This window comes from Pteropus medius, unplaced genomic scaffold (assembly GCF_902729225.1).
Source record: "Pteropus medius unplaced genomic scaffold, Ma_sr-lr_union100, whole genome shotgun sequence".
Classification (NCBI taxonomy): Eukaryota; Metazoa; Chordata; class Mammalia; order Chiroptera; family Pteropodidae; genus Pteropus; species Pteropus medius.
The window spans coordinates 7,208,899-7,348,345 of record NW_024340700.1 but is presented as its reverse complement, the minus strand read 5'-3'; the positions used below and the strand labels follow the sequence as shown (position 1 = coordinate 7,348,345).

Genomic DNA, 139,447 nt, shown 5'->3' with positions numbered 1-139,447 from the left:
GCAACCGTGTTAAAAAATAGAAGCTAACAACAAATTTCCTTAAAAGGAAATAGATTGGTCCCATCTGTAAAAGCATCAAAAACAATACAAGTAAGTTTAACTAGGGAGGTGAGAGATCAAGACGTGATAAAATTGAAGATAAACGGGAAGGTGCGAGTTCACACACTGGAAGACTGACTGTGAAACATCGCTGCCAAAAGCCGTCCGCAGACTCAGTGCCATCCTACCAGGATTCCAATGGCATTTTTCACAGAATTTACACTTCACAAGGAAAATTTCACTCCTAGAATTTAAATGAAACCACCAAAGACCCCAAGTAGCCCAAGAAATCCTGAGAAAGAACAAAGCAGGAAGCATCACACTGCCTCACTCCAAGGTGTACTACAAAGTTAGTGTCATAACTGTGGCCCTGGCATAAACACAGACCAATGGGACAGAATTGAGAGCCCAGAAATAAACCTACACCTAGCCTCAACTAGTATGTGACAGGGGAGCCAGGAATACTCAATGGAGAGAAGTCAGTCTTTTCAATAAGAGAGAAAATTAGATATCCCATGTAAAAAAAAAAAAAAATGCAACTGGACCCATACCTTATATCATAACTTGAAATGGATGAAAAATGTAAATGTAACACCAGAAAAATGTAACTTCGGGCTGGAATGCTTTTTATGTTCTCAGCTGTCTACGTTTCTACTCATCAGTCAAGCTCAACTTTTCCATCTGCATCGGGACCCTTATTGGCAAGTGACACACTCATTTAACAGGAAGGAATTTACAGACAGCCATGGAACTGGCTTAAGACTCAGCAGGATGGAGGGATGAGGAGGGATCCGGAACACGTGCTCCCTCCCGCTCTGCACCCCTCAGCAGTGCCACCCCCTCCGCCTTACTCTCACTGCAGGAAGGCTTTCTCCACAGCAGAAGACACTGGAGACCCAGCTGTCAACCCAGCTGAACACATGAGGGGCGAGGTCTCCTTGGCTTCCAAAGAACCCCACTGGGGACGGTCTTCCTCTTCTCTCAGGGGGATCACGTACCGTTTTTGACCTTTCTGGCCTGGGAGAAGGGATATTCTCTGCAGTCTACCTTCCACTGGCGAGATTCTAAAACAGCTGGTTCTGTCCCTCATCTTCAGGACTACTTTCCCTCATCTGCAGCAGAAATCAAATGTTTTGTCCTTGAGCAAGGCGAGGTGAGAGGCACCGCCAGGCGCCCCTGCCTTTCTTATGCCGACATACCCCTCCCTCCAACCATCTGGGGGTGAGTCTCTTAAGCGTCTCAAACTGAGGTGGTGCTTCTTTTTAAAAAAAAATAGCAACTAGAGTGAAAATAAAAAATAAAAGTAAGTCATAAAAATTTTAAATAAGAAATACACCACCCAACTCATTTGCCTCTAGCAATGCAGACACATTTAAAAACACCGTAAATTGACACGTCACCCAGCAACTGCTGCTGCAGAGGACAGGACGTCAGACACTGTGGCCCATCCATCCACTCCACCATCCCCCAAGACCTCAGCTGGGCCGACACTGCCCGACGAGGCAGCTCCCCTGCTGCAGATGGCACTCCGGTCACCTGTCCTTTCTCAGAGGCTGCGTTCTGGTTTCATCATCCAATTCAGAAAGTACAGCGAAACAAATGTTGGTTTAAATGCTTTCACTCATTTCGGTGGTAGTATTCTGTCATTCTAAGACTGCTGTGTGTATAATGTGAGGTAAATAGCTAATTATGGAATGTTTTAACTCATCTTTTTTTTTTTAATTAAGAATTCTCTGTAAAAGTTATAACATAGAATTGGTCAAATGAAACCCCTGTAGTCCTGAATCTGGATTAGATATATCAGTATGAACTCATGAGTTATTTTATCTTGAAAAACTTTAAATGGATGGAAGCAAGCATTTATCTTGCTATATGAAGTGCATCACTTTATGAAAGTATTCCAATGAATATGTGAAAAAAAATGAAATGATTAGAATTTCATCAGCTGCAATCCACTAACGTTAATGGATCAATGAGAATAGAGAAAACCAAAGATCCGTAATAAAAGAATGCCACTTGGATGCAGTGGCTCATCTGAACTAAGAGCAGAGGGCACACCGAGCCACACCGTGAGTCTGCCGACAGCAAACACGGTAAAGAAACTACCAGCCAAACGGCCTGAGATCTTAGGGATGGAGGAAAAACTTAAGGAATAAAACAGATATAAAAACATTTTTTAAAAAAATGGAATACTGATCTCGATTAGGACAGTGGTTATAGGATAGTGGATAGTGGCTGGGCATCTGGGATGGATGGCAGAGTTCTGGGCGGTGGCTGCAGGGTTAGGGTGAGAATCACAGGCAGTTCAGCTGGGAAACGGTGCTCAATGTATGGGATGCAATAAATACGTTTCGTGAGCCCTTCGATTTTCAGGCAGTTCATCCATTTTCACTGCCACGTACAATAAAATGTTGACTGAAACAAACAACAAGGAAACACACCGCAATGGTTTCAGGCATCGTATCTAAAATAGAACTTTTTTAACAGTATGATCACACGAATCTTACAAGGCATCGTTTATAGCATCAATCTAACACTTTTATAAACAGCATTTATTGTACAGAGTACTGAGGAGAAAATATTTACAGCCATTTGTTCTCATTACTACACCTGTCCTGTCCTGCAATACTGAAAAGGCGGAATGTGGCACAAAAATAACCCTTCGGAATTGCAAATTAGAAAAACAACACTTTAAAAAAAGGTTTTTACTTTTCTGGTAGAAATATAAAAACTGGTTTATGGGAAAGAAATCAAACCAAAAATCCAGTCAATTAGAGAGGTGGCTTTAACACTAAAGTTTTGTCCCTTAAACCAACTTGTCAACAGCAGTAAGTGTTTAAAACCTAACTATAAATAAGTGGGCAGCGCTGCCCAAATAGCAGCAGCACAGTGCAGCGACTCAGGTAACACTGCTGTCCCCTGTGCGGAAGCGACAGCCCTCCCGGCGCTCCCACGGGGCACGTGCAGGCCGTCACCACGGTTGGCGGGGCTGCCCCGCCCCCCACCGTTTCAATGTACCAAACTGATTTCTTAAAAGCCGGTGGGTGGGGAGGGCAGGAGCCCACGACGGCTATTACGTCGTCTTCCTGAAGCCCTTCAGGATGGGGTAGATGTTCTCAAACGCCTCGTAAATCTCTGCTCTGACTTTAGCACCTGTGGAGATGAGTTGGAGTAGAGATGAGACTGCCGTGGCATTTAATACACAAAGAGGAAAATTATGCTTTTAAAACAAAACTGCTAGCACGATTCTTTCCATTCCCGGTGAGACTAACAGACGCGGGCATCCATACGTTCATTTGGAACCCCTTGCCACAATCTTACTTTTGTTTTTAAAGCAGTATTTTCTTCACATGGCTCTTTAAATTACAACTGTGCTGTTGGCCTGGTGTCACCATGCTGGTCCCCACACCAGGTCACAAACGGAGGTCGGCAGTGGGAACAGCTGCATCTTTCCCTCCCCATTGCTGTCTCCGACCAGCCTCCTTTGAGTCGCCCAGTGTGGTCTCCACACGATAGTGCTGATGAGAGCCAAAGCTTCAGAGGGCAGGCTCCAACCCAGAGCACCACCTCTAAGCCAGGGTGATGCGCCCTCCTCCCCTCCCCCCAGGTCACACTTGGCTGAAGGTCCAGCACAGATGCGTGAGCTTCCCTCCCCTCACTTCCTCTGGTCCTTCTCCTCAGAGTGCTGGCGGGGAGGAAAAGAAAAAAGAGCCAAAGCCATCTTTACAAGTGACTCTCCGAGTATCCCAATGCCGTGAAATTACTTTTCAGCGTTGAGAAAATGCCATTCCTGAAACTTTCAAACCTTTAGACACTACTTCCTGTTAAAACTTACCTGTTAATACAACTTTTCCAGAAACAAAAATAAGGAGAACAATCCTGGGTTTGATCATCCTGTAGATTAAACCAGGAAATAACTCTGGCTCATAACTAGAACGAAAATGGCAAAAACAATTTATGAATTAAAAGTTACGAATGCGTTTCGATAAAATGAGGGCGTGTACCAAGGAAAACACTGAATAAACAGCCAACTAACAGAGAGGCAAAGCCCAGTTCTTTAAGTGGCATCAAGGAGAGAGGGCCACTGGGGTTGACTCGTTATCGGCACTTGGAGACCATGTAACTATTTCTAGCAAATCTGGGTTTTCTGACGTAATGAGAGCTTTACACTGATGTTTTATAGTGCCTCTGACTCCCATCAAGTGTCATTCTGGACAAGTTTAGGTATATCACTTATTTCTAAGATCTGACAGGAGCATTTTGCCTTTTAATCATTCCCATCTTGTCTCCTTAAACTGAAATATGCTGCAGCTGTTGCTGCTGGTCAGGCAGTCTACCCAGTGGAGAGTGAGTGTCCCTCCCGACCGTGCCCCCTGACTGAATGCACGGCCAGTATGTCCTATTCTGAGCCCAGTCACCTCAGTTTGTTAGTTCGGAGACTGAAACATTAGAGTATGTGTGTTTACCCCGGGGGAAACTCAGGGCAGGTTTCTCTGAGGAAGAGGTGTTTGGGTGGGTACATGAAATGTGAGTGGGGGTTTCCTAGGTGAAAGTGAATGCGTGTGTGCCAGGTACAGAAATGGGATGTGCAAAGGCCCTGCTGCCAGGAAGGGTGCGGCAAGCTTCAGGGAGCTGTGCGCAGGGGGCTGGAGTGGGGGGCAGGGACCATCGGCCTGCAGGTCCTCCCCAAGAAGTAGCAGGGAAACACACACACAGGCTGTCCCTCCGACTGCTGGGAGGTCTGAGAGCACTGACCAGAAGAAATTGAAAAAACTGGAGAGAAAGCTGATACAAGAGGTTGTGGATTTAATTCGTGCATTTAAAACGTAATCACTTGGACGTGGTTCCATAGTATAGCGGTCAGCATGTCTGCTTTGCACACAGAAGGTCCCGGGTTCGCGCCCCAGTGGAGCCACGGTCCATGGTCTACGGCCATGCCACCCTGAACAAGCCCGATGTCTGATCTCAGAAGCTAAGCAGGGTCGGGCCTGGTTAGTACTTGGATGGAAGACCACCTAGGAAGACCAGGTGCTATAGGCATTAATAATAATAATAAATAATAAAAATATAAATTAAAAAAATAATAAAACGTAATCACCGAACAGTCAAGTGAAATGCACCTAGAAGGGAAACCAGCGCCACCACGGTAAGGGGTGCTGACGGTCCGCGTGTGCAGTGGGAAGTGGGGGGCCAGTGAGGACAGCAGGTGTGGCCGTGGCCCCAGGAAGAAGCCTCTGCAGCAAACTCGTCTGCAGCCACAGCATTTCTCATGTGCTGGTGACGATGCACTTCGACTTACCTGCTGAACTGCTGGTGGGTCAGCACCAGGCCTTCCAACCTTATCGGGAACTTCACGTCGCAGCTCCCCACCATGTTCTGAATCTTGAAGTCCAAGAACTTGGCTGGGAAACCCAACTTCTGCACAACCCTGGCATACTTTCTGGCTGCTAGTCGGGACTGCTCTTCGCTGGGGAAAGGAAAAAGTGAGATACTTCATACTCAAAGCCAGCTAAATTAGTCATTCAGATGAATAAGTCATTAACAGTCCAAGTTTGGAAAGTTACTTAAAAAAAGGATAAATATCACGCCCCTTCCCAATAAGAGAAAAGATCAGCAGACATGAACTATTTCATTGAAAAGTCTTCCTGTGTCCTTGGCAGAAAACTGAAAGCCTACTCAAATGATCACCTTTTCAATTCAAATTACTGACGCCCTAGATTTTACAGATGTGGAGTATACTAGCATCACCGTCATCATTACTATTATTCTGTTTTAGCCCATAAATTCCTACTGAGATGAAAACTAACAGGCTTCATTTTGATAGGAATATACTGATGAGATTTGAACTTAAAGAACACACAGACTAATTCTATCCTCTTTCACGCCAAGTCTCTCTCTGTCCATTCCAGCGACTATTTGTTGGTTACAACTGTGACTGAGCAAAGAAGGACTGATGCAAAAAAGCGGAAAAGATATAAAACCATCAAACAAGAGACTCTGAAGTGCAAGGGTTAAGAATGCAGTACTTTCTTTTAAAAGGAAAATAAATTTATTTATGGTTTCTTATCTTGAACAAATCACGACCTAAACAGATAGGCATCATTCAGTCTGCAGGAACTGCTGTGGACGAAGAAGGCTGGGGGCTACAAGAAAAGCCTGTCTGGGGAAGAAATGGACATCTCGCATTGTCCATTTCTGGCGAACAGAGCCCTAAATGCAGCCATGTGGAAGCACGGACAGACCCACATCTTGCCTTCTGAAAACCCTGAGACCAGAGCCAGGGTGTCCACCCCAACACCCTTCCCTTCATTGAAAGACACGTTCAAAGGTCAAAATAAGCAGCCCCTCTATGTGTTAACATCGCCAAGTGCATTTCGATCATCTTGTATTTTTAAAAGTTCTATTCACTTCATTTGTAAAAGCTTCGTGGAGTTATGTTACCAACCTTCCCCTCACGTGTTAGACAGGGTTACACTAGCCAGGGCCCCGAACGCTAACCTCGGACAGGCTCACTCCAAGCAGACGCGGGTCCAGGCAGGGCGCCTGCTGAGAAGGTGCATTCCTCCAGACCTGCATACTTCATGCACTGCTCGATGACGGGCGGCAGGCATCTGTGACCGCACATGGGGCTGCCACACTGCTAGAACCCACGAGGCCCCACACTCCCAAAGCATCAGCTCTAAAGTTCTGTGACTCACAACCACTTTTTTTCCAATGAGGGGTGAATCTGTGCTATGCATAAAGTTTCTGGCATAAAGGGACCCTTCTTAACAGTTTCGATGTCACATACTATCAAGTCCACATAAAATGCACCTGAATGGCATGGATTAAGCAATGGCGCGTCCAAAATTCATGCCTGATTTTAGCAAAATGAAACCACTGATGTCTAAAGTGATCAGAACCGACCATTTCAATAAGATTTAATTTAAGTTTCACCCTAACAACCGCAACACGAGTCGCACACCAGGAGGACGGACTGTTCACACCCACCTCTTGGCGCCCGTGCACACCATCTTCCCAGAACTGAAGATTAGGGCTGTGGTCCGGGGCTCTCTAATTCTCATGATCACAGCAGCAAACCGCTGAAACGGTCAGAGACAATCGTTAGTGAGGTCGCGCCAGACTGCCGATGTCTTAGAACTAGCCAACAACAAAGAACGTCCCAGTAGTAAGAAGGACCTGGTATATACAGAGCTATCAACATGTCTGCCCTGTGCCCCGCTTCTCACGGAGCATGCAAGCCTTCACACGGGGAGCGGAGCAAGCATGTGGCAACTGAGTGAGCTGGGCCAAGATCTGTGTGTCCTTTCACACATTCCAACAAGATAAGCAGTGCCTGCAAAATTTTTTTTCTTTAATCACATCCTTAATAAACACCAGCACCTCTGTTTCTACCTTATATTTGCTGCTTCCCATGACAAGCTTCTATAACTATACATTTTGTTGGTTAACCTTTGCCACCTCCAGAGGGACTTAATATACCAGATTACAAATTTCCACTCTACTTTTAGAAACAATATTAATGTATAACATGACACAAACTTTTTGACTTAGGAACCTTTAAAAGTAACTTATTGTACTATTACAATTTGAAATACATTAAAATTGCTCAGACCTTGGGATTATATTCAGCATTTCGGGCACGAAGTGCAATGGTCTTTAGGTCAAGTTTACAACCAAGATTCACTGTGGATACGATATTTCTGCAAGAAATTTGAAAAGAAAACATTATTTAACTTTTACAGATGCAGTGTTAGATATTTATCTAGAAATCTGGTTCTTTCAGATTTCAGTTCAATTTTAACTTGGTTTTTTTAATTAGACATTTAATAAATTGTTGACATTTATTAAGCATTTAACAAGTACCACATGCCATGGTGGGCATTTTACATAAATCATGACTGAAGACTTAAAATGCACTGTGAGGCAGTAACTATTTTCAGATTGGGCGACTTGCTTAGGACACACAGGCTCCTAAGCGCTGCAGTCCATCCCCCTCCAGGGCTTCAGCCCTTTGCTTAGTCCAGAGCCCCGAATTTCCACCCATCACTCCCACTCCTAAAGCCGCTGTTGATAAAGGAAAGAGGCAGGCATGACTCTCTCGGTCCTCTCGAAATGAGTACCTTTTGGAAGAACAAGAATTCAATACCTTTGACAAAGGAAAAATCCTGCTTTTTTCTTCTGATTAACCCTCAGAAAATCAAGAAAACCAGACATGACCATTTATTATCCAGGCCCAACAGACCCCCCCCCTTTTTTTTTCAGTATTCTTACATCATTTCATGAATAACTTAAAAAAAGAAAGTATAGTGGAAAACAAATTTTTTAGAACCTTTAATAAAAATTTAAACAAAGCAAACCGCCGAAGTTTCCATTCTGTATTGTCCTGCTCGTGAAAGTGGACAATGCCCACAGGCCATCAGGTCTGGACATGGACCGTCGCTGCCCTGCGAGTACTGACCCCGGACGGCAAATGCGTCTCAAGCTGGCCGCAGCTCACTGCTGCTTCTGGTTCTTTCTTGCACGGTCAACATGCAACACTTCTGGAAACTTGGTGGCTCACGATCTGGTTGTCAAGAGGATGGCTGCCTTCTTTAATACACAGCCACAAGGCCACTTAGGACGACTGACTCAGTGCTTTCATCTCTACACCCTCTGTCCTTCTAATCGACTTCACATGCTCGCCTGTCTGTAACACCTGCTTGCTTATGAACTGAATCAAGTAAATTTTGGTCCACCAAATCTGGTGTCACAAATTTAGTCGTATAATCGTTAAATGCGTTCTTCTCTTTCTAAACAATTGTGTGAAAATGCACATAACATAAAATGTACCATTTTAACCAACTTCAAGTGCACATTTCAGCGCTATTCAACACACGCGCACTGTTGCGCGACCGGCACTGCCATCCACGCCCGAAACTACTTCACCTTGTAAAAGTGAAACTCTAGTCCCGACTGCCCCTCCCCAGCCCCTGGCCCCAGCACTCTGCTTTGTCTCTGATCCCACCACTCTACGTGCCTCATGTGAGTGGACTCACACAGCACTTGTGTCTCTGTAACTGGCTACTTCACTTTGCGTAATGTCCTCAAGTCCACTCATGTCGTAGCATACTGCAGAACTTCCTTTTTACAGCTAAATAATATTCCACCGTAGGGCTATATCATCACCCACCACCACCCTATCCTGTTACATATAAGACCCGCTTCATCTAGGGAGAAAAATCCGTTTAGAGCAAGAACAACCATCCTCAACTGTGTGAAGGACACAGCCCCTCAAGGATTTCTGTGCAGCCTCATAATAACCAATGAAGGGGAACCAGGCCACTATGGACTGTACTAACTCTGTGCCTGAGTAAGACATCTTCCCGAAGCCCCAAACATCACCGGGGGGAAGACCACGCAGGGTGTGACCTACAAACCAGCTACAGGGAAATGTCTATGACAACAGCAACGAATACAAACTGGACTTCATTGGTTCAAGCACATAAACACAAGCTACCGAACTTCTAAAGGGTAGGAGAGCTTTTTACTGAGGGTCCTGACTCACTGAGATAGCTGTGACAGATGGAGCAAGCTTTGACGCACGCACCCTAGAAAAATCGGCCCTCAGCTCCCAGGGCACAGCACCAAGGGCCCCTGGGCGAGGCAGAGGACAGACCCAAGTACTCACTGCAGCTGTGGCACGATCCCAGAGCTCTCCGAGGCTGGTGTGGCAGGCGTGATGGGAGTCATGGGGGTCACGGGGGAGGGGTACAGGGGTGTGGTACCCGGCAAAGGGGCAGTGGTGAGCGTCTGTGAGTGGAAGAGCTGCGGTGTCTGGCCCGAAGCCCCCGGTGTCGCCTGCTGGGCTGTTGACTGCTGGACAGCTGCCGTCACTGATGTCACGGCTGCCTGCTGCTGCTGCTGCTGCTGTTGTTGCTGCTGCTGCTGCTGCTGCTGCTGTTGCTGCTGCTGCTGCTGTTGCTGCTGCTGCCTTTGCTGCTCCTCCAAAATAGACAGACTATTGGTGTTCTGAATGGGCTGCGGCGTCAGGCCCGTGCCATAAGGCATCATCGGACTGAAGATGGGGATCCCGGGAGTCATGGCGCCCTGCAGAAGGTCAGGGGAACACAGGTTAGGCTGGCTCATGCCGAGTGTTCACAGGACTCGCCTGGTAAAAGAACAAGTGAGAAGTGCAAAGAGAGACACCTTCCGAGCATAAACGGGATTCCTAAGCATTAGTAGGGAGGAACTTGCTGTTCTCATGCACATCCCTTTCTTCTTTCCCGTAAGTAGTAAGTAAGAGCTTAGGGTCTGAAACTGGGCCTGGATATGAGATCCAACTCTGCTACTTATGACATCTGAGAGCCTGAGAAAGTTGCTTGACCATTCAGGCACATCTGGGGGGTAATAATGTTCTAAGATTGTTATAAGGAATAAGTAAGACATGCAGAGTGACCATATGCCGTTTTTAAAACTATTATCCTAGCATACCATCTGGGTAGTGCCCTGTTTCACTCTCAAAGTATCTGTCTCAGCTTGGATGAAAAATTATGTTTACCCTAAAGATACCCGCTTTAAAGCATCCAACACGATGACAGACACACAGAAAACACTGTGGTGTTGGCAATGATAATGACAACTAATCAACGAGGCTGATCGTTTGCTCTCCCAAAAGTTGAACTCAACAAAATCCAATGCATTTATCAGAATAATATCGATTTACTTTTCTACAATGCTTCTAAACTCTTCCAGACATGGTCACGTTTGTTGATTTCTCTGAGCCTTACAGCGGCCCTTCGGGAGAGGGAAAGCAGATGCTCCCTTCCCCACATTAAGGACGAGAACGCTGACACCAAGAATAAAAGACTTCCTGTTAGCAGATCAGCCAAGACCACAAGCATGTGCCCCCCTCCCCCCGCCGACCCCCAGCCCAAGCCTCCAACCCCCCCACCCACGGGGTCCGTGCAGCTCGCAGAGTTCATCTGTGCGAACCTCTTACAATCACACCCAACACTGCTGCATGGAGGGTCCGGTTTTCCAACGGGACAAGACCTAAAAAAGAGCCACAACCTTTCCTACTTCCACCACTTTATTTGGCAGAAAGTATAAACCAGAAACATCTCAGATATTTGTGTTAAACTGTTTCACCAACATAGTGGCAGAAAGAACATGACAAGAGGAGCAAATCCATACCAGAGCCCTAAGTGCGGGCATTATTCTAGGGCATCTACCACTTACTCCACTGAATACACTGGCTGGAAAAAAACGCAGGCCGCACTAGTTTAAAAAGACTAAGGTTTTGAAAGGTGTGCCTTCTTTTACACCATATATGAAAATGAACTCAAAATTGATCACAGACACACATGTAAAAGCCCAACGTCTGAGGAGAAATATCTAAGGCTTTAGGTAGGCAAAGATTTCTTAGACGGGACACAAAAGCACTAACCATGAAGTAAAACTGATAAACAGACTTCAGAAAAAAATTAAGGACCCAGAGCACAGTTACCCACTTGTCTGCAGTTTTGCATTCTACGGCTTCAGTTACCCATGGCCAACCACTGGCCGAAAATAGTAAATGGAAAATTCCAGAAATAAACAATTCTGCAGTTACATTGTGCGCAGCTCTGGGTGGCGTGATGCACTCTCACGCCCCGCTCCAGCCCACACGGGACGCGAATCATCCCTTTGTCCAGGGATTCACACTGTCAGGCAGCACAATAAGATATTTCGAGAGATCGTACTCACCTAATTTTTATTACAGTGTATTGTTATAATTGTTCTATTTTATTATTAGTTGTTGTTAATCTTTTACTGTGCCTAATTTAAAAATTAAACTTTATCATAGGTGTGCGCATATAGGAAATAGCACAGTACCTTTGGGGTTCGGTACTATCTGTGGTTACAGGCACCCCTGGGGGTCCTGGATGTGTTTCCCTGTGGAGACGGGGACTGCTGTACATAACGACCAGTAAAAACTCAATAAAATATGAATAAGCCAATAAAAAATGGGCAGATGCGAAGAACATTTTACAAATGAGAATACATCGATGGCCAATAAGCACTTGACAAGATGCTTAAGATCATAAGTCGTCGGGAAAATGCAAGTTAAAACTACACGCACTGCTAAGTAACCATCAGAGTAGCTAAAAGTGAAAACTCCCAGAGTGAGTAAGGGTGTGGAGCAGCTGGAGCTCTCACGCGCTGCCAGGGAGCCCGAGAATACACCCGCGCAAAGTCAAACAGACACTCACCGTAAGACCTAGCAACCCCACTCCTACGTATTCCCCCGAGAGAAATGCAGACACGGCGCACGCAAAGCCTGCACACGAACGTTTACAGCACCTCCAGTCACAGCAACCCCAATGTGGAATCACCCTAATGTCGACAACTGGAGGGTGGGCTGAAAAGTGTGGTGCATCCACACAATGGAGCACAACGTGGCTATGAGAAGGAACTGCAGATGTCCGAAGGTTATGTTGGGCAAAAAAGACAGACACGAAAAAGCACCTACTGATTATTACTCCATCTGTATGAAATCCCAGACCAGGCAAAACTATCCTTAGCCCTGGAAAGCGGGATCGGCAGGGGCCTGGCGCTGGGGGAGCAACTGCAAAGGGGCAGGAAGGGTTTTTTGGGTAACTGAAATGTTCGCTTATATAGGAGTATATAATTATCAAAACGTACTCTTAAATGGGTGTTTTCATTGTTTGTGAATTATACTTCAACAGAGGTTATTTAAAACTTTAGAAAGCAGATATGATATTTGGAACCTTCAACATAAAAACATAAAACTAGAAAATAATTTTGTGAGAGTCACTTTCAAAATCAAAGACCCTATAATTACTTGAAACACTTTTATGAGTGTTTATCAAAATAATAAGTTTTTACAAACACATATTTTTACCTTCCAAGTAATCTCCCCAAATTAAACACTATCATGCCTATTCAAAGCCTTATAGGCCTTCTCAACAAAATAAGGGAGGCTTAAAAAATACGAATCCATTTCAACAGTGGATTGCGTTCCCTCCCTTCTCCTTCACACTGTCTCTAACAGCGCAGACTGTTTACCTGAGGCGACGCCAGGCCCTGAGCGTAAGGTGGCAGGCTGCTGTTCTGATCCATGATGTTCACGCTCTTCTAGGCGAACCAGAACCCTCTGGACTGGAATTCACCTCAGCGTTCAGTCTCCTCCTACAACATCCCCAGCACACACTCCTTAGCGACGTCCTCAACTCTCTCCGTTATCTTCAGGCACGCCAAGAAACAGGGATGCTGCTTTGGAAATGGTTTAAAGTTTAATGTAAGGATACAAGTAAACTGTGCAATCATTTAAACCAGTTTCATGGTTACACAAACCTCCCCCCAAAATAAACAATGAAGCTATTTCAGAATATACTTTTTGCCTATAATAGTGAAATCTTATTCCTTCTGTTTCCTGTGACTGCATGCAAAATTGCCAACAGAAAAATTGTTTTGTTACGTGTTTAAATACTCATAGTCACAGTGTTCAAAATAAAGGTGTCATAATCAGCACCGAAAACTTTTGGGGAAAAATATCTGGAGAAAACAAATTCCTAAGCAAATTGTCATACCTGAGTAGAAATCTTTGTTAAGCACTGTATACACTGCACTATTAGATCAAGTTTAGGTTTTGAAATATTCCAATCAGTTTTCTATCCTCAATGTCTTGGGTGTTAAGTTCAAGAAATATTTAACTGGGTCCAATACACTTTAGTATTTATTGAGCTGCTACTTTAATAAAATATCATTTATTGAGCTGCTACTTTAATAAAACACTGTGATAGCTGTACAGGCACAAAAACAAATAGAACACCACATTTTTATATATGTAATAACTTTACCTCTTTAAAACGCATAAATATAAAGTGTGCCTGTATCTGGTTTTCCCTAAATTACTATCACTGGCTAAACATGTGAAGTTACTTTTAGACAAAAGAACCAAGCAACTGCTGAAAGACCTTTTGTTCAGTTTAGTTTGAACGGATCCCTAACTTGCTCAAGGCTGCTGTGAGAACTAATTGAAAGAAATAGGATTAACTAACACATCACAAACTGCATCTAGCTATCATATAGAAGCAAGGATAAACGTGTGCTATTATTAAATTTCGATTTAATATCTAATAAGGTATTCACATAGACTAACATAGCTCTTACAGGTCTTAGCTACGTTAAAAGTCAAAAACCCTCATGCACTTCAAGCATGTGCTGATTCAGAGCAAACACTCAGATGTTTCCTGAAGGAATCTGACAGTCACTTTGATAAGACAAAGGACCCCAAACACTATATAGCCTACATACTCATTACTGAAAAACAGACCAAAAGTAAAAATTTTCAGAAAATGTCAGAGATACACAAAAAAATTATACTTTTTTGACACTCTTATCCTTTAACAATAGAACTACTGCAAATATAAAAACGAAGAGGATGTAGTCCTTTGCCTTCCAACGTCGCGGGGGAACGGACAGCAGGACAGGTGCGTGTGGGCCTGTCCTGCCCCGGGCCCCGCCCGGCGCCCCGCACCCCACGCCCGCACGACGGGAAGGAGACCGCTGGAGAGCGGCCGGTACCGGCCGGGGCGGCGGCGGCTCGGGCGGGAGGACGGTTCCGCGCGCGGCCTGCGCGCCCACTCTGCGCCTCCCCCCGCCATCGGCCCGGGGCCTGCAGCGGGGGTCGCCCCTGCACCGCCCTCGGAGGAGAGCAGACGCGAAAAGGGCTGTTACCTTGAGCCGCTGCAGAGAACGTTATCCGTCCGCGAAAACGAAGTTAAGCCGCCGGCGAGCCAGGCGCCCGCCACGGCGACCCTTCCCGACCCTACTGAACTACCGGCGCGCGTTTATAATGTCACTTCCGCCAGTTCGGCCCTGGGCTTCAGCGAGCCGTCCGCGCCGGAGCGGCGGCCATGGGCGGTGTGGGCGCTCCGGCACTTCCTGCGTTTCCTTGGAGAATCGGTTGGAGGGTGGGAGGGGCGGGGCGGGACCCGTAGAGACTTCCGGGGCGTGGCCTCTTGGCCGGAGCATTTTCTAATTACTCGTTGCTGGAGGTAGGCGAGGCATTGGTTTTTAAATGTTGACTTTCTAGGCGGGCTGTCTGTGGGACCTCCTGCTAACTACCAGGCTCTTGGCCTCAGTTTCTCATCTTGTAGAATGGACTGGTAACAGACCTAGCCCTCTAAGGGTATTGCGAGATGGTTTAAGGAAATGCGTTAACAGTGCCTGGCACCTGGTAAGCACTATGCGTGCTAACTACTCTCGAACACATAGAGAGAAGAAAAACACAGCCTGGTTTACAGATTCAATTGTATTTTAATTCTGTTAACACCATCTTATGGTCTCTTTTCACATTTGTCCCGGAGACTTTTCGTAGTTGTTTCCTTGCTTCCTGATGCTTGTTTGGGCTCCAGGGTACCTTCGTGTCTCCTATTGTTCATTTAGACAAAATCATATATCATACTTGTAGGGGAGGAGAATTATTCCTCTACCCTTTAGATTCTTTTGGCTGGTCTATCATTAAATTGACGTAAGACAGATTAACAGGAGATAAATTTTGCTGTGTGCTACATATGGGAGTCCCACAAAATCAATAAGAGGCTCCCTGAGATGAGGATAGGGGTCTGGGGCTTCAAAGAGAAGGAAGATAGGAAGAGCAAATGTTTGGTAAACAAATGTTTGCCATGTCACGGAGAGACACAGAGAGGACTTTGAACAAACAGGCCCTGCCAGGCTCCCCCAGCCCAGCACAGCTGGCTCATACTCTGCAGCTCTCTCTGGTGATAGCTCTCTTCCTGGACCAGGCCCTCTATCTAAATTCTTTTAGGTAGTTAAGGGAGGAGTAAAACGTTTTTCCTGAGTCTTTTGGGCCCCTCAAAATAATCCTCATGCCAAAGTGGCACATGCTGGGGAGACTTGTTCGGAACCCCTTCGTACTGCTTGTTATTTTGCTTCCTTTGTATTTTAATATAATCAGGTTTTGAGCCCCTTAAAGACAGGGAATGTTATATACATTTCTTATATCCAGGACAGTACCTGAATAAGTACAGTACTTCTCTGTCAATAACCATCAAAGAAAATCCTTTGTTTTATCCTTTTTGTTTGTTTGCAGCAAAACATGGGAAAGGTTTTAAACAAGTACTTTCAAAAATCTTTCCTAGTTTCAGAATCGTATGTATATATCAGGTAGTCCATAATATATTATCCAATTGCTTGCATACTTCTTAAATATAACATTTTAAAAATTGTAAAATTTTATGAATTGAAAATTAATATCCAGAAGTGAACACGTACAAATTAACAGATAGTTATAAATCAAGAATCCGAGTATTGCCAGCAGCAGAACCCCAGTCCTCAGCCAAGCAAGTTCTTGCTATTCACTGTGTACTCCGAAGGTAATATTCTTTTGCTCAACGTTATAAGACTCATCCTTATGGCTGACATCGGTTAATTTTCTTTGCTATGATATATCCTTCAATTAGTTTATCCATTCTGCCCTTTATGGTCTCATTTGGCTCAATTCGGTTTGCGGCTATTAGGAACGATGCTATTAGGAACATTTGTGCACATGTCTTCTGGCTAGAGTGCATACCAAGGAGTTGAAATGCTGGGACCTAAGGTGTGTACAGCTTGAACTTTGCTAGGTGATGCCAGCTCCTTTTCCAAATATGCCTCTACCAAGTGACAGTCCAATAGAAGATTTGACTTTCCGTTGGGCCATAGTTTTGCCAGTTTTTTTGTATGGTCAGGCTTTAAAATTTTTGCCCATCAGCAGTGAATTCGAATGTTTTCTTAGGAAAGAAAGCCTTAACATCTCTGTAAGCTTCTCGTAACAGGGAGGGCCCGGCTACTCGAGGCCAGGCTGCGGCGCGGACCCCCAGGAGCCGGGTATTTGTGCCAGCCGGAGCGGCCCGAGGGAGCGCCGCAGAGCAGCCGGAAGTGTCGCGACTTCCGGTCGGGGCCGCCATCTCGCCGTGAGACAGCAGGAGCGGGTGCCGCGGGATGTTGTCCTCAGCCGCGTACGCCGGCCCGGGCAGAGACCCGGCGATGGAGCCTCACAGCGCCGCGGGTCCTATGCAGCTGCGCTTTTCGCCCTACGCCTTCAACGGCGGGGGAGACCCAGATTGCGCCGCGCCCCCCCCCCCACGCGTCCCTGCTCAAGCTCTCGGGGTCGCCCCGCAGCCCCCCGTCTCCGTGGGTGGTTCACGTTATTCTTTCCCCTCCGGCCTGTCTCCGGGGTCTTGCTGTGGACGGTCAGGTGTGCGTAGCCCGCTCGCTCTCTGCTACAGTGAAACAGCAGATAGAAACTGAAACCGGGCTGCTGCTCGGGAAGAGCTTTGCGCTCAGACCTAGTCTTTGCTTACGGTCGACATGTTTCTCAGGCCAACAGGCGAGGGGGCAAGTTTAGCATCTGAAGTTAAAAAGTTAGGATTGATCGGTCATGTTCTTAGGTGCATAGTTGTGTTTGTAGCTAAAAGATCTGATCGAACAACTTAATCGTTTCTTGTGGTTTTAAATAGAAAGAATTAGTAGGCCACGCTTATTTTCATAGATTAGTACTTTAGCTTAAGTTCAAGGAAAAAATACTCAGAAGAGGGCCTTTTGAAATGTTCTTGCATATTACATTTAAGTTGTCTTCTTTTTTAGTTACCAGCTTTATCTTCAGTAATACTTTGAGAATGCACTAAAAGAAGTGGGATTATAGGAATATGCTTTATTTAGGACTCTTAACAAAGAGATGTAAATTGAAGCGATAGTTATAGTTTACCAACCAAACTTTGCACATTAAAGCATACACACCCAATTCGAACAAACAGATGGTTAAGATAACCAGGTTACTTAATCAAGCCTTATGGAGTTGACATTTTAATGCAGGTTTTTGGATTGTGTTGGAAAAAGGATGGAAAGTTCGATTTTAGCCTTGTCTCTGCCTCTAAAGCGCGATACAGCCCTTGGGTATTCTCGACTTCTTAAATAGAGATTTTATCTTTTTTATTTATAGTTTGGAGGATAATCAAGCATTTTGTAAATTGCAAGACGTTATCTTTTTTAATCGTCATGATAACTGAATGTTAGGTGGTATTAACCCTATTTTTACAAATGAACCTGGGGCTCTTTTGTGGCAAGATCAGGTCTCAGGTAACTCCAGAGCCTAGGTTCTCAGTGATCGCAGCGAACTGCCTCATACGTATGCCACAGCGATCATAGCTAACACTTACTGGAGGACCAGTATGTTTCAGGCACTAGTGTAAGGGCTTTACAGTTATTCACTCATTTAATCTCGTAACAGCCTCATAAGGCAGCTACTACTATTATCTCCAATCTACGTATGAGGACAGTGAGACCTTAAGAAATTAAGCAGCTCACTCGCAGTCTCATACCTGCTAAGTGGGAGAGTCAAAATCGGACTGGGACAGGCTGCCTTTGGAATTCATGCCCTAGGCCTCCACAGCTAACTTCCATCAAGAGTCACGCAGCCACAAGGCAAAAAGGCTGTTTTTCGTTTATTCATTTTACGACAGGTATATGGGTGTCTGCTGAGTGCTAGATGTCATCTAAGTGCTTGGATATAGAAATGAAAACCACTAAGCTCCTCTTATGAGCTTGAATACCTTCTGTGTTGTGGTACCACTGTTCACACTTGATATCCATGGGCAGGGCAGGGCCTTTGGAATATTGGTACCTCGTACAAAGTAGGAATTTAATCTTTTAATAATGATGATAATTCAGTAGCTCTTGTGCATACTGCCTGCTAAGGAGCCTTTGCTCTGGTGTAGGTTTGTGTTTTTTGGTGCCCTTATATTTTTCCAGATAACTTTTAGCCAAGGGATCTTTTCCCCTGACCCTTCCTTTTCTGTCTGAACCCTGCTCTTGCTCACGTCCAGTGGGCGTTATGCCAACATGGGCAGACCTCATTTTATTGTACATCATTGTGCTTCACAGATTGAAGGTTTGTGGCAGCCCTGCATCGGAGCAGGTCTGTGGCTGCCATTTTTCCAACAGACTCAGATGATGGTTAGCATTTATTAGCAATAAAACATTTTTACATTAAGTTATGTAAATGTTTTGGACATGATGCTATTGCATACTTACCACAGGGCGGTGTAAACGTAACTGCGATATGCATTGGGAAACCAAAACCTGTGCGACTTGCTTTATGTATTGCAATACTTGCTTTATGGTGGTGGCCTGGGACCAAACCCACATACCTCTGGGGTTGCCTGTGTATGCTGTGGAGCAGTCTTCTGCTGGGAGAGACTTTGTTACCACCAAGAAGAATTCACTAATTTTTTGTCTTTCTTTTTTCCTCAGTACTGTCTTGGCAATTGCTGGAGAAGATTTTTCAATTGTTGCTTCTGATACTCGATTGAGTGAAGGGTTTTCAATTCACACCCGGGACAGCCCCAAATGTTATAAATTGTAAGTAAGTGTTTCTAAGGACACATTTCCCAGTGCCTTGTGATAATTTATTAAAGCTGCACAAGATTTAACTATGAACAATGTGTTTCATGAGTTTTTAGATTGCCTGTTTGGAGCTTAGCTTGCATTTTTGTTAGGAAATAGTGCACCTATGCTACCTAAAATGTAACTTTTACCATTTGAAAGTAGTTATTGTTGTAAATAAAATCTTAAAACATAACTTTATTGATACCATCTTGTGTAGAGTCCGGCTCATCCTTGTAATGTTTTACTTTAGCGTGTACATTGCTGAAGTGAATACCTATTCTTTTTTTTCTTTTTATGACATGCCTTAAGTATAGAGGCAAATACAGCATTAACAACTTCCTGTGTCCCTATCACCTATCTTTAGCTCTAGATTGCACATACAGTTGAAGCTGCTTATATTCCCCTAATTCCATGCCCTTTGGGGCCAACCTGGAGCCAAGCCTGCCTCTTTCCCACCTGCTTGGGACTCTACATTTACTTTTTGACAAGATCGGCTTAGTTTTCTTTATAGAATGATACATAGATTTAGGAACAAATTTTTGAGACATCATTTATCTTGTATAGAGGTACCAAAATTTAATCTGGTGGACATTTAGGGTTTTTGTTTATTTTGTTTTGGAGAGCCATTAAAATAACATGTATACTTATATAAGTATCCTTATGCCTAGAGCATATCTTTGCAAACTTATGTGACTGTATTCACAGGATGGATTTTAGCCATTGAATTATTGAGTGAAAGTGATGTGCATTAACATTTTTACTAAATACCACCAAATGGTCCTTCTAAAAAGTTAGATCAAAGTATACTCTCTCCCAGGGTCTGAGAGTACCTACCTTCTACAAGCTCACCAGCATTAGGCATCGTTAGCCTGCATAATTGGCTGAAATCGTCTCTTGTTTAGATTTGGATTTCTGAGTGACATAGAGGCTCTTTTCATATGTTTGTGGTAACTTGTGTCTCTTTTTATATGATGTTCTTATGTTTTACTTATCCTTCCATTGTCAGGTTTTTTTTTTATTGAGGTATAATTAACATATAACATTAGTTTCAGGTACACAATATGATTCCATATTTGTATATATTGCAAAATAATCACCACAATATATCTAGTTAATACCTGTCACCATTGCATAGTTACAAAAAAATTTTTTTCTTGAGAATTTTTAAGATCTGCTCTCCTAGCAACTTTTGAATATGCAATCCAGTGTCATTAACTACAGTCACCATGCCCCGTTATACCCGTGATCTATTGCGCTGTTAATGTTTCTCATATTCCCAGGAGCCCTTTGTAGACAAAGAAAATTCAAATTAGGCTTTTGGTCATATGTACTACAAATATATTTTCTTAGTTTTTTTTTTTTTTTTTTAAAGCATCATCTGTATTTTTATCTACAGAAATTTAATTTTTATGTAGTCAAATTTATGAAACTTTTCTGAGTGGACATTGGCTTGTATCAGCTACCCTCGACCCAAGGTTATAAAAAATTCATGCATGTTTTCTTTAGTCATATTTTTATAGTTTCATTTTTCAAAGTTGCCCAAGACACACTTTGCCTTATTATCTAACTAACTTTTTATAGGACAGACAAAACAGTCATTGGATGCAGTGGTTTTCATGGAGATTGTCTTACCCTGACAAAGATTATTGAAGCAAGACTAAAGGTAGGTGCCTTTTACGTGTTTACACTATTGAACATTAATAACAATTCATTAGATTCTTTTAAGCATACAGCGTGACTCCTCTCAGAATAGCTATGGAACTAACCTAGCCGAGAAATGAAACGGTACTGTGAGTGCAGCGTCATTAGAGTAGCCTAGTGTAAAACTGCAGCCCCTCCCACGTGTCATCTCTCTGCACTGGAAAAGGTTCTCTGTGCTTTTCCAGGTGGCCGGGGAGGGGTTCTTTTGAAGAAACTCTTCCCTAAAAGCAGAACTAATCACTTCCTGTGGAGAATGCCAGCTTTTGGGATAGGAGCATAGTTTGGAATGCCATCAGCTGGCATGCTTTCCACCGGACGCACTGCACTCTTGGTGGACAGGACGCGTACACGGGAACAGGAGCGGAAGTCAGGAGTTAGCCAGGCACACCCTAAAGCGTGTTGGCCAAACAGCATCACAGGCCTTAGTTGGTAGCCAGCTGAGGAAGAAGACAATGGGATTGATGTGAGGAGGAGAGAGGAAAGGGGAACTTTTAGGAAGAAGTGAGAGAATAAGACAGACTAACCTGTTTTACACTTCTTAAGGGTCTGACACTGTTCAAGATGGGGAGGCATGAAGAACAAAGGGATACTGAGTCTGGATAAAAGCAGAGTCTGGGTTTTGTTAAGCGTATCTGCTTCCAGTAGTTTCAAGGAGGATAGGGTAGGAGTGATTTGGACTGGATTAGAAAGGATTTTATCTGTTGACAATAACCAGTAAATACACACTCATCCTAGTTTGCAGTCGGCCTTTGTCAGTACTCAGAAATGTAGATTTGTTTCTCAAAAAAATGTAGCCTAGTGCAATTTTCATATCTGTCGATGATATTTACAGTATCAAAAATACTGTATATCCTTCATTTTCTAACTTAATTTTGTAGGCTATCTGTCATCACTTTTAAGTAGTAAAGCCATGTGGCACATGGAATGTTAGCAGGAGTGAGCAGCTCTGTTTGGCCTACCTGAGATTGTCACTCAGTGATGACGGGCGATGTCTCAGTGGCTGGAGTGCGGCATGCATTTATTCAGCTGACACGTGCTTTCTGCATGTGTAGAAATAATTTCATTCAATATTTATCAGTTGTTGATACTTGTTTAAAACTTTTACTTACCTTGAAAGATACAGGAACTTACATTTGTTGACATGTATATGACTTCTCATGCATATTTTATAAATGGAACTTGGAGGACAAAAATAAACATGATATGGAGAACTGTTTTGTTAAAATGAAACACAGAACAATGATTTCAGCTTAAAGCACAACTCTTCTGGAAATTTCTCTTTGATAAATGAATGGTGAGGTGAATAAAATGGTGCTTAGTTTTGAAATGAAATCTATTTTTTTTATTACTCTCGCCTTAAAAAAAATTCTGGACACCAATTTATCCATACTCGTAGCTCATTTTTCTTCTTCGGTAATTTTAATATCACTATGATTTTGCAGTATTTAGGTTTCTCTTTAGAGATATTTGCCATATGGCTGACAAATTGATGAACTCAAATTCATTCTGTTTGCAATTTTTGTAGAATTAGTTAGGGTTCCCGGTGGTGGCATAAATCAAGGATTGGAAATCACTGTAAATTCCTGGGTTGCTGCTATGTTTTCCACTGCAGATGCTCTAGAGAGCAAAGCCACTGCCCTGCCCTAGGGTCGCCCAGAGTAAGATTGCTGCCCTGTGTCTCTGTTCACTTTGCTCTTCGTTGTTCTAGTCCGTAACATGTTCTGCCTCTCCATGCCTGTCATTTCTGTTACGACTGCAGATGTACAAGCACTCCAATAACAAGGCCATGACAACCGGCGCCATTGCCGCGATGCTGTCCACCATCCTCTACTCTCGGCGCTTCTTCCCGTACTACGTGTACAACATCATCGGGGGGCTTGACGAGGAAGGTAGGTCCCTCCTTTCTGGGAAGCAAAGGTGGTGGCACTTCTTAGATGCGCGTGTTTCCACTTAGAGTCGAAAAGAGCCATAAAGTCCATCTCGCCCAACAGTTGCATTTTCTGATAGTTAAAGCAATGAAGAGACTGAAGCTAAAAAGGAGATCGGCGATGATCCAAAGACACACAGCACGTGGCGTGTGAAAGGCCTACCAGTGAACGGCGGGCCGTCGGTTATTACGGTGTTCTCAGGGTCGTGAGTTCAGTAGTAGGTAATTAGCATTTTAAAATTACAAAAATCTGGCCTGGAGAAGCTTTACCTAAGTAAGGACAGTTTTTTAACAAATATGACGTCAAAAAGTTTTTAAAAAGTGATGTCTTAGAAGATATGCATGCATTTCTACTGGTGTTTTCTGAGCATTTTTGAAACCTCTTTGATTTCCTGTCAGAGTTAGACCACTAAGGAAATCTGTCTTATTACTTGACATCTCTGTCCTGTTTTTGTGTTACTGGGGCACCGATGCTCTTCACCACATCTGATTCGTGTTGACTTCTGGTTGCTTCCTAAAACCGGTCTCCCAGGAAAGCTCTGTGCCACCATGTAGAGATAGTCCTTTGTGAAAAGAAGTTTCGGAAGGGTCTGGGTGAGGGCGCTGTCACTGAAGTAAGCCCGTCTACTGAGAGGGAACCTTCTGGGTGGGAAGAGTCAGGCTCCTCTCAGCTCTTTCTCTGGTTTTTGCACCCTTCTCTGTCCCATGGGCTTTTTCTTTGCTGTCCTTCTCTCTCAGCTGCTACCCCCATGTATGGCTTCTGGGAGCGTTCCGATATTTCACCTCCCATGGTGTAGATGTAGACAAATTAGGTTGACACCATTTCTTTCAAGGCTTTTAACCTTACTTGAAAACTAAGAAAATGTAAGGCACAGAAATGGTTAATAGGTATTACTGGGTAATTAGATTCTAGCCACAGATTAGCTTTCCTACCCCAGCACGGCGCTTCTGGTGCTTCCTGACTTAAATCACGGCTGACTTGAATGTCAGATAAGTCAAGTCAGTTTTAGCAACATTAGTAACAGCTGCCATTGCGTTGCAGCAGGCCGGACCAGGCCCTTTGAGTTTGAGAGTCAGGGAGGCTGATTTGGGAAAGTGCGCGTCTGCTGGACGGCGGGGCTGGGCTTTGATTTTCGAGATTTGAGTTTTGACTTCAAGCTCTGTTCTTCGATTTCCTGTGACAGTTTCTTCGTGTTGGTGGCGGTCTTGGGCATTTCTGACCATCTTTTTCCAACCTTTCGTGGTTTGCTTCGATTGCTCTTTAAATTAATTTCTATTCTTTAGCGTGGTTCATGTGTGGGAAAGGTCCTCTGCGTCTTCCTGCCCCGCGCCGTCGTCAGCTCCCTCAGTGGTCTCCGTGTTCTTGGTCCTTTCCCTCGCGCTGGCGACGTGCATCTCCCTGCAGATTTCTGGAGAAAGAGGTCAGGTCAGCCTTTTTGAGACCTTGCTTTCAGGATCTCTTTTGAACCCTGCTGTTCCGAAGTTCCTTGTCTTGGGGTCCTTTCTCATTTATCACGTCCTCTTCCTCCACCTTCTCCACAGCCAGCCTTCGTCTATTCGGTGTCGTCCTATCCTCGTTAGATCTTTTGTCCTTCCTTCGACGTTTTCTTGCGCTCCGTGCTTCGTCAGATTGTTTTTTCCATTTTGGCTGATTTCGGCCTGTCTTCCACGTTGGAGGGTTCCTTCAAATTTCTGTTGATTTTTTGGCTGTCCATTCATATTGAGAGCGAGACTCCCAGGTCTGAATGAAAAAGGTCTGCATGGGCATGGCACGTCAACTTTCCATTTAATGCTTCCATTTTCGTTCCTGCCCTTTACCGTGTCCACCCCAAGTCCAGGGCCTCTGCTGATGTCTTGAAGAGACTTCTGTTCCCTGTTTTCCTGGGTGGAGGCGGGTACTTGGAGAGCAGTTCACCCTAGGGATACCGTCAGGACACTGGGTGGTCAGCAGCTGCTTCTGGTCTGACCCCTGTGCCTTTAACTCTCCAGTACTATCATGTTGTCTTAAAAAATTTTCCCCCAAATTAATTATGGCTTCAGTTTTCCTGTAGTGAAAACAGTAATGCTTGCCGAAGTTTCAAATAGTTCTAGAAGATACAAAGATGAAAGTGGTCATCATCTCAAACTCTATTCCTCGAGAAAATTGCTGTTAGGCTGACCGCTCGCAAACCCGCTTCTTTGCGATACCTCGGTGTTTATGCCAGCTTGTGCACGGCATGGATAGGACGTAGTGTGTCATTTTCCTGTCACTATATGTTGGCTATATTGTCACAGAAATAGTTCTATGCTACTGAATAAAAAATGCCTCATGCTTCCATGCCTGACACATCTAGGGTGCAGTTGCACCCCAGTCCTTTAAAGGCATTTAGGTTGTTTCGAGGTTCCTTACTATAAACAATATGGTAAATGCCTTTATACGTACAATTTTGTTTATTTCTTGAATCATGCTGATCGCCCTGGAAAAAACTCCTAGCATTTGAGTTGCTGGGTCAGAGACTCCATACCTTGTGTTTCGATGCTGTTGCTGGCCTGCCCTTGGGAAGGCTGTACTGGCACCTCTCACCCCAGCAGCAGGGCCACGAGTCCCTGGGGCACAGCTCTACCAGCGTCCGCACTTATGTGTTTCAGAGGTCTTCGCCCCAGAAGTATTTTATCTTTTTTATGTATGTGTTGTGTTTGTTGGAGTTGGGCATCTTTTCGTGCTTGTTGACCTTTTCTTCTTTGGAGACTGACCTATGTGTTACCTTTGCTCATTGCTTTATTTGCAGCTTAGCCTTTTTCTTACTGATTTGGAGGAACACCATCCAGCTGTGCCAACCTCTGCACTGTGTGTGGTCGATGCCTGCCGGGAATGTTCTTCGTCTTGTACATTGTGGGGTGTCTAGCTACACAGAAGTTTGAATTTCATAGTCAAATCTGTCAGTCTCTTATGGCCTTGAGTGTCCTGCTCTGTGAGAAAGGCCTCCCCTGTTTAAAGCTCACCTGTGTTTGTCTCCAGGACTTAACCTGATTTTATTTCATTTTTTACGTTGAAATTGTTATGGTTTGGGTGGGGGGGCATTATTTGAACCGGGAAAAGCAATTTATATCCACAGTCGAGATTCGCGCCGTTCTGTGCTGACGGTGCAGCCCCCTTTGCTCTCCAAGGGGACCTTTGGAGCTCTGGTCTTGGGGATGGTCCACTGCTTCTTTCCTCAAATCACTTGTGTGTGTTTTTCTGAGATTTACGCTGCAGTAAAGCTTTCGGGCCTCATTTTGGTTGTGGCCTGTCAGCATCACGAGGGACACACTGTTCTTGGGGCTTAATACTGCTATCCTTTCTTTGTGTGCTGAAATTAGGGTGCTGCCCACCGTGATCTCATCTCTTGTCCCAAGCTTGCCTCCGGCAACAACGGTTCCCCAGGTTCGCTGGGTGACCACAGCGGCGGCCTTCTCAGCAGAGAATTCTGTCTGCATAATTCCGCAATGGGAAAAAATAAAAAACATGACTAATGGTGGCATTTGTCTTTGGGTGGCAAGAAGATTGTCCCTATCTCGCGTCTCTGGGATGATCTCTGGCGAGCTCCAATTCGGGTACAGCATGCTGTGAAAATGAGTTACGTCACTTTAAGTCATATGTCGGAGATGGTCCATGACTTCTCATACGCAGGACACAGTCGCTTTTAAAAGCCCTTTTAAAAAATCACAGTGAGGTGTATTTTGTGACACACTTAACATGCAAAGTGATTCTTTTCCTGCCCCCCGTCCCACAAAAATAACTAGTTTGCTGTTTATCTGTCCATACTTTTTTGGTGCTTACACAGATGTGTATACTATTTTTTTATGCTTTTAAACAATAACAGGAGTGTATCATTCAGATCACAGAGCTCTTCATATCACAGTCCCCAGTCCTGGCTCCCTCCTAGGCTGTACATCACTGTGTAGACATACCATTTTCAGCGTGTGGATTTGAGGTTCCCTAAAGGTGTTTGCTCTTTTAAGAGATACAGATGTGATCTTGTCCACGCTGCTTTGCGTGTTTATAGGGGCGGACCTCAGAGAAACTGCGGTTTTGCTCCCATACCACCTCAGCACAGCGAGTATCGCAGAAAAACAAGTCATAGTCTTTGCTGGCGGAGGGTCTTGCCTTCCAGTTGTGAAAAAACGCAGCAGCTGCGAAGCGCAGTGAAGCGAGGTCCACCCTGTGCTACGAGTGACATTCTTGCTGGGACCTCGGGTGTGCACTTGTACGTTGGCGGGTGCTGCCACCAGGTTGCTCTTCAGAAAAGGCATGAGGGCGGTGCCTCAGCAGAGACCAGGAGCCCCGACCGTCCGCTCCCAGTTCCCTAACCCTCGTGCTAGGATGGGGGGTGGGGCTCAGACCCTCATTTGCTTATAAAAAAAAGTCACGCTGCTTAACCCGGGTGGTACAAAGCAGGTGGTTATGTTTTAGGCAAAACTAACCTTGTGCATCGTGTTTGTGTTTTTCTGGAATTTCTCCTTTATTAAATCGGTTTTCTATGGCGCCGATGCTCTAGAGTGCACTTACTACCAGTTTAAAGGTGCGCGGTACGTTTCCCCCGTGACGGCTCATGTGTAGCACCTGGGGGACTCGGGTCTGCACCAGCAGAGCACGCGTTCATTTACCAGGATTGTTTCAGTTGGAGGTCGGTACAGAACTTAGGGCGGGACCATTAACCAGTGTGCCCGTGAAACCACATTCCCGGGTGGTGATTGGTGACATTAGCATGGAGAGAGTGAAATCTGGTGGCAGACACTGTGGTGGAGACGAGAGTGGGCGGGCAGGCCTCTGAGGGGAGCAGAGGGGCACACTGCCTGCTGAGTGTCGCCACCCGTCGGTGGATGTGCTGCTTCCCAAAGTTTAGCTGAAATCTTAGCTGCGTGGGCAGTCCACTCTGTATCTCGCTTTGACCAGGGTCATGTTTGCCGCGGTTCTGGGGGTGGTCGGGATGCACCCTCACGGAGACTGTTTCCTCTTTAAGGGAAGGGAGCCGTGTACAGCTTCGACCCAGTGGGGTCCTACCAGAGAGACTCCTTCAAGGCCGGGGGCTCTGCAAGCGCCATGCTGCAGCCCCTGCTCGACAACCAGGTAAGGACACTGCGGGCTGTGGTGACACCCCTCCCCTGCCTGAGCTCTCCTCGCTGGCTCATGAGAACAGGGATGGAGGGCTCTCTGGTAAATCGTGACGGGTCTGTATGGGGCCCCCGCCGGCCTGTCTCCTGCTGTGACTTTGGCTCCCTCCTGCACCTCCGACTTCGAAGTCCCCAGTGCTGGCAGCGGTCAGTCCTCTTGCCATCTCCACCTGAGGATCATGAAAACACCTTCCGCCCATACGCACCGTTTCTCTGTCACCTAATTTCGTATTCTAACTTCCAAGTGCGTTTTCATTTGTCGTCTTTTCCATTTCTGCTGGCCGAATTCAGACCTGCGTGGCAGCTGGCCTGGATGACGGACTTTCTGTCCTGACATCTCTTCTGCCTCCCAGTTTGCTCCCCTCATTGCTCCTCTTTGCTTCTTTGAAGCATGTTACACACAGTTGCTCGTGCACCTCATCCCCCGTCACTCCTCACTCCAACCAACACGAAGTGCTGCGTCTGGAATGTCACCACCCTGTCCCTCCGGGCTGTCCTCCAGCGCACCCCCAGGCTGCTGCCCTTCCTGCTGAAGCCTCCTCCCTCCCGTGGGTTTGGCCATGGCTGCCTGGGCCTCTGCCGGCCCTTCCTTCCTAGTCCAGCACGTTCTCCTCACGGCTCCCCCTTACGTCGCTTCACCTGTCCAGGTCCTGCGCTGTCTCGTGAATGGTTGTTGAGGGGTGTTTTAAAGTTGTGTGATGTATTCGTTCTGAATTCCCAGACGTGTCAGGGCACAGGGGACCTGGACCTCCGCGTGCTGTCCGGGCTCCTCACCCGCGTCTCCTGTCCCACCAGGTCGGCTTTAAGAACATGCAGAACGTAGAGCACATCCCGCTGTCTTTGGACAGAGCCATGCGGCTTGTGAAGGACGTCTTCATCTCTGCTGCCGAGCGGGATGTGTACACCGGGGATGCGCTCAAGGTCTGCATTGTGACCAAGGAGGGCATCAGGGAAGAGACCATTCCCCTCAGGAAGGACTGACCTGTGTGCTGTCGAACAGATGCGTCTTATTAAAAATAAATCCTGAAATACTTGTTTTCTTAGAACTTGTGTCCTCTCAGCAGGACAGATCTGGGAAGTGGAATTTCTTTTTCTTTTCATTTTTTTCATTCTTCCCATACTTTTCTGTTTTCCAGAACTATTTTTATATTTTAAGGATGAAAAAAATAAACAGGTCATGTCAGTTTTTCCTTTGATTTATGAGCAAGAAATTTAGCTGGACAAGTTGACTTTTTGATCAGTGCCATCATCTTATGATGGTCAGCTTGTCCTCTAAAGGGGATGCTTTGGGGTTTATTCAGCCCACTCAGCTTGCTGGAAGGGTGGGTACCTTTACACTGCCTGGTTTTACCTTTAAATCATCTTGGTTTTATTAAGACATTAATGGATGTAAGTAGAATATCTTAAGGTTTCTCATTCTTGGGATCCTGAAAGCAGTGTGGACTGGCCGTTTTGGAAACATCTTCAAATCAACCAGAATTGAAGAAAAATATGAAAGCAAATAGCCCTTTAAGTGGGCTTTAGCCAGAAATCAGGATGATTTTTCCAAACACTTTAGGAATGTTAACATCGAGACCTGAGTTTTGGTAGAGCTAAAGCAGTGTTTGTTTCAGAACTGTGAAATACATTTCAGTCCATCGTATGTGATGTTGGAACAGTTTTCTTGACGTCGAATATGTTTGTGCAGCACAGCCCGGGCTACGATTTGCCTTGTGGCCTAACGACAGTGAGGCTTTACTTTTTGACCCTTGTGAAGAATTTAATCACGGTTCTTAAACCCCTCGTAGATACGTACTGTCACGGGCACCAGGGACACAACGGCAAGATCGTACCTGTATTTTTCTTATTGTCACAAGTGAAAACTATACTGTCCCATTCAAAACACACGTTTCTCGTCTTTATTAATTCTCGGGTTCTCTAGAGAAACAGAGCCAGTACAGTTTGTAGAGACAGATTTATTACGAGGGATTGGCTCATGTGACTACGCTGAGTCGCACTGTGATCTGCCCTCTGCAGGCCTAAGGCTGCGGAGGCGCCGGTGTAGTCCACTTCAAGTGTGAGGGCCCGACAATCAGGATGACAGGTGGGAGGGCCGCTGGCCCAGCTCAGATTCCCCTCCACTTGGGTCCCAGCTGGCCCCCGCGTACCAGGTTTGGCCCCACTCTTGTTGGGTAGGGCAGCCAAGTCACGTGAGTTTCACCTAGAAACCCTCACAGACACCCGGAAATAACATTCAGCCAACTGACTGGGCCCTGTGTGATCTAGTCAATTTGGCTTACAATTAACTGTCATAATTACATAAGCCAGGTATAATTATTTGTTTCAAAAGATGTTTTGTTGATAAGGGGGTTCTATTTTTTATTACATAAATTTGTGTGTAGAATTTTCTATAAAGGTCTTACTTTTAAGGCTTCTAGGGAATTTCTGTAAATTCTCTCCACTTCAGGTATGCATTGTTTTAACCTAGGCTTGTGTTTGAAGACTAGTTGTCACCATCTCATCTAGAATGTCCTGGCATGTGGACCTTCTAGTGCTAAGTATGACTCCAGTTATTTGGGCGGCTTTTCTAGATCATGCAACCACAATCCCTCACCTGAGAAAGGCAGCCTTTCAGCACTTTGATGGATGAGAGGTAGAGTTTGCCTTTACAGGTAGCTAGGCTTTAAGGTTCGCTTAGAAAGCTGCCATCATGCGTCACACCAGCTAGTGTCTTACGAATGCCACTGTATGTCCCAGCTCTCACAGATGGTTCTGCCTGGGCACAAAGGGCAGCAGGGTCAGTGTGGCTTGTACGTCTTCTGGGTGGCTCAGGTGTCTCGGTTCCCTGTTAGAAACTTTGAGTTGAGCCATTCATAGGGTTGATGCCTCCTGCCCACGGGGCCCAGGTGCCTAAGAGCCTTCCAAGGAGAGGCCCCGGGAAAAGCTGCCTGAGTCAGACCGGGCTGCACAAGTGCAGCTTCTCCTGGACGCTGGTGCCAGGGAATGGCGTGTAGGGCAGAGCAGTGTCCTCTGGGAGTCTGGCCTCAAGATAGCCTGGCCGACCTGAGCTTCACCTCAGAGCCACCACGAGGCTGTCATCCTCACTCTGCGGAAGGCCTTTGTTAACCTGTCTCTATTTTGTGTCTGCGCCACCGCTGGGAGCATGAATTCTATTATTCTCGAGGCATATTGTTCTTTCTCGCTGTCCTAAAACTGAACTATCTTTAAGTTTCAAAGTGTTCCCTTCCTCTGACCTGGGATTGTTTGGAATGTGACAAGTCACATCAACTTGTGAATGTGCCATGGGAAGGTCCATCCACATCAGCATGTCGCTTTATTGTTACTGTCACCTTCAGCCGGTACATTGTAGGGGACTTCAATGTCGTCCAAGTTGTAACAGTTTCTGGGAAGAAACTATGTTGCTTTCCGAGGAGAGTCCATCTCAGAGAACTGTCCGGGAGAGGAAGAGCTATTTTCCCCGCTTTCCTCCATGACTGTGTTCCTACGTAAACTTTTGCAGGAGAAGGGCCCACGCCGGTGTGGCAAATGGCCTGGCTGGGTCACGGCCACGCAGCCGTGACAAGGGACGGCCAGGAGGTGGAACTAAGCAAGACCAGGCCAAGGCCAGGGGGCGAGGCTGGCGGGAGGAGCTCCTGCACGTGGACAGGGTATCGGGCTGGAGTGGGGCCCGGGCAGTGTTTGGGGAAATCTAGGGAGAATTAGGCGTTAACATAAACAAGACCCAGGAACCCAGGAGACTTTCCCATGTCTGCAGGATGGCCGCGCTGGTCGCCTGGGCCGTGGCCCTCAGGCTTGCTGGTCACCCCTCACGCCGTAGCCAGGGTGTGCAAGTGAGCTGTGTGGATGTGCCATGCTCCACCTGGGCCCCGCGGTCCTGGGCACCTGCCTCCTCTTCGCGCACTGCTGGCGGCACCAAGCTGTGCTCATTGCTCAAGGGAACTCGCAGAGTTGGGGTCGTGGGCTCTGGGGGCCAACCTGTCACTTACCAACCCTGTGGCCTCATGCGAAACCACAGCACCCTCACCTGTGACACGAGGTGACATGAGCACACACCCTCACCGTGAGTGAACGAGCCAACGTGAGTAAGCACATGGCCCAGGCCCGATGCAGTGTGTCCGCAGTGCCTCAGGTGCTGTCCCCACTCTTGGAGGGGCCTCACCGGCCCCCACCCCACCCCACCCCCGACCCCCCGCCTGGAAACTCCGATGCATCCTGCATTCTGGCTCAGGCGCCTTGGGAAAGCATCTCAAAGCCCCACTTCCTCCTCCACCGTCCACCGCCCGGCCCACTGGCCTCCCATCTCCTGCGCACATGCTCTGCAGACAGTGACCCTCACATCAGCTCTGACTGTTCTAGAGGGCAGGGACCCCTGGCTCTAGACCCCATCTACCATTGCTGCTTAATAAATATGTAATTAAAGTAATTCAGTGGTTGCTTGAATAAAACTTTGGCTGGCAGCTATGATGTCTTTGATTCTTGAAGAATTCATCATTAATGCGGTTTTATAGGAAAAACCTTCCCAACACAGGGTGGTCAATGGCGGTGAGGTGGAAAAGAGAAAGACAATTCTTGGTGCTGGGGAGTTTGAGGAACCACTGAGTCGGCATCTGCTCCCGCTCCGGTGGGCTTCGCTCTGTAAACCAAGCCGAGGGGGCCAGCTGCCCCGAAGGTTGTGATGCGGGGCTTCGGCTGACCAGCCCCTCCTGCTGGGTCCCCCTCACCCGCGTGCCGCCCTGCTGGCCTCTAAAAGCTGACCTCCAGCCCCTGGCCACTCCCTAAGGTCCTTTGTAGTCACTTCGCTACAGACGGCCTTGAGATTTGGGACTGATAGGCTCCTCTTACCTTCTGCCTCCATTTTGCAGTGGAAATTCGATATGTGCAAAATTTTGTAAATGACTCAACATGGTGTGATTATATATTCAGACGCTGAAACTGAGCTCATTGATTTCTGATTTGGGAACTGATTTATATGAGACGTCTTATAAAGTTACAAATATTCCATCATTTTTTCATGTATTCTTTTTTTGATGTGGAGTATATTTAGAATCATTTCAGAATATGCAAAACAGGTGAAGTCAGGTATGTAGTTTTTCAGGCTTTACTAACTCAAACTCACAGATCTGTGCTAAAAATGGAACTGCTTTTCCGATTGGTGCCTCGTAATCTGTTAAATTTTAAAATTTAGTTAAAAACTTTGGTCTGATCAATTTTTGTAACTAAAATTATGTATAGGCAAACAGCACAGAAAATAGACTGGAAAAAATACATCAAAATATTGAAAGTGGCTAATATTGATGGGATGTTTTTTAACTTTGTTTTAGCTCATCTGTACTCATTTTAAAGTAAAAAAAATAAACATAGATGTTTTCAGCCTATGAAAGTGAAGAGCTGAAGGAAAGTGGCTGGGGCATATTTGGGTGTGACCGGACCTGTGGCCAAGACCCCTCTCTCCACACTTTGTCCCCCCTCCTTGCTTCTTGGGGTGTTCTCTGTCCCAAATCCACCGCACAGGCTGGTCCTGCACAGGTGCTGGCACCCCACGTCTACACGGACAGCCCCGCGGTCTCCGTCTGGTCGTGCTGAGATGCCTCTGACGGCCCCCGAAGGTCAAAGGTAGTCTCAGACCACCGGGTGTAGGAAAGATTATGCGCCTGGGGACACAGGTGATTCCTGCTTGTCAAAAGTTCACCTCACTCCTCTTAGCTTTTAGGAAAGACCGGCGTTAACACCTGTTTGCACTAACAAGTCAGAACAAGATTTTTGCTTTAACCAAAAAAGGTGAGAATACTGGTCAGTCCGCGTTTGTTCCGCAGTAGCCGTTAAGCGGCCACAGGCCGGTGGGCGGGGCCGCGTGCGGCAGGGGGCGGGGCCGCGCTGGTGGGCGGGGCGACGCTGCGCGCACGCGCCTGCGCCTGCTCCTGCCTCCATTCGGCCGTGCCGGGGTCCCGCGCTACCCGGTAGGCTGTCTGGGGTCTGGGGACGCTGACTCTTTTCCACGCACATCAGTGGCGAGTGCCTCTTCACCCTACGCCGTTTCGTGAGAGCCGAGTGGCCATCTGGGCTTCAAAGTGTTGGCGGAGCGCTGGCTTCTGGCGGCGGTTGGGGGGGCTCTGCGCTTGCGTTTGGAAGGGGAGGCGGCCGCTGCGGGGGAACCTCTGCCTTTGAGGAAGGCGCTCGGGCCATCGCGGTGGCGCCCCAGCCTGGCTGTGGGACAGCAGAGGGGGTCCCCCACTCTTAGGCCCCATTTCCCAAGCAGAAGGGACGTTCCAAGCTGAATTCTGCAAAGAAGGGGGCGTGGGAGGTGCCCTGCGCTCACTGGGCGGCTCAGCCCCTCCCATCATCCGTTTCTTTCCGTCATTTGTCGCCCATTTCCAGTTTATTTGTAATCGAAGATTTTAATGAAAAAGTTATTTTTAACTGGTGTTTAATATCCTTGTATTGGAATTAAAATTATAAAATTCCAATTCTGGGTCACCATCTTTCGGCATCTCAGAAAATCAGCCTCCACCAGTGTGTGGCTTTGTCTGACCCAGCATGCTTGTGTGAGTTGCCGTTTTGCATGCTTGTTGGCTGGACGAGAGGGGACACACACCCCCTGAAAAAATAAAATTAATTTCCTGAGAAAGAACCACGTCCCTCTTTCCAGGACAGCCCTAGAGCAGTCAGTCCTAGGACTTAGGGAGCCATGCCCCCTTCCCGACCCCAGCTCTACCTAACTCCTACTTCAGATCCGCTTGTCCTGAGTGGGGTGAGCCCAGCACCCTCCCAGCCGTCCCCGGGCCTTTGCCCCGCTCCACCCTCCCCACACAGCCAGGGGTCTTCCTGAAATGTGATCTGGCCATGCCCCTTCTCTGCTTGATTGTCGTTGCTTTTTATTTTGATTCACTTTGAAAATATCTACATTTAATAAAACCAACTCTTTTAGGCACAATTCTGTGTGCACTGACAAAAGCACACGTGGCACCTACCGCCACATGGTCACGGAGGCTTCGCTTCACATCACACAGCCCCGCCTGCCCTCCCCGCCCTCCAGCCCCCGGCAATCACTGGTCTGTTTTCTGTTCTTTTAATTTTGCCTTTTCCAGAATATCATGAAACAGAATCGTACAGTATGTAGCCTTCTTAAACATTACACTTTTTCCTTTGTGGTGATTATAGATTCACACACAGTCGAAAGTAGCAGCGCAGAGATGCTGTGCCCTTCGGACCATTCCCCCAGCGGCTGCGTCTTGCAACCGGGGTGTCGGCGCTGGCACGGTCAAGTTCCGTCCCACGAGGGCCTGCTCTGCGCCCTGTCACACTGTGAGCACCTGTCCCTCCCGTCCCCTCTTCCTGCACTGCAAACCACCGTCTGTTCTCCATTTCTATGATGCTGTCATTGCGGAAGTGCGTTCTGCAGCCTTTGCCAGGGTCCAGTGCGTCCTTCTTGCCTGGGATTGCGCAGGACGAGTTCCCTCATTTCCTGGGGCTCCTGAAACGCCACCTCCCACCTCCGTCCTTGTCCTGCTTTGTCCACACCGGCCCGTTACACACATCTGTTGGTTATAATCTTGTTCCTTGTCACCTGTAGCCAGGAGGCAGGGCTCCATCTGTCTTGCTCACTTGGACAGGTGCCTGGCCGACAGTTGTTGGCGAGGGAGTGGTCCAACCCCTGTGCGCACGACACGGCTTGTGACACGGGACAGACTGACTGACATCTCTGAGCCTCAGCTCCCTAGACAGCATGGGATTTGAGGGGATTTTGTGATTCTATGTCATGGTCACAAAGTCACGCTGGGGACTGACAGGAAGCTCAGTTGTCTCACCCAGTAGAGTCGCCTGGACCACAAGGGGACAGGCAGGAGGCCGCAGGGACCACCAGGAACACTCGGCGGGGCAGAAGCAGGAGGGTGGTGACCAGGAGACGAAGCCACCAAGGTCACAGGAGACTCCTGCTCCAGGGTGGTCTGCAGACTCCCTCGCTGTCAGGAACCCCGGGCAGTGCCCCCGGCCAGGAGCTCAGTGCCGACTGAGAAGGTGCATCTTCCACCCTGTGAGCAAGAGCAGCTGAGTCAGACAGCCACACTGGACAGAGAGGGAGGGGTCAGGAGGCAGGTGGGGCTCGAGGGCCCTGGCATTAGGCTTCCTGGAGGGCTGAGGGTCCTGCAGGGAAAGGCCACCTTCCCAAGTAGCTAATGACCAGGTGTGGATGCCTTGCAGCTGGATCTCCGCCCGCCTGCCCGCCCTGCTGCCCGCTCCTCCTCCAGCCTGAGGCACCACAGGCAGGTTTCCGGCTGGAGGCCCAGCGCCCCAGCCAGTCCCTGAGAGGTGCCTGGAGCTCTGCTGTGAATTTAGAATTCTCTGCCCTGGGGACAATCATGCAGCTGCAGCCACGCCCCTCAAGCTGAACCCCTCAGACCAAGGAGCCTGGAGGCCGTACACAGGCCAGGGGGAGGCCATGCCTCCTCACGCCCACGCCCATGCCCACAGCGGCCCAGGGCGCCTCGCATCCGCCCCCCACCTGCAGCCCCCGCATGACTGCGAGGGAACCCCAGACAAGAGCCAGGCCCAGGACATTCAAGCATCACAGGCCAGAGGAGGCCGAGAGGCAGGGCAGCTACGCACAGTTTAGGGCCCTGGGGTGAGGGTCCTGGGACGGAAGGAGGAAGTGGGCGGGAAGAGGTGAAATCTGAATAGTTAGGCTTTTACGTCAGTCTGCCAATGTCAAGTCCTAGTTTAGAGAAATGACCCATGATTCTGTAAATTGTGACATTTCAGTGAGCTGGGCGGGGGGATGTCAGAACTCTGTAAATCTGAAATCATTTGAAACCAAAAAGTTCAAAGAAAACATCCGTGCAGGGGGAACCCAGCCTTGGAACCCCGCCCACTGCTTCACCCCAAGCCCCCTCCGCGGGTTCCTGGGGTGCCTCCCCCAGCCTTGGGCCTGTGCCCTGGGCTTCCAGGGGTCCCAGAAGGGCTATAGACCAAGGAGGGGACACTGCGATGTTTGGGAATCTTCGCCAGGTCAGCTCCCAGGCCACCCAGCAACGGACGACCAGCCCGCAAACTTCCAGCGGGAGCCCTGTGCCTTCAGTGACCGCGGAGTGCCAGCTCAGCGGAGGGCTGTGCCCCACGTGGAAGCAGGGCCAAGGGCCTCTCTCTGTCCCTCCCGGCCCCTCCCAGGTCTGCGGGCTTGCTCGGCTCTGAGGGTGGGCAAAGGGCACGCAGGCCCCCAGCCCAGGCCAGCGGGGGCGGGCCGAGGGGGAGACAGGAGAGGGCGCCCGAGGCCCGGTTCTATTTCTCAGCGTGTCCTCCATCAATCCCGAGAGCAGCCCGGCTTGGACAGGGAACCTGGGACTGAGAAACGGTCCAGTCTTTGCAGAAGACACGGAGGCCAGAAAGGGAAGGGCGGCGTCCACCTGGAGGACAAAAGGTCGCCGGTCTCTCAGCTTCTTATAGTTCCCCGAAAACTGCAGACAGCAGCACAGGTCAGTAGCAGAGACTCTGAAGTAAGGGAGCCCCAGCGGTGCCACCCCGGGGGGTCGCCGGTGAGAGGGGCTCCGTAACAAATCTGACCGACAGCTACCCCACAGGACGCCCTTCCAGGGCAGTCAGCCCCCGCCTGCTGCTCTTTTAGTAAAAGCTCATCTTCGCCTCCAGCGGGGCCCGCCCACGTCTCCGTGGTCCAGAGTCGCCCACCTTTGAAAAGCCCCCTTTCGGACCCGCCAGGGCGCGCGGTCCCAACCACCCTGCGATCCAGCCCGGCCTGCTGGTCTCCACCTCCGCGGTCTCCCTCACTTCCCTCCTAACTCCAAAGCAGAAGAGAATGCTGAGCCGTCACTCCCTGGAGCACTGGCGACCTCGCTCCCCACCATGCCGTGTTTGGCTCAAATAAACTCTTAGACAAATTCTCCACAGGTTTGGACGTTGTTACATGACGTCAGCCGATCTGTGCCTCAGTTTCGACATCCGTGAAATAGTGGGGATGGTGATAGTGTCTGTCCCACAGGATTGAGTGACTCAATCAACACACAAACCTGAAGCAGCAGCTGACACGGGATAAGTGAGCGACAAGCACTAGCTGCTGTTGCTGTCGTTAGGGTATCGCAGTGAGGATAACAGCTGCCTTTCCAGGTTTATCTCCTCCTGCTCGTTTATCTTCCAGAACAAGTGATGGGCTCCTGGACCTTCCCACCTCCACGCCTGTCCTCACTGCATCTATTGTGACTTTTTAGGTCACAGGTAAGTGAAAAACCCGACTATAAATATGTAAACGATGGAGAGACTTATGGCAAGGCCTGACGGACGCAGCCACTCAGACAGTTGTCCTTTGTCTCTGTTTTGTCCTTTGTGACTTACAGGGCGACCCCGAACAACCTCCGTGACCACTGGCTTCAGTAGGCCCTGCCTGGGAGCCGGAGGTGACGGTGTCTTACATGAGCAACGATGGAAGCAGAGGGGGTTCATACTCCTTCTGCTGGCCACCCCGTGTTGTCTCAGCCTGTCACCCCTCGCTGCCAAGCTGCCCCGCTAGGCCCCAGCCCAGCCACAGCTCTGTCCCATCCAGGGCCAGCCCAGGTGCCACCCGCCGGGCCCACAGCACGTGCTCCGGGAGGTCGGGCTGCCCCTCTGAGCTCGCAGGCGGGCAGCTTGGACGACAGACCCGTCCTGGGGCTGCGCGCGGAGGTGCGGTGTGCGGGGCGGGCTCTGGCGAGGGCGCTCCCGGGCTGCAGACGTGGCCTTCTCGTTACCGCGCAGCCCGTCCTCCGTGCATGCCCAGGAGAGGGCGTGCAGGCTGGCTCCCGGTCCCATTGTGGGGCCACCATCCCGACGCCTCCCCAGGGCACCGTCACCCCGAGGTAGGGCTTCGACACGGGGCTTTGGGGAGGGACGTGGTGTGAAAGGTGTAAGGTCTGTGTCCAGATTCGTTCCGGCACAATTTTCCTTGTCCTGTTTCCTTCCCCGTGTCCCATCGGCCCCGTCCATTGCCGGGAGCCCTGGGACCGTGGAGCAGGGCGCTAAGCGCGGCCCGTCCGTTTTCCCGTTTTGTTCTGAAAACGCTCTTGGAGGTGTTAACCAGCTGTCGCTATGACATGCCATGTAGCAAATCACCCCAGTGCTCGGCGACATAGCAACGAGCGCCCTCTCACGCAGGGCGCGTGGGTGGCCGGGTCGGCTCTGGGGGACACCACGTGTCTCTCCGGGGACCAGGCGAGGTCTGGCCTGGCTGGGAGGCAGCAGGCTCTCCCTGGTCCGAGCAAGTCGACCCCCGGGGGCGTGGACGGTGCCCTCTGGCAAAGGGGAGACCCGGGGGATCCCCACCGAGCCGACAGGCAGGGAGCCCTCGCGCCGCTCCGCCTGGCACTTGCGTCGCAGAGGGGGGCCCGGGGCCCGGGGCCCGTCAGCGCATTCTCAGCCCTCGCGGAGCGTCGCCTCCAGCGTGAGTGCAAGGGTGGGTTCAGCTGGGGCAAAAGCAGGATTTTGGGGGGGTGTCAGAGTTCAGTTGCAGGTACCCCATCTATTTGAGCCCGTTCAGGCAGAAAAGGGTTTAATACCAGGGATGGCTGCTTCCAGAATCAGGGACACCACCAGGGCGGCTCTAGACGAAGCCCCAGAAACAACCAGCACCCCTCAGACTGGCCGGCGCTCCCGCTCAGACGGCTGCCTCCAGACCACGTGGTCTCCGCCACGAGCCGTGCCCGCGAAGCAGGTGCCTGCCCCCGCCCCTAAAGCCACAGGTGGGACACTAGGTGCCTTAAAGTGGAAGAGAAATGGGTGAAATAAGTGGACATTTGCTACGTCTTTTGGTGTTTAATGACTAAATACAAATCTTTCAGAAAAAAAGTTGGCTTCTATTCTTTTATCAAAACTAAAGGGCGTCCGAATGGATGTCGACCGACAGAGACACGACACACATCCAATGGCGCACGGCGTGCGCGTCCGACACAGGGCCCTGGAGGCTGCGACAGTCGATGCCGCTGCTGTGATGGGCTCTCCACACGACCAGTGCTTCTGCGAAGGTCACACCTGCGAAGGTGGCCCCAGGCAGAGGACTGAGGCTGAGCCCTCCACCAACGTGTTCGTCGCCTGAGGACAAACTGGGAAAACCCACCCCAGCTCTTCTGTGAGGCGTCTTTATGTGAATTCACCACTCATGTTATTTGTGTATCAAAACTTTTGGCACGTTTGTGTCGTTTCGATCGCTCGCGGACCCCTGACGGATGTGATGACAACCTCACCCGCACTCAGTGCAGCGGCTTTAGTTAGAAGCGTTCGTGAGCTCGCGCGGAACAACTGCATCTCTTTCTCGCTCACCTCTAAGTGACATTTAGGGTCCTCCCATCACATGTGCCAACGGCAAACGACAGCGATGTTAGTGTGTGTGACTCTGTCACCAGAGGGATCAGACCAGGCTTCACAGACAACCTCCGTCGTCACAGGCGACCTGAGACGTCCTTTCTGCTCGTCCCTGGGCTCAGCGCGCTCACAGCTAGATCCCGTCAGCACGGTGACAGGGAAGCACACGCATTCCTACATCACAGTTAAAACCACTTTGAAAACTGTGAGTCAATATACTTGGTTCCCTTTTTAATCCTATGTACTTTATTTTCTGCATTTAGAAGCATTATTCTGAAAAGAGGTCTGTAGGTTTTACCAGACCACCAAAAGTGTCTGTGTCAAAGAAAGATCGAAATCTCTATATTAGTGACTTATGGTGACAATTGATTTTTAAAAATAATTCGTTTTTAATTAAAGAGAATTTAACATAACATTAGCCATTCTGAGGCATTTAGCACCACCTCTGTTTCCAAAACATTTTCGTCTCTCCCCAGAAGCTCCTGAGAATAGATTCTCGAGCATCAAGTTTCATTTTGCACGTTTTTCAGCACAGAGCTGAGGCCACAGCTACAGGCTGGAGAGGCCATCTGGTCGCCCCGAGGGGGGAAGGCGGGTGCTGGCTGCTCCGGGTGCCCGTGGACCTGCCTACCCACGAGACCGGCATCCAGCCCAGGCGTCCGCACTCTCCCTCGTTACCCTTCAAGTTCAGGCTCCTTCTGGCAAAGCAAGGCCACTCGGCCCCCTCAGCCCCAAGACCGGCCGGCACTCCCTGGCGGCAGGCCTCTGCACCCCTCACAGCTTGCGGAGAGCAGGCTCAGGGGCCTCAAGCCAAGACCTGGTGGAAAGAACCCACCCGAATGCAATTCCACAAACCTCTGTAGTGCAGCAAGATTGTCATCCCTCGGGGTGGCTACACGGCCGCCTTGCAGGTGTGGCCCCCCCAACTCAATCATCCACACCTGGGCTCCTACCCCAGCCAGTGTGGGAATTCCTGGGTAGCTGTGGGCCCGGCTGGAGGCGCCTTTGATCTCAGAGACTGAAGTGAGAAGCCCCAGTTCTCAGCCCAGTGCTGATGGCTGACCTCCGACCCGTGTGTCCACAGAGCTCAACAGCAGGGCTCAGTGTGAGCAATGCTGGGCGGGCGAGCCAAAGCTCCCACTTGACACCAGGACAGATGGCCCCCGGACACTCACTGGCATGGGGGGAGCTGCTGGGCCAGCTGCGGTCAGACGGGGGCCTCTGCACCCCTCACCGGAGAGGCAGGCCCTCTCCGTCCACCCTGGGCGACAGTGACTTCGGGCCTGTAGGCAGAACTATCCAAGAAGGTCGGCTTGCCTCTCGTAGGCTTCATAAGTTACCCACCATTGTCCCTACAAGTTCCCCTGAGCCTTGCCGAGGGTCCTCAGAACACCCGCCTGACCCCCGTCCTGCGACCCCATTTCCTGCAACATACTCCACCCCCAGCCCCAGCTCGGCCCCTGCTGATTCTTAACTTGATGCCACTTCATAAAGGCCGGGGTGCAGGAGAAAACTGATGGGCGCCTGCCCTGGCCCCTCTTCCCTGCAGCTGGGCTCTGGGGGCGCGCCGATGTGCGCCCACCTCCCGCCATGCTGCTCGGCAAGGCCCTCGGTCACTGGGGCTTACTTTCCCCTTCAACCAGAGAAAACCAGAGTGCGGTTTTCTCTGGTTCATGTCCATCAGGAGGCAGGGAAAGCCGGGGACACTAAGGGACCCTCCGCACAGTGAATCTCCCTCCTCCCCGTCCTGCGGCGTCCCCATCAGAGCCCACCGGCCATGCCCAGGCCGCCTCCTCCTGGGCCAGGCTCCAGCCTCCTTGGGGAACCCGTCCACCCCCATGTGCCTGTGGCGGGTGCTCGGGAAATGCCGGCAGATGTTGCCCAGCCGGCCAGCTCTGTCCCCACTACTCGCCTGACACGTAGCGCGTGGGAAGATCAGTGGGTCTGACAGGCAGGCCGGGCGGCGGTGAGTGCGGTGACGAGGGCCACGGGAGGCGCCGTGGGGCCGGGACATGGGGCCATGGAAGCAGCCGCGGGCGCTGGGACCGGAGACTGCCCTGTTCCGCCTTCCTGGTGCCCACGCTGACCACCAACCCGCTGGGCTCCCCAGGTCGGCCCTCCCGGAAGGGCTGTGCAGGCGTGAGCACATGTGTGCACAGGATGAGTGTGAGCACGCACATGCATTGCGTGTGTTTGCACGTGTGCATCTCACGCCCTGGGGTGGGGGGTTTCGGGAACACCCCTGGTGTGTTTGTGACTGAGCTGCCGTCTGTGTCCAGCGTGGGCTTGGTCTGTCTTCCTGTGGCTCTGCTTCTAGGTGCAGTTTATGTCCCCTACGGCGTTTTCACACCAGAAGGCTGCTTTCTGGGTGTCGTACAGGCCATCATCGCAGTTCTCTGGGATGTTTAACGGGCCTTCATTTAGGTCCCTTTTTGAGACCCTCCTCTGCACGTACCCGGCTTCCTTACTGGAAGCGTGTCTGGAAGTCCCAGGGGACAACGCCTGGCCTTCCTGGGGGGCAGGCGGTGGGCGGCATGGTCTTGGAGCTGGGGCCGTAGGTCTGCGGTGGCCGTGGCAGTGGGTCTCCTTCCCCTGCTACCGTCAAGACAACCGGCGTTTTGTGACACGCGCGTCTCGGTTCTTATTGCTGTCGAAGAAATGAATTTCCACTCAGCAACAGTTATGAGAGCTAAGGTTTATCGGAGGCACGTTTCGAGGTAGAAACAGGTCACGCCTAAAGGGGCTAACCACGTGGAGACGAGGTAAGCACCCCCGGGGAGTGGGTAACGGCAAGGAAAGAGAGCCGTGCCCCCCGGGGGGAGGTCCGTATTATATTAGGGCTGCGTGGTGGTTACCAAGGGGTTCCTGGGTGATTGGCACGTGGTCAATTTTTTTTTTTTTGATCAACATTTGGCTGTTATATAACTCCCTGCCTGCAGCGCATGTGCTAACCCAGAATTCAGTCTGTCGTAATTAGACCCATGCATTTCCGGGCAGAGGCGCGCTATCGTAATGATGGTACAATGAGGCCGAGGTCGTGGGCAGGTTGGGGTGGTACCTTCTGCGCAGGCGTCTGTAGCTTGATTAAGTACCGGCTGCAGGTTAGGGCCCTCGCAGCCTTTGTCTCCGGGGTGCAGGGGGGATTCCGTAGCCACATCTGGGTGGTCTCTGGCTGGGCCTCTGCTTCTTTGTTTCCCTGTCGCTCACGTCAGACCAGCTGCCTAACACTCCAGATGCAGGGGACAGGGGGAGTTGAGAGGTGGGAATGTGACCCCCAGATGGACACGCCCTTCCGTGTGCCTGCCTTCTCGGGAAGTGCACAGGGCCACAGGAATATTCCAGAGCAAGCTCCCCTGGCAGGTGCCCACGGTGGCCCTGCCTCCTTCAGAGTGTTCATCATGTGAGAACTGTCCCTGGCGTGTCCCCACAAGGGCAGCTGCAGGAGTGCCACCCGCCCTCTGGCAAGTTCCGCCTGATTCTGGCGCGGCCCGTGCTGTCTGATGGGCTCGTGCAGACTTCACAGGTGTCGCTGTGCCGCGATGCTGCCAGCTTCTCATCACAGCGTGCCATTTGGGATGAGGGATTTGTACGTATTTAACAGTTTTATGTACTTAATAGCTATTTGTCTAAGAAGCTTAGCATAGTAAACACTGCCGGCCACACGGCCGTGTGCCCAGGGTAAGTGGAAGGTCAGTCTCCTTGGGTTTGCAGCCTCCAGACGCCACCTGTGGTCACATCCCCCACCACGTCCCCGTGGGGAGGGGTTAGGAGCTGGGTGCCGTTTGGGATTCCTCAGCTCCTTCATTTTTGCAAAATCAGGAAAAAAAGGAAGTGAACATCAACAACAGGACAAAGTGAACGGTTCTCTGTGGCCTTAAAACCACACATGGCAGGGACACAGATGTGGCTGTCCCAGGCCCCAGCGCGTGCTGGCTCGGGACGCCGGAGACAGCAGGAGGCGTGTCCAAGAGCCCCTCTGTCAGTCCGTGCGTGCGTCTGTCTGTCTCTTTCTTGTTTTCTTGCATCCTGTGTCGAAGGAGCACCCCCCGCCCCCGCCAGCCGTGCCCGAGGCCACTGCTGCTCAGAACCCAGCTCCAGCCCTCACCCCGGCGCACTCTGCTCTCAGCCCCGACCTCTCGCCGTTCCTCCTGCCTCCTCCGGCACAGACTCCAAGTGGCCTGGAAAGTTCCGGCACCCTGGGACGCCACTGCGGCGGGACGGCAGCTCCTCCAGCCAGGGCCAGCCTCAGCGTAAGGCCAGAGGGAGCCTGAGGCACGGGAGCGAGGACGGGCCTGTCGCCACCGCAGCGCTTCCCAGAGGGGCCGGGAAGCGACGGGTGTGAAGCCTCCGTGCAGAGAGGGGTGCAGCCCGCCCTCCGGGGAGCCCTCCGAACCACGGCCGCCCACACTGCGATCCCGAGGCCCAGCCCCGTGTGCCCGGCGTGGCTGTGCGTGTCTGCTGCGGTCCTCGCCTCTGCCGGCCTTGGTCAGCCAGTGGAGAGGCGGGGGGCGCGGGGGGCTCACTAGAGCCTCTGGGACGGCAGACGGCTGGCCCGGCCTGTCACTGAGGCAGGGCCTGCGGCCCGTCAGGGACCGGGACTGGCCTCTCGAAGCACGCTGCCTCCCACCCGTTTCTCAGGGCTCAGCGATGCCCGGTGACTCAGATCCACACTCCGTCCCCCTCACTCTACGCGCCCTGCAGTGGGTCTTCGGTCACCTCTGCACTCTCAGCTCTGCTGCCCGTGGAGCTGGCCCAATGTGTCCCGTCCGCGCTGCCCCTTCCCCGACCCTGCAGCTCTGCTGGCCGTACAGACGGACATGGGGTTCCCTGTGGTTGGAAAAGCTGCAACTGCCCTGCCAGGGGTCTTCTTTGCTAACTCTGAGTGGCTGGACGTTCGCACACTCTCCCGTCCTCCTGGAGAGCACGTGACTGTCGGGGCTGCTGCAGCCACGTTGTGACCATGAGGAGAGGCCACAGGCGTCCCAGAGATGCTCACCCCTGTCCTGGTGTCGGTGAGCGCCGAACCCTCCCTGCACTCCCAACTCAAGGTTTCTCTTTTTGTGAAAAAATGAAAAACCTCGAGTTGGGAGTGCAGGGAGGGTGCCGCGGGTTGGCTGAGCGGAGTCTGTTACTACAGCCGAGTGCGTTCCTTTGGGCACGGCAGGGTCTGGATACGCCAAGGAGCAGGGGGTGTTCCCGACACAGGCCAGGACCAAAAGCAGACAGCAGTCTACGTGTGGGGGCTGCAAAGGCCAGGAGGCATGTGCTGGCCGCGTGGCACAGGCGAGGTGGCTGTGATCGTTCACACTGACCGCGCCTTCACTACGTGCCAGGCAGCGCGTGGGTGCTGGGGGTCCTGTGAGCACACGCTGGGGACACTTCTCTTCTGAGGCTGCTGGCGTAAGGGGCGTCCTAGGCTTTCTCCTGGGAGACCTCAGGTGAGAGGTGGCCGGGCAACCCCTTCGTTTCAGAGCCTTTGGGGACACAGTCCCCCCGCCACCTCATGTCTGAAAACAGCCTCAATGACAAGTGTCCTTGGACCTGGATGCAAAGCCACTGCACCTGAGGATGGGCATGTTGCTGGCTGGCTCCTGATGACATACAGGGTTGGTTCTTTCTAGAACACCCTGAGCCAGCCCTGGGCATACTCAGAGTCACCAGGGGCAGGACCGGCTCAGCCAGAGAGTGACCCTCAGGTGGGCATCCGGGACTGGGGGCCGGGGCCCTGAGGCTCTGGCGAGTGTGGCCTTGGCCTTGGCAGCACCAGAGGTGTCGCAACGTGTGGCCCAGGGGCCGGCCACGGCCAGCACCAGGACTCCAGCCTCCCCATGGCGTGGCTGAAGGTCCAGGCGCCTTCTCCCTGGCTGGTCTTCACCGTGATGCTGCCCAGGTCGTGCTGGCCCTGCCCCTCCCCACAGCTCTGGGCTCTGACCTGCTCCCCCGGGAAGGCGACGAGGGTCTGAGGCGCTGCATGGCCGGGGAGGCGGGCGGCTCTGTGCCTGTCGCCTCGGCGGGAGCTGAGTATTTTCTCACGTGGCTCTCGCAGGGGCGCGGGCGCAGACTGGGGCCTGCTGGACTGTCCAGTGGAGCCACCTCCCTCCCTCTCGCCAGCGCCCCGCTTCCCCCGGGAGGGTCCCATGTCGCCCTGCGCTGTGTCCAGCGGTGTCCCGAACCTCGCTGTGCGAGGCGCCGCCATCCAACCTGAACCCCGGTGGAGAGAGGAGCCGTCCCCGAAATCTGACTGACCCTCACCCAGGCCTGAATGCGGCCCCGGTCTGCCCCGCGGGACCCCCGGAGGTCACCACTTCTGCTTCTCTGTCCACCCGCAGCCCCGTCCCCCTGTCGGTGTGTGCAGGGGCGAGGCCTGTGCCCCCAGTGGCCCCGTTAGCTCCGACGGCAGGTGTGCTGTCCTGAGTCCCTCCCGGTCACCTCTCACAGGTGGGGGCTGTGGCGCCGGGTGGGGTCCGGGCTCCCGGCTTGCTTCCCGCTCAACTTTCTGACCTGCAAAGTAGCATCGGAGGCTCACTAGGGGCCCAGCCTGGGGCATCACTCAGCGCCCTAGGCTCTGGACGCTGGGGGGCAGCTGGCTCTGCACGCAGGCCCCCGGGCTGTGGCTCCAGGGCCCTCACCGTGCAGACGCGGTCTGTGTGGGGGCATCTCAGAATCTTCCGGAAGGCGACACTCTGTTTCTCAGGGCCAAATGGGCCTGCGGTGACATCTCCCCAAAGGTATTTTTACTCCATACGCCACCTCGTCTGGCAGCCCAGACCACAGCCCATCACTGGGGCTGCGCGGGGACCAGTCCATGCTGGGCAGCCACGGGCTGGGGAGCAGGGTGGCGGGGTGTCCGGCTTCCGGCGGGTTCTGGCTGCACCCCGGCCTTAGCCCCACCCAGGTCTCAGGGGTGCCGCGGGTTGGCTGAGCGGCTTGTGTGTTCAGGGAACATGGTGAACGGCCCAGCTGGGTCTGGCCTCTGGGTACTGGGGTGCAGGCCCTCACTGGGGTTGGCGACTCCAGAACTTGGCCCCAGCAACTTCCCCGTGACCAGAAGTGGCTTTGCACAGCTCCCTGTGGGAACAGCCCAAACCCACCCCCGATGGCGCCTGGGACCCCGAGCCTTCGTGTCTAGAGACACAGAGCCTCTGAGCATGGGGCGTCGAGGACCCCACTCCCGGGGGCCACAGCTGACCTTTCTCAGCCGGAACCCGTGACACCAGCCCTGGGCGGCACACGCACCCTCCCTCTGGGGCCCGGCTCATCCGTGATTCTTCCCTTGGTCCTGGGAGCGTCACAGAAAGGTGGGACCCCGCCAGCTCCCACCCTCTGACTGGGGTCCTGGGACAGAGCTGCAGGGCGGCCACTTCAGAGCCCGTCCGGATGGTCCGGCCCCACACTGCCTCGGGTCCAGCCACTAATCGCTCTGCTGCCCAGCCCCAGGAAGTGACCGAAGCCAGGAATACGCGTCCTGGGAGCAGCAGGTGGGCGCGGGCCACCGCCCTGGTGGAGGTGGCGTGGCGTCCCCTGCTCCCGTGGCCGAGGCCTTGGGCCGTGACCAGTCCACAAGTGGGAAGTGATTTGTGACACTGACGTGGTGCCAGCCGGGGCTCCAGGACCAGTCAGGGCCGCCACACGGGGGCCGGGGTGTGGCCATTGCCTGCTGGACAGTGGGAGGTCACTCGGGACGTGGCCCCGGGAACAGTGGGGCTCACGCTTCCTGCGCCCACACGGGGGGTGGGCTGGGTGGAGCGACGTCCCAGAGGGGCCTGGGGGGCAGGGGCCTGGGCCCGGGACGCCCAGGTGGGGCGCAGAGAGGCCCACTCTGCCCTGTGACTGGGCCTGTGAGTGTGGGCTGCTGGGGAGGTCACTGTTTGGCACCCGAGGCGGGTCTGGGGTCTGAGCCCATGCGGCCATGCGCCACGGGGCCGCGACGTGCCGAGGCGGGAGCTGTGTCCCCTGGGTCCTACGAGTGCCCGGCCCCGTCTGCTCCTCATCGGCAGGTGGCAGCAGTGAACAGGGGCTGCGGGCGGCCCGTCTGCCAACCCTGTGTTCACAAAGACGCCTCCTGAGAAGCAGGTCTCAGCTCAGACATTTTCTTAAAATTATAATTGTAATTTTGCAGCCCAAATAGAACATCTAGACGGAACCCAGACTGGGTCGGGCAGTAGACACCGACTGGTGGCTTGCGGCCGTGGGGGGACATCCCTGCCCGGAGGCCAGGTGGGCCAGGCACTGAGGCCACGCGGCGGCCTCCAGGGCCAGGGCCGGCTGTCAGCCACGAGCCCGTGTACCCCCAGCGGGGCAGCGCGCCCGAACAGCCAACGGAGTTCGCTGGGGCGCAGGGCGTCCTGTGTGTCGCAGACACTGCGAAAAGCAAGCGAACCTGGCGCCTCCCTCCGCCGGCTGCTCTGCAGACCCAGGGGTGGAGCATCTGAGGTTTTGCTTCCCGGCAACTATCGTCGGTTTTGGCTCAAATAAACCCTTATAAAAAATGCCAGTTTCTTTTCCGATCTTGAGAAGACACACGAGGAGCTGTGCCGGGCTCTGCAGGACAGACGGTGTCAGGCCCATGAGCAGGGGTGCAGAGCGCCACGGCTCCAGGACACTGAGCCTCCGCCAACCAGCGACGGCGTCAGCTCTGAGTCCGGGGGAAAAGCTGCCGCCGTGGGCCCCGGACGTCACCCCCACTCCGCGCTTCCCCTCTGTGCCGTGTGGGGCCCGCCCGGTTTGTGAGATGATACCAGGGACAGGCTGTGAGCCTTTCACGGGAACGTGCGTCAAGCGGGGTCTCAGGAGTGGGGACCCCGATTTCCAGCCTGCGTCCGCGCAGGGCCACCCGGCTCTACCAGGTAGCGCAGTGCAGGTCTTTGCCAGGTCCGTGTCCCCACTCCCACGGGTTCTGCCGCAGTGACCCCGCTCAGGCCGCCCTCCAGTACGCGGTGGGGAGGTGCGAGGAGCTTCTGTGCGCTCGGCCTCAGCTGAGTGACGCGGGCGGCTGGAAGCCTGTGTTTGTGGGCTGCACGGCTCCTCAGGACTCGACGCACGGGGAGAGCACCCCCCTGTGCCGAGATGCCAGGAGGGGACGGAACCCCGCTCCCGCCTGTGCCAGGATGGGGCGACTCATCTACCACCAACAGAAAGTGTCCGCGCTGCATGACCCCGGACAGCAAGCTCCTCGATTCGTCCCACTGCCTCGGAGCGGTGATCGAGGGCCGAGGGACCGCATTTCTGGGGGAGTCTGGCCAGGGGCAGGGCCTTGCTTGGCCTTTGTAGTGAGGTCGTGTCGTGGGCCCGGGGTCTTATCCCACAAGCAACTTTGTCACAAAGCGACCCGGCGGTGCCACGCCCTCCCCACCCCCACGGCTCTGCCCTGGCAGTGCTCACGTGCAGCCCGCATGGGGTGCTGCCCCACATTTGTGGGAGGCTCACATGGGCGTCCAGCTCAGCCCAGAGTGGATCATGCATCCAGGACCACCCATCTCGTCATGGCAGATGTCCCACGGGATGCATGGGCCTGTCCCTGTCACCGTGCCCTCCAGTGTCCCCACGTGGCATTGCTGGGGTCACAGGATGGACGCGGAGCTTGGCTGGACAGATGCCACCTGGGTTCTGGGGTCGGCGGAGGGAGGGGTGAGGCCTCTGGGCGGTGCGGGAGGAAGGAGACGGCCAGGGGCAAACTGTGGGGCCCCCACGCTGACGTCTCAGGGGTCAGGGGTCAGAGAAGGAAGAAACGCAGGGCAGGAGACGGTGGCTTTGTGGCTGCCCAGACACCGGGAGCAGGGGCCCGCCCTCTGTCCCGGGGGCAGATGGTGCGTTCTGTGACGTGCCACACCTGACTGGGGCCATCGGCACTGCTGCCGTGGGCTCTGCTGGCCTCGGCCAGCACCACAGGACCCGCGTGGGCCACCAAGTCACTTGCCGAATGCCCTCCTCCTCTCCTGCCATCGGTCCTGGGGGGGACCCCACGAGAGAAAATTGGGACCAGCCTCCCATCCCATCAGCTCCTGTCAGGAGAGCGCCCGGCTCCCTCGCCGTGGCACTTTCTCGACCCCTCCTAACCACGCTCTTCACGGATTGACCGTTTTTGACCCATGATAAAGTGGTTTGTTCTGCCATCGTATTTCCTAGTGGCTCTTGGTTCTAGAGAGGAAGGTTGCTGCTTTCCATACTTACTTTTATATTTCTGTAGGTTTCCAGTTCCTTATTAAATCACACATGCATCTGGTTTTCCAGATGCAAAGTAAAATGGTCCGTAATTATCACTTTGCATTATGTTTTCCCACCTGGTGCTTCAAATTTCCTCTGGAATGACTACACAGCCAGTGCCATCGGGGAAGGCGAGGCTGGCAGGGCTGTGAGCCTGTCTGTCCCCACCGGGGACCCCTGCCATGGCTCCCGTGGCTCCCGTGGCCTCCAGGTCCAGAGAGGTCTTTGTAATAAAGTATCCATCGGTGTCTGTTCTCTTAGGAGCATTTAAAAAAAACAATGGATGCTGACTTTCGCTCAGTGTTTGTCAGCATATGGGGATGAGCATATGGTTTTTCTCTTTTGCTCTATTAAATGGTGATTTATATCAACAGGCCTAATATTAAGCAATTCTTACTTCACTGGAAAATAAAACCAAGTTAGTCACGTTATATAATCCTTTTAACACACTACTGGATTCTGTCTGCTAATAAATTACTTAGGGTTTTCACACTGCTGTTTACACGTTGCTTGACGGTTTCACTGATCTCGTCAGCGTCGAGGGCAAACACCCGGGGCCTCCGCGTCTGCAGCAGCTCAGACACTGTCAACACTGTCGGAAGCCACGGGAACTGGGGCCACAGGCATCAACGTCTCCCACTCTTTACCCAAGCATCCTGGAGGTGAGTCTTTTATGTGCTGCTGTTGGAGATTAGAAGGAGATGAGATTATGAAGTCATTTCTACTTTAACCTCATAAAGGCCAATAGTTCTGTTTTGACTCGCTCTTAAATGCGTTTGGTGCCCAGCACATGCTTGTTGGTTTATTTGGAAGCTGTTTGAAGCCAGATTTTAATTTTATTTAAACAATACTATTTTATGTTCATAAGCTACATTAATGAATGACACCAGAAAATGTGATTTAATAAGCAACAAGTGCCTGCTTTAGGGAACTCAGTGCAAAGTGAGGACGATTTGCCTGCCAGATCAGGCCGCGTGGGCCGGGAGGTGCCCGGGCCAGGTCTGGGAGACCTGGGCGGGGCCAGAGTTTTACGGGGGGCATGAGGGTTGAGGACCCGCCAACACTGGTGAATGTGTGGCTGGGAAGGGCCAAGGGCCACTGCTGAGCTTGGGGAGGCTTTGCTGACAACAGACCTAGCAGTGACACTCCAGCCCTGTGACCGGGAAGGTCACTTTCTAATGCCACAAATGAACCTTTAAAGCAGACTTAGAAAGATGCTGCGGGCAGCTGCCATCTGCTGGCCTGGCTTTCCTTCGTCTGGGGAGAGACTGTGGATGGGCATGATGGGCTGGCCCACACGGAACCCTGCAGGCACACTGGCTTCCCGGCGACTCTGGACGTGCACGCAATGCCCAGGTGTCCCGTGTCACAGCACTCCGCCCACACCCGGGACTGGCCTCACCATCGCTGGCCCCAGAGCGGACTCCGCGCTTTGCCCTCCTGCCTGGTCCCACTGTGCCCCTGCCTGGGTGCCACCACCTTGGAGGACACGCGGCAGGACACCCTTTTTCATAAGAGGGGAGCCCACATGCTCAGGGGGTGGCCCCTGGGGACGCAGCTCCCTGTCTGCGTGGCCTCCTCCCACCACGAGTGCAGGCAGCCCCCGCGGAAATCCAGGCGTCCCGCTCCGGAAGACGCAGTCCTGACACTGGTCACCGGGCTGGGAGTCAGTGGGTGGGAGTCGGGATGGACGATGACACAATCCAGCCTTTGTGTCAATTTATGGCTCATAAAACCCCAATTAACAAAAGTTCAGTTTCTTCCCAGACCCTCATCCCCAAGGCAGTGTCTGCCCCTGCCACCTGTGGCTGATCTTTCAGCATAGAGTCTCCTTTGGGGACTGCTGGGGACACCCCGACACTCTGTGGCTTTCTCAATACAAGCCCCAAACACGGGACCCTCTGAGGACGGCGCAGCCAGAGGCCTCCTGGTTCCCAGGGAGCAGCGCGGACCCCGAACCGGCATGACGAGAGCCCCCCTCCCCGCTCCTTGGCTTTCCATCGGTGCGGCTCCCCCAGCTACGAGCTACGTGGGGAGTGGCGCAGCGTCCTGGACAGGTGGGGCCTGGTGTGGGGTGAGGGTGGGGAGCGGCACACGCGCAGCCCTCGGACACTGGGCTGCCATTCTGGAAGTTTCCCTTGGAGTCACCGGGAACCAAGCCGACAGAAACAAGGCCCCCCCCATGCCCCCAGCTCTCTGATTAGTCAGCGGAACTGCCATCTGTACCTGCTCCGAACTGAGGGGGGCGGGGGGGGGTGAGAGAGAAAGGAAGAGGCCCGGGAACCTGACCCCCATACCTGTACCCCCAGCCCCTCCCAGGCCCCCTCCCTGCCCACATGAGGCCAGCTCACACCCTTCCCCCCCTCCCTCTCTCCCTGTGCCAGCCTCCCCCCCATCCAGCCTCCGCCCCTCGCCCCCCAGCCCCCATCCAGCCCCCCCGGCCCCCCACCCCCCACCTCTATGGCTGGTCAGATCAAAGTGAAACCTGAGCAGGGAATGTTTGCGGTGCCACCGCCAATCAAGGGCTCTGTCACCACGGTAACGGGGACACTTCATCAGCTTGGGAGCAGATGGTCAGTGAGCAACAGGCGGCATCTGCTCCGTGAGCCCCGACATGGGCACAGATGGAGGGTGGGCAGGGCGCGGGGCCTGGCCGGACTGCCCAGTGCCGAGGGACACGGCGCAGTTCGGGCCTCGCTGAGCCACGGCGCGCGCCCGGCGACCTCTGGAGCCAGGCTGGGGCGGCCCCTGACTGACGGGGTAGCTGCCGGGGGGCCCAGCTTCCTCTACGGGAAGGGGGGGAAGGGGGAGGAGGAACCGGCTCCCGGGGCTTTGGGGCGGGGGTGGGGCAGACAGTCCTAGCGGGTGGAAGGACTTCAGCCCAGGGCGGGAGGCGCGGGTCTGTGCGGGCTGGTCGCTGGCGCCTGCGACCCAGAGATTCAGTCCGTCTGAGGCCACAGTCTCATTGGTGAATACTCTGAATTTCGCCTGACCCCTCAAATGAGGTTTAACGAGCCGCCGACAGGGGCACGGCCGCCCCTGAGCTCAGGGAGAAGGGCCTGGGTGCAGACATCGGTAATTGCCAGGTGTGGCACAGCAGCTGCCTCTTGTGGAGCATTTGCTGTGCCCCAGATCCTGCAGCGCCTCTGACTTTCCGAGGCAGGTGTTGTCACCAACCAGCCAGAGCCTCCAGTTCCAGCCTGGCAGGGCTCTGGGAGGCCTGGGCCTCCAGGTCACTGGGCCAAGGCCAGGTCTGTCTGTATCCCGCAGGCCTGGGACGACGGCCAGCCCTAGGGCTACGCTGTGGCCAGGGACAGCCCCTCGCTCTCTCCTGTGGACAGTCCAGTGAACTGATGTGAGCCCAGCTCTGCTCTGCAGGTCTAGGCCCCTGGAGGCCTCTCCGGGAGGGAGCTGGGCAGGTAGAGGGTGCTGGCCCCAGTCTCTGTCCTTGGCCTGTTCGACCTAAGTCCCGCCCGTCCCCGCCTCAGGAATTCACTGCCCGCTGTCCTCCGTATCGGCCCAACCGCCCCCCAGACACGGTCCTCCCAGGAATGTCCCCAGCACTTTCTGCTGGGGCTGGTGTGTGGGTCCAAACTCGACTTCCCGCTCAAACGTGGCAGACGTCCTGCTGCCACTGAGCGACAGGCAGAGGCTCGACAGTTGTCCTTCCCATAACAAGTCAGGTCAAAGCACAAAGAGCAGCCTCTGGTGACCAGGAGACAGAGGCAATTTGTTTAAAAACAAATGCCTGGCCTGCTTTGGGGGGGGCCCTGGGACCCCTGCAGGAGCCAAGTGGGCTGGACAACGGCAAACAACTGAGGAGTCAGGGGACAGTCTCTGAGTCATTTTTTCTCAGGTTACTTGTGTTCAGGTGCCCATCTCATCCCTCCCGGGCCAAGCCAGAGCCAGGACCTGGGTCCCAGCTCCCCAGAACCACAGCCGCACTCAAAGGGACAAAGCCACATCTCCCCATTGATCTCCAAGGGTCTTCCAGGAAATGACGTGAGAACCTGAGTAGGTTTTACAGATGGAGACTGAGGGCAGTGGGATTCCAGAGGCCACAGCCCAACATCCTGCATCTCCCCGGGGCTTCCCCAGGTCACAGATGTCACAGACGTGTCAGTGGGCAGCAGGCGCGAAGGGCCCTGTGGGGGCCGCGACCAGCTCGGGCCCTGAAGGGTAGTGCCCTGACATCTGCAAAGACCCTGGGAGGCGCAGGCCTTGGGGGACGGGCAGCCGAGGGAGCCCACCTCTGCCAGCCCGAGGCCTGAGGAGTGGTTCTTGCCCTGCCCACCTCACGTCAGTCATTAGCTGGGCATTGCATGGCTGTGGGGACACGGGATGGGGGGACACGCAGAATGTAGCTTTTCTCTGAGTGCACTTTGAAAACCAAACCCACAGAACTGGATTGTCACCCGCAAGTGTTTGTTTAATCTGGAGTCAAATGTACGCGGGCCTGATGCTTTTCTAAGATTTTACAGAGAGCGCTAGTGCTTTCATGGTGTGTGTGGATGATGATTTATCTTCTCATTTTCTCTATCAGCCTCTGTCTTCCTGGCCTGGCAAAGTGGGGCTTGCTAAGGCAAGGGACGTGGCCGTGGCCTTCTGGCTCGTCTTCCATGCCTTCGCTGTGGGGCCTTCGGAGAGCCGCTCAGTCGTTTCACTGCTGAGTGTCCCAAACACCAAGTAACCTTCACCCTCTAAGCAGTGGGACCCCTCCAGGGAGGCAGCACATGAGACCTGGGACTGGGTCATCCCAGAGGCTGCGTGGGGACCGGATGACTCTGAATGCCCCCGTGCTCGACCCCCACCCCGCCTGGGGGTGCCTCCTCATACTGACTCCACCCAGGTCGTCTGGATGACAATGTGGGTGGATAGCGGGCCACCATGATTGGGGCCCAGAGCCTCCAGCAGGCCTGCCCAGGCCCCAGGGTCAGCTTCTCCACATGGGGGGAGAGGAGAGAAGTTTCGGGGTTTTATAATGGCTTGTTATGGGATTACCTGGTGAATGTGGCCAACGTCAACTCTTTCTCTTTGACGATCCTAATATTAACTTGAAGTCTTTTGCTGCTCAGAATCGATACATTTTTCTGATGATCTTTCTTCTCGTTTGGACTTCAGTATTTTCAGTAACAACAAAATGAAACACTATTATTTAGATATGCGATGAGTAAAGTGCCTGGCATACATCAGGTGCTCAAAATGTCCTTGAACATAACTCACATATTAAGACCCAAATATGACACAGTGAGCCTTTATTTGTTCCAAAGCATCAATATGTTCTTTTCTGTCATTCAAAAGCCATAGCCCTACATTTCCGGGTGACTTACCTGCTACTGACTCGTTTTTATGCCCATCATTCTAGGAGCTACAGGTCATTGCCCAAAACTCACATTGGATGCTCTCCTGACTCTAGAATGTGCCTCAGCGTGTTTCGGAAGCACCGTGCAGCAGTCGGCCTGAAGCTCATGGGGCTGGAACTATTACTTCCTGTGGGAACACAGCAGTTGCCCAGTAAACGTGAATGAACAAATGACTGAGCAGGTCCCAGGAATCCTGTGACTGCCAGGGAGTCTGTTTTAAAAACTAAGCTTCAGGTCGACTGAAAAAAACATGGTAAAATTTGTGTAGACAAATGAAGACTAATGACACAAATAAAAAGGTGGTCACCAAGTGCCAGGCAGGGCTCACTTTGTTACGAAGCTTCATTTGATGGGGTCCAGCCTGAGAGGCCCATAGGTGAGCTGGTGCATTCATCATCTTTCGTGTAGAAAGTTCTTCCTTTAAGTGTTTTGCTAATGGTTTTCTTGAGATCGTTCCATGAGATCAATGAAGAGACAGACTCTGTCTCCCTGTGGAAGGCAGACATTCGGCCGTGGTTGCCCTGTCCGGCCCTCACCCTGACCCCCATCCTCATGGCCTCTACTGTTCTGGTGGAAGGACAGGGCACCGCCACCAGAGGGGAGGCCTGGTGGGTGCTGGGTCCAGGGCCATGGCCGCTGACAGCACCCGAGCGCTCGGCAAGGGCTGTCCTAGCAAGGCCATGCTGGTGACCTGCACAGTGGACTGTCCTCCGGAAGTCAAACTCCAGGGCTCACTCACTCAGTGCTCTTCTCAAATTACCACGAGGAGCCAGGAGCTGTGCCAGGTGGGGACCCTGCCCTGCAGGAGCCTGCGGCCTGCCAGGTAAGGCTGACCCAGAGCCTGGTGGCCTGAGCTGGTAAGGGCAACGCAGTCCCCACGTGGTGTCTGCGGAGGTGACCTGTGGGGGAAGGTGGGGGCATGGATCCCAGGAGGTACCTTCCCACCCATTGCACCCAACTCTCCGTTACTTGGCAGACAACTAATTCTCCAACTATCGTTTTTCTAAGCTAGTGTTATACTTAGCTCACTTTTCTTAGCAAACGCCAGCTGGTAGGCGCTGGTGCTGACCCAGAGAACGCCACTGCGTCAGCATGCACAGGACGCTCGGGTGCCGGAGCACCCCAGCAGTGTCCTCCCACACAGGGTGACAGGGATGGCCATGGATGGCACCACAGCCTGAGTGGGCCTGAGTTGGTCCTGAGATGCACGAGTGGCTGCAGAAGCGTGTGCTCAGGGCCATGAGCACCTCGACCCACGGGATGGATTCTGGGCAGGGCTCCAGGAGCACTTCAGGACTGCTCTGGCTGGAGACGACCTTTTGGGTCTAGCTCTGTCCCACGTGGCCAAATGGCTCAAGGCCGACCCGCGGTTGCCCAGGCAATCCCGACGCCTGTGCCTGAGGGGTCTGCACAGAGCATGCTGGGTGGACAGAATGGACATGGAGGGCGCTCTGTCCCCATGCGTGCTGCTACTTGAGGGTCAGGCCTGCACCCGGTGCCCCTGGCTGCCACTGCGCACAACCTGGGTTTCAGCTGCCGCTCAGGCTGCGGGGGCGGGGGGGGGCAGCCATCGGAGAGCTCGAGGGCAACAGGCTGGAAAAGGGAAGATTTTAGGCAAAGACAAGGCATATCTGTAGTTCTAAGGGAGGTAGAGGAAGAGAGAGGGGAACAGGCTGGGGAAGAAGTCTCAGCGAGGACATGAGTGCCCTGCGCGCCCCGCCAGGTGGCAGGTGGCCTGCAGTGCTCTCCAAGGCGACCCCCTGGCACCTCCGCCTGTCTCCCCACCTGGCGGTTCCCTCCGTAGCGTGGCCCGCATGGCCCGCATGCACGTGACTCCACGCCCTGAGGCTCATCTCGATGACAGGCGCTGCAGCTGAGTGACAGTGGGCCGGCGCCTGTCCTGGCTTTCTGTGCACGTGGCGCTTGACCAACTAGGAAGAGAGCTGCCGAGCCACTGCTTTCCCAGGGACATGCCGCCCACTCTCCATCCGCACCTGGGGTTCCCCTCATCTTGGCAACTCCTCCGTTTCTAATCATCTTTTAGCTGTTCACTCGGGGCGACAATGCTGCCTCAGGGTGCATTCTCCAAAGACGAAAAAACGGCGGGAAGACACGGGTGAGCTGGGAGGCGAAACGCCAGGGTTCGAGGGTCAGACCGCAGGCATGGCTCAGCTTTTTCAACCATGAATTTCTACGCATAAATGTTTGATGCTGGCTAGTTTGAACTCAATTGCTTCTGCATCCCTCATATTTTAATTTGACCTTTTTAAAATATATACTTTTCAGTAACGGCAGACATACGATTTTATATTAATTCCTGGTGTACACAGTAGTGGTTAGACATTTATATAACTGTGACCACCCGATTAGTCTAGCGCCCACCTGGTACCACAGTGACTACAACGTTACCCTCTGTCCCCCACGCTGTTCTCATGCCCGTGATTATTTCCACAACTGCCAATCCGTGCGTCTCAATCCGTTCCCCCTTTTCGCCCAGCCCTGCCGCCCCCTCCCTCTAGCGAACCTCAGTTTGTTCTCTGTGTCTGAGTCTGTTACTGTTTGCTTTGTTTGCTTTTCTAGATTCCACATATAAATGAAATCCTCTCGTGTCTGTCCTTCTCTGCCGGACTTATTTCTGATTTTGACCCTTTTACAGTCTGTCAAAGGTCAATGAGTTTGAGCGCCGGCACGTTCCAACTCAGCTTCACCATGAAGGGAGACAGAAAACAACGGAAGGGAAGGCGACGCCACGAGGTGGCTGCTTTTTGAGGAAAAATTATGTTATTTATTTGTATGATTTTTACAACTGAGATTCCTGCCCTTTGCTATTGATTCGCCATCCTCTGCCTTTCCCTGGGGTCCGCCTGGAGCGGCCCCATCCCTGCCCTGCCGGCCGAGGGGAAAGGCGCCCAAGGACCCAGGGCCCTGACACCTCGCAGCCCCAACTCAGACGGCGGGTCACCGTCCCAGCCCTGGACCAGTTCTACGCAAACCGCCTCACTCCTGAACCAGCGCCAAAGCAGGTGCCAGGTTGGGGGGGGGAGTGAGGGGGAGATTGGAGGGTCCCCTCCAGCTCCCAAGGCCGGAGCCCCGAAATGGCGCACCCCCGAGCTTCCCCGTCTAGACAGGAAATTTTCTGACATTCATCTACACAAGCTCAGAAACATTCAGTTCAACCACCAGCTCACAATGACGAGCTGCAGGCATTTTAATGAGCTGCCGAGAGCTGGACCTCACTACACACCACCCTGGGATAAACTCTAATATCAGCACCAGGACTTGGGAAGGTCAGCTCGTTACAAGGAAATGGGTTCAAGACCAGAACATCAGAAAGAGCAAAGAACAAGCATTTCTGAGAAAGAAATGTCTCTTGGGTGAAAGTTCTTCAGAATGGAATAAAACTCTGTCACTATAGAACAGTGACACCCCTTCAGGTGTTGGGTGTTGCTGTGCGGTTATTCCTGCCGCCACTGCGACGCAGCCTCCTCAGAACTGGCTTCTCCAAGGGTCAGGTATGAAGTTATTAGAGAGTTTTCCCCTTTCACACTGGACTCACGTGTCCCCTTCACTCGAGCACACGGCACTCGTCGCTGAGCAGCGGTCCGGGACACGGAGATGGAACCGGCCGGGGAACAAACGCACCAGCCGCAGTTCAGCGGCTCAGACTTTTTAACATCTCTTCGCACTTGACAGGCTTATGTTGATTTGGATCGTAAGTTAAGGGCTGTGGTTTACGTGTTTGATACAACAGACAGATTGGTGGCTTAAGAGAATTATCTGCTTTTCCTGTATTTTAGCAGCTACAGGGATCAAGAAAAGGCAGAGTGTATTTCACGCTGTTTTGCACAAACGTGTCAATCAGATACTAATGCAAAGGACTGATGGGCTGAGGCTGAATGAACGCTAAGAAACAGCTGGGACGGTGTTTCACTCTTGGTACTGAATTTCTCTCGTGTAAAATGAGATCAGAAGACAAACTAGAAAAGCCAGAGAGAAAACCTATAGTCAACCCAACCTTCCTGTAGTTCTTTGCCTGGATTGCTTTATTCATTTTCATTAAAAACTTTACTAAAATTCGATGGCCCCTATCGGGGTCACTACACACGAAGGTTAAGATGCAGTGAGCCCAAATGTGAAGCTGCCGACGCTGGCTCGCTCCCTGCCCTGCACTTCGGACCCGGGAGAATGACCCACTGAGCTGGGTGCCCGAAGGGTCATGGGAAGATGCCAGCTTCTCTGTGCATCTGGCCGCTGGCCGCCAGGAGGAAGCCGCGACCCATTTGGCGTGTCCTGTGTGCTCCTGCTACCTCTGCCGCCCCGGGAGACGCGGCTTCCTGGGGCAATCACGGAGAAAGGGAGATCGGCTGCTGTTTTCCTTTCTCGTCCGGGTGTCTGGCCAAACAGAGAAGGTAAAGGTGACTCAGTTTTTTCTCTAACACTTAATAAAGCTGGCGGCACCGAGAAGTCGGGTTCTCAGCGAGTGGCCTTCACCAGCCTTTCTTGTTCACAACTGCAGGCTGCCGACCAGGGCTGCTCTGCAGGCAGGCGAGGCCACGCCTGGCCACCCACAGGGCAGGTGGGTGCCAGTAAGGGTCGTCAGGGAAACGGACACAAACCACAAGGCTCTGGACATCACCAGAGACTGAGAGATTTGGACGAATGATGTTTCTGATAATCTAGACCTTGTTCACTTGGCTCAACATGATAAGAAAAAAACCTGAATGTCTGCCAGTCGCTGGCTGGTTTCATCATGGTCCGACTGAACTTCACAGCCGATTCTGTGAAGTTAGCTTTTGTCCTCAGCTCTCCGGAATGTGTTACAAGGGCCCCTGGGGCCTTTGGGAGACGTAAGCTGAGACAGCAAAGGCACGTGTCAGCGTCTGCCAAAGCGACCGGGAAGCGGCCAGCTTGATGTGGGTCAGGCCCGGGGCAGGGGGGCTTGACTTGGCATCAAACGAGAAGTTACAGACACCAGGGCCTGAGGGGCACCCTCACCTCTGGGGGGTGAAGGCACCTTTGCTGAGCAGGCCGGGGGCCCTGTCCCCACAGAGCTGCAGCTTCCCAAGGGCACAGTGCGTGGGGTCCTCTTTCCACTGACATCACGGTCAGCATGGCTGCCTCTTCCGGAAGCCGGCAGGGCGTGATGGTGGGGAACCCTGATTTGGGCTCCAAGCTAGAGCACCGAAGGCACTGCTCGTTCCCTGATGGTGGAAACGAACGGACACAACACCGCTCGATGGAACACGGACCCGCCACACAAGACACGTGCTTTTTGTGACAGGATACACGGATGCCTACTTACATACTTTTCTAAGTTGTAGCAGGTGCCTGAAAGAGCTTGAAAATTTTAACAAAAAGTTCAAATGGTAAAAAAAATGGACCTATCCAATCTCTTGGGTGCTGAAACCTAAAGAACACCTGTGATTTATTAAATCCCAGTAATGAGTGCTTTAAAAACATGCACTTTATCTGAGACGTAGAAACTGTCGCTGGCCATCTTTTTTTCTGTTTTTTATTTTCAATTACACAATACATGAAGCCATTCTTGTTGCAAAAATTCAAACAGCACAGGTAAGGCGAAGTCCCTCTTGAAATCTAGTCCCCGTACAAAAGCCTCGATGTGTGGGTTGGCAGCGCGTGGGGAGCGTGGGTGCTACACCAGATGATTTGCTGGTTCACAGAAGGGGCGTGTGGCACGGGACTCCCGTCACCAAGAGGTGAGACTGATGGGGAGGGCCCAGAGATGGGACTGTGGCTGGCGCCCCAGCAGGGTCCTCCCCAGACTCTGTGCCGGCACGTCACACCGGCTCCCCTTGGGGCCACGTGCGTCTCTCCGGTGGGCTGCCACTGCTGCGACCACCCTCTTCGTGACACGGGCAGCCGGGCAGCCCGCTAAGAGCTGCTGGAGCTTGTGATGACCCTTTTCAGATTCTGTTCTCGTTTTATGCACATGCCGTCTTGGGTTGAAAGCTGCACCAAGCGAGCTGCAGGCATAAGGAAGGGGATGCATGCAGGTATTGACATAACATTAGAATAATGAGTCCACTCAGGAAACATTTTTCTTTCACGAGTGCAGACGCGACTCACATTTGAGAAACCCCGAGGAAGCAGATATGTCACTGAAGATGACACCAGGGCGCATGGCAGGAGGTGGAAGGCCAGGGCCAGGCCAAGACCTGTGTCACTGCAGAGCCTGCAGGTAACCTTGCCAGAACCCACCTGCTACCTGAGGCCTGGGTTAGAGTGCCAGGTTCTGTCCAGCCCTTGTCCAAATGGAAAACAGAAGCAAAGCCGTCGTCAGTCAGGTTCCTTCATTAGCCACAGCAGACCAATCGTTATTTAGCAATAAACCACGAATGTGTATCACAGATCGCCATGGCATAAAAGGGAGAAGCCAGTCAGGCTGGCTTCGGGAGCAGGTGACCCAGCAGGCACGGCCTTGCACGCTGGCTCTTAGCTTCTGCAAGTGCCTCGCAGGAATGAGGATGGTCGGTTAAACGCCCAGGAGCAAAATGGTCGTAAAATGGTCGCCCACAAACCAGCCATTTCCACTCACCAGTACAAAACTCTGAACTCGTAACCAAGTGTCATTTCTGACAAATTTGCACAAGGAATCCAAATCTAAGAGCTATAATGTGGGGAATGCTGGTGATGCGTGTGATCGGCAAACCTGACCAGGGTCCTCGTCCTCTGGAGGCCTGGCCGACCCCCACGAGAAGACAGCTGACTATGGGATCACGCCTTTGTCTTCAGTGTGATGAATTCAGGGACAGCTGTTGGGAGACACTCCGCATCAGCTGGGCCACACGCAGACGAGGGGTCTCTCCCAGACTGTCACACCGGCCAGGAGGAGCTGTGACGACGCGCTCTGCCCTGGGGGTCCCCAGGCGCAGGAAAGAGTCCTTGTTCCATCGCTGCCTCCTGGAAATAGCCGCGTGGTGTCGGCCACCATCTGCCGACTGCTGGGCTCAGCAGCATCCTCCCTCCTGCCACTACTGCTTGTGGAAAAGAGTCAGCAGCCACCACGCCCAGTCTACGGCACGCCTACGCCGAGTACACTAATGCGACAAATGACATTTTACTCCATGGCGTGACTGCAGGTGAACAAGGTGTGCTGACTTTACGTTCAGTGTCCAGGTCTGAAAAGAATTCTGTCCAGCTGTGGCTGAGTTCCGCCAGCTCCCGCAGGGGCATCAGTTGGACCACCTAGAACACAAGCAATGATTGAGTGTCCCGCCAACTGCTTCTTCTGAGCCACCCGCAGGGCAGTGAGTCACCTCTTCCTGCTGAGGACAAGTCCCTAAGCTGAGGGACGAAGGTGTGTCATCATCTCAATACATGCAGAAAAAGCACGTGACAACACTTAATACCGTTTTGGTTCACAAAGTTCCTAATATACTGGATGGTGAAATGTCTTTCAAACGATAAAAGAAATGTGACATCCCATTTAATTTTAAGTAATAAATGTGTTGTTTTATTTTCATTTTAAAACTGATATACGGAAATTTCATCAGAACACCTGACTACAGAGATAACTCATCAAAAAATTCACTGCTTTGATTTTTCAAATGTAAAAAAGATTATACCAACTCGGTGGCAGAGCTAAGCTTGCTAACTGAACACAAATGTCTTGCTGCCAAGCTGGAACTTAGATATTATGAAGAGAAATGATTTTCATGGGGAAATTTCTTGTCTAAAGATGAGAAATTTATTTCAAAGTTGTACAAATAAGTTGCAAAGAAATAAAATTTTTAGAAGCAGCAGTGGTCTCAAATTAGCAGAAATGAAAGGAAAAGAATATTAATATTTAGATAGAAAATATTCCTAAGTGGAATGAAAAAAAATCTATTTCCAAAGCTGGGAAATAAGGCGGTAGGTCTTATAAGACTTGCGAAAGAAGTGATGAGATCTGCAAACGCTCTTAAGGAACCCAGGAAGCGACGAGGATATTTCAGCACAAACGGATTTGGATATCGGAGGCGGTGTCCCTTTGGTAAATGCTGGTTGGGGTTTTAGGCAGGATGAAGCTGGAGCGCGGCGCTCCTGAGCTGAGCTATGAGGTAGGGTGGCCTGTCGCGTGCAGACACTGATATGCACAGGGCCGATCTCGCGTGGAGAAGAACCAGTCTTCTGGGGGACGTGAGTGAGCACTTCTGAGAGCTGGGGACCTCGAACTAGAGGGTGGCCGGAGGGAGCGTGCTGGTCAGCTTGCTGGCTGGGGGCGCAGCTCCTCATGGAGCCCCGTTAACTTATAATCTGATTCCTTTCCATCACCGGCACCCCGAGGTTATTGGGCTAAAATTTCAATTCTTGGGTTATCCGAAAATTCTTTCAGAAAAAAAGAATCTCATCTTGGATTCATTTTGAATGTTTTTAAACAATAAGATCTCAGCGCTCACAGATAAAGAGCAACAAGCGCCCACTGCCCAGAGCCTCACAAGCTCAGGCCGTCCAGGGCCTCGGCCCAGGCTCCCTGACACTGCCGTCGCCTCCTGAGGCCGCCCCTACAGGCGCCCTGTCTGACGCCTGCTGTCGTCTGCTGAGACCCAGGCCCATCCGCGAACACACTGCAGCGAAAGCCTGAGCCGGAGCACGGCGGGGAGAAGATGAGTGGGGTGACGTGACCGGAACAGCCGTGAGCGTGAGCCCGGCCCCGGGAGGGAGAAAGAGGCGCGCCCTCTCTTCCCGCACAAATGTCCGAGACCGAGAGAGGACATCGGCGGAAACTGGACTTCCGGTGAGAACTCGTAATGACAAAACAACTCTTGGAACAGCAGCTGCTGGGCCTCACAGCCCAGTGTCCCCTTAGAAGCAGCAGGACGCAGCAGGACTCAGCTCAGAAGGCGCAGCCACCCTCATGTACGCAGAAGCCAAATGAAGACCGTCCATGGCACGGGGTCAGATGTGACCCGAGAAGCCGTCGACATGAGGGTGTCACTGAGTGCGCGGGCCGCCCCTCTGCAGCAGGTGAGGACTCTGCCCCAAAGGCGGGTGCTAAGGGCTCCCGGTCAGACCCTCATCTCCCCCCACGTCCTTTCCGGAGGCGGCGGGCTCGTCCTGTAACCGGGTTAACTGGCTCCGCTGGCTCCGCGTCAGCAGGACTCAGCAGCCCATCCTTCAAGGTCTGCGCTCACATAAAAGGTCCACGTGTGACAGCCTCACTCCCCGTGGGGACTGAGCAGGGGACTTACCCGGAGGACGGCGAGTGTCTTCTCCACCGGTCCGGCTCGCGCTGCCTGCTTCCTGCACCAGAGACACGGGACCAACGTGAGTCACAGACAACTGCACGTCCCAAGTGTGTGCAACAGCACGTGCGCCTGAGGCCAGCTGCAGGCCACAGTGTTACTTTCTCCTCCGCGGTGGACTCCTCAGGGGATGGGGGTATAGGGTTGGTCAGCACTGCCCCCCGAACTCCGGCCCCACCCGTCCACACTACATCTAGTTACCGCTGCCGACGGGGCTCCCCACACAGGTGGCTCAGTGGGACACTGTGTCAAGCATCAAAGGGACAACATGTGGCTCTCCCTACGACTGAGCCCAGAGCCCCCAGCCCTGGGTGCAGCTGGCCCGCTGCCTTCCGCCACATGGAGGGTCAGGAGAGAACAGCCTCCAGGTCAGAGATGATGCCCTGCCCACAGCCTGTCACGCTTGTGCCCAAAAGTGACGGGGTGAGCCCCCACGTTGCTGCCCATGCCTCTCAGAAAGTGTGAGGCCTCAGCTAGGTGACAAGAGAGGGCCACAGGATGGCCGGAATGAAGGTCCCAGGCCCGCCCTTGTTATTCCATGATCAGAGGCTTTACAACAGCCCGGGCCCCACAGAATTACCACACAGAAGTGAGAACCTGACGAAATCTCTGGCGGGTCTGTAGCCACTGCCTGTGGAATGTGACACATCATTTCTCACCACTGGGGAGGAAGAGGTTAAAATGTTCTCGCCTCAGCTGCCTAGCATTTTAAAGCTCACTGCAGGGAGCTTTGATGTCCCACTGCAGGGGGGCTGGGCTCACACCTCGGTCTGGCCAGGCCCAGCAAGAGCTCACAGGAGGCTGCAGCCAAACGGCCCTGCCTGCTTGGTGGCAGTAACTGAACCCGCTCAGTCTAAGGTGCTTGTAGTTTTTCACTAACACAGAGAATTTTGCTGGTTAACTCCATCCTGAAAATAGTGACTGCTGCTGGTTAAACCACGCTAACGTCTCCCACAGTGACGACTGACAGCTCAAAGCTGGACAAAACCCACAAAGACTGCGACGGCCAAGGAAGGGTGGCGTGATTCAACCAGTAATTAACACAGAGAAAGTGGGTCATCTGACCTGAAAAGGTATGTTCCAGTTCTAATAAAGGACTGTGTGTGGGGGCGGTGAACACACATCTTACACAGACACATCTGACACTAGACAGCATCTGCACGGCCGACAGCGCTTCCACGAGCATTTCTCCAGGTTATGGCAAACCGCGAGGAACACACATGCCACCCTGTCTTGCCCTGTGGGAGCCTGCTCATCCCTGCATGCCTCCTGCGTGAACAAGACCCTAACTCAGTTACCATGCAGTATCCCGCAGGTCGGGGTTCCGGCCCTGTACCCCCACGGCCACGCTCTAACGTGGCCCTGCCCTCACAGAGCAGGTCCTCACAGACCCACGTCTCTGACGAGGGCACAGATCTGAACGGTCTTCGGGTCCTGCTGCTTAAACAGGTGGGGAGCCAGGTGGATGGGCAGGGATCCCACTTTGCTCTAAGGCCATCACACACTTTGATCCCATAGCTGGCACCTCTGCTGAAACCGTGTCATCACAGCTTCGTGCTGAAGGCCTGCAGGCTCTGAGCACTTTGGGTGACTCTCCTGGTATCACCTGGACCAGAGCGTGGCACCTGGGGAAATCCCAGCTATTAGGAGACACGAGAGCCTGAGGCCGGCCTGCTCCACTCTACCTGCCGCGCTCTCCATAGGTGGCCCTTCCGCAGGCGACTTGGGGGCTCCCAACCTCTCGTCAGGTCTTGCTAAGTATCTCACCTGTGAGACCTCCTCAGGGACCCCCCCCACTGAGAACAGCAGAGAGGGAGGGGGCGGCAACGTCAGCTTCACCTCTTCAGGCCACGTGCTCTGTGCAGGCTGATCTCTCTCAGAAATGCCTGCGCCCAGCTCGCCTGAGGAAGGCCTGCACCCTCAGAGGGTGCCCCAGCGCCCCAGCCACTTTGCTGCCCACCTAGAGGCAGACGGTCTGACGTGTGAGGGCACGCAGCGCTTGTGTCCATGGCTGCAGGACCCCACGCACCGCCGAGCCCCGGGGGGCAGGCCTGTTGCTCGCTGCATCCCCAGCTTGCACAGCAACTGACAGGGCCTCAATCAATGCGGCAATGGAGACGCATGTGAGAACCAAGGGTGTCGAACGGGGACTCCCCCAGAACGTCCGCTTTGTGACACTCACACGTGGCAGTGGCAGCAACTGTGCACTGCATGTCACTGTCTGCTCCAGGTGCACGGACACAGCTCCTACGTGCTCTCGTTTAGTCCAACAGAGTGCAGCACCTTCTAAGTTAAAAGGATCTCAAATACGTGTGAACCAGCGGGAGAAGGTGCCCGCCCACCTCAGTGATACTGAACCGGTACAAACGGTCGCACATCTCGGTCAGCAAGGAAGTGGAAGTGAGCCTCATGCTGACACGGGAGACCATGAGAGGGTGGGATGTTACTAAATGCGACAGTCAGACCCTCTGGAAGCTTCCACGGACAGCTGGTGGCAAGATTTGCTGGGGAAGAGCCTCTAGGGGAAGCTAGCTCGAAGGAACGCCTGCAGCACTGCACAGGCAGGCCTACGGAGCTCCGCTCTCCCCCAGGGACAGACGTCGTGTGCTCCGGTCCCCACTGCACCACACAGTGGGCCCGGCACCTGCCGAAGGTGCAGGTTCCACCGAGAACAAGAGAAGATGCAGCCCCGGCAGGCCGCACACGCGATTCGGCCACACGCAATCAGTGACGGCCTGCGACGCCCGTGGCCTGCTGTGCTTTACGTGCTGACGGGAGCAACCTGTGGAACCTCCACACATTTCAGAGTTTGCAGAAGTAAAAATAATAAACGATGTTTAATTATAAAAATTGAGTCTTGAACAGGTTAATGAATTAACAGGAAATGAAATGGCAACGAGCAGAGACAGGCTAGTATGGAGCCCGGAGGTGATCTGTCTCTATTTCGCAGAGCGAGTAAGTCAGATGTGTCAGCACATTTACCTGTTAACTTACACACAAACGGTTTTCAGCGAAAGAACTCCGCGTGGGCAGTGTGCGGGGGAGGGCGGCGCCCTCTTACCTGGGCCCTGGTCCCTCCAGTGCTGTCTGCGGCCAGACCGGCTGTGCCCGGAGTTCGTCCTGTGGGAGCCGGATCCTTGCCTCTCCCACCTCCCTGTGGGGACAGATGGTCAGCACGTTAGCAAGCTACGTGTTACGTGTAGGGCTGCAGCCAGGTGTGCTGGGTCGGCGGTTTTCAAAATTCTGGGATCTTTGAATTGAAGGGAAAGCCCAGGAAAAGTGCAGATGTAGCGACAGCTGGGCGGTTCCTGCATTTAAACCTGTGCCCCAGGGACCTGTGCTAGTGACCGGAGGTGGGCAGAATGAGGACACTGGGCATCTTGCTAGGTTCCCTCCATGGCAGGGCCCTCGGTCAGTTCTGATTGGCTCTGCCTCCCTGGGGGGGCCAGCCCCACCGCGGGCCACCAGCAGGCTTCCTGACCAGCACACCTGCCACCAGAGTTCAGGGACTTTGTGCGCCAGACCCAGGAGCCCTCTCTTCCCAAGTCTCCAAACTTATCTGACACACAACTTGCTTACTCTAAAATTCCCTCTCCTAGGTTTGTAAACCTCGCTTCCTCTGCCATTTTTCTCTAGTAGAACTTAAGGTCTGACTAGGTCATACTTAAAAGTATTTTTTATACTACCCTGACATTTCGTGGTGACCCGCGAAGAAAGAAGGCACCTGCCCCAGGCGTGGGCCAGCATTCTAAACACACAGGGGTTCCAGTGGCGGGTCCCAGCCCTGGACCACTGCCTCTAGCTGCATACTCCTGCCCGGCTGTGGACAGGGGACATATCACAGGCACATGGGGCTCAATTCCTGTGAGAAGGTGGCAAGGCCTGGTGTGTATAGTGTGTGAGTATATTGTGCAGGGTGCAGGTGTGCATGTGTAGTGTGCAGATGTGCATGTGGTATACAGGTGTGCAAGTGTAGCATGCAGTGTGTAGGAGTGCAGGTGTAGCACGTGGTATGTAGGTGTGCACAGGTAGCATGCACATGTGCAGGGTGCAGGTGTGCACGTGTGTGACTTCCCTGACTACTCCCATGAGGTCACCCAGGAGTGACCGCCACTGCTCTCTGGTAACCCTCATGTGGACCCGGGCAGGGTGTCTGACCTGCCTCATCCCCGACCTGCCCTGCACTGTCAGCAGAGTCATTTTACTAGAAGCATATTTCTGATCATGTCACTTCAAAAGCCTTCAACGGCTCCCAAATGTGCCCTGGAGAAAACAGTCAGGACTTGCTGGTCTCCCTCGTCTGGCTCCCGCGAACCTTCCCAGCCTTTTCTCCTGCTCCCCTGAGGTTTAACGAACCTCGCTACTGACGTCTTTCAGAACCTGGACTTTTCTGCTGTAGCTTAAACTCTTTCTTCTTGTGCAATGTCCCTTCGTCCACTACAAACTCAAATTCCACTGAGCCCTCAGGCCTCACTCAAGTGCCACTTTTGGCATAAAAACCTGCACAATCCCCAAGCCGCAGTGACTGCCACCCTAACCCTCGTGCTTCCTATATGGAGTCCAGCCTGGCCCCTGTTGTACCTAGACACAGGGACCACACCCATGCTCACCCTCCGCTCCCTGCCAAATGTAACTCAGGTGCACACGGAGGCTCCTGGTCCCGCCCCAGCACTTGACAGTCGAGCAGGTGGGCCCAGGGCTTCATGATGGGCTCAGGTGGCAGTCTCCCAGGTGCCACTAGCAGTTGTGGTTCACAGAGGCCAGTGTGGCCCCATGGGGAGTGGGCGGCTCCCCAGCAGCCTAGCTGTGTGGACCGGGATGTGGGGGTGCTGAGCTCTGAACACCTGCCACGTCCCTCCCACCTCCCTGGCGTGGATTTGGCCCAGTGTGACTGTGAACACTGGGCTGGGGACCTGGGGGCTCCGGTCCACCAAAAATCTGCTCCGTGTTGGGAGACAGCCTGGGGCCCGAATGTGCCTTCTGCAAAACAAGGGGCGTGAAGCACAGAACCTCAGGTTGTTTGTGAAGAAAAGATGGCTCTGAGGACAAAAAAGGGTCAGTTTCCAAACCATGTAAATTGACTCATCCCACTTCTTGAAATATACTTTTCCTCATTACTTAGCATAACACGACAAGAGCACCAAATTCACCCAAATGTAAGTTCTCTTCACTAGAAAGTGATCCCCATAGAGATGAGAAGGAACCGTCGCGCAGCATTAACGTGAAATGCACGCAGCTGTGAGGCACGGGCCGTCTCTAAGGCCTTCAACAGAAACCTGCTGCGCACACAGCCCTCCTGGGCCCAGCCGGGGCGCCCGCAGAAAGAGGTTTAGGCGTCGGAATCCCAGTGACGGCTGCCAGCTTAAATCAGCCTGCATTCCGCCACCTGCCAGAACCCGGCCGGCCTCCTTGACACGGCTCTAAGAATCTCAGTGGGGACGAAGCCCTGCCGAACTGTGCCTGCAGGGTGCCTGCTTGAGCGACAGGCTGCCCACCAACCCAGGGAATAGGTAGTGTAGTGGGAATGCTGCACATTCATTCTGCAAAGAATAAACTTTTGCTCTGGGGTCTCGAAATTGCCTGTCTGCAGCTGGTAGGAGGGAGGTGACCGATGGGAAAAAGGACAAGGCAAGGGGGCAGCCTGTCACCCCGGGCGTGGGGGGAGTAACCGTCCTCACTGTCCAGACGTCCCCTTACTCCCGCGATGCCGTCCGGTGGTCAGGTCCTACACCTGACACCTGGCAGGAGCTGGACATGTCCCAAGGTTTCCTAACCTCGTGACATAAAGGCCCTCAGAATGATGTTTGCCGATGCCAAGTAGAACTCTTGAAGACAGTGTGATGGGTAGAAATATAGGGAGAGTTCTATTATTCCGCCCAGAAAAAAAGGGGGCTACTATAGTTACAGGAATAAAACCTAAATGAAGCCATGAAATAATCAAAATAAACTCGTAAACAAAATAAGCTAATAAATAAGATGTTCAACTTCACTGGTCAACACAGACGCATGCAACTGATGAGACATTTTTTCATCTGTCATGTTGCTTAAAAAAACACAAACTTTTAAATGCTGTCAGAACTCTTAAGAGTTACTTCTGGCGAAAGAACAAAGCGATAGAAGGTTTTCAGAAAACAAGCTGGCAACACTTACCTAAAGTGTGATTACACCTTGCTCTATAACTCTGCAAACTACGGTATTCTGTTTTAAGGAAGTAGGACACCTAAAAGCAGTATGAGAAACACAGCAGCAGCCTCAGAGCTCGGAGAGGGGGAAGGTTAGGTAGGTGGGTGTGTGCGGTGGGGGAGCCTGCATGTGGGAGGCGTTATCTAGCCACAGTCAAGCTCCGGGCCGAGAGAAAAGCAGGACACAAAAATGCAGAGCACCACCACCCGAGATGAGGCGCAGGAAGAGACCGCCAACGCATGAGCCGTCAACAGCTGTCTTTGGGTTACGGAATTAAAGGTTATTGACGTTTTCTTTTTAATTACTTTCTGTATATTCTTTCTTTCTCTAATACACTTTCATTACAAGGAAAATAAATCCAAACGTCTGTCCAGTGGACAAACGCCATCCGGGCAACACCCGCACTGCACCCACAGAAGCCTTCTAAATTATGCGACTAACCGATGAAGCCTCTAATGCTTTTCCGGATGGGACCACAGTTTAAACTGCTGGGTGGCGCCATCGTTTTAACTTGTTTTCTTTCCCTTTCAGCGTCCTCACGGCACTCCATACTGACTAGTCGCACAAGCAGCCAGGGCCCGCCCCGGTGGAGACAGGGACCGGGGCAGATGCTAACCCAGTGGGACAGGGACAACGCCTACCTGAGTGGTGCGGGCGCCAGTGCTGCCGGCTCACGATGTGCCTGTCCTCCCTCACGCAGGCCTTGCACACGATGGACTTCAGGTCGTGGAATCTGGTGAGCCGAGACCTCTGTAAACAGACCGGTGTCAGGACAAGCGGGTGCTCCGCGGACAACCACGTGGTAAGAACGGACTCCAAGAGCACCAGGTCCAAGGCTGTGACCTCGGAAGAGTTCTCAGAAAACAGATGTCCCCTGGGGCTTCTGGACAGAGACGCTAGCATCTTTTCTGTAGGATGATGTTGAGGTCACCATCACACAACCTTACCTAAAAAATCTATGGCTGTGATACGTCATTATTTCCAGTCTTAGGTGTGAGACATGCCGTGAAATAGCGACGTGACGCAAACAGCGCGCTGAGGACCGGGGCGTGCCATCTTTCTTCCAGCTTCGTTCTTATTACTGAAGGTCCCACCCTAGCTGCCCGGTTTTAGGCCAGAAAGAGTGAAGTTACAAGCACTCTGTACTTAGTCAAGACATGACAGACAGAAAGGTCCCTGAGTGACACGCTGGCTTCCTACCCCATTTTTGCCTAATCATTCTCTTTTGCTGTCTGTACATAATTCTGGCTGCTTCTAAATTCCGAACACTTAGATTCCTGTGACACCTGTTTTGTGTGTGTGAGAAATGACTATGGCAACAGCAGCAAATGGTTTCCGTCTGGTGTGAGAACCCGGGGCGCTCCTCCCTGCTAGACCGGAGGGCCCGCGCAGACTCCCAGTGGGCTTGGCCTGGCCTCATCTGGAATCACGTGGCAACTGTATTTATAAAGCCCAACCAGCAGCCAACGCCCCCAACTAAACCATCAGGCTTCAGAGAATATTCTCAAGCAATAAACTGTCACCATTCCTGCTGACTCTGAGGTCTGCAGCGGTCGCTCCGCAGGAAGCATCTGCACTTGATTCACAAGGGGGGAAGGCTGGGAAGTTGAGACTAGGTCATTCTGGAGGCGGAGCTCCTGGCTGTCCCCCACTCAGACACAGGGCCTTGGACCCTGCCTGGGGAAGTGCTCTGGTGGGAGCGGAAGGCGGTGGCCCCGAAGCCCTGTCCTCACACGTGTCTCTGGAATGGTGCGTCCTGTCAGGGAGGCAGCCGGGACGTGACGGCAGGCGAGCAGCAGCCTCGCGTTCCCTACCCTGCGCCCAGAGACGCCTCTGCAGCGAGTGTGTTCTCCACAGAACAGTGGCCACTGGGAGATGGTGCTGCGGCCTTCTCTGACACCCAGCCAAGTGGTGGCTGTGCCACCGGCTGCACATCCACTCACTGTGCAGCGTGAAGGGACCCGGCACTCACGTCCTGCTCCACGAGCACCTCGGCGGTGTACCCTCTCTCGGACTGCAGGTACTTCTCGTGGAAGAGCTTCCCGTCAAACACGTTCCAGGGCATGAAGTCGCTGCTGCTCCAAGGGAAGCCGCACGCGCTGTTGACCAGCACCAGCATGCTGAGGCCACGGACCAGGAGGGAGCCAAGCTGCACGGCTCTGGGGTCCACGTGCTCGAGCTGCGGAAGTCAGACACACGGAGGTGAGGGCGCACGCCTGGGGAGCAGACACCTCGGCCTCACCACCCGCTCTCCGTCCGCAGACAGACGCTGCCGCACAGCCCGGCCCACCCTGGGGACAGAGGCCCGGGGCAGGCGGGCCTGCTGGGAGGCCTCACGCGCTCCATCGGCCCAGTGCACACTGTACATGTGCTCCAGGTATGCTCCGCACGCAGACGAGCTCGGAACTGCAGGTGCGATGCCTGCCCCCACGCACGACCCCGCCCCCCGCAGAGTCCCCCCACCCCCGCCCCGCGCGGACCTTCGTCACCGCAGGGAAACGCTGCGGGCTGCGCGCGGGCCTCTCCTCTTACAGACTGTCTTCAGGGGCGAAGGCGAAGGGAGAAAAGTCTGGAGACTCACTTTAGGGGGCAGATGGGCCCACCGCACTGTAAAAATCACACTGCGGCCCCGCGTGTTGCGTATTCACCATTAAAACATCATTTCAAGTGAACACTTATCATTTCAGAATAAAATGGCTTATCATCCCACGGGCCGATCATATTTACAAATTAAGAAGGTCGTTCAACATAAGACACTGCTGCTTGTTGTCACATCCACCTGATGTCAAACATCCGTGCCGTTCTCACCGAGAAACCGCCCTGACGCGGCACGGAGTGGGAGCCGGCGCTGCCTGAACGCTGGTCACTCACGCTCCTGCGACCCCGGCCTGTGCCCACCACGCACGCGGTGAACTGTCAAGTAGCATGCGTCTGCGATTTTGTCAGCGACGTGAGTGACTGAAGCTGTCCTTGTTTAATCTACGTTGTTCAGACTACACTGCCACGATGTCAAATGTCACTGCATATCTAATACAGTGCATTAAACCAAAGAAAATCGGGGAAAAGTAACACTGAATCCTCTTTATAAGGCTTCATTTCACTTCTTAAAATAACAAAATAACGAAAACCTGATCATCATCTTAAAGAAATTCATCACGAACTGGGATTCCCGGAGTCACCCTAGTTTGGATGAAAGTGTCGTGCAAGACTGCTTTTGAACTGTCCAAGTCACTTTCAGAGAGAGCCACCGAGGAGAGGTTCCAGAGCAGTGACCCTGACGAAAAGTCACTTTCCTCCCTTTTCCCTGCAGGACCCGCAGGTGAGGCATCCACTCTCGGGCTGCCCTCAGGGTCACAAGCATCTCACCATCATGTCAGTGGACTGCAGAGGCTCCTTCCGCGCACATGCACTGCTGTGTCTGGACACGCACCATCTGGGCCAGCAGCCTGCAGCCACATGTGATTTGAGTTTGAAATCAGCGAAATACTCAATTTCTCGAATACACCAACCATTGTCAGGTGCTCAGGGCCACTTGTGGCAAGGTCAGCACTGACACAAGCCCTTCCACTGTGACAGTTTCTACGGGACAGCTGTAGTCCAGAATGTCCTGTTTTCTCCACCCTCTGTATGCTCTTTGCAAACTGCACCCACGGCTCACCCTCTTCGCTGTGGCCACAGCCCCAGGGTCTCCACACTGTCACTGTAGGATCTCGGCAAGTGGCAGGTCGACCCAGCGCCCAGCTCACTGCATCCACGATGGCTGCTCAGAGACAAGTGAACTCATGGCACTCTGCACGAACACAGATGTGACGAGTTTCCTCTGAGCGTCAGGGGACAATTCTCTAACTTGGTAGATCTTTCTGTAATGGAATCAGTTTCTGTTCATCTCATGTCCATCCCTTATGTGCTTGTCTGTTTTAAATTTTAAATGAAGTGTATCATCCGTCCCCCAAAAGCAGTCACGTGTACCACTTGAATTTTCACAAACCACATGGCGAACACACAGACCACAAAGCAAATGTGACCAGCGTCACAGAAGCCCGTCCCCTCCCTGCCACACCCAGTGCCCCAAAGGGACACGCTAACCAAGTTCTCAGACCACAGACGGTTGTGCTTGTGTGGCTCTCCTATGCGTCAGGCAGCACACACGCCGGTGTCTCTGGCCCCTTCTGATCAGCACTGCAAGATCGTCCATTAGAGAGAAGAGGCGCCCTCATGCTCGCTGCGGTCACAGGCTGCCAGATGCTGGGTTCAGACTGGGAGGCTCAGCTGCTAGTTAATTTGGGGTCTTCTTCCCCCACCACACGACGACTCCTCATTCCAGGTCCTTCGGCGACGTTCCGTGGCTGTCAGTACAGAGATCCTGCACAACTGTGTTTTTTTCCTATGCATTTTGTGTTTTTTCTTTGATGTCAATGTTGGCAACTAGACTTGTCCTTGTCCTGTAGAACACACTTGTGTTGTATGTATTAACTCTGTATCTAGCACCTGCTAAATCTAATTCTAATGCTTTTCTGTAGATACGGATTTCCCATGTTTATCATCATGCCATCTGTCAATTCAAGTCCTAACCGAAACTCCCTTCTGACTTATCCTCTGGCCAGACCTCCCGGTTTCACAGAAGTGGTGACAGAGGCGCCCGACTCGCCCATGAGAGGAAATGCTTCTGACACCTCGCTGTGAGGTGTGCGTTCCGCTGCGGGCTTCCGCAGCTGCCCCTGGTCGGACGAGGGAAGTTCCCTTCCAGCCCTAGTTTAATGATTTGTTTTACCATGAACAGGTACTGAATTTAACCCAATACTTTTTCTGCACCCAAAACATACGCTTTTTCTCACTGTTAGTAACGTGAATCACACTGGTTTTCAAACGTTAAGTCAACGTTATATTCCAAAAACAAACCCTTGGCCATCGTGTACTGTCAGTTTATACACTGCCAGATTCAACTTGTTAATACGTTGTCTGGAAGTTCTGGATACAGCTCATGAAAGAGAATGGCCTGTAATTTTCACTTATGTCATTTTAAAGGGCTGTTTTTAAAAAAGAAGACTACCCAACAGAGACTGCACAGGGCCACTGAAGCCCACACGATGTCGCCCCCGGCCCGGCACTGACAAAGCCTCCTGATCTTTAACGTCCCTCCCAAAGGCTGATCGGACGAGCAGACAGGACACCACTGAAGTTTAGGACGTGTGAACACAGATGACAAACCTGACTGATCAGCATGCAGACACTGCACCCAAAGCTACAACAAACATTTTTCAAGTACGCATGGAAAACTTACTGAAATTTCAGGAATGCATTCTTAGCTCGCGGATCATACAAAACCAGGCCATAGGCCAGGTCTGGGCCATGCCTGCAGCTGGCTGACCCTACCACGAACACGGATGTGTCTACTTCTTGGTTCTCTAACTTTCATTTCGTGTACTTCTGAAGCTGTGCGTGCTCATTTATAGATGAGAGCTTCGTGATATAACCCTAGTGGGTGGAGCATCATGACATGTCCCTTTTTTCTCTAGCATGATTCCTACCGGAAGTCTGCTGCTTCCAGCACAGTCACATGGTTTCTTTGGATTGGCGGTTGCACAGCACATCTCTTACTGTCCTTATACATTCGACTGCTCGGTGTCCTCTGATATTAGGTGTGTGTTTCTGGTAGGCAGCATGTTTTTTTTTTAACTTTCTATTTTGAAGTGATTCACAGGAATTGCAAAGACAGTACAGAGGGTCCGATGGACTCGCCACCCAATTTCCTCAACCTAACATCTTACCTGCTACAGTATCAAAACCAGGAAAGTGACGTGGGCACGATCCACGGCCTTTCACATACACGTGTGTGCTCTATGCAGAGGATCTTTATGAAGAAATCTGTCAATTCCATTTCATGACACGATGCTCATTTATGAGGACACAACCATTGTCTTCCTATGTCATTTGTTAACTCACTGTGTGACATACACTGGAGACCTCTGTGTACGCAAATGCAGGTCACAATGTGCCTGTCCCGCCCAACCCACAACGCCTGTCAGGGACAGCGAACGCGCCTGAGAGTGGTGCCTGCCAGCTCTCGTTGTAGAAGGAATGGGATTCGCATGCTTTTGCTTTGTGCGACCCTGCTGTCCACGTGCTATGTCAGCCACAAACGGTCCCCAAGAGTTCCGGTCTGGTGTGAGGCTGAGGAAGCAGAACTCCACCCAGAACACGGACCCCGGACCCGGCCCCAGCCACGGGGTGGATGTGCACATGGCAGTGCCTGTGTCACAGGAGAAAGGCCTGAGCCAGAAGCCACGCCTCTCTCAACCTCACCGGCTGCGGCAAGTCTGGTTGCTCCTGTCTGCGGTGTGTTACCTGGTTCTGTGAACTCGCCGGCACCAATGGGTTCCACCCGAACTGCAAACACGAAGGCCTTACTGCCAAGGAAGTACCGTGTCCCGGAAACGGACACCAAACCTGACCTGCCGACGTCCTCTCACGGCTCTTTAGACGTTAAGCTCTCACTGCTCAAGAGAGGTGACTGTGCGTTACAGCGGGCGCAGGGTGAATTCCCACGGAGAGGTACCCGACCCCTCAGGGGTGTGTGGGGTGGACCGCGTGGCCAGCAACGCCCTCCCGGACATGCACGTCTCTCGGTGCCAAGTGAAGGGGCAGGAGCGATCACTAGCCTTTAAAGGGTAAAGTTGGCTCTTGAAAAATAAGTAATCCTAAATGAGTGTTTGCTCTTAGATTCCAAAGTGCTAAACTCAGTTACTTAGTAGTTTCATCGTTAAGGCAAACCCTCCCCAATTCCACAGCAAGCATACAATCAGACCTTGCCCGCTCCCAACAATGACGAGCAGCAGGTGGCGACGGACTGGAGCCAGTGCTGTCGCAGGGGGCAAAGCAGCCACCATGTTCGCCGCATTTCCTAAATCAACTGAACCTGCCAGGCTCCCACTCACACTTTACAAATGAGCCTATTACGGCCTATTACGGCTCCGCCCCGAGAATTACACACACGACCATATCCAAAGGAGGTGAAGCTGCAGGCAGGACACGGACCTCTGGGACCAAGCACGTGGGGAATGCGGGCAGGAAACGCAACCCAGCTCTGCTCTCTTAGGTGTCCCGGGACAGGGGAGTGACCTCACCAGGATGTCATGGGCACTTTTAATTCGAGAAGCTTTCCGGGCACTGAGTCAGCTTCCCAGGGGTGCAAACAGAAGTGAGGGTACGTCCAGGGGGAGCGGCAGGACACACTGGCACGTGGCAGATGAGCGAGGACTGGTGCTGGGGCCTGGCACTGCGCTCGTCCCTTCAGACCCGCCACTGCCACCCATGCTCACTCCCTAGGGAAGCGATCACACCCAGAAGGACGAGGTACATCCCCACTTTTCCTGCGCCGCCTGGTGTCTGCAAGACAGAAAGTATTTAAAAGTGTTGTGATTACGAAATTTTTATTTCCCAGAATATGTTTAAAAGTATCTCGGCCACGTTTGCCTTATTTGACTTTTCTAATTACAACGTAAGGTTTTAGAAAACAAACTACCTTTCCTCCCCACAAGTCTGTTACGGAAAAGGAGTGTGCCAAACCGATCGGAAAGACAATGAAAATGGAGAAAACGGGGGCTTGTGAAAAGCCTGGTGACTGGGACCAATTTCGAAGTCATTTAGCAACAGGGAAAGCACCTAATTTAAGCTAACTGGGGTTCTCTGAGAAAGCAGGACATTTCCTAGGCTGTGGGGTTACACTCTGAGGCTGAGGTCACCTTCCTAGCAAGAGAGAGTCACAGCGATTCTTCCTAGCACTGGGACTCCGGACCACCCGGGCGCCTGCCCAAGTCAGCACGGCAGAAGGCGACCCAGACGGAGCCCTTGAGTATGGAGCAATGCCACGTGGCTAAAAAGTATGGTTTTACAAATAAAATTAATAAATAAAAGCCTGTATTTTGGAAACAGGATTTAAGGTGTTTTGGAATAAAGACTAGGAAAAGTCGAGTGCTTCCTGCAGAGGTAATGGAGCATCTGAAGGGACAAAAAAACTAGAAAAACCAGTTCCAGTGTCTCAGAGACTCACAGTAAATATTTAACAGCAAACAGCTCAACCTTGTGTTTATATGCTAACGACATTCACTTACTGGGGTTTAGTGGCAGTTATGTAAATGATACACTGCAGTGGAATAAAACTACTATTCCTGACAAGCCCAAACCACCCAGCCCACCTGAACTGCAGCCTGACAGGCTTCTCCAGGGCAACTGCCCGACAGACAGATAAGCAGGTGGAAACCCACGCGGGGCGAGGCCAGCCTGCAAACGCACTGCTGCTCACCAGTCTGTGGAGCATCAGACACGGACTTGGAGTTTCTCGGTCTGCACAGCCCGGCTAGGCTTTAGAGGGTCCGCCCGAGTTCTCCCCGTTGTTAGCAGTCCCCTGGTCGTAGGCGGGCACAAAATGACCGCAGGAGGCTGTCTGGACCCCGCTGGGTAGGTGCACAGAGCAGCGAGGGGGCTGGTTCCTTCCCTCACGCGGGATGGGACTCGCTCAGCCCCCTGAGCAGGACAGACAGAACCAGCGGCTTCCGTGAGTTTCTTGGAAACGGTCCCTGAGGGCAGAGGCCATCTGGGTGCGCTGACCACCGCTTAAGCTGCGCTCGCTTAACGCCCGCACCCTCCGAGGTACCGGGTTTCTTACTTGTCCCTTCTCTCGCCTTGTCACTCCGGAAAGGGAACTTATTCGCTGACCGAGGCTGGCTAGCATGTGACTCATCTTCAACAGGGTCATGCATAAGCTCCAGAAATGACTTCCTGCTGGAATTGAACACTCACTTTCTTCGAAGCCCAGCAGGTTCGCCGACCCTCACTTCCGAACCCCTCCCGCCTCTGTCCCAAGTGGCATCTGTGGTGAAATGGAGTGCGGGGGTCAGGAGGCAAACAGACCTTTGCTCTCAACCAGGCGGTGTCCCCGAGTAGTGGGCTGACCAAATGTCAGTCACACAACCACGACGAGATGCCCATCTGTGTGGCCTCACGCGCTGAGTCGCCACACCTGGTGTTGAGAGTTAGGGCGCCCCCCACGAGTGGGGGCAGGGCCCCGCCCTCCAAGAGCCCAATTCTCTCCTCTACGGGTCATGGCCTGCGCCCGTTGTCAAGTGGAACACTCACTGAAACCTCTTTTTTCTGGGGGACATCATTTGAGAACAAAGCACAAAAATCATAAGATGAAGTCCAACACTCAATATAGGTCAGAAAATCACCTACTGCCTTCATGTTAAGATGTCGCCATTCAGACGTATATCCCCACTTAGATTCTGCCTTAGAAAATCCAAATGGCCGCAAAGTGTGAACAGCGTCACAAAGACAAATACACACATTCCGTTCAACAGGGGTGAGGCAGCTGGTGGCAGCTACGGGACACAGGAAGCAGCGCGGCATCTGCCCTGACGGGGGGTACGACGCTATGGGCCAGGCCTCGCTCCCGCGCCCACCTCTCCTTCCCTCGCTTTGATGCTGTCGTGTGAGGAGTCCCAGGTTTGCTTTTCAACCCAGGAGCCCACAAAGGGAATCCCAAGCCATTCCAAGTCAGCATCCGTGGCACATGTGCCGAGGGCCTACGGGTTTGCCCCCAGAGACCACCAGCCAGTAGCGCTTCCACACGACACAGCAGTGAAGTGGCCCCGTCTGCTGTGCCAGCCCCCGGAGGGCCAACATATCCGCATCCCAGGGCAGTCCAAATCCCAGCCAGCTCTCCGGGTTTGCCAGGACGCACGTGGAAGTGTCACAGGCAGAGGGAGCTTTGCAAGGTGGGACTTCCTCAGGCCTGTGCTCCCACAACGCCGCTGAATCAGAGGGACTCCACCCATGTCAGCGGGCACTGGTGAATACTCAAGGTACGGGTGTCAATTTAACCCAGTGCTGGGCCCTGAAAAACGGGAGTGAACACCATCCCTTCTTTCATACATCTGACCGATTCCAGCAGAGGGAGAAGGTCATGAAAACACATAAAGGGACATGCAGGTGTCTCCATGGCAGGCTGCCCAACACAGGCGTCCTCGGTGAGGCCTGAGCGAGCTATTTGGAAAAAGGTCGAGAATGTGAAAGGGATTACACAACACAGACAAGTAAAGCCGGGGCAGAGCCTCAGAGGGGACCACTGACATCCTGCGGCCCCCTGGGGAGCACAGCAGCACACAGACTGAATGGAAATCTGCTGTAGGAGCTTTGTTTTTTTCATTTGAGAAAAACCTGAATGTAAAACAAGATACAGAACCAGTAGAAAACAGGAAGTTACAAGCAGAGGATAAAGAGAAGAGAAAGACAGAGAGGGGCCAATTCACACCTCGGGCGGGGCGGGGCGGGGCGGGAGATGGAGAGCTCAGGGCAGCGAGCATCTGCTGAAGAGGACAGCTGACTCATCTTAAGTGACTTCCAGATTACTGCTATGATTTTTACAACTCAAATGATTGAGTATGAAAGTTTAAAATGTACACGCTGCACAAGCGGTTCATGAAGACTCAGACTGCTAGAATCTTGATGTTAAAAGATGGCTGTTTCCAACAGATATGTGAAAAAACTAATTTGCAAGGGAAATGCAAATCGAGTCCAGAGAGGGGGCCCCTCACCCATTAGGGACAGCAAGTGGGGGAGGATGTGGGGAAACGGAGCCCAGTAGCGGCAGGGAGTGTAAACTGGTGCAGCCACGGAAAACTGCACGGACAGTCCTCAAAGACCTAGGAGCAGAAATGCCCCGTGAGCCAGCAATCCCTCTGCTGAGTATCCACCCGGAAAATCTGAAAACCTGCTCAGTAAAGATATATGCATCCCAATGTTCACTGCAGCATTATTTACAGTAGCCGAGGTGTGGGAACAACCTAAGTGTCCTTGCACAGATGAATGGATAAAGAAGACTTAACCCATGTATACGAGGAATATGACTCAGCCATAAGGATGAAATACTGCCATTTGCGACACCATGGATGGATCTTGAAGCATCATGCTAAACGAAATAGTCAGACACAGGAAGACAAATACTGCATGATTTCATTTAGGAGCAGAATCTAAAACTCAAAACAAATGAACAAAGAAAACAAAACAGAAACAAACTCAGAACAAATAGATGGTTGCCAGAGGGGAGGGGGTGGGGCATGGGCGGGGAAGGGGAAGGAGTTAAGAAGTAGAAACTTCAGTTATAAAATAAGTCATGAGGACATAAAGTACAGCACAGAGAACAGGGTCAATGACACAGTAATAACTACGTAGGGTGACAGAGAGTGACTACACTTACTGTGAAGATCACTTTGTAAGGTTTATAAATGTCGACTCACTGTGCTGTACACTTGAGAAATAACGCTGTACGCCAACTGTAATTTTAAGCTAAAAAAATTAAAAACAAAAAACAGACAAAAGCCTCTATCGTCCTTAAAACACTTTCCACATGGCTTTGGTGGTCCCCGGGGACCTGTCTGCACCTGGAGAACAGCCGCCGAGTTACAGCACCTGGAACCGCGGTTATAACAGCCAGCAAAAGCCCCATTTTTGCTGGAAATGCGGGGACGCCAGGGAAGGGGACTGGGATGTGGGGACTGCCAGCAGCCATGCTCCCACGAAGCCTGCCGCTGAAGCATCCCCAGGGCCCTGGGCCTGAGGGGCGGAGTGACAGCTCCCCGCTTCCTGCTGAAGGATGCGCTCCACACCAGCAAGGACCACCCCAGGCGGTGCCGCGCCCGCCCCACAGCAGACTTCTCATGAGACCAGTGACGTTCTGCCGCACATTCCAGAGGGTCTGCTGGAGGCCAGGTCAGCAGGCAGGTGACCAGGCTAGCTCCTGTCCTCACGTGCAAGACCCGCACTCCAGCCAGTCTGCGTGCCGCAGGGCCTCAGTTTCCCCGTGTGAATGGCAGAGCGGGAGACGGCAGACCTTCCAAGTCCCTTTCGCTCCTGCCTGGCTGTTTCTGAGGCCCGGCCTTCACACGAGCAGCCGGGCGTCCGCCTGCCAAGGGAGCTGGCTGACGAGGCGGGACGCGAGTGCCACATGGCTAGGCTAGAGCCTAGTGTTAAAAATTAGAATTAACCAGCTGATGACTCAAAATTTTAAAGTTGTATTTTGTCAAAGGAAGGAAAAAAATCCACTTTTAGAAACAGATTTTAAAACGACGCAATAAAACTGCTAATAAAAACAAATTTGGCACTGTTGTTTTAATTGGACTGCTATGAGAATAAGTTTATGACTCAGACCCAGCACGTAAGAGTTCTGAAATTACATTAAAAGTTGTTCATCAATGAAACTATTGGTTTTTTCACTAGAAAGATAAATGAAAATGAATCCAACAAACCAGAAGCTATGGATACACTCATCATCGTACCCAACAGCCTGTCAAAGGCAGGCTTAAGCTTCCATCAACAGCTGGCCCGCCCCGAGACCCCCAAAAGGAAATAACCACCAGATCTAAACATGCAGAGCCGCTGACATCAGCATGCACAGGCCACTTTGTGAGATTAGGGACTAAACACTCATGAATGGCAATGTCCGAATATGGCAAGGCAGGGCATGGCCCTCCTAGGCGAGCCCCATTGTCTCCATCGTCACATTCCTTACTGAACTCCACGACAGGCAAGGCGCAGGGAGGGATGCTGTCCGAGAGCAGACACTGGGTTGGGAGAGAGGCCCAGAGACGAGCTGGGCAGGACAGCACGTTCGCCAACACCAGGAAGAGGCGTTATGTTTTCCCAGGTCAGCATGGTTTGTAAAAGGTCAAACGAACTATTCTCTTCAAATGGCTAGGATATCAAGACAGCAGTAAGAACCACAAGTTTCCCGAAACTGTCACGAGGCTGTGCTTGTTGGCACGCTGACCCAGCTGACCCAAGATAGCTAGACGGCCACCGCCAGCTTTATGAGGCCCCCGTACAGCCTTCATGGACCCGGCAGGTCGTGAGAAACAAAGGCTGACAGGAATGCTGCCCCTCTGGTCCAGCCAGGTCGTCCTTAGAACTGTGACAATCAACTGGTCATGTCGGTACCTGTAAGTCCATAAGCTGCCCAAGTGATTTTCCTTGGAGGCACAGGGCCTGAGCGATAAAAGCGTGCAGGTCCTCCAGGCAGAGTGTGTCCACCTGAAAGGGAGGGGGAGAGCCCAGCGTTAGCGCTTCTGGACCTGGAGGGCGGGGGGGTGGGCAACGACCAAATGCAGACTCACACAGACTCACGCATGGCACGTGTCCATCTGGGCAGCAGAAGAGTGGTGGAGGGGGAGGTGAGCGGAGCCTCTTTCCCACCGTCCAGTCCCTGGGGCAAAGCCTCCATGGTGCCCAAGGCCACAGTGGACATAGAAGCCTGGTCATTCTCTAGCAACGCAGAGCGTTCCAGAACGCCTGGCAGGAACCGTGCGCCATGACCGAGCCTGGTCTTAGAGACCACAGGTGGCCCTTCTGAGGCACAAGTTCCAGAGCTGGCCGCTCGGGTTTGCAGAGAGCACCCACAGCTGGCCCGAGCTGGGGTCAACAACTGCCTGCACCAGCCGCAGGTGACACCTGCCATTACAGCTGTCATTTACACAAAGGAATCAGGATCCCCAAAATATGAGACCCCACCAATCCTCTGTGGAATCAAAGGTGTAACAAAAGTGGGAGAGAAACGAGGAGACACGAGCGGAGAACAGCCAGATCTCGGGACCGTGGGAATGGGGAGAGGCCCCGTGAGCCCAGGAGACAAAGCCAAGTGGACACGGCAACGCAGACCGTCCCCTGCGGCATCTCCGACTTTTCCACGGTGCGGGTTTGTATATTGGAGAGTATGTGATTTTATTCTGCATTACGCATAAAAACATCCAACTGAGGCATAACTATAAAAAAGTACAATAATTTTATAAGTGCATTTTTTTAGCCTTATTGATCCTGAGAGAATACTTATCCCCGAGCATAATGACACAGCACCTTCTTAATCTGATGAACACTGCTGGTGTGTCGATTTGTTTTCTAGTTTTAAAATGTTCCAATAAATGTGTCTTTAAGGTCAAACCTCATGCTGGCTTTCACTAGAGACTTTTGTCTAAAAAGCAATCGTTAGGAGGAAGAAAGTGAACGTGGATGTTTCCCTCCTGACACGTATCTTGCTCAAGTTTAACTAAACATAAGGTGCAAAGCTACAGGTCTGGGGTTTGGGATTTTTTCTGCCAGAAGTGGTTTTAATAACTGATTGCCACCTGCACAAACGACAGGTGAGCAGAGCTGTGCTGTGTGACTTCCAGTGGCTTCAACAACCCAGCACTCCCGCTGGAAAAGATAATTCTGACTGTACATCATAGGAGCATCAATTCATGGCTCCCAGCACTGAGAAAAACACACTTAGTTTGCGGGTGAGGAAGCTCAGGGTCACTGGCACTTACCAATGCCCACTGAGCCTCAACCTGAGCCACAGCCACCTCAGGTCAACACACGATAGAAGAGAATACGAGCCTGCAATACATGCACACACATTTAATAAACAATATCGAAAGAAATGTATGTTTACATTTACATATTAAATAATCTTGCCATCCTCTATTCATTTATACTTTGCTAAGTCTGGTGCAAATGGAAAAGTGGTCCGCTCAAAACAATAAGACAAGCCCTAAAGTTCACACCGCTGCCTATGCAACCAGTAACGAGGCAGCAAAATCTCTGAGAGTCCCTGAACCACACATTTTCTCAAAGTGCAAAAGGCAGAACTAGCGGGAACGGCAGAGCCAAGAGGACACTTAGAATGCAAAAGCCAGTATAAATAAGGTTCTCTGGAAATATAATTCCACAATAAAAGTAAGTTTCTGTAAGGCCATCAACTACTCATAAAGTGAACTCAGGCTGGAAAATCAGAATCACGTAACTTTCCGTCCCGAGCAAATGAAAATGTGATGGCTGAGCCCATACAGACCCATGATGAGAGCCGGACGAGGTGGACTGAAGGGGCTGAGAAGGTTCGTGAGAAAGTCCAGACGGCTAAGGAGGGAGATTCTCGGTTGTGAAGGGTGCCCTGTCATTACGACAGCAGCCAGGCGAAAATCATTTTGAAATCACACAGCCGGGGAAGGGACGTGGGCAAAGGGAGCCATGGCAGACGGCCTTTTAAGCCCTTCTTTTACTGAGGTGCCCAAACACTCGTGCTGTGGAAAACTATTAAAAAGGCGAATCTTTTCATTGGCTTTTGTAATTTTCACATATAAACCAAGTGTAAAAAGAATGAAAAAAGCCGTCCGACTCGCGGAGAGTCCTAACATGTGGCCTTTGCCTGTGGCCCCCGGGACATGACCGAAGATGGCGGTCGTGACCCTCGTGTGCTTTGCACGTGGCTGCCCCAGGAACCTCAGGAAGTGGCTATTAGCTCCTTCTCTGTCTGGAACACAAGGTTAAGTGTTTAGTGAACATCAGTTGGGTGAACGAGTAAGTGAGACTTAGGAAAGCTGACGTAATCTGCCCAGAACGAAGAGCTGTCAGGGGAAGGCTGGAAGTCCAGGTGGGTCGCCAGAGCATGGAGCAGGGGATGGAACCTTCTCATGATGACATCAAACCCCAGGAGCAGTGACGGCCACCCAGGCAGTGACACGGGAGCAGGGTCCGCCACGGCCCAGAAACTGGAAAGCAGGCTCTTCCCCGGCAAGACTCCCCAAGCCTGTGAGTGCCCTACGAATCTCAGTCCAAACGCAAGAGGGGCTTCTCAAACACACGCCAGCACGGACCCTTGTCAGCTCTGCACAGTTCACAGAACCAGTGCGTGCAGGATGTCGACGACATGGGGGCTGGCCCAGGACTGTGTCCCAGAGCATGGCACCTCACGGAGGACGAGGGCTGGCAGTGAGGGGTGACTCGCGACCAGGAGCAGGTTACCTGCACAAAGAGGTAGGTCAGGAGGCAGCACAGCGCCTGGAAGCGGCTCTCGACCGCCTGCAGCTCTTCCCGTGAGGAGGAGAGGTCCAAACAGGCGAGCAGGGTGTCCATGCGCCGGGCCTGGATTCCGGGCTCCTGGCTCAGCCACAGGACTTTCAAACTGGGCGTTCCCCCTGGGGAGGAGAAAGAAAGCCATGCGCCGCTGCTCTCTGCCCTAGCAAGTCATACAACCGAAGAACAAGGGGCGCCAGCCCTTCCCTTGCTGACGTCCTGGGGCTCTGCCGCTTAGAGGGACTAGAAGGCAAAGGCCAACGGAGCTCCCCGCTTTATGTGAATGAAACTCCGAGAGGCCGGCAGACGTGTGTTGTTGAAAACATGCTTGCTTTTGTGTCTGGAGGGGAACGGGGGCGTCTTCCTTCCTGTGCTGGGCCCTGCACTGTGAAGAATGCCTTTCGGGGCGCATTTCACAGGCACCACCTTGCTTGCCCCTCCCCTCGACCCGCGGCTCCCAAACTCCAGCGCGCAAAGGCGTCGGCTGCAGAGATGGCAGGTGTGCACTTTCCAGGGGTCTGTCCGCGGGTGCCCTGCTCTGCCAGTCATGGGGCCTGGAGGCTTCGACACGGGGTGTCTGTGACCCCATGCCCCTAAAACTACATGAACCAAAGAAATACCTAAAATATGATTTTTAGTGTTTCACTTTCATATTTTACACATACATTTAAATTGTTAAAATCAAGGAAAAGGAAAAACCTCATTCGTTTACGTAAATCACACCAAATGGCACAGAGTGGAGGAGGGCACGGCACGTGGAGGTGCCGGCCCCACCCCGGGCGGCGGCAGCGTGCCCCGCACCGTCACTCGGCTCTAGGACAGGCCCGAAGCGCGAGGACGGCTGAGGTCCACGCGTCCCGCACGTTTACTCAGGAAGCGAAACCCACCGGTGTCGGAATTAAGCGACTCTCCTCTCCCTAATGTCGCTCACGACGCCACTGAGCGTACTCAGTAGTGTACTTCCCACCAGCGGAGGGGACACAATCCAGCAAAAATCACTTGCATTTCTGAAATGGCTGAAATATTCCCTCCACCAAGAATACTCTTTCAATATTTATTTTGGAGAAAAATTATTTTTGTCTTGAAAGAAAGAAAATGCTGAAGGTAAGTGGCAGAAAGAAAAGTCCACGGAGCTGGTCTTCAGACAGAGCTGTCACTCCAGGACGACCGCAGGAGGCAGACGTTTCCAGAAAGCGCTTGTCTTGCGGGGTCAGTAAACGGCCGCCTGTGGCCAGGTCCCGCCCGCCAGCTCACTGCCTGTTTTTGTACAGCCCATAAACGGTTTTCACGTTTTAAAATGGTTGAAAAAACCGAAAGAATACTCTACGGTATGAGAAAACGGCACGAAGCTGCGATTTCGGCGTCTCGAACGCAGCGTCGCTGGAGCCGCTGCGCTCACGTGCGCACGGCGGGCGGGGGCTCCTCGCGCCTTCAGAGCGGAGCAGCTGCAGCAGAGGCGTCTGAGCCCGCAGCCCGCAGTGTTCGCACCTGACCTGTACAGGAGGGCGCCGGGCCCTGCTCTAGGGTGAGTGACGCCTACTCCGTCATCACAGCTCTTTCAAACAACCTAAAGTATTTGAAAAATATTTTTTTGAGTATCGAAATCACTCATGGCAAAAAAATAAAAACACATAAAGGAAATAAAAGTAACGCACGGTCCCGCCCCCCAAGTACAACTGCATTTCAGAACGCAGCAGCCAGCCCTGCGGCCAGCGCCTCTGTGAGCACGGCTGAGAGGCCAGCGCACCGCGGCCGACGCCGGAGAAGTCCCCTCGCCTCATGTGCCTCACGTAAGCATTTGGGGACAACATAACGAGATGCACGCAGTACACTCAGAACCAAGCAGAGCAGCAGTGTGGACGTGACGGTCCCCGAACAAACCATCACAGCGCTTGTGGCCCACCGTTCACCCCTGCCGGGGCAAGGCCGGATGACATGGGCTCGCAGACCCAGGTAAGACACAGCAGGTAACACGCTTCCAAGAACCATGTGACGGAAGGCTGGGGAACAGAAGAGCAGCACCCCCTGACTGGGTGCCAGCCTGTTCTCGCTGCCACTGTCACCGAGCCTCTGAGAAGGCTGAGGGTGCCCAGGCTGTGACACCTACAGTCCTGCGTGCACTGCTAGGCGCTGAAAAGCCCTAAGATGGACAGCCAATGTTTTAGAAGACCCAGCGGGCAAAGGTCACGCACACGCTATGGTCCTGCCAGGGATGTGGGGCTCAAAGGGATAAGTGAGCCAGGCAGGGACACGGAAGAGACAGCTGTGACCCTCCGGGCTGGGCTCTGCCAACGAAGGAGGCAGCGGTGGCCAGGGGGGCGGCGGCGGCTCCGAGTGGACCACGGTCCCCTTAGGGCTGCCTGCCCGCCCGGGAGGACCCCCAGCCCCACACCCATATGGCCAAGCGCGGCAGGGAGCTGTGACCGCCCCTCCCGCCATGTCACACCTTAGGGACAGGGGCCTTCCTCCAGCCCAGGGGCGAATGAGAACTACAGCGTCTCCACAGTGAAGCCACCGCTGGACTGTGGCACCGTGGACACAGCGGGGATGTCTGTACCTGGAACGTTCATCGGCAGGGGCCTGACGAGGTCCGGGTGCCTTAGCGGGTTCCCAGAGTGCACGAACCACTCCCGGACGACGGGGCCGCCGCTGGCGCCACCTGAGTAAAGACAGCCGGTCGGTAGGTGCGCTGAACGTCAACATTCATCACCAGCCAACACAGTCACAGACGCAATTTGGCCAGGGACCAATTTCAAGCCGGCGAGCACAGTGAGTTCTCGCCTCCAAGGCCCCTGAGAGGACCCACCCTTCCACCTGAGGGACTGCTCACTCTGGGGTGGGCTGGCAGGACAGCCTGGGTACTCGAACAGTAACCTGGGGCACAGTTTGACTCACAGCTCTGGGGTGGGGCTCCGAGTGCACCCTGACCAGGCCCCTGCTCGCACAGGGTCCACCCCTCCCCACGCCTCTCCTCACCCCCTGTCTAGACATGGCACCCTCCGGTCTGAACCCTCTCCTCCCCACCTTAACCCTCCCCCTCTGAGGCCACCTCCCTGGATGGCATGTGGCCACCCCTCTTTGCCTTCTCTCTCGGTGCAGGTATCAGTCCCTGCTCTCTAGGGTGGGACACCCCCATGCTCCCCAGGATTCGTCTCCCTGCTCCACCTGCTGTGGGCCCCTGGCAAGAACCGCATCTTCTCCACCCAGGCCCAAGGCAGGTATGTGAGCTGTAGGTTTACTAAGCAAACGCAGCTTGGCCCACATCTCATGTGTACGCAAGCCGAGGAAGGGAAGGAAAGAGATCTGAGCAGTATTCTTACAGTTGTTTGAGCAAGAAGTGCACCTCCTCTTGGCCTTGGCCTAGGTTTTCATGACATTAAAAACAGTCTACTGAGTGTGCAGTGTCCCGAATCGCTATTTCAGTGTGGGAGCAGACTCTCCTGCCAAAGGCTCAGTCACTCACGGTAAGGGCTCTTGGCCATCTCCACCACCCAGCCTGACGTGGCCCCCTAGGAAATCACAGGACATCTTTGAACTGCGTTTTAAGCCATAAATGTAGAAACGATCCCTTTTCCTCTAAAGCTGCTCGCGACACAGAGTTTAGAGCTGACTTCTCAATGAGTTGTAACACTAAAATACAAATAAACTGAAGAGACTTTAGTGATGGCCACTGGTGCCCTCTGAGAAAACACCAGGTAGACGTTCTGTTATCTCCTCTCTGGTTAAGACCATGGAAGTCAGGCTCTGGACAAGTGTTCCAAGAGCAATGCCACCCAGGAGTCAGTGACTCAGCAGCACTCCGGAGGGAGGAGCAGCCCGAGGAACCCAGTGCCATAGGGTCCACGATGCCCGCTGGCACAGGCTGGCAGGAGTTTCACTGACCATAAGCGGTCACATAACAAGAGTGGATCATGCTCGCACGGCGCAGCGCTCACATGACTCACCGCACAGCCCGGACGCAGCAACGCCTCATCTTCACGCGGGACACTAACGAGCCAGAGGCGAAAGTTCGACCAGACTCGCTGGTGTGCGGTTTCACTCCCTAAATGGAGTTTTACTGGCATCGTGAAGGACTCGGCAAAAGACGAGACCTGACAATAGCTACTTTCTCTGAGGCGGAGGCAAGTCAAGGAGGATGAAACGAGACCGGACGCAGAGTGAACCTGCAGAGACTCCTGAGTCCCACCCTCCCTCTGCGTCACTGGGCGCCGGGGACAAGCAGCTTAACAGACCTCACTGTGCCCTCTTTGATCACCATAGGGGCAGAGGGCAGCATTCAGGGGTTACAAAATGTTGTCCACGTCCACAGATCGTAAGTGTGGCAATCCAGTCAACACTTCTAGCCAAAGCTAAACATTCAGATGATGTCATTTTCACTTTTAATCCAGATTAGCCCTCCTACAGACAGACGCCAGCACTACCTGAGATCTTCTCAAAACAAAAACAAACAAATTTGGTGGAAAATCCTAGAGTTTGGCACATTCTCTGGGCACCACATCGTTTCAGATGTTTCAATCTGGCATGCACTTTGAAATTATAGCAGAATGTTGCAATAATTCAGTTTGTCTGAACTAAAACAAAATAATCTTAAATGCCTATATATCAAAAAAAACAGAAGAGGCTGACTTTCTTACTGGAACTTTCGATCTGTTGGCCTCTTGAATTCAAATAGCAAAGTAAAAACTGGAGTAAATGCTAGTTTCACTCTCTCTTTCAAGCTGTAACATTATATGTGGAAACAGAAAAATAACAATCAAGCCTGTTCTTGTGCTATTCCCAAAGGACAGACACATAATTCCACTTTGTAAAGTCTCCTACACAGAACTAAGATGGTTTCCTAGGAGCACACCTGTGCACTTGTCCACACTCCCACCCTCCCCGCAAACACTGACTGGATCATCTGAACACAAACTCCCGGGAGGGCCGACCCCTCTCGCATGACCTGCAGGTCTGTGGGAGTGCGCAGGGCAGGGGACAGAGGATGGAGAAGCAACGTGGACTTTAACCTCTCAGTTACTGGGATTTTCAGGTTCAGGAACAACCCCGCTGGCTTTTTAAAAACTATATCTGGGCCCCACCCAAGCCACATCCAGTTTTTCGTCCTCGGCAAGACCAGTGCTCTTTGCTGGGCCAACTCCAAGACTCACACTGGTGGCAGTTGGCCTTGCTTTCTGGTGTGGCCTTTTGAGGCAACTATCAGCACAGCATCTGTGGATTGCTTGCTGAATCTTAACAGGTGGCCCTGGAGGGGCACAGGCTTGGGCTAAATTTGGCCTGCAGCTGAACCCCTCTCAGGACTGTGCCACTGGACACCTACCACACAAACCCATGCTAATAAGACCGGGAGACTTAGGAGCTTTGCTTAGTACATAGAAACAGACACAGAAAGGCAGCCAAGATGGGAAGACAAAGAAGCAGAAACCATATGAGTGAACAGAACAGAGATCCAGGAACAATGGAGACGAGCAATCTCACAGACGCAGAGTTCAAAACACTGGTTACAAAGATGCTCAATGAACTTAGGGGGAGAGCAGATGAACTCAGTGAGAACTTTAACAAAGAGATAAATAGAAAAATGGAAATGGAAATTATAAAAGGGAACCAGTCAGAAATGAAGAACACATTATCTGAGAAGAAGAGTATATAAAAGGAAATCAACAGAGTGGAAGAAGAAGAGGATCAAATTATCGATATGGAGGGTGAGGAAGCCAAGGACGCTCAATCAGAACGGCAAGGAGAAAGAAGCCAAGACTATAATAATAACTTAAGGAGCCTATGAGACACTATTAAAGGTAAAAATATCCATGTCATAGAGGTACCTGAAGGAAAACGAGACGCTGAAGAGCTATTTGAAGAAATAATGATGGAAAACTCCCCTCACCTAGTGAAGGAAATAGACATAAAACCCCAGGAAGCTCGGAGTCCCAAGAAAAAGGAACACAAAGAGGCCCACACCAAGACACATTATAATTAAAATACCAAAGGTTAAATACAAAGAGAGAATCTTAAAAGCAGCAAGAGAAAAGCAGTTAAGTTACCTACAAGGGAGCGCCCGCCCGTAAGACTGGCAGCTGATTTTTCAAAAGAAACCATGTAGGACAGAAGGGCTTGGCAATAAAATATTCGATGTGATTAAAACCCAGGATCTACAACCAAGAACACTTTATCCAGCAAAGCTACCATTTAGAGTCAAAGGACAGATAAAGAGCGTCCCAGACAAAAATAAGCTAAAGAAATTATCAACACCAAGCCAGTATTACAGAAAATGTTGGAGGGACTTCTTTAAGAAGCAAAAGCATGTATCAAAAACAGGAATAAAGAATGGTAAGAACTACATTCCTATCAATGAGTACCTCAAATGGAAAAGAATTAAGTGCTCCGACCAAAAGACAGAGTGGCTGAATGGATGAGAAAACAAGAGCTTTACGCATGTTGCCCACAAGAGAATCACTCAGATTGAAAGACACACAGCAAAAGGACGGGGGTGGGAAAAGATACTCCCTTGATGGACCTAGAGGGTCCTGCGCTGAGTGACATGGTCAGACAGAGAAAGACAAATATCACATGACTTCGCGTACATGTGGATTCTAAAGAACAAAATAAACAATAAGAACAACAAAACTAGAAATAAACTCATAGATACAGAAGGTATTTTGAGGGCTACTAGGCAGAAAGGGGGGTTGGGGGGAATTTGAAACAGGGCAAAGGGATTAAGAAGTACAAATGGATAGTTACGAAACAGACATGGAGATAGAAAGCGTAGCATAAAGAAAATAGTCAATGATGTAATAAACGTGTAAGGGGGAAGAGGGGTACTAGATTTAGGGGGTCACTTTGTGAATTATATAGATTTCTAATCACTATGCTGTACAATCGAAACTAAAATATTATTGTATGCCAACTATAATAGAAAAAACTCAGTGAACTGTACAATGCAAATATGAACTGTTATATTTCAATAAAGCTAGAAACAAATTTTAAAAAATAATATATAACATAAATACATAAAAATACCACAGAACCATAAGGACAGATACACACACACACACACACACACACACACACACACACACATATGGCATGGGCCGATTGGTTAACTTGTCCTCGGAGGGTTACAGAGCGCGGGAGTTGCTGGGGGGCACGGGCAGTTACATCTGTTGCTTAGAACAAGCAAAAGGGAAGATGAGTCTTTAGTCAATTTTGAGTACAGCCCATGCAGCAGGCATATCTACAGAAGCAGAACAGAGAGCTGATTAGCCTTTTGAGTGAAAATTCCCCTTCGCCACCCTGACTGGACAGTGACTATTTACTTGCAGGGCTGACCACCCCATCACAAGACTGTCAGCCGCCCCCGGGCCCCACTGGGATTCCCAGGACATCTGCTGGATTAGAGTGAGGAGACAATGGGACCGGCCGGCTCGCTCTGGCTGCCGAGGGCTGCCGAGGGCTGCCGTCCGTCCAAAGGGCACTGCCGTGGGGCCATCGACTACCGACATGGGCAGGAGGGCAGAGCAGGCTCTTCCCTGGCATCTTTCTGAGTTCCTTCTATTGCCTAAAATTCAAAAGGTTTCATAGTGATTTCAGCGAAGATTATCACTAGGGGCACTAAACACCAGAGACAGAATCAGGTAAAATGGCATGAGGGGCTAAGGGAGAGCGATCTCAGGACTGCTCCCCACTTTGGGCCACGACACCACTCAGCCATCCCAATACCACGGATTTGACCAGAAGATGCATGTGACGGTGGTATCACCCCACCACTCCAACATAAACAGGTGACTCGGAGTGTCCTGCAGGTCAGCTATCCAAAGGGTACCCGTAACTAGGGCTCTGAGGTATCAAGGTACCAACGCAGTGCCCGTGACCTGGCACGACCCCTCGGGTCCACAGGTGCACTAGGGGAAGAGCCTGGCTCTAGAGCTCAGAGTCTACACCACACAGCTAAAAGCACCTCTGCTTCTAAATCTCACCTTAAACGAGCAGGCTCCCTCTTGCCAGTCAGACTGTGCTTGGAGACAGCGTCTCTCCACCCTGCCTGCGTCTGAAATGCGCATTCGAGGGCCCCTTTCCAAGGAACACCTTGCCAAATGCAAATAGTCCCGAAAAGGTAGTATTTAAAACATACGCTCAATAAACACCTACCAATCGCCTAATCGCTCACCTAAGTGCAGCCCCCGCCAGCTCGGCCACAGCCTCGCAGGGAGGAGGGCCCAGCGGACAAGGGCTACGCGAACAAGGGCTACGCGTGCAGGTACAGACTGCGGCGGGCTGGGGGGCAAAAAGCACACGGCGATTTCAGAGAGGAACTTACTTTTGACAAGGTAACAGGGAAACCTGAAGAAGTTTCTTTTTAAGTGCTTAAGTGATGCACAGAATTGATCAAAAGAGTGGCTGGGCCAGAGAAATGAATGTCGTATTTGTCAATGTGGATACAGTTCTTAAAGCAAGGCAAGGGAATGAGACGGCCTGGGAGCCAAAGGGCCAAGGCCCGCTCTGAGGACGCCCTCTCATGGAGGCCAGCAGGGAGGAAGACGGTCACCACGCCGAGGGCTTTGGCAGGAACGTGACCGTCAGGGAGGAGCTGGTGGACGGGCCGAGCTTCCACAGAGCAGACAGGTGGTGGACTCTTGCGGGGCGGCAGGGCAGTGGCCGCAGGGTGAGGAAGAAGGGACCCTTTCCCGTGAGCACTGAGAACGAGCGGGGAAATGTTCCCATAACGGAGAGCAAAGCAAGCGAAGCATGGGAAGATGAGGAAGCACAGAATGTCAACCCAGGACAACCTGGAACGTCCCCTAGCAGCGCCAGTAACAGAACCCAGAGACAACAAAGGGGAGACGCATTTGTGGACACAGAGAATGAACAGAATATCTGAAAACATCCCAAGAGGAAAAAAAAAAGTCACCAAAAAAGGAACAAGAGTCACGCTAGCACCTAGAATTCCAGGGGACAGCCGGGGATGGCCAACACGGGGTGCTGCTCACCAGCCCTCCCACCACCGACAGCTCTCGAGCTGGACAAACTTCTGAGGCCGCTGCAACCTCACGCTGGACAGTCCTCATCCCAGTTTTCTGCCTAGAGGCGCTGTGCAGGCCACAGCCCAGGGAGGGAGAGCCTAGAAGAGAGACCGTCTGAGATGAGGAGACAGAGTCTGCAGGACAAGGCTGTCGTGGCAGCTAGGCCGACAGGGCAGAACACCAGAGAGCTGGCACTGTGCAGACAGGGCTCTGGAATCTGCAAGGCGTGCCCCCAAAGTCCTGGTTGAGGACTGAGCTCTACACGTCCAGGGCAAGACTCAGTGAAATCAGGCAAGACAAATGGGGAGCCCTGCTGACCTGCCACTGGGGCCTGCACAGGCATCCAAGCCAGCGGAGTGCCAGTGGCCAGAGTGCAGAGCCCTCGTGAAGCATCTGGGACTCAGGTGACAGCCAAGCAGGCTTAGCCTTAGGAGCAGGGCCTCCAGCTCAGAGCGGAAGTTCCTACAGACCCACCGCACTAAAGCTTCAGGCAAGTCCGGAAAGGACCGGGTAGGAACAAAAGCCAGCACTCTTCATAGTATCCAAACCTTCTAGCGTAAGATCGTAAAACACCACACATGAGAATAACCAGAAACATGTGGGCCTGGACGAGGAGAAAAGTCAACAGACAGACAAGGCCAGAGATGGTACGGGTGGGATTAGTACAAAGGACTTGAAAACAGCTACTGTGAATAAATTTAAGGATTTAAGGAAAACATAAAGACAAGGAAGAAAAAAATGGAAGATTTTAAAAAATGGCTGAGAAATACAATATCTGAAATGATAATTTCACTGGATGAGTTAAAGGCAGATTAGATGGTATGGAAGAAAGGCTCACTAAACTTGAAAACAGCAACAGGAACTACCCAAATTGAAGCACATAGAGAGAAAAAATGCTTAAAACCAGCCTCGGCAGCCAAGGGACACCACGTGTGTAACTGGAAGCCCAGAGTGGGAAGTGGGAGAGATGGAGACAGAAAACAGTATTTGATGAAATAAATTTTTTTTTTTGAAATTTGATAGGAAATAGAAACTCGCAGATCTAAAAAGCTCAGGAATCCCAACAGGAACAAACACAGAGCAAGCCACTCCTGAGCTCAGCTTCAACAAATGCTGAAAACCAGTGATCAGGAGAAAATCTTACAGATGGCCTGAGAAAAACACCCATTACATGTGGGGAACAACAGCACGAAGGACCCCTGTCATCTCATGAGAGACAATACAAGCCAGAGAAAACATGATGACGTCTTTAAAGTGCTGAACAAAAAAATACCTAAAATTCTATATCTAGCAAAACTACTTCTGAAATAAAGGTATTTTCAGGAAAAAAACTCAGGGAAATAAAACGAGCAGAAGAAATGTAAAAGCGAGTTCTTCAAATGAAGAAAGATAAAACTAAAGGAAACTTGAATCTACACACAAAAAATTGAGAACACTGGAAATGGAGCACATCAAAGACCTTTTCCCATTCACTAACTCCTTTAAAGGCAACGGACTGTTGAAAGTAAGGGTTGGTTGGAAAGTTGCAGCCATGGGCCAAACCTGCCCTGTTCGTTTTTATGTAGTCTGAAAGTTAATGACGCTTTTCATGTTCTTTTAAATGATTAGCAAATATCAAAAGAAGTTTCTGTGACACAGAAAGATTATTTAAAATTCAAATTTTGTGACATGGGAAAACTAGACAAAGCTTTATTAGCACACAGCCACACTCCATCACTGATGTACTGATAATGGCTACTTTTGTGCTATGGCAGCAGGGCTCAGTATTTGTCACAGAGACTGTGGGGGCCCTCAAAGCCTACAATATTTATTATGATCTCGCCCTTCACAGAAAAAGCTTGCCGACCCTTATTTTAAAGTAAAAATAAGAATTGTGTATTATGGGGTTTAAAATACATGCATAATCTCAGTAAGTTATATACTGTATCTTTCCGTTTGTTTAACAGTCTCAAAACAACCAAAAAACAGAGATAGAGTACAGACAAGTGGTCGTCAGGGGACAGGGCGGAGGGTAGGACACCAAGCGGCAGCTTGACGGAGGGTCTTTGTGGTGATGGGCCAGTTCTGTGTCTTGACATGAGTAAAACCGCACACAAACACACTAAGGGGGTCTAAAAAATGGTGAGAACTAAATACTATCTGCAGTCCAGTTAGGAGCCTTGCACCAATGCCGAGTCCCTGCTTCAGACTGTCCTTTACCGCAGAGTCTATCATCTTTAGGGAAACTGGGTGGTGTCTACGTGGAACTCATCGTAACATTGTTGCAACTCCTGTGAGTGTATAATTATTTCAAAATTTAAAAATGGTTTTAAAAATATACATAAGACACAAAGCAAAAGTAGCAAAAATGATAGAAACAAAGAACTCTGTTGTAGGTTTTTACATTACATATAACATAGTAAAACACTACATGAAGGTAGACTGTGATAATTTAGAGATGAGCATCATACACCCTAGAGCAACTACTAAGAAAAAACCAAGTAAATCTAATCATCCCAAAGACGATATAAAACAAAAACTAAAAACTATTCATTGATCCAAAATGAGTCAGAATAGGAGAGAACAAAAAAACAGCGAAGAGAAAAATGGAAGACTTAAACCCAATCATGTCAATAATCACACTAAATGTAAATGGTCTAAATATTCCAATTAAAAGACAGAGACTTTTTAGTCAGCTGATATGCTGCTTGCTTTAAACATAAAGAAATAGTGTTAAGGTAAAAGGATAGAAAAAAGATACGCCATGTGAACATCCGTCGCAAAAAAGCTGGAGCATGTACTAGTATCAGACAAAACCAACTTCGAGACAAGGAATGTTACCAGATTTTTCAGAAAAGAAAAATCTCATCATGTTAAAAGGGTCAGTACAGTAAGGAACATAATAATCCCCAATGCATGTGCACCTAACAACAGAACTTCAAACACCTGAAGCGGAAACAGAACTGAACGCGCAAATAAAAACATCCACGATAACGTCTGAAGGTTTCCACACTCTTCTCACCTAAGCCCTCTCAAGTCAGACCACGACGGCACAGCCGGCCTGGCCCTGGTAAGCACGCCTGACCGACGAGGCGACCGAACGCATCGGCATCCGGTCTCTGCTGTGAAGTGCTCCTCTACGTCCCTGTCCCCCAAAACTACTCCTCACAGGGGGTCACAGGGCCAGGTACATTTTACACTTGCTGTTAAGGTCCTCCAAGTCACCGCTCTCACCATGGATGGTCCCCTCCCCGTGCTCTCACTGCTACTGCACAAAGCAAACAGACAGGGACACGCGCAAACTTAACTACAAAAACCCTAATGGAAAATCTCGTTTAGATTTTTAAAAAATGATGTACTAGATTTTATAAAATTATTTTATGAAAATCATTTTGAGGAAGAATAAGTAGATACTGTCTTCTAATAATAAACATACCCTATGCTTCTACAGGAGGAAAGAGTTTTCACCTTTTTTAAAAGGCACAAGTCCTTTCAGACGTAAAAGTTTAACACTTCACAGAAACAACACTCTCCTAACGACTGCTGACCTGCTGCCTGCTGATTACGTGATGTCCCGTGCATCTACCCTGTGTCCAGATGTCGGACTTAACAGGAAAACAAACTCTGATGAACTCTGTCCGTGCCCTGAGAGAACACAGGTGACCTCAGCCGCCAGACCCCCAGGACCAGCCCCAGACCCTGTTACTCTGCTCACCTCCGCCGGCCCCCAGCAGCAGGGAGTAGACGCGCTGTCGCATGGGACGGTACACGAAGGCCTGGCTGGGCAGAGCCTGGTCCAGCGCGTCCTCCAGGGTGTTGCTGCATTCGATCTCCCCGCTGGTCATGACGCCGTACACCAGGTAGCTCTCAGCCTGGACGTGTTGCGCCCTAGCGACCTGTTCAAATGTAAACGTGTGGGGTTCTCCTCGAAAACAAACCTTCAGACAGAAAGAGCCGACCCCTTCCTATGGCACGCCCGTGTTCTGAAGGCACTCAGAAAGGGACATCAAGCTGGCTTCTGCGTTTCCTCTCCTTGGGCTCCTGGGCTCAAAGCTTTCCATCACTCCCGTGGTGCCAACTTCCACAGCGGCTCGCCATTCTGTCTACCCGAGATGCGTGTGGCTTTGACAGGCTCCAACTGACTCCCAGCCCCAGTTTCTCCCCCTACTAAGCCATCCTGCCTCCTTGCAGACACAGACACAGTCACTGCCCACCTCAGAGCACGTTGAAGGCTGCCACGAGTTCGCCCTCACACTCAAGACCCCACTCCCCCCACACACGCCATCTCGCCTCACTGAAACTGCCAGGGTCCAGTCATGATGGCACACTTCGCTGCTCCCCAGGAACGCCACCCTCCCCGGCCTCCACCATCTTCCATAACACCCATCCCTCCCGACCTCCTGCTTCGCACGCCTCCTCCCCAGGGCTCTCCTCAGTGTCACCCTGTCCACGAGTCCTCTCTTCTCCCAGTCTGAATTCACCTCCCCTTGCCTCATGGGCTTGACTCACAGGGACACTACAGCGGCGATCTCGTCACATGTCCCCCACTAAACCATGACTCCTAGAGGACTCTGTCACACTCATGCATTTGTTCTCTAATTTTTTACCAAGTGAAGGCTGTGCTGAGCTCTCGTTTGCGTGTGCTTGGCACTGCCAGCAGTGCTGGCCGCAGCGGGTGATGCGACATACGACTTGAACTGATCCCACTACTAGTCAAACAAGTACTCAAAATCAGAAAGGCTACAGTACCCTATGTACGAGGCTTATTGTTCTGTGAGGAGCATTCTTAGCACTGTAGAAATACATTCATCTAGATTACTATTCAAAATTTAAACCCACGCAGTCTAAGGACAACGAAAGATCTGTGGGTAATGAGTTTGGTTTTGAACTTGAAGTGCCTTTGAGACATTCATGTGGACATGTGTCGTATCTGTAACACATGGGTTAAATGAGATAATACACGTAAGGCACGTAGCACAGAACCTTGCCCGTAAGTGATGAGTAAACAGTGGCCCTCCCATCAAACCCCGCAAGAGCTCTGTACTCCTTCCAGTGTTAAATCCAAATTCCTAGTATGGTATTCTGCGATCTTCAAGATGTGGCTGCAGCACACCTTCCCAAACTCTTCTTTCTACTTCTCCCCTTAAACCCGACTCCAGCCTACTGTTCTACCAGTGTCCCAGGTGACAGATTCCAAACTCTACATCTTGTGTGTCGCCAGAGCCCCCAGTCTACGAAGTCAAAGCAAAAGTCAGGCCCGTTCAGGTCTGACTCCGGTTCTACCTTGGCTGAGGACCTCACTCTGTGCCTTAACACACCGATCTCTCCGCTTCAAATTCCTCGAGCTTTCTTCTATGCTAGTCATGTGACAGTTTCGAATACAGTTCATAGTGTAAGTTTTCATGGATCATGTCACGCTTCCTAACTAAATACGTAGGGTCCTGTTTCTGTCCCCACAGTGCCTTCGCCACTGCTAGTAATCAATAATCACTGACAAGGCCCTCGATGGGTACGGATTCAATCATGACATGTTACAAATGGGGAAGCATGTCTACATACCTTCAGGATTTCAGTGTCTGAAACCATGGTTACTTGTTGCTTCATTTCAGGCTCCACATTCATGGGGTCTTCTTGTTCAGTTTCAGGGTGTGTACACACGGGAGTTTCTTCCTTGGATTCAGGGTGCGTACACACCAGACTCTCTGGCTTGAACTCAGGGTCTGTACTCACGGATACTATCTGCTTGCCCAAAGTTGTTATACCTTTGGGTTTTTGGAAAATCCACGGAGATGTCTGTCCCGGCAAAAGATACGATGCCACCCCTTTATAAAAAAGAGCTTTGTTTTGTCCCAAAGGTAGCATTTCTTCTAGCTTCTTCTCACCCTGATGTAAGCGAAGAACTTTCGATATGTGGTCCGCTACAGCCAGGATGACGTTACCTCTCTTGTCAGAGTTTTTCCTCGCAGAGGTGTAGGACAACAGGCACTGGAACCGGAAGCTCTCGAACAGGCCTTCTGGGACCGTGTCGTTGCCAAGCAGGCAGGCCAGCAGGGGCAGGTCCGCCAGGCTGAGCTCCAGACTCTCACAGAGCTTCTCCCTGCAGAGCATGACGGTGTCGAGGCTGTCCAGGCAGAGCTCGCTAATTGAAAAGTAGGGACAGGTGTCATAAATTAAGTAGTCAGTGTCTTCTCCAAGAATCCCAAGGCAGTTATGCTGGAGGCCGTAAGAAGCCACCTCATAGTCGGCCTCCTGTAGGGAACACAGAGTTTCCTGACCCAGGGTCTTCAAAGCAAACCGCGTAAATATGGCCAGCCCCGAGGGCAAGAAGAACATGTTCCTGCCCGGCTGCTCCCTGTGCGACTTGATGTAATGGAAAATCCGGGCTATCTCCTGATTGTTCTTGAGCCTCCGTCTCACCCACACGGCCCTCTTGCCCTGCTCCACCATGCCGTCAAAGAAGAATACCAGCTTGATGCCGACAGTCGTGAAGGCTTTAACAAAATCTCGCAAAGCAGCAAAGTACTCTCTCCACTGGCCGCCGCAAACCCAAGATTCGGGAGTGTACCAGTACCGGAGGCAACACATGGCATCCACCACGACAGTAGGCGCGCACCCAGGATGCTGGCTTCGGTGCAGCTCGGCCAGCTCCTTGAAGTTGACCGCCGTGCGTGTGTGTGGGCAGGCGCTTCCCACAAAGCCCTGCAACCCTCTCACTCCCATCACTGGGCTCCCAGAAAGGGTCTGGGGACAAAATGAGCAATTACGGCATCATCAGTAGACATATGGCACCTTATGAAGCAAAGAGAAGACAACATTAAATATTCATTCTCTGTTTCCAGAAACTCTGGTCACCAACATATGTAACACGGTGTGCTGGTTAGGAGCCCGAAGAGTGTCCAGCGAGAACACCGAGAACTTTTCCCAGGTACAAGCTGCTGGGGCTGGACCCACACGGGACAGCCTCGCATCACATCTTTTAAAACTTCCACTAAGACTATTATTCAAAAAATTTCTCAACTAATTTCAAAACCAGGTTAAGCAATACTTCTCATCTTGAAATTGAGAGAGAAGTTAACTTTGAAAACCTAAACTGATACTGATACATGCAACCCAGAGAAGCCAGACCAAACAGTACACACCGTATGACTCCATTTCTGTAAAATTCTAGTCCGGAGAGTTGAACTCGTGTGTAGCGACAGAAAGTCGCTCAGTGGCCAACTGCGTGGGGCTGGAGGGAGGGGTTCGCAAAGGGGAATCCTCTGAGGTGACGGGTATGCTCAAATGTGGTGATGGTTTCACGAGTGAACACATGCTAGACCTTGCTCAACTGTACACTGTAAGTATGTGTGGTTTACTCCACGTGAGGCACATTTCAGTAAAGGTGTTGAGGGGAAGACGGCAGCTGACTCTCGAACAAGGGGGTCAGGGGAGTCGACCACCCGCACAGCTGAAAATCCGTCTGCAGTGTCAGGCGGCTCCCCACATATTCAGATCCCCAACTCGAATCAAAGGCTACGGTACATAACTCTCTATGCCGAACGTCTGTACTTCTAACATCTGAGATGGTGAATCCCTGACTCTGAACGGAAAACTGCCCACCGTAAAAGGTACAAATATACAGCATGGCTCAGCGTTGGAATTCGAAATTTGGAAAAAATCTAAGCAGAATACTTTATAGTAAGATGCCCTTACGTGTAAAAGATGTAATATAAGGCATTATTTGAATAGGTAAGAACAGCCATCATAGAAAAAATTCTGTGACGACATCTTTTATCTTAATGGCCTATTCTTTTTGCTTTGGTTTTCTTTAGAGTCATCGGGGCTTAGTGTCCTTTGATAAAATGAAACAAAAAAAATCCTTAGTATGCAAAAAGCAACACGAGAACAAATGCTGCCTCTTGCAGGCTCAGGACTGAGGACAGTGGCCACCAGCTGCAGAAGCCGGCAGTCACCCCATTACAGTGAGCTCGCTCCGCCTGCACCTGCGGGCCACACGGAAAATCTCCACTCTTTAAAACAACCCTGACAGGTAAAAACCTTAAGCTCTCTTGCACAAATGGAGAAACTAAAATTACCAGGTTGAGAAAAGGCACCATCACAGGAACTGTCATTTAAGACTCTACTGGCTATTAATGGACATCGGCCCCTAACAGTAGAATTTGAAATGATCTGTTTAATAGCCATTAATAAAAAAAAATATATATATAGAAACTGAGTGAACATGAGTGGCACACGGTTACGTGGGCATTCATGTGCCGAATGCGCGAAGGCGCACGGAGCGATGGCCAGCGCATGGCGCCGGGGCCCGTCGGAGAGGGTGCCGCGGGTCTCTGCAGCAGGGGTTCCCCGAGGACGGTGCATCGCGGCAGGAGGCGCAGGCTCGGACTTCACGGCGCTCGGCCATTGCCGCGCCCGGCCAGGTGCAGGGCAGGCTCGTGGGGCCGCTGCCGGGGAGCCAGGCAAGAGCGGGCCTTGCGCGGGGTCCGGGGTCCGACTCAGGCTCCAGGAGAGGGGGCGCCCTCGGCAGGCCGCGGGCGGGGCGCAGCACCCCTCCCGCCGAGCCCGGGCGCCCGCAAGTCCCGCCCCGCGCGCGGCCAGCCGTGGCAGCGGCTCCGCCACACGTGGGTTGGCTGCCTTCCTTCACCGATAAAAAGGGATTTTGTTTCAAGTATTTTTCTACTAAAACTGCAAGTGGCAACACTGAGTTTCTCAAAACACTCTCCTCTTTATTCGACAAGAAGTCAGGCTCAGCTCTGCTTTGATTTTATTCAAATGTTTCCCCCCTTCCTCGCCCAGTAGTGAAAAGCTCACTATTTTAATTAGACACGTACTGGTTTCCCCTGTCTTTCACACTGCCAATTTCTCACACTTTGAATCACAAATAACCTCAGGAACGTTACCTTACAATGTGCTCTTCTATGGCATTTACAGAGAAAGATTTGGATAGGCAAAGATCTGGAAACTTGTGACATTGAAGCATGCCTTCTGGTGTTCCAGCTCCTCAAAATGTTAAACATTCACACTTAATTTGGTGCGACACGAAGTGCTTGAAAAGGTAACTTTTGTGGATATTATCTTTAAAAATTTCTTTATTGTTAAGAGCATCTACTGAGGTTTTTCATTCTCTACTTTCAGGCAGTTTTAAGATTACATATATAGAGATATCGAATTTAATGTATTCTACCTGCAAACTATGAGAAAGTTTTCATTATCCAGAAAGAAAACAGAAGTCATGTGTCATTCGGTCTTACTGCCCGAAACGCACCCTGGGAACCACTGCCATCGGCGGGAGCCTCTCCAAGGTGGATGCCGTCACCCTGTCGTATCCCCAACACCCAGCGTCTGGCGTGTGAGGCCACGTATTTGTGAATGGCTGAATGAAGAAGCCACGGAAGGGTCAGCAGACAGAGAGCCCAGGAACCGACACGTTTACCGACTCCAAATGTGGGCAAAAAAAGTAAGTCGCGTCACTGCGGTGAAGCCGCCGCAGGCCGGTGTGGGAAGTGTGACGGAGGGCAGGCGGCAGGCGCTGCGGCGCGGGTCCCCGGGGAGCTGGCCGCACTCCCGGGGCCACCTCACTTTCCTCACAGGCGGAGCAATCCCAGCGGGCTGCAGAACCGCCACAGTCGGTGGCAGACCCCTTCACTGTGTCCTCAGCGGAAGGGGCAGATGCTGGGCGTACTGATGGACAGAGGAAGGCTCTAGAAGAAAACTGCCCCGAGTTCAAATTTGGACCTCCACTTCCTACAGCGAAACTCTGAGCAACTGACTTCATTCCATAAGCTTTTTTAAATCTGCGAAGTGCTATACACGACCCACCTCATAAATGCTGTTATGCAATTTTAATTATGAACTTATTCATCGAACACTTCTTATCAGTTGCCTCAAGTTTAGTAAAATCTGCCCAGTGCCATTCGAAAATTTTAAATTAACCCAAAATTTAAAACAAAGCCATAGAAATGTGAAGGTTTACTATACTTAAGATTTTTATAAACTAGGTTACTTTGTATTATCAGGAATATATTTGTAAAAAAATATTCTGTTTATAAAGGTAGCCATGATCTTTGTAGAAAATTCATAGATAGAACAAAGATAAAAACTATTTATCTAATTTTCCAGAGATAATGACTTCAATAAATATTTTAGAATATGTATTTCCAGTTTTTTATTCTTAAGAATTGGGATCACAGTTAATCCACTTTGTGTCTTTATTATGAATATATTCCCAAACCGTTATGTTAAACTTCTCTGACAGTGTCATTTTTAATGGATGCACAATGTTGATGTAAAACGAATTACTTAGTCCTACTGTTGAATATTGGGTTATTTCAAATACTGCATGCCATAAATAAGAATGTGAATCACATCCGTGTATAAACACCTTTGAGCAGATCTTGGATCACTTCCTCGGGATAAATTTTACAACGTGAAACAGCTGAGTCAAAATAAAAGCACATCTTGGTAACTTTCCTCCAACAGGCTGTCCATCTGTAGTTGTAAGTTGCTAACACCCAGTTCTCCTCAACAGTACCAGGTAATTTTGTTCACACATAAATCTGGTTTAAGTCAGCAAGCAGCTTTGCGTCAGTCACGACAACTGACTCTGGGCCATGAACAAGACAGACAGGCTTTGCCCACTAGCATCTACACTCCAGCAGGAAAATATGCCACAAGCACTTGGGCATCACTGTAGGACAGAGAAGGGCAGAGAATGTGGGGACTACCCAGCACCCTGTGGACCTGGGATCCATGACGGCCGTCCTGAGGAAGGGCATTCCCAGTGTGACTTGACAGAAGGTGTGAAGCATAGTAGCCAGGGACAACCTTTTTTAAGTCTATGAGGTACCGTTATTACTAACTGGATGTTTCAAAGGTGCTTAAAAGATCTGTTCTATTAAGTCGTTTAAGCTGCAATTTTATCTATATTATAAATGTGTCCTTCAAACATTGAAAATGGAAAAAAAAAAACAAACCCAAACACTAAGTGTGGCCAGAACCTCTGCTGAAAGGGAAGAGTGAGATGAGGCTGCAGGAGACGGATCACACCCACACACGCATGCACACACTTCCCTTCGCCCTGAGCTGGACAGGCGGCCGATCAGGGCTCTCAAGCAAGTGCATGTTAGAAACACAGTCTGGCCTGCGACGTGGAGATAAACGAGGGGCTACCGTGGACGCTGCCTGTTCTGGCTGCCCAATATCCAACACTCTCCTTATTATGGAAGAACCCCAAGACTGGAAGGATTCAGAACCCTATTTCCTACTGCAAAAGACAAAGGAGGCCCTCCCATAGATAAACCAGAGGCATGAGATCTACATTCTCACATTCGCTCCATAAATATTCATCTACTGTTTACTGTGCTCCAGTCCCATGCGAGCAGCTGTGGACTCAGCAACGAACAAGACAAAATCCCTGTGTAAGACCTGAATCTTTAAAGAGAGAGGAACAGGCTCACGGTCCATCAGAAAAGGAGACACCTGGGGTGTGCATACATGTCAAAACGCATCAGACTGTATACTTTGTGTTTCTTTGTTCTGTCTATAAATTTTCTGCAAAGAACATGGCTACTTTTTAAATCAGAAAGCCCCACAGCAAACATCCCCTCTAGTCCTCTGGCACATTATCAGTTTTGTTCAGATTCTATTGTAAAAAGCATGCTCTGCCAGCTACAGCAGGAAGAGCTGACTGCTGGGTGGCAGCCAGCGGTGCCTGTTGTGTTAAGTCACCTGCCGGAGGTCACAGTAACAGTAAAGCTGGGACTGGAACCCATCTGCCTCCAAAGCCTGTGTTCCTTTCACTAGGCCACACCCCCAAGTCACTGCTGCATTTCTGAGTGATTAAACCACTCACCGCAGCACTGCCCAGAGCGCCCTCCTTCCTCAAGGTTCTCCCAGAGCCAGGGGCCCTAAGAGAAGGACCGAGATTGAAAGAGCTGCCTGGGACGCTGGGTCGGGCCTCTGCACCCACCACAGCGCAACAAAACCCCTACTACAGGTCAATGAAGCACCACGTGAGAACTACTGCCACTGAACACAGGAGAGGAAAATGCACGCATGCCTGCAAAAATTTATGCTTCACTTATCCAGAATTCGAGATAAGAATCCAATATAAATTTTTTAACTCACGAACTAAAGCTAAAACAATTTACTCACAGGAGGCTTCCTCATGCTCTGATTTACATCTACGGACGAATTTTCCATTCAGATCTAACAACCAGCTGCTAAGCCCACAGCAGAGAAAGGTATGGGAAGGGCACTTGAGGCAGGCGCACTGATGACAGTAGGCATGGCTGACAACTGACCCGGGGAAAGGATAAAAAAAAACTAAAAGAAAAGCCAAAAAACATAAAAACTCCAAACAATAGGGAAACGCTGCGTAAACCTCTGCAGCCCTAACACTGTTTACATCACAACACAACAAATTATGTTTAAAATGTCCATTTGAGATCATTATAGAATGTTTATGTCACATTCGGTACATTCTATTAAGAAAGCATGGAAATAATATATTTTGGAAAGATTTCCATCCTAAAAAAGAGATTTTAGTGCTCAATGGGCAAAAACCCCAAACTGAACTATCCAGAAGACTCTACTGTTCAAAAAGTTACTTTCCTATTGTCCTAGTTGGCAATGATTTCTACTTTGTGACTTTATGATAACCTACATAAATCTATAGTGAATTACTTAATTGGGATATAATACTCATGGGAATAGTCTCACCACTGAGCACTTTTATAAAACCTAGCATAATCACATGGATGTGTGCAGCTGGAGAGGTGTTGAAGGATATAATTTGGTCCATGTATAGTAAGTGGTCTTTAGTAAGAGCTGACGTAAATGGATTCCTCCTAAAAGTAATGTTTATTATAAAGAAAAGGACATGGCTCTTTTGGCTAGCGACGGACCTGATTGCTGTCCAACTGACGACAAATCACTTAATTTCTTGTACATCACTGATTTCCTTATTTGCAAAAATAAGGTAATGATGATTTACCTTTCAATTTGGTGCATTTTACACTATTATGAAATAATTTACAATGACCTTATTTATATAACTAATTTACACCTTAAACATTTAAGGTTATTTAAAGAAAGGTTATTTAAATTAAGGTAAAACACCTTGAACGTTGAATATCTGAAGATTTTCCAACAGAACATCTTACAAACATGTCAAACAGCAAATTAAAATGTTTATATTTGTTATAAAGTGCTATAAAAATTCTAGCATAGGGTTGCCTCATTTTCAAACTCATAAAAGAATGCAATTCATTTCCCTGCATTTCCAGTGTACAACCTTTGTTTCCATGGAGAAAACAGTTGCTTTTATGATTTCAATTAAGAGGACTTTCTTTCTGACCACTAACCTTTCCCCAAAGGAGGTGGGGCAAGCCAGCAGTGAGATAAAGAACAATGCAGGCTTTGTTGCAAAGTGACTACTGCCTTGCATTTCAGATCTCTGGCATCTCTCTCCCTAACTGCAGAGCAAACTAAAGCCAGGTTACAGCAGGAACCAGACAGCTCCATTCATTCATTTCTTCTCCAAGCCTCAGCAACAGGCACACACAAGGAGTAGGAGGTGGGGAGGGGGAAGTCTGAAGGAAAAGATCACAAATACCAAAACACCAGGATACAAAAACGGCCAGTTCCGTAGGAATATAAGTTGTGTAGGAGCTGAAACTTATGTGATTTGGGGTCACTCTTTTACAAAAAAAAAAAAAATACAAAATACAAAAGACCACTGAGGCCCTTCCCTATGCCTTGGAAGAGGCCTGTGAAAGCGAGGAACCCTGAAGCCTGAACTTCATTTGCCTTACGGTAATTCTGCCCCATAAATGACACCCAGAATCCAGGCTCAGGGGTGGGGTAGAACCTCAGAATACTAAAAACCACAAGTGACTTCAGGGTCACCTACTGCAGTCTTCTCAGTTTACAGATGAGAAAAGAGCCGGCCAGAGACTTCCCTATGTCTGGGAAATTAAGTGGTTAGAAATGACACAAAGAAACGGGGAAGTGAAGTGGTCAAGCGGTGGGTATGGAGAGGTTAGCACTGAGGGCCTTGACACTGCCACGGCGCTGTCAGTGCTTTTCAGGAAGACGACGTGTAAGGAAAGCAAAACCGAAGTTCTGAGACAAAAGGAATGGCGGGCGGGGGGGCGGGGGCACTACCGGGAGCTGAGATGGCAGGGATGGGGCGACTGGGGCAATCAAAACAGTGTGAGAAGGCTGTGCACGTGCTGCTAGCGGCAACGCGCAAGCACGGCAGGTCAAAGAGCACGCGCTGACAGGAGACCGTGATTCACACACGACAGGGACAGCGGACAAAAGGAAAGGCTTTTGTGGACACAGGAACGGTGGGATGCGGCCGCAGACCAGACAACTAATACACCGCGAGGTGAGCAGGGAGGAACCTGCCGCTCCAGACCCGCTCCGGTTCCGTCGCCCTCGGATCCGCCACTCCGACGCCGCGGCGCGAAACCCGGAAGTCATCAGAAACAGCGGCACCGCGTTCCAAGGTCTCGCCGCCACCACCGCCAGGTTCTCCTCGTTCCGATCCTCTCTGGCTTCCTACCGCTCCCCATCTCCAGCCATACTTTTCCCCGAATGTGCCAGACGGCAGGAATGAAAGGCCTCTTGCCCCTTTTTTCCTCCCAACGTCTACTCTTCCAAACTCCACTCAAATCCCTCCTCCTCTACGGAAACCTCCTGGCTCCTCCTTGGCCGACTTGGACAAATCGCCCCCTCGGCCACCCCTAAGTGTCATCCTTTGGTCGCAGTTCCTTGCCGGCGGCGAGCCTGCCTTTTCGTCATTCTCTCGCTGAGGGCCTAGGACCTAGTGCGTGCTGGGTGCGGGGGCTCCGGTGCAGGAAGGCCTGCGGACGACCGTGGGGAAGACACGGTCTGAGACGCAAGTGCACTGGCCAACGGCTGCCGCTGTGGGGGGCGAGCAGAACAGCCCGGCAGTGGAGGACGGCGGCGCGGACCCGAAACCCGCGCACGTCCCTTGAGGCGAGGATGCGGCCGCGGAGGAGAGGGCAGGGAACCCAGCTACGGGGTAGGGAGGTGACAGGGCCGACAGGCCCAGGAGGGGAAAGGCGGGGCGAGTCCTGCGCCCAGGGCACAGACGGCGGGGCCGCGGGGGCTCGGACCCAGGTCCCGGGGACCCGCCACGGGGCTTCCGGCCAGGGCGGCCGCGACGGCGCAGAACCTCGAGCGCAGCCAGCGGAGCCGAGGCCGAACGGCCGAGAGCGGCGCCCGACAGCGCTGTCCCCGCAGGCCCAGCCCTACCTACAGATGCGAAGCACAGCCGGAGACGCGCCCGCGCTGCCCTCGCCGCCCTCGCCCTGCCGCGGCTGCTCCGCACTTCCGCTTCCGCTCGGGGCGCTTCCGCTCCAGGGACCGCCCCCCGAGGGGCGGAGCAGAGCCTCCGCGGCGCCCGAGGGGCGAGGTGCGCAGGCGCCGCGCCCGTTGCCTGGAAACCGCACGCGCAGCGAAGGTCGGCGTCCGGGGGTCTCGGCGTCCGGGGGTCTCGGCGTCCAGAGGTCTCGGCTTCCCGCAGGCGCTGGTGGGGCGCTGTCCCTTCCACTCCGCTTCGCGGGTTTCCGCTGCCCGGTGGAGCAGTGGGCACGTGGGGCACCTGACGCCGCGGTTCCGCGCAAGAACTAAGTGTCCGCTCTCCTCAGCCCCCGGCCAGCTGCAGGGCTGTCACTGCGTTCGGGGCCTTGGCTGCGGGAAGCGTGGCAGGGCGCTGGGAGAACGAGCGGGGCTGCCCTCGGCAGCCGTGACCTTCGGCAAGTTGTTTAACCTCTGCCCCTCCGCTTCCTCTGCGCAAAGTTGGACAGTCACGGTACTTCTCACATCAGCTTCGAAGGGTGGAGCAGAGCGCTGGGCCGGTGGGAAGCACTAGGGCCGTAGGACGATCGTTAGAAGAGCTGTGACGAGCAGGATGGTCCCACGCTTTTTTAGCCAGCGGGCTTGCCCGTCTGGAGTGGCGCGTGGAGGGTTCCAGGAGGTGGAGTAATGGTAGGCGAAGAGCAAGATGCTTTGGAGGAATTTCAGTAACTGGAATGTACGCGCGAGGGAGCAGAGGCAGATAAAAGTGGTTGGGTGAGCAGGGTCACCTGCACACGTAGAGTCTCCGCCTTCTGTTAAAGAGTTTGAACTTTAAGCCGCCATCTCGACCTTATTCCTGAAGCTGCTTTTAAGATGAGGAAAGTTCACACCCAAGACGTGCGCCCTTGGGTTCGGAGATAGGGCAGTTTTCAGATTACTCACAATTCCCATCCCTACCTGCAATGCCCTTTCTCTGCAACCTAGAGAACGTTTTGGTAGCCGAGTGCGAAACCAATCTATTTTTAGGAAAGTTATTGACAAACTTCGATAATTAATAATACCAAAGTTTTGAAATGCATCTCAGAACTTACCTTTCCACAACCTGTCTCAAGACTGCTGTAAGCCCCAGGGAGCAAGAGGCTCTGTCAGGGAAGTAAAATGACCAACATTGTTCCTTCAGAGCCCCTTGCAAAGTACTTGACAGATCAAGCACTCAAAAAGAATTACCCAAACTAAGTGACGCCATATGTATTAAACAGTTTGAGAAGGAATCTTTCCGTTTGGCATACAAGGCGTTTACTTCCTGTTGATAATTTTTTTCTAAGTAAAGTGAACAAACGGTGCTCAGCACCTATTACTGGTTGGGTGCCTAGGGTTACAAGAGGTGTGCGAAATGGTCTCAAGTCTTAAGGCACATACGTTGTGGTTGGGGAGACAGACAGACATTAAATTTAGGGGAAAAAAGCAAAGCATAGTGTAAGGTTTATAACATGTATACAAAGAAAGCGGCAAGGAAGTAATATGTGAGCTGAGCCTGGAAGAAAGGGTGGGATCTGAGAAGGGATTAGAAGAGAAAGGGCTTCCAGGCAGAGAGTGGGAACCTAGGGAAGAGATTGAAATAGGGATTCAGGTTGTGTGGGGGGGAACCAGGGACACTGGACTTCAGGAGCAGGAGGTCCACACTGAGGGCCAGTGAGGCGGGGAGGCAGGCTGCCTGCCCAAAGCCCCTCCTACCACTTGGTAGTCCTCATCTACCCCACAGAACTTCCGAAAAAGCATTTCTGCCTCCTTTCTAAATATGCATAGATGACCAAGGATCAACGGACAACTGAGACAGACAAAAGAAAAAAGAATAAAACCGGAATTAGGAAAGAAAATGTTATAAAAAACCTTATTATCTACAGTCTCTGAAGATAATATTACACCTATAAAAGTATATAAAAGAACATTCAGAAAATAAGAGCTTCAAAATTCTGAAAGCAATAACAAATTTAAAAATTGATGAAAGACATTTGACGATAACCCTCAGATAGCAAAACAGAAAGATGGAGAAAGAAAATATAAGTTGGGAAGTTTGAAATCTGAAAAATAAGAATTACAGAAAAGAGAACAGGGAAAATGAGGAAGAGGAGGAAATTAACTCAAGAAATAATTCGAGAAAATTTCCCAGATCTGAAAGACATGTTGTCATGTTGAAAGGCTATACCAAATGCCCGCACAACAAAACTGAAAAGACCCACAACAAGGCACATCATCCCAGAATTTCAGAGATAAAGATCTTTAAAAATTCCATAAAAAAAAAAATAAGAGGGTCATATTTAAGGGATTGGAAATCAGAATGGCGTGGAAATTCTCAATAGAATCTTAGGAAGCTGAAATTCAATGCGGCATTAACTTCAAAATTCTGAAGAAAATAATTTCAATGAAATTCTCTCAAAATATTGTGTGAGGGTAGAATAAAGATATTTCAGACATGCAGCTCAAAATTATCAAATATTTTATTTCAGAAACGTGCTGTAGGATATTCTCCAAAATTAATAAGTTGAGGAAGGAATATTTAGGATCTAGAAACTGGAGAATCCAAGAGAGAAAAAGGGTCCCAGGACGAAAGCCATCTAGACTGGAGCAGGAGGGCCCTGTGGTCATATCTCCAGGAAAAGTATGACCCATCAAATACCTGATGTGTTTGAAGATGTTAAAAGATCTGCAGAGTTTGGTGACAATAAGTAATAAACACATAGAAAAATCAATAAGCAGATAAATTAAGCAATTGTTGAATCCAGTAAAGATAAAAAGAAATAAAAAACCTACAAAAAAAGAGAATGCAATCATAGCACGTGCCTCAGCTGAGTATAATGATTACCTAATTTAAATGAGGTAAGTACTGGATGGTCATTTAATCAAAAAGGATACTATAACTATTTTTGAAAAAGGGGACATGCTCTTATCTTATACGTGTTCATAAATGTGTGTGTTGAGTGCGACCAAAGTTTGCCACTCCAAAATATGTTTTGAGGATGTTGATTTTAATCTGGTTATTATGAAACAAAGGACACAGAAAGAACCTCTGACTTTCCCCGTTACCTGTCTGAAGGAATTTAGCTAGAAAAACCTGCTGAGAGGAGGGGGGCAGCACCTCAGCATCACAATGTAAACTGAGTGCGAGGCTGGCAGGGACTCAGCAAAGCCTGTCGTCCCTCTCTGTGCCCCGCTGTTTCTGATGGCCCAGCAGGATTTTGTTTACCAGGTGTTTGCTCTTTCTCTTCTACCTGTGAATTGCTTGCTTTCCCTTTGAAATCCCAGACCCCTGCTTATTTCTCCTTTGTCCAGAATGACATATGAACCTCAGCTTCCCAATGCATCTTGGTTCCCATATTCTTATGGCCCCCACATGTCCATTGTAATGAATTTTGGACATGTTCTCTTGTTAATCTGTCTCATGTCAATTTGATTAGTAGCCCAGCTAGAAGAACTTAGAAGGTGGGAGGAATGTTATTTTTCTTTGAACCCCACAGTGTCTAGGAAATCAAGGAGAAGAGTTAAGTCCTCATCTTCTAGATTTAGGAAGTCCACAGACAATATACACACCTGAAAAGGAAAGATACAGCATTAGAAATCAGTTCAATGTAGAGGAAGGAGTTGGGAGTGGGAATGCGTGGTATGGAAAATTGCTATTTTTTGTTTTAAATCTAGAAATACTATTTGAATTTTAAAATATGTAAATATGTTACTTTGATATAAGGAAAAAGTTTTATGTTTTAAAAATGTTAAGTAACTAGTACAAGTGGTTTTAAATAGCATAATTGTTATTGTAACCCAAATCTGTCTAAATTCTAAAAACTTCTCTTTTTTTGGCTACAGTACAGTAAAGAAAAGGGAAAGCCAAAGCTTACTTCCAGATCTCTTTCCCAGGAGGCTGAGAGAAAAGCTGTACATAGAAATCAGTGTAACGTAGCAAAAATAAAAATTACGCGTGACGTGTCACCTCCTTCCCGCCCCTGCTTACATGGCATACAGACGTTGCCCATGCCCCCTGGCACACACCGGGTTTATCAGTTTGGTCTCGGAGAATCTAAAAACGAGGTGGAGAAACAGAGACGGTAAGAAAGAAAGGAAGAGAAAGAAAAAACTGTGGGTCGAAAGTAGGGAGAAGTTGGGAATCGAGAGTAAAATGCTGGCGAGAAAGACTTCAGGTCAACAGAGAAAACACGGGGACAGATGAGCTGGGGGAAGGGCGGGATTTGGGGCAGGTTTCTCTTGGTGACAGTTTGACCCTTTAAATAGCCTTCGAGGTTTATTTGGAATTTTAATTTTCTTTGAACACAACAACGATGTGAGGCCTAGATCTATTTGAATCATAGTTCATCCAAAAATTGGGAAAGAAAAAAGCCATAACCATAACAAAACACTGACTTCTACATGGTTGATCCACATTAGCTATTACTGGAGTGTTTCACTGCTGATAAAAAGTGTCATAAAGAACATGTCCCTGGTCATCGTGTGTCTGTCTGTGACTTCTGGGCCCTGTAGGCATCGTGCAGCTGGGTAGGGAGCTGGCACATGTCTGGGGCCCACAGTGGGGGATGGAGAGCACCATGGGCTCTGAAGACTGCGGCGGAACCCAAAGCTACCTGACACTGAGAGCAACTCCATGAGTTCTAGGAGATGCCAACTTTTCATTGCGTTATTTGAATGCTGAACTGACTTTCTTTATAGTTAAGGGTACAAAATTAGAGTTTTCTGTTACCTGCAGCTGAAAAGTCTGTTCCAGCTTCTGTCCATGAAGGACTAATTCCTACAGAATTTGTCCTTCCATGCTAAACAACCGGAAAACTAGACAAAATATAGGATTTTACCATTTTCAGACAGTAGACAACAGGAAGTGAAGGGTGGAGAATTTTGAAAGAAGGGAACAATGACATGAACCCCATGACTGACCTGATTTTCTGCCTAGATCAGCAGAGAAAATCAATGAAACAGAAGGCTGGTTCTTTGATAAGATCATTAAAATGGATAAACCTGTAGCCATACCGATCATGACAAAGACATAGATCAGCCATACTAATGACAGAAGATGGTACCGCAGTTTCTCCCACACTGAAGGGTTAAATGAGGACTAGTTGAACAGCTTTAGATGAGATGAACAAATTCCTCGAACTGTTCAAATGACCAAACTTGACCAAAGAAGAGATAAAAAATCTTAGTATCCTTATATTTATTAAATCCTATAATTATTACATTGAATTTGCAAGTAAAAACCTTCCAACAAAGGAAACTCCAGACCCAGGTGGACTCAGCGATGGATTCTCTGAAGTACCTAAAGAAGAGTATTACTCCTATACAAACTCTTTCCAAAAGTCAAAAGGCAGAGAAGACCTCTGCACATTGCATAATTAACATAGTGGCAGAAAGTGTCACCCAGCAAGGGCCCACAGCTGGACTCGCACTGAAGCTGATACTGATGCCCACTTCCGAGAGAAGAAAGCGTGTTTATTTGGCAGTCTACGGGCCAGGAGACAGGAGCCAGGGCTCAGGCCTGTCTCTGCGCCCAGGGCTCAGCGGTTGTGAGGGGCTCAGCACAGGTCTTCCTGGCAACGGACTTCGCTTCTGACCGCTTCCGCAGGCCAGGTCCTGTGGTGGGAGCACGTAAGGGTTCACAGGTGTCGCTTATAGGTGGGTGGACTTTGTTTCTGAGTCTTGTTAAAAAACGGGACAGGCCAGTTCAAGCCGGTCTTGCAGGTGCAACAGCAGCCCTGATTTCCCTGTGGACCTCCGGCCCCGATGGCCAGCGAGTGGGTGCGTGAACAGATGCGCACGTGAAGCCTTCTCACTGCCACGCACGTGGGGCAGCTGGGTCTGACTCGAGCCCCAGCTGTGAACCATGGTTTCGATCAGCTGGCCCCGGTTTTCCCATTTGCTGGACGGTGGTTGGTTCCGTGCTGGCCTATGACAGTTCTGGCCACTAAGAAGCACTTATGCAGGGCCTTTAAGAACCTGAAAACAGCTACATTTCTTGCCTCGATGAACCTGCTAAAGGTTAACAGTGATGGTTCCAAGTAGCACTAAAGAAACCATAGTTTGCGATTGTTCCTGAAAAATCCAGACTCGTCACTCCCACTTACCTAGCAACAGCCGGAAGCGTACACTTTGTCGGTACTAGTGATTATGACTGAGCAACAGCCCTGTTCCCATTTTCCTAAAAGAAAATAGCATTCTGAAAACAAATCTTGCTAGTGAGCCAGTGCTGTCCCCAGTCCGTTCCCTGGGACGTGGTGGAGAGGAGGGACTAAAGTAAAATGGGAGGAAGGGGACGGCGAGCAGCAGGGAACGCAGCACTTTAAAACAGGTCTTGCATTTTGAGATGAAGAAATTGTGTTGGTCTGGAGGTGAAAACCATTTGCCTAAATTTGTCCCTTCTATTTTCCTCCAATACTTAGGCTGTTTATTGGGGTCCCTTTCTCTCCAGCCCTTTTCCTGGAGCAGGGCTTTGCAAAGCTGGTCTCCTAGCAGCCGAATGCAGAAGGCCCATTCATATTACAATAGACGGAAGGGAGAAAGAGCTTGGTTTGTTTAAACTGCCTCTGTCTTCATTCACAGCCTGATGTCCGTCTGCATTGTGACGCCCACAATGGCACTAAAGGACTCATTGTGGCTGAAAACAAATCAAAACAGAATAAGGGATGCTAAGATAAAAGAGCCATGCCACAAAATTGCTTTAAAAATCTAAGTCTCACGTCTGAGGTTTGTGTTATCTTTTGGCTGTGTGGCCTGTTGACCGGTATTTGTAAAAACCACTAGAGATTAATAAACAAATAGATGGGAACTTTATGTACATTTTCAAACATGCTTGCACAGAAGGGGTGAGTTTGCAGGGCTGCTTTGGAAGCTGTTTAATAATTACTGTTGTTTGTTTGCACAACATTTGGGGCGCCACACTCAGCACTTTGTGTTTATTTTCCTGATAAACATGGCCTAGCTCTGCCCATGTGGCCCAGCCGTGTCCCCCACACAGTCGCCCCCACCTACGCCCCCCCTGCCCTAACCAACATCAGATGTTGCAGGAACCCACGCCCAGTTCAGCAGGCAACAGGTGGAAGGTTGAATAGCTTCACACGTTTTTCGGGAGAGGGGGTGGGGAGAAAGAGAAAAAAAGGAGGGCGGGAGGGCAGGCTTTTGGGAGCCGATTTAAGGATTAGATCAGATGTTATTGCTAGTGAAAAATTAAACAGCCCGGTGCTCTGGGGAGTGCAGATTAATATATTTAGTGACTGTGCGCACAAAGGCTGCTCATTGTGGCCACGTCTGAATGCCTGTGAATAGGATGGAACATATGCAGCCTGTCACCGCAGGTGCCCACATCTGTTCTTCCCCGGGCAGATGCTCGCAGAAAAGGGGAGGTGGGGAGGCCAGGGAAGGACAGCGTCGTCGAAAGCCCCGCCTCACCCGGAGCTCCTGGGGTCCAGCGGGGACACTCTGCGGGGAGGGCGGGGTCCGAGCGCCGCGCGCCAGTTAGGGCTGGGGGCGCGGCGTCTCCTCGGCGACTGCGTTTCAGAGCCTGGGGCGCCGGGCTGGGTGATTGACGGGCCGCCCGGGGACCGGGCGACAGGTGCCCGCGACCTCCCGGGTGGGACGAGTTCCGGGGAGCGAGGCCTCGGGGAAGGCCTGCCCCACGTCGCTCTTCGACGCCCTTTCTCTCCCTCCTCCATTGTCCTACAAAGTCGTAGGCCTGCGATTTGCAGGTCAGGGCATTGATGCAGGTGACCAGGTCGCGCGCCCGGGCGTCAGGGTCTGGGGCTCCAGAGGCGCCCCGCCCCCCAGCGCGCACAAAGCTCCCGCCGCTCACCCACCGACTGTGCGCGCAGCCGCCCCGAGGGTCGCCGCGGCCGGGCCCCTGGAGCCTTTCCCCAGGCGCAAGGACGCGTGGGCGTGGGACCGTCACGGGGCTGACTGGGTCAACGGGGAGGGCCCCGGCGGCGAGGGGTGACCCACCGCGAAGCCCCGCCGACCTGGACTCTGCCGACCCCTCACATACGCCAGTCGGAACGAGGGTCGCCACTGCCTCCAGGACGCCCTCCGGAGCGCCGCTGCCCATGGTCAGGGGCCACAGCAGCCACCACCCAACTACCCCCGCGGCTCCGGCACGTTCTCTCTCAGAAAGGTCCAAGGGGCCGCTGGGGGGTTGGGGGGAGCGCGCGGCAGAGCAGCTGCGCGGTCATCTGATCCGGGACAAAGGCGCGCCCGCCGGGGCCGAGGCCAGGTAAACACGCGCTTTGTCATGGAGATGGGCGCGCAGCCCCGGCAGATGATCCGCGGTTTGGGGAAAGGCGGCCACCCCACCGCAGCGAGGGAGGCAGGCAGGGGCAGGGGGAGAAGGGCAGGAAGAAGGTGGGGGAGGTGGGGGGCGGGGAGCAGTGGGGGCGCGGAGGAGGGGCCCGGCGGTCCTCCGCCCCGGCCGCGCCTGAGCCACGCGACCCGCCCTTTCTCATGCAAATCCGCACATGCCTTTGCAAGATCCTCGGACTTGCGGCCTCCACCTCCCCGGCCGCTCACCCGCGCAGGTGGCGGTGCCGCAAATGCACCGCATCCCCAACAACAAAACAAACCACGTGGGCTTGGGACATTCCTTCCTTCCCATGACACGGTCGCCGGTCCTTTGAAAAAAGGAGGGTTTGCGACACGCCGTGACCCTGCCCCACAGGGAAGTCAGGGCCACCGACCCGCTGACTGGGTCTCCAGCAGGCCCGGCCTGTGGTTACGCGGGGGAGGGCTTAGGAGAAGCTGTCGGGGCCGATCGCTGCTTCCCTGGGGTTCTGTCCTCCCACCGCCCTCTCCTCCACCCCACACGAACCTGCCGAGCCAGGGGTCGCTGTCCTGGGTGTCTGCGGGGCTACTCCTCCCTTGAGGGGCTGCCAGCAGGAGGGCTTAAAGGGTTGAGCCCTGGGCGTGCTGCGTCGTTTATCCTCCAGCGTCTAACTGTGAGCGAGCTCCGCCCGCCTTCCCTTTCGCTGCGGCTGGGCGGGCGGCTCAGGTTAGAACGTATATTCTCACGGAGAGATCCAGACGCAACTCTAGTGTTAGTATATCTGTCTGCACATTTGGGTCAGCGTGTCTTGCAAATGTTCGCGTGCCTCAGGAAGTCGGTCCTCAAGGAGTAAGCAGTAAGGAAATACCCACAATATCTACCCGGCACAGAAAAAGGTTTCGCCCATGGAAATCTGTGAGCTTCCTGTATTCACAGCAAGCAGGTCAATCTCTCTGCTGTTTTAACCGCTTTGAGATTCCAAAAGTGTGACTGATGGAGAATGGGCAGAGGGTGTGTTGGTGGGAGATGTGATACTAATACTAATTAATAAACATGCTTTAGGGTCCCTTCCTCCGCCTCCTTTTTTTCCCCAAGTAAGCTGGCATGTTTGATCAACACCAGATTTGCTGCCTGGAAGTTTTTTATTTTGTTGTTCTGAACAAGGACCTCGATTCTTCTTAGGAATAAGAGAACCTCTCTGTTGGGTATACAGTATTCAGTTGGTCTGTGAAAACACAAACTCCACTCAAGTCTCCAGACTTGTTTACACAGAAAACTGAACCTGTGGCTGGCTTGGAGTCTGAAGCCTATTCTGGGCATTGTTTACTGCAATCTTCCCAGGCGCTCCTCCCCCCACCCACAACCAGCCTCACATATACCTTGAGAACAGGGCCTTTCTTGGGGTGAAAGGGGGTTTGGCACAGGACGAGGTGACCACAACAGTAGGTCACACTGCTGAGCATGGGCATGTTTAGTTTGATAAAGAGGCCTCATGAAACGGTTGGTAAAATAGTAAAATTATCTTGGTCTCCAGCAAACTTCAGACAGCTGTGGTTGCTGTGCTGTGGTTCTGAGCATGCCCTGTCCGCCCCGGTTCTTCAGGCTACAGGCTCTGTGTGCCTGGCCAGAACCAACCACCACTGGGTGGCAAGTCCCTCTCCACTCCCAGGTCTGATGTATTGGGTGCCTTCTCAGCCATAATGAGCCTCACTTTGTACAGTGAATGTGCTGAGACATCAAGAAGTATTTAAAAGAAAGTTTCCTGCTTTTTCCTAATGAGCAAGGTGAGGATTTATGGTGTGTGGGAGGGGCCGCGAGGGCCAGCACGCAGCAAGTCTGTTTAACACACTGGAGCTTCAGCTCCCTCCTGCATTTAGGGGGTTCAGAGCGCTGCGTCGCGGGAGTATAGAAACATGCAGTTAGGGAGTGAAAAAACGCCATTTGGTTCGGAGCAGATGGCTGGCTAGGGGGCTGATGGCGTCTAAAGGCGTGTCATCCCCCTTCAGCCTGAATCCCTAGGGCTCCTCTTGTCTTCCCAATCAATGAAAATTAAAGTGCGAAGAAAGGGTGAATAGTCGGACCTCGAGTCTCTCCTTTGTCCATCTCAGCTACTGGTCCGCAGGAGTTAAAGTACAACAGGCTGCCAGAGGGACACCGAGGTTAAACAGTCTCCCGGTAGCTCAGCTGGAGGGGCGCGCACTTGAGGGGGGGGGGGGGGGGGGGGGGGAAGGAACTCCTTAACGCTTGCCTTGCCTTGCCTGCAGGGAGACGGAGGAGGAGGGAGAGGAGGAGGGAGGAGGAGAAGAAAGGCGCGTTCTGCTTGACTTCCCCAACACAGAATCGCGTGGCATAAATTAAGTTGGAAAAGAATGAACGCTTTGGGCAGGATTCTGATGGATTTTACGATGCCTTTCAGTTCCGCTTTGCCGCTGTAATCGAGAAATCTGTGCCACGTCAATTTAACAAATACTTGATAGTGAGGGGGTTTGTTAAAGATTTGGGGCAAGTCTCTTTCTCCCCAAGGTTTAAGCCCTTGCGCGTGGAACTTTTCATTTCCAGTTTTCTAAACAGGCATTCACATGAGCCTGTTTCCCACTTCCATTTTCTAATTAAAAGTTTCCTGATATTTCATTTTTACTGAATCGACTTTCAGTCTCAGAGGCGCAGGATTTAGCGCTCACGGCTCCCGGCTCCTGGAAGCTCGCGCGCTCTCGCTCTCTCTCTCTCTCGCTCTCTCGCTCTCTCGCTCTCTCGCTCTCTCGCTCTCTCGCTCTCTCGCTCTCTCTCTCACACACACACACACACACGCACACACGCACACACGCACACACGCACGCACGCACGCGGGGTCCCAGCCCTAGGGAGCAGTTCTCAGAAACTAGCTTTCAGAGGATGGAAGTAAAAAGGAAGCAAACACTAGGTGGCAAGATTAAATTAGGATTCACGCCGCCGGTGGCGCAGTCCGCACACAGTCCGCATGGGGCGCCGCGCTGGGACACCCCCCGCCCCGTCCTGGGGCGCAGCAGCTTTTGAAGCCTCCGTTTGTTCCGAACCAAACAGTAGGGGGCCTGCTGGGGTCCACGCCTGCCCGTCTCACCTCAGCCTTAAACGTCAGTGCGCGCTACTTCCCATTCACTCTCTGCTTCTCTCGAGGCCTTGGTGGGAAACCTGAAGTGTCGTATCTGTCATCCCGAAACTTTAGGGGTACCTGGGAGACACAGAATCAGGGCTCCGGTGGCCAACAGCTGGAGGGACTGCCGCGGACGATGGCACCAGTGTTTTTTAAAGCGGTGTTTACAGCGGTTTGACTTGGGATTAGGGTTTCCCCTCTCCCTGTCGTTACATGACACTTTGTGACCTCGACATCTGCTGCAATGAAAGTTCCATTTTGCCGGGACGCTGCCGGTTCCCACCAGCAAGGCGGCCGCAGCACCTACAGTGAGGCCACTGTGGCCGGCGCCGGGCTGTGCAGCCACCCAAGTGACACACTTACTCCAGCATTGACACCTCCCGCGCCAATGGAGCAGCCCGTGTGCGTGTGCGTGTGTGTGTGTGTGTGTGTGTGTGTGTGTGTGTGTGGGGGAGGCGGGGCAAGGACGGCGCAGACCTGGGAGCGCGCCGGGCACAGAGCTGGATGCCAAAGTAGGCGTCACCGCCGCACCTTAACTCGGCCTTGCGCCCGCCAGCGTGAGGGCCATTTAGACAATTCATTGTCTGATACGTGTTCTCAGCTCTCCCAATAAACTCATTTCCCTTTTAAAAATTGAAAACAAAAGTTCTAGCGTCTGATGGACGTGTAAAAACCTAATAAAGTGATGGTCGAGGAAAGTTGCGGGCTGGGGGGGGGGGGGGCGGGCGAGGTCTCTGGAACATGTGCCGGACATTGTCGCCGCGGCCGCGGCGCGCGTAGGGAGCGCTTTCTCTGCGCATTGTGCGGGGAGCAGGTGCGGTCTGCATTACCATACAGCTGAGCGCACAAAGAGCCACTGATTCAGCCTAGCACAATAACACACTGCCTTAATGACAGCCACGCGAACGACGCACACCAAACTCACTTTTTACCAAGTGGAGGGAGGCCGAGGGGGTACTACCCAGGATAGGGGCCAAGGACCCAGGAGAGGTGGCAGTGGCCCAGGATCGCGCCAGGAAGGGTGCGCTGGGGGTGGTAGTTTTAGGCGTCAGGATTCAGGATCTCCGGGTTGGGGGACGCCATACCTGGACCCCGCCACCCCCCCACCCCCCGCAGCGGGAGAGACACCAGGGTCCCCGAAGGTGCCGCGGTGGCCCCGGCCCCACCTCGCGCGCGGGCTCCGCGTTCCCAGCCGCAGAGCCGCGGTCCTCTGCCGGGGGGGTGGACCGGTGTCGTCAGACCGTCCCAAACTTCCCGAAACTGCCGCGGCGCTCTCCCGCCCGCCGCCCGCTGCTCGCGCCCGCCCCAGTCCTATCGCGCCCCCGGTCCCCGCCCCGCAGACTACTCCTTAGGAAGAAGCAGCCCCCGAGAAGCAGCCACCGGGAACCGGGCCTCTAACTTTGCTCTCCTTCTCCCCGCCCCCGAAGCCGCGGCCGCGCGAGGAGCTGGTGGGCGGGCGCAGCGGCGGGGACAGTCTCCCGGGCCGCGTCCAGCGCACCAGTCCGCTGCGCTCTGCGGGCGGGAGGCGCGGCGCCGCCCCGCGTGTCCCCGTGGGCCTCCGCGAGCCTGTGGCCGCGGGAGGGAGCCGAGGAGGCCGGGGGCGGCGGCACCAGCGTCGGGAGCAGAGGGGATTCTTGCGGTGAACATTTTGCAGGAATGTAAATGAGTGCGTTTTGTGTGGAGAGGGAGGAAGGGGGGGGGCTGAGGGGGGCAGGCACAGGGGAGGGGCAGAGGGGGCGGAGAGAAGGGTGGGGGCAGGGGAGGAGGGTTGCACATTTTACATCTCACTGACCATTTGGCGATCCATTGAGAGGAGGGTTTGGAAAAGTGGCTCCTTTGTGACAGCTCTCGCCAGATTGGGGGGCTGCTCATTTGCATCTCATTAGCCATGCGGGCGGCCGGCGGAATATAAGGGCGCGGCGCCGGCGAGAGCCAGACCCTCGGCGCGCACCCGCGGGACCCGGCGGCAGGGCTGGTGGCCGCGGAAGGCCGGCGCCGCGCGCAGAGCTGCTCCCACGACCGGCCCGGCGCCGCGCGTGACTACTGCATGGCACTGGCTGGGTTCCTCGGAACCGCGCGTGTCTCTGTGGCGGCATCGGAGAGGCTCAGGGCCCAGGGTGCGCCCGGAGCGCCTGCCGCCGCCGAGTGACCCGGCCCGGTCCGCGCACCGCCGGCCCCGGATTACCGCCGATCCCGTGGATTTCCAGACCGCGCCTTCCAACCGGACTCGGAGGAGCCTCTGCAGCTCTTTGGGAATTAAGCCGCGTATCTGGACGTTTTTCTCTCTCCCTCACCCCCTTCTCTTTTTCCTGCGAAGAAGCTTAAGACAAAACCAGGAAGCAGACGACCTTTACCTACCCGCGGATTGAAAGAAAGAGCGAGGAAAACCGAAAGTTGCGGCTCTGCGAGCGAGCCGCGTCCGCCGCGCATCCGCGGAGCTGCCGCCCGCCGCCGAGGGGCGCACCTCCAGAGCCTCGGCCTGGACAGAGGGGCGTCGGGCCGTCCCGGCTCGGGGCAGAGCGCGGCGCACGTCCGTCGCCCCGCATCCCCTGCGGTGTCCAGAAGGGCAGGGGGAGGGGGACGCCGGCAGAGCGAGCTCGTCCCGCGGCCGCCATGGGCCGCCGGTGCGCCCTGGCCCTCGCCGTGGTCTCGGCCCTGCTGTGTCAGGTAAGCTGTCAGGTGGGGTCCCCGGGGCCTTGCTGCCCTGCTGCCGGGCGGGGGACCGGGCGCGGGGCCCCGGCGGCGGAGAACAGAGCGGGCGGTGCGCCCCGAAGCCCCCGCGCCGGCCGCGAGCCCACGCGCGTCTTGCCCGCAGGTCTGGAGCTCGGGCGTGTTCGAGCTGAAGCTGCAGGAGTTCGTCAACAAGAAGGGGCTGCTGGGGAACCGCAACTGCTGCCGCGGGGGCGCGGGGCCGCCGCCGTGCGCCTGCAGGACCTTCTTCCGCGTGTGCCTCAAGCACTACCAGGCCAGCGTGTCCCCGGAGCCGCCCTGCACCTACGGCAGCGCCGTCACGCCGGTGCTGGGCGTCGACTCCTTCAGCCTGCCCGACGGCGCGGGCGCCGACCCCGCCTTCAGCAACCCCATCCGCTTCCCGCTGGGCTTCACCTGGCCGGTGAGCGCCGCACCTGCGCGGGCGGGGCGGGCGGGGCGCGCGGGGGCCCGGGCAGGTGGGCGCGCGCTCTGCGGGCGGCGGCCGGAGGGCCAGGCCCGGGCGTGGACTCCACGCCCGCACAGGGTGACAGCCGGCGGCAGGGTGCGGCAGAGAGGCGAGGACCCGGGGCTTTTCCGTATCCGGCCTCTGTACCCAGTGGTCCAGTCGAACGACCCCTTCTGCGGGGAGGGCACGGGCCGCGCTCCTAACCGCGCTGGGCCGGGAGACCGAAGACAGCCCCTTCCAGCCCCTCCTGCTCTTGCGCGGCTTTTTTTTTTTTTTTTTTTTTTAAGTAACATCCTGTACTAACAGGCTGAAAAAACACGTCAGGAAACCACACTTTAAAAAGTTCTTCCATTTCCTTGAGGAAAGTGAAAACGGGCAGACGGAGAGACACCCTCCCCAGGACACACGTGCATCTCCCAGGCCGCCGCCCACTTGTTCGCAATGCTTTGGAGTTTTAAGGAGCATTCCCAGTTTACCTGTGTCCCCTCCCTTCTCCCAGGGCACCTTCTCTCTGATCATTGAGGCTCTGCACACAGATTCTCCCGATGACCTCGCCACAGGTAAAGACAAACGGGAAAGCTGTGACCGCCCCCAGTGAGGGTCTGACTCCTGTCTCCCTGGAAACCAGGTCCTGTGTCTTTCATTTCCACCCTTCTCCAGGGGGTTCAGGACGGAGGGTCTGTGGCCCCCTTCCCTGGCAGCGTGCCTCCGCCCCCCTCCCCGCGTCCCAAGCCCCTGGGTTCTGTCAGAACCAACGGGAGTGCCGTGTTCCCGCAGAAAACCCGGAAAGGCTCATCAGCCGCCTGGCCACACAGAGGCACCTGACGGTGGGCGAGGAGTGGTCCCAGGACCTGCACAGCAGCGGCCGCACGGACCTCAAGTATTCGTACCGCTTCGTGTGTGACGAGCACTACTACGGAGAGGGCTGCTCGGTCTTCTGCCGCCCCCGGGACGACGCCTTCGGCCACTTCACCTGCCGGGACAGGGGGGAGAAAGTCTGCAACCCGGGCTGGAGAGGCCAGTACTGCACTGAAGGTGGGTGCCGGTGGTGGGGAGGCGGCGCCCCTCAGTTTACCCGCTTCCTGGGGCGGGGCAGGGAGGCATTCTGTGACCTAGGATCCGGACTCAGCTCGCCAGAGGTGTCTTGGTGGGGACCCGAGGCCAGGGAGCCAGAGAGACTTGCTAAGACCTCAGTCAGCTGGTCGGGGCTGGGGTCAACTCCAACGTTTTAACTTCCGCTGTGGGAAGCTGTCCTTCTTAATCAGGGACGGTTTGGGGACAGGGTCAGGGGTCAGGAAATAGGCCCGAGGGAGGGGGCAGGCAGGAAGGGAGGGCCGCGGAGCAGCTTGTGCGTGTTGTGTCTCGTGTCCGGCAGCTGTAAACCCAGTTTTCTGAGTCGTGGGCTTGGCCGCCTCTCAGAGTGAGCTTGCAAGTGGCCCACGTGAGGCCCACTCACTGTGTGTGAGGTTTTCACGGGTGGGGGCTGTGCCATGGGGCGGGGGGGTGCCGCACGGCCTGTGTGGGGAGAGCCCGCCTGCCTGGCAGTGGGCAGGGCTCCCATCTGCTCGTGTGGACACTCACACGGTGCCTTGCCCTGGGGGAGACACCCCGCCCGCCTGGCCCGTGTTCTCCGGGTAGAGCAGCAGCTGCTCTGGGAGGCAGGAAACTGTCCAGGAGTGGGGTTTTGGGTGGCCCTGCTGGCCTCTGGGCCATCCAGCTGGACCCTAGCTGGCCTTTTCTAGCTGGCTAAGTCCTTACCGCTACCTGGCACACCTGGGTGTTGGATTTCCCTGCAGCTAGGGCGGGTGGGCCCCGGAGTTCCCCAGAAGCCCCCAGAACGTTCCTTCTCCGGCCCTTAAGAACTGAGCCTCTGATTCCTAGGCTTCCTCAGGGTCCGTCAGTGCCTGGGCAGGAGGGTGGGTTGCCCCCATCAGTGTCCCCGTCCCAGCCCCCTAGGAGCTCTGTAAGCATTTGGAGTTCAGCCCTGGCCTGAGCCGGCCCTGTTGTCTTAAAAACTTGTGGAGTAGTTTGTTAATGAGTTTCATAACCAGGCCAGGAAGCCAGCGCGCGCCAGCCGCCAGCCTCCCCTCCCCCCGAGCCTCGGGCCGGCCTGCTGCTCCCATCCTCCCTGTCCGCCCTCTCTTCACTGTGGGGCAGCCATAAACTCAAACTTTTTTCTTCTTGTTCAAACACTGGAGTCTCTCCCCGCCCCCAGCTCGCACGTGCCACCCATTAGATCTCTCTGGGCACAGGCAGCAGGGACGCACGCCAGCTCCCATTGGCAGAGAGGGCGCGTGCGTGTGGGGTGTGTGCGTGCGTGCGTGCGTGTGTGTGTGTGTGTGTGTGTGTGTGTGTTGCATTGCGGTGCACACTGCTCAGGTGAGGTGTGTGGGCTGAGGGCTGAGGGGCTGCCCGGCATTGTCGCACTGGGGCAGCTGCTGGGAGAGGACAGACAATAGAGCAGCTGTCTTGCCCTGGTACTCTGCAGACCAGCTGTCCACCCTTATCTGCACACACTTTCTGGGTATTAAGAGGTGGAGCTTTGTGCATAGAATTGGGAAGTGGGGGAGGAGGGGGAAGGACTTCTGACCCTCTCTTAGAAGAAAGGGGCGGTGGGGGTGGGGGCTTCCGAGCTCTTTTGTCCGCGAGCGCTGAGTTAAGAAGGATGCTCGCCCCCTGGGCTGAGTAACGTCCACAGTTACCAGGCAGCACGGTGGACACTCCACAGACGGACACTGGCTCAGCTGGGCTGGTCCCAGCCACACCGCAGCAGCAGCCTGTTATGCTGGGCGGCCCTGGGGGCTTGACCCCATGTTTTTTCTTTTCTGTAGCAATCTGCTTGCCAGGATGCGATGAGCAGCATGGGTTTTGTGACAAGCCAGGGGAGTGCAAGTAAGTTTGCAAAAGTTGCTGTTTTTTTCCTCGTTATTGTTTCACACCTGGTGCGATTATAGAATATCTCTAGGTGGTCATTTGAGAAACTCAGGTGAGACTAGGTGGCAGGAGCTGCTATTCTGCTATTTCTACTTAATAAATACGCGACAACGTGTAAGGCCACGGGGCACCACTCTCGTCCTCCCCGTGGCCGCGGGGTCGTACAGAGACAGCTCAGGGAGCTGGCACAGGAATGAGAGCGTTTAGCGCTGTGGTTCTCAAGTGGGGTGCATTAGAATCACGCAAGGAGCACCTAGAAAGGCTGGCTGGCGGCCACCCCAGCAGTCACTCCCTCTGGGGGACCCGAGAGGTTTCAGTGTCCCGTTAAGAACCAGTGGGACTGGAAGACAGCTTCTCATGAGTGGGAAGCGTGTGTCCAGAACCTGGGAGTGTCAGCGTCCCCCTGACTCCGTCCTGGCTTCTCCTCAGGTGCAGAGTGGGCTGGCAGGGCCGGTACTGTGACCAGTGCATCCGCTACCCGGGCTGTCTCCACGGCACCTGCCAGCAGCCATGGCAGTGCACCTGCCAGGAAGGCTGGGGGGGCCTTTTCTGCAACCAGGGTAAGGCTCCTGCGCCCTCGCGAGCAGCCCCGGCTTGGTCGTGGGGCCCAGTCTGTGACTCTGACCCTGGGCTTCCTCGCTCCCTCCCCGCTGTGTCCTCCCTCAGACCTGAACTACTGCACGCACCACAAGCCCTGCAGGAACGGGGCCACATGCACCAACACGGGGCAGGGCAGCTACACGTGCTCCTGCCGGCCCGGGTTCGCTGGGGCCGACTGCGAGGCGGAGACAGATGAGTGCGCCGGCAAGCCCTGCAGGAACGGCGGCAGCTGCACGGTGCGTCTGGGCCCAGGGCGCTCGCGCGGCCTCGGGGGCCTGTGCGGCATCTGAGGGAGCTTCTGTGTCTTCCACACACAGGACCTGGAGAACAGCTACTCCTGCAGCTGCCCCCCCGGCTTCTACGGCAGGGTCTGTGAGCTGAGTGCCATGGCGTGCGCCGACGGCCCGTGCTTCAACGGCGGGCGATGCTCGGACAACCCCGAGGGGGGCTACACCTGCCATTGCCCTGTGGGCTTCTCCGGCTTCAACTGTGAGAAGAAGGTGGACGCCTGCAGCTCCTCGCCCTGCGCCAACGGTGAGGGCGTCCGGCCCCCAGAGCCCGCCAGGCGCCCCCTGCAAGGCGAGCCTGTCCCCTTCCAGACCACACACTCCGCAAGCGCCCTGAGCTCCCGGAGGCCGCTCACCCGCTCACTCAGAAGCTCCTCAGAGCTTTGTCCCTGGTCCAGGATGCCCAGGGAGCAGGGAAGGCAGGCGGGTGCTTACGCTTGGGCTCGTGGGAAAGCCTGAGGCACAGAGGTGACGGGACTTGCTCAAGGCCACGTAGCGCCTTGGTTGCTCGAGGCCCAGCCGCCGTCAGCAGATCAGGCTCAGTGCATCATCCAGCCACTTCGGTTCGGGAGGGAAGCCCAGCTCCGCGGCATCATGCAAACAGCCCTCTGGTGTGTCTGTGGGGAGGCGCGTGCTCTGCCAGAGGGGCCCTGCTGCCGCGTGCGTGAATGCGGGACGCCCGCTCTCAAGGGAGCAGTTCCCAGCCTGGCTCTCCGTCGTGGGAGCTTCTGGACCTTCCCCGTTCGGCATGGCGGGCCAGGGGACCGTGCCCCGGCCGTCGTTTCGCTCTCTCTCCGTGGGGTGCAGAGGCGGCGGTCCTGTGGGTCATGCTCATGTGCTGGCCAGTTTTTGGCCTGTGTGACTGCAGCCCGGGTGCTTTCTTTTAGCGGTGGGGGGCTGCAGACTTAGCGGGCACGGCCCTGGAAGGATGTGCCCCCCCATCTCGTTCTTTCTGTCTTCAGTCCATGCTCTTCTCACTCGCTCAGCACCCTCTTTAAGCCTCGGCGGCCCCTCTGTGAACAGATCTCTGTCCGCTTGTGCACGGAAGGCCGCCATGCGGGCACAGCACCCGCTCCATGCCTGTCAGGCCCGCGTGCCGGCCGTCCAGCTCCCAGAGCCGGGCCGGACCCTGGGGGAGCTGGAGCGGGCGGAACACCCCCACTGCAAGCCACTGCCGTGGAAGCTTCCGGCCTGCTCAGACCCCGGGCTGTCTCCCCGTCCGCGTCTCCGAGTGCGGCGCGGTGGCAAACACACAGCTAGCGCCTCAGGACGACGGCCGGACGACGGGTGACACCCATGTCCTGTGTTCCAGGCGCGCAGTGCGTGGACCTGGGCGACGCGTACCTGTGCCGCTGCCTGGCCGGCTTCGCTGGGCGGCACTGCGATGACAACGTGGACGACTGTGCCTCCTCCCCGTGCGCCCACGGCGGCACCTGCCGCGACGGCGTGAACGCCTTCTCCTGCACCTGCCCGCCCGGGTACACCGGCAGGAACTGCAGCGCGCCCGTCAGCAGGTGCGAGCATGCGCCCTGCCACAACGGGGCCACCTGCCACCAGAGAGACCGCCGCTACCTGTGTGAGTGCGCCGACGGCTATGGTGGCCCCAACTGCCAGTTCCTGCTGCCCCCGGTGAACTTCAGCGAGCCGTACATGGAGGGCCGGGCTGGGCCGCTGCCCTGGGCCGCCGTCTGCGCGGGTGTGGTCCTCGTCCTCGTGCTGCTGCTGGGCTGTGCCGCTGCCGTCGTCTGTGTGCGGCTGAGGCTACAGAAGGCCCGGCCCCCCTCCGACCCTGGCCGCGGGGAGACAGAGACCATGAACAACCTGGCCAACTGCCAGCGCGAGAAGGATCTCTCGGTCAGCGTGGTCGCGGCCCCGCAGCTGAAGAACACCAACGAGAAGGCGGACCTCCAGGCGGGCCACGGCGCCGAGAAGAGCAGCCTCAAGGCCCGCTGCCCCCGCCTGGACTGCAACTTGGCGCAGGAGCTCACGGGCGACGCCGCCGGCAGGGACCCCCACAGCAAGCGTGACGCCGAGGGCCAGCCTCAGGGCTCTGCGGGGGAGGGGAAGGGCGCCCCGACCCTCAGGGGGTGCGTGCTGCGGGCCAGGTGGGGCATGTGGGAAGGCCACCTGGGTGGGCTCCCCGACACTTAAGGGTGTGTGCTGCGGGCCGGGTGGGGCATGTGGGAAGGCCACCTGGGGAGGGTGCCCCGACACTCAGGGTGTCCTGCATGCTGGGAAGGAAGGCGCCCCCCGACTCTTAGGGGTCCTGCGGGCCGGGCCGGCGGGGGTCCTCCCTGCTCCTCATCTTCCTGTTGAGAGGTGTTCCTGTGTGGTTACGGTGGCTCTTTCATTTCCCTTTTAGTAGAGAAGCGTCTGAGAGAAAACGGCCGGACTCTGTGTATTCCACTTCGAAAGACACAAAGTACCAGTCGGTATACGTCATTTCGGAGGACAAGGACGAGTGCGTCATAGCGACGGAGGTCAGTGGCTGGCAAGGCCCCGTGGGCGGGGCCACAGGCTGCTCCTCCCGCTTCTGAGCTAATCGCCCGCTGTCTGGTTGGCCCCTAGGTGTAACATGGAAGTGACATGGCAAAATTCCCGTTTCTCTTAAGTAAACGAAATTCCAAGGATGTACGCCCCAACGAATGCTGCTGAAAGAGGAGGGGGCCCTCGCGGGCGCTGCCGGGCGACCGCGCTCGGACCGAGCTGGCTCTCCTCCGAGGCTGGCGGGTGGCGGTGCGGGCCGTGGCTCCGCGGCTCGTCCGGGGGCCTGCGGCCCTGCCTCTATGACGTCCCCATTGCACTATGGACAGTTGCTTTTAAAAAATATATATTTAAATGAATGGACTTAATTACTACGTAAGAAGCATGCACTGCCTGAAGTGTATATCTCGGATTCTTATGAGCCAGTCTTTTCTTGAATTAGAATCACAAACACTGCCTTTATCGTCCTTTTTGATACTAAAATGTGTTATTTCTAGGTGGAAAAGATGTGTGTTATTTTTTGGACTTGTAAAAATATTTTTCATGATATCTGTAAAGCTTGAGTATTTTGTGATGTTCATTTTTTATAATTTAAATTTTCGGTAAATATGTACAAAGGCACTTCGGGTCTATGTGACTATATTTTTTGTATATAAATGTATTTATGAAATATCGTGCAAATGTTATTTGAGTTTTTTACTGTTTTCTTAATGAAGAAATTCCTTTTTAAAATATTTTTCCAAAATAAATATTATGAATGATGAGCTGAGGTGCGTTGACTCACTCACTGTGCGAGCCTCCGAGGACAGACGTGGCCTCTGGTTTTCTGTGTTTAGTGTCTGCCTGGTTTCACTGGATGGATTCAAGGCCACTCTCCTGGCCCCTCTGTCCTTCAGCACAGTTCGGGAGCAGGCGGAGCTGCAGGCAGGCTGGCTCCCAGACGGTCCCCGACTCCCGGGAACAGCAAGGCACGGGCAACTCCGTGTCACGTTCTGTTGGCGCGGGAAACCTCAGAGCTGGCCACCTTCCTTCTGAGCTGATGTTTTAAAGCCGCGCGTGGGATCAGACACCCACGAGGAAACTTATATCGCCATGGCAGACACTTCTGTGTTACCGTAACGCCGATTCGTCCATTCGTTTGTGGGTTTCTTTTCAGTTACTCTGAAAGTTAGTTTCCTTCCGATGCAACTGTGGCCGTGGGGACAGAGCCCCACGGTGCTGACACGCCTTCCACGGAGCGCTCACTGCGCGCGAGCCCCACGTCAGCACTCCGCAGGGGCCGTGGCCTCCACCCCAGGGGCTCGCCGTGTGGCCGTCCCATCTCGCAGGGTGGGACGGTGGAGGTGCTCATTTGGGGTTCGTAAGTGGCAGCGTCGATGCTGAACCTGGGCGGTCCGCCCCAGACCCCAGTTACGTCATCGATTGTTATTGGTCAGAATCTGAGCTGCATCTTGAGAATGAGACTTGGCATGTAATATGCCGTGGTGCCACTTGGTTGGTTCCGCGCGGAGTCGGGACCAGTTTTCAGCTCTACGGCTACTGGTCCGTGTTGGAAAGCTGGTTTATTTCCGGGGACACAGAGGAGGAGGCTGACGAGCCGCTTTGCCATCGCCCAGTGACCGCGTCGGGCTCATTCCGCTGGTCCTTGTACGGTCCAAAGTTCTGGAATCTTCCTGGGGAGGAGGGCGGGGCGGGTGTGTGCCAACTAGCGCACAGGCCCACCCTGATGTAAGTGATGGAGAGAGCCGAGATGCAGAAAACCACATCGGCTCGGGGTCAGGGGGCATGTGTGAGCCCCGGGACAGCCTCCCAGCACTGCTGCGTGAGACACAGCCCGGCCTGCTCCGAGCCCTCCGGCTCCTGCAGGCAAGACTCCGGCGGCGAGGTCCGCGGTGCCCAGAACGAAGCCCGCAGCAGGGCCTCCGGTCCCCCTCTGCCCGCGGCACGTCCTAGGACGATGGAGGGGTCGCCCGTGTTTCCACAGGCCGCGGGCTCTGGCGGGGGGTAGGGGCAGCGTGCCGGCTCACGCTCGCCGAGCTGGAGCCATTGTTAGCAGCTTCCTTTCACTTCCAGAAGTGACCCGACCTGGCTAATAAGTGGCTCATCTATTTCAAAGAACGAGATATGCTGGGACTCGTGTCAGGTCTGCTCCGTGAGAGGCGAAGGCCCCCGGTTCTCAAAAGCAGCCCCAGGCCCTGCAGCCGTGGGAGATGGCCCTTCCATCTGCGGGCAGCATGTTGGGACCTGACACTGGCAGTGTGGGGTGACCGTGCTCAGTGGGACGAGGTTCCCCGAGCCCCTCCCGGCACCGATATTTGAACTTGACATTTAATCAGGTGGCCCCCCCAGCTTTCGGGGTTCCTGTCATTGGCAGTGGGAAGCTCGGGCACGCCCGTCGAAACCAGCCACAGATAAGCATGGGCGTTTAGGGGCTGGCTGCGACTCAGTCCTCTGGCCAGTGCTGTGGTCGGCTGTCCGTCGTCCTCTCTGTGGTGTCACCAGGGACGAGACAGGGAGGGACAACAGAGCACTTCGGACAGCGGGGAAAAGTAGGCCCTTCTCGCAGGGGCAGGGCCGGCCGCGTTCCCGGTTAGGGGGCCCCAGCATGGGGGGGCCTCGGGGGGGCCGAGGGGGGAGGGCCCCCCCTGGGCCCGTCTGTCCCTGTGTGGCGGGCCCAGGGCTGCGGACACACGCATTCTTCTCCCTAGATTTCGTCCTGTAACTTTTCGCTTAGATGTGGTGTTGACCTTCCAGAACGTAGAGAGAGCAGCACTGAGCGCTCCCCGTGGCGGCCAGCTGCACTGGCCTCCCCTGCGGCTGTGCGTGGGAGCCCTCCAGTCAGGACGAGGGGCCCCCCACCCCACCGCACCTGCGCGGCTCTGAATTAGTTCCTACCTGGCGGGTCACAGTCCGTTACTGTGTTTACTCTGATGCTCGACCGCCCCACACTTGGGCAGTGTCCATCCTCTGCTGCCAGCGTCCAGGCCCCTTACTGCGTGCGCCTCAGCCCGGCTCTGCAGCCAGCCTTCCCCGTGAGCCCTGCCGCGCTAGCGGGAGCAGCGGTCACCGCGCCCTAGCTTCGTGTGTTTGCAGCCCTCGGAGTGACGAGCGCTTAGAGGCTGTCAACAGAGCGACCGGCGCCAAGGCCGCCGCCCGGCTGCGTGAGCGCACCGTTAGGCCTTCGGGCGTGGCTCCGCGTGTGCTTCTCGCTCTGGATTCGGCATGGTAAGTGGCCGGGAAAACAGTGCCATTGATGGGCACTGTTTGCAAGGAAAACTAAACTCGAATCTGATCAGACCTCTGGCTACTAGTTTACAGAAACACAGGGGCCTGGGGGCGGCCAGGACCCCAGCAGCGGCTGCTCGGCCAGATCCAGGGGCTTGTGCAAGGAGGAAGGACGGGCGGGAGAACATATAGATCAGCAGAGACCCGACCGTCACATGGTCAAAGGAAATTCTTTGAGCCAACTGGAGAAATGTAAACACGGGTGGGTTTTTACTGATATTAAAGAATATGTACATTTTTTACATGTGCGAGGTTATCACTGTGAAGTTAAACAAAAGAGTCCTTAGCTTTTAGAGAAAATTCCTTTAATCTTTGTGGATAAAACACTGTTATCTCCGGTATTTGCTTCAAGAAGGTGGGTGCAGCTGGAACAAGGGGTCCCACCTGTTTTAAAGTTCCCATAAACGAAAGCACTGAGACGCACCGTGCTGTGACAACACACCTCTGCGTGCGTCAGCGGGCTCCGCTGGTGCCGTGGATTCTGGGGAGGTTTTCTTTCCTTCCCTGGCTCACTCGGGTCAGAAATCTTATCAGGCCAAACCCCTGGCCCCCAACGGGCCGCACGCAGGGCGGCGAGCCTCGTCTGGGCTCTGCCCGCGCGGGCTCGTGTCCTGCCACGCCCGCAGGAGGGACTCCATGGCGGCCCCTACGCCAGCATCACGGGGACCCCTCCTCCCTGCCCCCAGCCTCCCCAGAGCACGGGGGTGAGGGAGCCGCCCTGCCTTGAGCCAGCGAACAGCTTCCCGCTGCTCCGGCAGAGCCCAGCCCCTAGCTCGGCCCGTCCGGCCTCTGTGTCCTCTGGCTCCTGAGTGGCCTTCTGCATCGCCTTATGATTGGCTCCTCGCTACCCCCTGAGCAATCAGCTCCAGCCACACCGGCCACTGGCAGTGGCGCTCGGCTCCTCCTGATTCCGAGACTGCCCTGTGGCCTTTCATCCACTGGACGTTCTGCCCTCACTCAGGCCAAGCCCTCGAAATGCTGGCCGTCAGGACACCCTCTGCGACGGCTCAGCCGGGCGCCTGCCCCCCGTGTGACGATGCTCTCGTTTGTGTAGTTATTTCTTTCATGTCTGTGTCCCAGGAGACTGCGGCCCTCCGGAAGGCAGGGCCGGTCAGCTCTGCTCTCCCACATCCAGTTCCAGCTCGCGCTTGACCGAGAGAGGGTTCTCGACACACGCGAGAGCACACGCATGTGCACGGCGGACACGTGTGAAGCGTGTTAGGACGCTGGCCACGACAAAGTTGTATTCTAGTATTTCTACTTGTCAGTGTCACCGGGAGTTTCGGGCCGGACGTTGGCGTCGTCCGAGTGGCAGGCCGTGTTGCTTAGTTTTTATCCCAGTGAATAATGGCCACCCAGACACGGCCGAAGCGTGCCGTGAGGACGCGCCTGCTCGGCGTCCAGCAAGCAAGCGGTGTGCAGCTGGTCTTTCCTCACCGTGGCTTCTGCAGAAAAGCTCTGAGGATGCTAAGTGCTCGCCCTGCAGGGCAGCTGCTGTCTGCAGAGGCAGCGAAGTGAGGACGGGCATTTTGAGGGAACCTGAGCGGGGAGCTGGGGCCTCGAGCACGGAGGGCGCACGCTGTGTTTCTGCTGAAAGCAGTGTGGATACCGCAAGTGTGGGCACCAAAAATACTTGGGCAATTTCAGGCATTTGCCACTTCGAAGTAATTCGGGGACAGTCTTTTTAAAGACGATGGGTCCATGCACCAAATGAGCACTTTCTCCTGAACGACCCTGGATTACATGCATTTGCTCAAATAAACAAATATTTCCATTTTAGAAACCTATGGGACTTTGCCCCTGGGGGCTGGAAGGCTGTCACCCTTGTTTTCTTGCTAACGAGCCCTGAGAAACGACGTCCCGTTTTGTTTCCCTGTGTCTGCCGGCATCTAGCGTCGGCTGACTCCGGGTTCTGGATTCTGGACTCTCGGCAGGAGGGAGCCGGGTCTCTGGAGCCGGCGTGAGGCAGCCTCTTTGTTCTGGGAAGCACGTGGAGGGCCGGCGACGACACTCAGGTGGTTAACAACGTTCTTCGGAAGGGAAGCGGTGCAGGGTGAGGGCACGTGGCTCACAACGAGGGTGGGAAATTCGCGTCAGTGCCACACTGGCCGCCAGGGAAGGCGGCGGGATCGTCCTGCGGGGTGGGGGGCCGGACAGGCTACCCTGGCCGTGCAGCGGTGGCTGACGGCTGAAGCGTGCATGAGAGCCAAGGTGTCAAACCCTTCTCAGCTTTACGGTTCTCTGGTACCAGCCTCCTCTCTGAGGGCTATGCCCGTGCCCGCGTGTGCACTGGTGTTCGCCTTTGTCACGGTCAAATCAGTGTCCACAAAAGCCAGTAGATTTTTAAGTCAGCTTGAGCTTTAAACTGGTTGGAACAGAGGGGACAACGTGCTTGCCGTTCTGGGCACTTGACAGGAACGTTTGGGCTTTGGTGAAGGCTTACTGCGGAGACAGAACTGAACCGGAGGCTTTCTGCCACTTGCCTGACTTCCGAAGCCAGGTGACACCGTGCTGGGAAGGCGGCACCCGCGGCAGTTCCGACGGTGGCTGTGCTCCGTCCGGCCAGACAGTAGTCGTACCCCAAGGGGTGGGACCTGCGATGCGCTTTTGCCGGGATTAGTGGCCCCTCGGCGTCTGGTCTCCAGCAGTGCCTGCAGGGTGAGCTGCAGGGGACAGAAAGCATGGCTCCTTTAGGACAGTAGATCGAATCTGTTTAAATTCGTGAATTTCAGCCCTTTCTGAGAAGCTTAGAAAAAACTTGGGCATAAAGAGTCAAGTCGCCTGCAACGTTAAAAAGGCGTGTTTATAACGGAAAACATCAACGATTTCGGAGTTTCTGTTAAGATAAAAAGAGCAACGTTAGGTGCTCTTCTGCTCCTCAGAGTTGGTTCCTTTGACCGGGAGGCCGTTGCGCCTCTGCTCGGTTGCTGGTGACGACAGAGGACGCCCCGCACGGTGCCACCTGCAGGTGCCCACCGTGGTGCCGGGCGGCGGGGCAGAGGAAAACCAGCGCCGGTGACGGCTGAGTGGCAGCACGGGAGGCACGCAGAGGCGGCCACCAACGTGCTCGGTGCACAGACCACGCTCCATCCGTGTCTGGGGGCAGCACCGGTCTCAGTCCCCTGGGCGCCCTGCTGACCTGGCTCAGTGCCATGCACTCAGCTCCTGCTGCAGACGTCACACGTTAGGGCCCTGCGAGGTGACCGAGGAAGGGAGATGGCCACAGCCAGGCCGGCCCCTGACCGGTGTCCCCGAGGACGTCCCCTCCATGGACTCGCGGAGCGTGTTCACAGCCAGTGCCTCCGCATGTCTTGGTTTCCTCATGGGGGGTGTGTGCTGTCTGTCTTGATTATCAGGGTGCAGTTCACTCAGGTCAGACGCGCATATGTGGCCGCTCGCGATGAGGGCTGAGAAACGCGTGCACTCAGGAGACCAACCCAGGGTCAAGACAGAGACCCCGTCGGGCCGGAGGTCCCTGGGGCCCTCTGCGCTTCCCGGC

General features: G+C 52.8%; 4 protein-coding genes, 2 long non-coding RNA genes and 1 pseudogene across 25 annotated transcripts; 5 read left to right on the top strand and 2 right to left on the bottom strand.

Annotated features, from left to right (window-relative positions):
* Window positions 1-2,485: 2,485 nt before the first annotated feature.
* On the bottom strand, window positions 2,486-14,954 carry TBP (TATA-box binding protein). 2 transcript variants are annotated; one of them, XM_039882231.1, is made up of 8 exons: window positions 14,764-14,954; window positions 13,090-13,296; window positions 9,710-10,128; window positions 7,655-7,742; window positions 7,030-7,121; window positions 5,339-5,506; window positions 3,875-3,969; window positions 2,486-3,192 (listed from the first exon to the last, which is right to left on the bottom strand). In XM_039882231.1, the coding sequence occupies exons 2-8, from the start codon at window positions 13,141-13,143 to the stop codon at window positions 3,113-3,115; spliced, it is 996 nt and encodes a 331-aa protein (XP_039738165.1). In that variant the 5' UTR covers window positions 13,144-13,296; window positions 14,764-14,954; the 3' UTR covers window positions 2,486-3,112. The 2 variants fall into 2 exon arrangements, with proteins under 2 accessions (XP_039738165.1, XP_039738155.1); XM_039882221.1 differs by having other exon boundaries at window positions 13,090-13,293.
* Window positions 4,964-5,079, top strand: LOC120618292 (uncharacterized; annotated as a pseudogene).
* Window positions 14,955-16,960: 2,006 nt separating the features above from the next.
* Window positions 16,961-30,119, top strand: PSMB1 (proteasome 20S subunit beta 1). Its single transcript, XM_039882175.1, has 6 exons — window positions 16,961-17,141; window positions 19,342-19,449; window positions 21,058-21,139; window positions 22,937-23,066; window positions 28,087-28,193; window positions 29,033-30,119. Exons 1-6 carry the CDS (start codon window positions 17,032-17,034, stop codon window positions 29,216-29,218), a joined length of 723 nt encoding a protein of 240 aa, XP_039738109.1. The 5' UTR covers window positions 16,961-17,031; the 3' UTR covers window positions 29,219-30,119.
* Window positions 30,120-34,154: 4,035 nt separating this feature from the next.
* On the top strand, window positions 34,155-36,301 carry LOC120618229 (uncharacterized). The gene is made up of 3 exons (XR_005657169.1): window positions 34,155-34,194; window positions 35,163-35,286; window positions 35,396-36,301. It is a non-coding gene; the product is annotated as an uncharacterized LOC120618229 (long non-coding RNA).
* A 315-nt stretch (window positions 36,302-36,616) lies between these two features.
* Window positions 36,617-40,808, top strand: LOC120618221 (uncharacterized). 3 transcript variants are annotated; one of them, XR_005657167.1, is made up of 3 exons: window positions 36,617-37,399; window positions 37,549-38,458; window positions 40,092-40,808. It is a non-coding gene; the product is annotated as an uncharacterized LOC120618221 (long non-coding RNA). The 3 variants fall into 3 exon arrangements; XR_005657168.1 differs by having other exon boundaries at window positions 36,617-37,704; window positions 38,382-38,458; XR_005657166.1 differs by having other exon boundaries at window positions 36,617-38,458.
* A 15,206-nt stretch (window positions 40,809-56,014) lies between these two features.
* Window positions 56,015-111,815, bottom strand: FAM120B (family with sequence similarity 120 member B). Of its 12 annotated transcripts, none has more exons than XM_039882077.1 (11): window positions 111,725-111,815; window positions 101,999-103,228; window positions 100,155-100,335; window positions 90,004-90,105; window positions 87,396-87,568; window positions 84,558-84,650; window positions 73,540-73,746; window positions 72,209-72,317; window positions 68,446-68,538; window positions 65,331-65,382; window positions 56,015-60,531 (listed from the first exon to the last, which is right to left on the bottom strand). In XM_039882077.1, the coding sequence occupies exons 2-11, from the start codon at window positions 103,157-103,159 to the stop codon at window positions 60,483-60,485; spliced, it is 2,220 nt and encodes a 739-aa protein (XP_039738011.1). In that variant the 5' UTR covers window positions 103,160-103,228; window positions 111,725-111,815; the 3' UTR covers window positions 56,015-60,482. The 12 variants fall into 12 exon arrangements, 11 of the variants coding, with proteins under 11 accessions (XP_039738011.1, XP_039738028.1, XP_039738021.1 ...); XM_039882094.1 differs by having other exon boundaries at window positions 111,729-111,809; XM_039882087.1 differs by lacking the exon at window positions 111,725-111,815 and adding an exon at window positions 108,593-111,683.
* Window positions 111,816-124,670: 12,855 nt separating this feature from the next.
* On the top strand, window positions 124,671-133,427 carry DLL1 (delta like canonical Notch ligand 1). Of its 6 annotated transcripts, none has more exons than XM_039882044.1 (12): window positions 124,671-124,859; window positions 125,519-125,868; window positions 126,017-126,313; window positions 126,858-126,918; window positions 127,136-127,393; window positions 129,190-129,250; window positions 129,722-129,852; window positions 129,959-130,128; window positions 130,210-130,426; window positions 131,492-132,284; window positions 132,542-132,659; window positions 132,748-133,427. In XM_039882044.1, exons 2-12 carry the CDS (start codon window positions 125,815-125,817, stop codon window positions 132,751-132,753), a joined length of 2,166 nt encoding a protein of 721 aa, XP_039737978.1. In that variant the 5' UTR covers window positions 124,671-124,859; window positions 125,519-125,814; the 3' UTR covers window positions 132,754-133,427. The 6 variants fall into 6 exon arrangements, with proteins under 6 accessions (XP_039737978.1, XP_039737977.1, XP_039737989.1 ...); XM_039882043.1 differs by having other exon boundaries at window positions 124,671-124,867; XM_039882055.1 differs by lacking the exon at window positions 124,671-124,859 and having other exon boundaries at window positions 124,973-125,868; window positions 131,492-132,266; window positions 132,545-132,659.
* Window positions 133,428-139,447: the final 6,020 nt, after the last annotated feature.

What these genes read in the sequence shown, in the direction of transcription:
- FAM120B (XM_039882077.1), bottom strand. Translation starts at nt 103,159, where the DNA reads ATGGGAGTGAGAGGGTTGCAGGGCTTTGTGGGAAGCGCCTGCCCACAC. An exon ending in CCTGCCGATGAACGTTCCAG is followed by an intron (nt 87,569 to 90,003) that starts GTACAGACATCC and finishes TCTCCTCCCCAG; the next exon opens with GGGGAACGCCCAGTTTGAAA. An exon ending in TGACCTACCTCTTTGTGCAG is followed by an intron (nt 84,651 to 87,395) that starts GTAACCTGCTCC and finishes CCTCCCTTTCAG; the next exon opens with GTGGACACACTCTGCCTGGA.
- DLL1 (XM_039882044.1), top strand. Translation starts at nt 125,815, where the DNA reads ATGGGCCGCCGGTGCGCCCTGGCCCTCGCCGTGGTCTCGGCCCTGCTG. An exon ending in GGGCCTTTTCTGCAACCAGG is followed by an intron (nt 129,853 to 129,958) that starts GTAAGGCTCCTG and finishes GTCCTCCCTCAG; the next exon opens with ACCTGAACTACTGCACGCAC. An exon ending in GGAACGGCGGCAGCTGCACG is followed by an intron (nt 130,129 to 130,209) that starts GTGCGTCTGGGC and finishes TTCCACACACAG; the next exon opens with GACCTGGAGAACAGCTACTC.
- PSMB1 (XM_039882175.1), top strand. Translation starts at nt 17,032, where the DNA reads ATGTTGTCCTCAGCCGCGTACGCCGGCCCGGGCAGAGACCCGGCGATG. An exon ending in TTATTGAAGCAAGACTAAAG is followed by an intron (nt 21,140 to 22,936) that starts GTAGGTGCCTTT and finishes TTACGACTGCAG; the next exon opens with ATGTACAAGCACTCCAATAA. An exon ending in CGGGGGGCTTGACGAGGAAG is followed by an intron (nt 23,067 to 28,086) that starts GTAGGTCCCTCC and finishes TTCCTCTTTAAG; the next exon opens with GGAAGGGAGCCGTGTACAGC.
- TBP (XM_039882231.1), bottom strand. Translation starts at nt 13,143, where the DNA reads ATGGATCAGAACAGCAGCCTGCCACCTTACGCTCAGGGCCTGGCGTCG. An exon ending in AGGGCCTGGCGTCGCCTCAG is followed by an intron (nt 10,129 to 13,089) that starts GTAAACAGTCTG and finishes GACCTTCTGCAG; the next exon opens with GGCGCCATGACTCCCGGGAT. An exon ending in TGGAAAAGTTGTATTAACAG is followed by an intron (nt 3,193 to 3,874) that starts GTAAGTTTTAAC and finishes TCATCTCCACAG; the next exon opens with GTGCTAAAGTCAGAGCAGAG.